We start from the raw sequence: 142,774 nt of genomic DNA on the forward strand, positions 1-142,774 counted from the left end.
CTTCTTGTTATACTTTAAACGTACTGCTCTCTTTAGCCATCTGACTTGCATGTGTATTTAAGCCACTGAAGTTTAGCGCAATTAAAGATGAACACATTCTTTGACAGCTCTTATTTCAGGCTCTGTTCAAAAGAGCAGCAAGCCACCAGTATAGACTTTGGTGTGCAGTGAGGACAGTCATGGGTAAAACTGGAACTTGGAGGCTGTAGAATAAGAGGGAGGCAGATCAGGGACACACAGATATGCCCCAGGGCCTGAGCACTGTGGTTGGAAGAAGTTAGGGGTCAGGAGGTGCAAAACAGTCCCTGCCACACGGACCTCAGTTTAGATGATGCAATGGGCAGGTCTGGCCTCAGTGACAGGCTGGATCTGGGTGGAAGGGCCTGGAGCTAGGCTGGAAGGGGTGGAGTCAGGCTTGGGCAAGATGGGGGTTCCGCGCTGCTCCTCCCGCCCGCTCTGACACGTTTTTGCATAAATCTCCAGCTCCTGGAGTCCCCCGATGGCCGTCCCCTGCCCCCCCCCCACGCCCATTGGCTAAGGCAGGTACCACGTGTCTGAGGGGCGTTCCCCACCTCTTTTGGCGGGTACCCTTGGCTCTGCCGTAGCTGGACGCGCGTCCCCTGCATCACTCGAGGGGGGTAGGATCCGCAGGCGCGTGCGTGCGCTTTTTACCGCTGCGGGGGGTGAGGGGGGATCGCTGAGAGATGTTGTTACCGTAAAGCACGATGGCAGCTGTCGCAAAAGCCGCAAACCCTCCCCGGCCGCTTCTGGCGGCTGTTGGAGAATGGAAGCGGCCGAGGCATAGCGGGGGGGGGGGGCTGCCCCCCTCCCTTGCGCCTGGGGGGGGCTGAAGTGCGCTCAGCGCCCTCGTGGGGGCGGGGCGGACGCTGCGCTGCCATGTTGGCCGCCGCCTGGCTGGGCAGAAGCTCTGGGGGGCTCCTGAGAGGCTCGAGGCCGCTCGGGAGCCGCCGCGGTTTCCGCCTCCCGCCGCGGCCGCCCCCCTCCCCGGGCGCGAGGCGGCTGCTGCTGCTGCGCGCGCCCTCCCCGGCGCGGCTCACGAGCGGCGCCTGGAGCCTGATCCGCGGGCAGCCGCGCCCGCTCCCTGCGGGCGGCCGGAGCCCCCAGGCGAGGCGGCGCAGCGACGGCGAGGCGGCAGGGCCGCCGGGGGAGGCGTCGCGGACGGGCCCGGGAGCCGCCGGCGGCTCCTCGGAGCTGGTACGTTCCTTGGGGTTCACAGCCCCTTCCCCCCCCAGTCCCGCCCTGTCATCCGGCCCGATCCCCGGGCGCCCCCTCACCCGTCCGCGCTCCCCAGATCCGCACACACCTGCCTAGGGATCGCCCGCTCGTCTCCCCTCCTGCCCCGGCTCGTCAGCCCCTGTTGTCAGGGGCTGGGTGCAGACTGTGCTGAACCCCAGGGTGGTGCATGTGCCTGTGCGCTCGGTGAATATACAGGCGAGCCGCTCTCGTCTGTCACTTGAGGGTCCTGGCCCCTGCTGAAGGAGAGACTTTGCCTGACCGCAGGAGGTCAGTGTTGTCTAACGGTGTCACCAACACTGCCACTGCTTACAGGGGTCTTAGGGGACATTTGGGGTAAATTACAGCTAAGTAACAGCACAGGACACGGAGCCAGCACTAGTGGCTGGAAGCAAACTTTATGGAGCCACAGAACAGTTGGCCACACTCATTATAAGGGGTTATCCGGCTAAATAGAATCATATCAGATTACAGAGCCTGTCAGTGAGAGAGTTCCAGATTAGAGAGGTTCAGCCTGTAATGGGCTCTGGTAATGGGGTGCATGCCTGTTAGCGTCAAAGTTCAGTTGTAAATCTAGAGAGGCGAAGCACCTGTCAGCAGTGCCTCTGGGTTGTGACTGCCTTGCACTCACCGCTAAAGATAGCAATCCTCGTGGAGCTGTCACTTTTGATCTGACTTGTTTTTTCCTCTTTTGATACGTGCTCTTGATACTGGGCCATTTCCACCTTGCTGAATAGACCTTGTCAGCTTTGGCCCTCCCTCTTACTGGGACCCCACTCTTCAAATACCCCTCTGAAACCACGCCCTGCCCCCACTCATGCACCTGATGAAGCCGGTCTTTGCCCATGAAAACTTATGCTCAAAAATGTCTGTTAGTCTACAGGATGCCACAAAACTTCTTGTTGTTCACGAAGCTACAAACTAACACGGCTACCTCTCTGATACTTTTCACATAAGTTAGCAGTTAGTATGTGAAAACTCAGCTTCCCCAAACAGTGCTGAGCCACCTAAAAACTATCAACTGCTGTATCTTAACTAAGATTTCGCATCAAGTGAGTTAACTGGAGTTGAAAGCACACCCTTTTTGCTAGGGAACTCATAGCCTCTGGATCTGTCTGGAGGAAATCCTGGACCAGTCTGAGATTGAATGATATAAGTGAGATTAAGAATTTATCAAAATGAAATGCCTACAGAAGAATTAGTTTTCATAAGGTACCTGAGCTGTGGTTCTGTCAAAGCCCATCTAGACAGGTTTACAGAGGACTCAGTTATATTGGATAATGTATTCTCTGGAAATGTGATTTGTTTCTTCCTTTCCAGTAAGCCTTATTTGTTGGCCTTTTATTTCAAGTCCATGATACCTTGACTTAACACATGTTAAATTTTCAGGGTTTTTTGGTACACTTGTTTTATTATCTTACCAACATCCCCAGCACAATAATTCTCCCTGTATTTTATGCCACATCTGTTCTAATTTATGGTAATTGTCTGCCTTGTGTTTTATATGTATGGAATAGACAATTATCATTTCTCTCTTTCATAGTCCATGTTTACACTTTAGTTTGTTCGGTTTTAGATGCATTCATTGCAGTATTTTTGCATATATTTGAGTATTGTCCCAAATATTCTCCATTCCCAGGGCAGCTGTTCTTTGTTCTCCTGTCCTTATTTTTACCTGCTAAAATTGAAGTTGAAGGTGTTAACATGAAAGCGACTAAATCTGCTTTAAAGCTACAAAGCTTGTATGATTATACTCATTGATATTGTTTATATGTGATTGAGAGTTAATAGTTTAAAACTACTGTCAGAACACTTAAGTTAGTAATAGCTCAGTTCTATCAAATAAAAAATCTAAAAGCATTATAAACCTCTTAAAAATGTACTTTTCTACCAAAGTCATCAAGATGAATTTTGCATATTGTAATACAAAGTGTTCTCTTTCATTTAAAAAATGTTGATTGGTTATTGTTGGTTAAGTAACAGAATAAAATGGGAAATGGTATTGGAGCTGTTTGGGTTCTCCTTATCTTGATTATAAGTTAATGTCTTAGTAAGAGGGATAAGAAGCTTATTTTTCAGAATTTCAAGGCATTTTAATAATCCAGTTTTTAATTAAATGTGTGTTTATCTTATATATTCAAATCCTGTGTTAGGCTTGACTTTTAAAAAAAAATGTTTTCTACTTATTTTCTAGTATGAAAACCCATGGACAATCCCGAATATACTTTCTCTGGCAAGAATTGGTTTGGCTCCAGTTTTGGGTTATTTGATTGTTGAAGAAGACTTCAACATTGCGTTGGGTGTTTTTGCTTTGGCAGGGATAACAGACTTGGTATGTTGCATAATAGAGTTTTGAAATATACTTTAGTTGTTTCTAATTTAAAATCACACTGCATCGTGTATAAACAGTTTGCTAAATCAGTATTTTGAAATGAGGCACAAATGTCTGAGAGAGCCATGATGATAAGACAGGGCCAGATTCTGCCATTCCATAAGGTTCCACAAAGTAGCTTTAAAGATTCCCTATACTGGTAGCTGAGAATCTCCCGGTGAGCCATATATATGCTGAAGGCACACATGCAGCTGATTGTATGTAAATATATATTAAGAATTTCTGTGTCCAGAATTGGTAATCGTGCATCCAGCTGAGATATGTTTCAGACAATCAGGCGCTCTGTGAATTTCCAAGAATAAGAATGTGCTCACAAGCTTCTAGAATTGAATAGTAAGATGGAAAGTGTGCAATACACATAACATACCTTATAACAAAGTTGACTGATAATACTTTATAATTTTTAACTGTCTGCATTATATTTATGCTGTTTATCACATATCTTGTTACACTAGTTGATGCTGATATAAAAAAAATCATATATTAAACTTCTTTTATAGTTGGATGGGTTTATTGCACGAAACTGGGCCAGTCAGAAATCTGCTTTGGGAAGTGCCCTTGATCCGTTAGCTGATAAAATTCTTATCAGTGTCCTGTACGTCAGCCTGACTTGTGCAAATCTTATTCCAGGTAAGATCATGTTAAGTTAAGGGATTTATATTTTTTTCGTAAGGTGGTAATAAATATTATGGAGGAGTGAGCTTAATCCAGGTAAGGCACTTCTCATGTTGTCAAGGGGGAAAACTAGTTTTAGTTTACAACAGTTTTGTCAGTTGGGTTTTATTCTTCACTGATTAAAAGAAAGTTGAAGAATTTTCTTTAAATCCAGTAGACCTCTGACTTACACAGGTGTTGCATTCTCACAGCCCCTGCATAAGTCAAATTTCCTGCACAATGCCAAGGAGCCAAGAAACTGATGAGGGCGTCAGCCCTGGTCAGTTTCGTGGCTCCAGGGAGTGGAGGGGAACAGGCAGCAGCCTGTCTCCAGTTCCCCTGCAGTGATGGGAGCTGGCAAACTGACCAGTACTGAGGGGCTGTCTGTCTGCCTGGCTTTCCACAGCTGGGGGAAGCTGGGGAGAACCTGCAGCAGCACGGCTGTCTTTTTCCCTGGCTTCCCCCAGCTGGGAGAAGCTGTGTCAGGCAGACAGCTGCTGTGCAGCTTCTGCCAGCTGGGGAAAGCCAGGGAGAAGCTGCAGCGGCATGACTGTCTTTCTCGCCGCTTTCCCCAGCTGGGAGAAGCTGCGCTGGGCAGAAGCTGTGGTGTGGTCTCTCTCAGCTAGAGGAAGTCAAGGAGAAGCTATGCAGCTGCCTGCCTGGCTTCCCCAAGCTAGGAGAAGCTAGGGGACAGACAGCTGTGATCGTGCGGCTGTCTGTCCACCCTGCTTCCCCCCCAGCTTGGGGAGCCACGCGGGCAGACTGCCGCAGAGTGGTTTCAAGTTGCACTGAACTCCGGTCAACGCAAGTTAAGTGCACCTTGAAGTTGCACATTTCAGGGGTTTACTGTATATCATAAAATTCTGACTTTTAATTCTGTTTTGCCGTTGAGCATCTGAACTCGTTTTGTCACCAGATTCAGCTTCAACAGAAGTTTGCTTTGTTTTTACTACACTTTCTGCTCAGAATTCACATTGAAAAAGAAAACATACCTGATATGCAGCTATATCAAACCTCTGTTCTGAGACTGATGCATCAATCTGTGTGCTAGATTGCAGTTTGCCATTCTAAAATGAGGTGACTGGGGGCCACCCCTGCCAGTTCAAATTTGTCTTGGCTCCTTTGGAGTTCATGCTTACTGGCAGTTAGGTGAAAATAGACAGTATTTTTGACAGGAGGACATAGAAAATAGATGCTATTTTTGACATAGTGGAACCAGCTCATGTCTGCCATCTGCATGTGTCTGATTGTGCAGGAAGGGTGTTGGTTAAGGGAAGTGCTGCAAGTATAACATAATATTTTTCTGATATGATTGGTTGTTGCCACTGACTGCTGAATCGTAGATTTTGCCCTCTACCCTGATTTCCCAAATACGTATTTTTTTTTAAATTTAAATGGAAAACAAAAATCGTTTGTCATTTCTTTGTGTTAATGGGGTTGTAGGTGTGGACATGTAGTACTGGTGTATCAGGGTGGACTGTGTCTATCTACAGCTAGATCAGTGGTTCTCAAACTCGATTGTGCAGTACTTCAACCTCCTTCTGACAACAGATATTACTACGTGACCACAGGAGCAGGGACTGAAGCTGAGCCTACCTGAGCCCCACAAATTGGGGTGGAAGTGGGGATACGCAAGTTTTCAGCCCAAGGCAGGGAGCCTGTAACCTGAGCTTTATCTTGCAGGGCAGAAGCCCTCAGGTTTTGGCCCTGGGTGTGGGGGCTTGGGCCAGGGGCCCCAGGAAATTTGTGCCAGCCCTAGTGACCCATTACAATGGTGTTATGATGCTGTTTGAAAACTGCTGTGCTAGATAACTGTTTAAACTAGAATTTTCAAATCCCAGACAGTTTTTTCTCTGTTTATATTTTGTTGATTTTATTTTTCAGTTCCGTTGACTACGTTGATCATTTTGAGGGACGTAGTGCTAATTGCTGCTGTTTTTTATGTGCGATACAAAACGCTACCCCCACCAGTAAGTGTGTGGTTTTCAAACAATTTGTGAATGGGTGTGAAATCAAATGATTTTGGACTTTGACTAGGTTTTCTGTTATGAGGTGAATATACTGAGGGTTGGAAGCAGCAATTACTTTAATATATTGGCCAAAGCTTGATGGTCCACAACTTCAATGGAAGTAGTGAAGATTTACCTGGCAAGACAACAACAATCATATTACCTATAAGGCTATGAAATTGACGAGACCATAAACTAGTATTTTACATAATGAAATCCAGCAGCTCTATCAGGACATAGAAAACGAGGTTTCATCATGAGTTACTAAGTAATATTTATACTGTCTGGTGTTTTGTCACTTGTACTGTGTTGCTTTTCAGTTTGTTTTACATAATTTGTTTTTTCATATGCCAATTTGTCAAAAAGTGATTATTGTGAACTGTTTCTTCAGTTCTGCAAGTGATTTTCTGTAGTGTGGTTTTTGTGGAGATTTGTTCGAAACACTCTTTAAACATAACCTTTTTCTTTTTTTTACCCCCCCACAGAGAACGCTTAGTAGATATTTCAATCCCTGTTATGCCACTGCCCAGTTAAAGCCAACATTCATTAGCAAGGTAAAGGTCACTATTTATTATAAATTACTGTTTCCTCGGCATCCATGAACCTTCACCAGTCTGAAGCATTCTTACTTTGTTGATTGGTGTCTTTGCCAACACTTAATACTGATATATTCTTATACAGGGCTTTTTTCCACAATGTCCTGAGTTCTTTGTGTGTGTTTCAGCAAAGCATGTGTTTAATTCTAAGCACATAAGTGGTTCCATTTGGCAAAGCACATGTGTAGCAAGTGTTCCTCAAAACTTGTATTTTGCCTGGTTTTCTTGACTAAGATTATCAATAACCTCTTAAGTAATATGAAAGAAGTTAGCACGGTAAAGTTCTATTTCAATACAGCTACAATTTTAATGTTTAATTTTTCCAGATGAACACAGTGGTTCAGCTAATCTTGGTGGCAGCTTCTTTAGCGGCTCCTGTTTTCAATTATGTGGATAGTATATACCTGCAGACTTTATGGTAAGTTACATTTTTATTTTTGATATCTGTAATATACTTGTAAAGAAAGAAATGATGCTGGTCAAATTAAAAAGTTAAATTTGTGGAACAGAAGTTGTGCCTTGTTAAGCCTAAATTAGGTTAGAGTTGTATGATTGAACTCTTCCAGATATTCTTTTTGGTTGAAACAGAACCAAGCAGTGTATCAGTGCTTAATTTTTGAGAGAAATAGCTAAACACATGAGGAAGCCAGTCAGAAACCAAGGATGAAAGTTAAGAAAAGAAGTCTTCCAAATCAGCATGAAAACATTATAGAAGGTAGGCATTACCCTTGAACTAGATTATTAATATACATAAATAAAGTACGGAAAGGTCAGGAAAAAGCTGATAAAATTAAATGGAAAGTTATGGCATTAATTTCAGTTAGAAGGATTTCATTGCTAAAATGAAGTGCGGCACAAGCGATTCCAGTAGAAATGGACAAACAGTGGCAGGTAAAATAAGTTGAAATTAATCAGTTTGAAGAGCATATAACTTTAAAAGAGAAGTTCTTTAAGAATCTTTGAAATAAGGTGCTTGAGGGAGTAAGTGATGTCTGCTAGGTTACCAGGATATCTGGGTGCATGCCGTCTATGAGAAAAAAAGCATTGGTTTATTTCCATCAGTCTTCCCTTGCAGAACAATTGTCACATTTTAGGGCAACCACATCTGTGTTTTCCCTGCACGGGCCCTGGTGGGTCACCCCCTCTAGGCTCCTACTTCCTCGGCCATCAGCTTTTGGACAGAGACCCATGTGTATTTCCAGGTTGCAAAGATTCCTATCCACACTGTGATGTTTTCTCTCTGAAGGTTTATGAATAGTGAAATAGTCAGCAGTTACCACACAGTTCTTTAGAAGCAAGCACGTTTATTCCTAAAGTGAAAATATTACAGAGAAAACATAAACAATAGTTTTTATACACATGCTAAAAGCTTACTACAAGTTACTTAATATTATAAGGCCTTGGTAGGAATGATTGGGACTTCGTTTGGCTGTTTGCTGGATCAGAAAGAAGGCCTTGAGTCAATTTAACTCAGGCTGGTTATCCCAAAGTCCCTTATTTATTATTTGGTCTCTGGCAAATCTGATTTGAAATAATATACATGGACCTCTGTAGACAGCTGAATTTCTCTAGTAGGGTTAAAATCTGAGTGATTTTGTCTAATCACCCGAACGTTCTTAGTTCTTGGAGGAGGTATGGTTTGCCTTCCTTTTGAAATTACATGCAGTCCCTGACCCACCATATATAAATTTAATACAATAAGCTCTACACAAAAATATTGCAGGAAATTGCCAATCCATCACAGCCTTTTTCAGACAATAAAGGCGAGACACTGTTAATGTTGAGAAAAAAGTAATTTAAACTGTGACACGTGATCACGCTGGATGGTGTTTGTCCAAGAATTCTAAAGGATGAAGTGGCTGAGCAGTTAACAGAAATACACAATCTTTTATTAGTTAGCAGGTATATTAAAGAACTTGTGTGTCCACTATATCTGTTTTCAAAAAAGTTCTGAGGAATTACAGCAACCTTTATTTAAATAACCAGGTAAACATGTTGAAAAATATATAACTTTAAGTTGATATTACATGAAAACAAACAGGGATAGCTTCTATGATGGGTGTTTTTGCACTAACATACTAGGATTTTTAACAGTTTACAGAATAATGAATAAAGGAGAACAGGTAGATATAACTTTAAAGGATTTTTAAAAAGGTCTCACTAGAGGTCATTCACATGACTTCTAAACATACAATAAAAACAAATTAGTTTATACTAGTTTTTAGAATAGAGATTTGACTATTGCTTGCATAACCTTCATCATAATGCACATGATTGAAACAGTAGCAATATGTATATTTTAAGAGGTAGTAAGCAAGCATTATTATCTTTTAGTTTTTGAGGATATTTTGGTAGTAGTTATTTTCTGGTTTTTAAATATATGCATGAAAGAAACCTCAAAAGTAGTGTTCTATCTAATATTTCCCACTCATGTATGGAATGAATCTTGTTATGTACACCAATATGGAGGTGATGTGTGCCAAATCTCCTCTGTATTGGTGCACATAAAATTCATGAGGTGGGGCTGAGGTGTTTGGAGTGTGGGAGTGGGCTCAGGAGTAGGGCAGAGGCTTGAGTGTGGAGAGGTGTGGGTTCTAGGGTTGGGCTGGGGATGAGGAGTTTGGGGTGCGGGCAGAGCCTCATATATGGGACTCCCTTCTCCCCTTCAGTAGCACAGAGCTCTAGGTCTGGGGAGAGGCCCACAACAGATGTACACACCCAAATTTTCTCTCCTCAGTCTCTGCCACCCACTACCTTTCTGTTCTCTAGGCCCATGCTGTGTGGCACTTTGTAGCCTGCCGCACAGCATGTAGGGAAATTAGCTTGGAAGTAATCCATTTGGTCTGGGAATAGTCTTTCTGGCAGGGAGGGATAGCTCAGTGGTTTGAGCATTGGCCTGCTAAACCTAGGGTTGTGAGTTGAGTCCCTGAGGGGCCATTTAGGGTTCTGGGGCAAATAGATTTATTTAAAAAAAAAAAAAAAAGGCATGGTGCTTGGCCTTGCCAGGAGGGCAGAGGACTGGACTCGATGACCTCCCAAGGTCCCTTCCACATGTAGGAAGATACATGTATGTGTAGCTCCATGTGTTTCTTTATCATCTAGTTCTCAAGTTGGTGAGCTCTGTGTATGCTGCAGATACACTGAGCCAGGTTCTGTCCTTACTTTTCTGTCACAAGTATAACTAGAATAAAAATTCTTATCAGTAAGTGATTAATTCTATGCTGAAGCAGACTACTGAGCAGTGAAGCTTGTGTATGTGCTTATGCTTTGCTTTGCAGTAAGGTTCAGTTTTGTTGTGTTTTAATGAAAGGCATCAAATGAGAAGAGGGGGGTAAGAAGTTCCCTGATCATACTTTCTACAGTCTTTGATCTCAATCTCTGTGGCTATTGCAGAATGTCCCACTATGTACAGTTCAGATTGTAGCAAAGAATAAGGAAGCCATTTAAAATACACCTTGAGGCATTACTAAAATATTTGGGCACAAAGAAACTAATTTGTGTTAACTATTTTCCCTCAAAGGTGCATTACAGCTTTCACAACAGCAACGTCTGCATACAGTTATTATCACTATGGTCGGAAGACAGTCCAAGTAATAAACAACAAATGAATTATTACAGAAAGGACCATCTCATCATATCACAGTTTTCTATACTGCAAAGGATGATATAACTGACCTAGGAATAAGAATTCAGTATTTTTCCTTACGACAGTTGTTTCGGTTCAAATCATGTCAGTACACCTGTACTGAAATATGGAGTAAAAATGAAGTCTGATCATGTACTGTAAATTTATTGAATTTTCAATGTATTTTTGAAAGTTATAAATAAAATACAATTATTTAAAAAAAAAAATCACCTTAATGTTCTTAAATGTACTTAGAAGTCACCAGTGGTTGGTGTGCATTTTGAATCGTATATCTCTTTCTATATTGCTTTTCAGAAGCTGAAGATTGTGCTAGTGCTGTTGATTAATTGCAGGTAACTAACACAGTTAACTCAAAAATAAATCATGATTTAAAAATAGAATCCTAATTGAAATTCATTAAATATTTTTGGATATTTTTCTACACTTCCATGTATATTGACTTCACTTACAACACAAAGAGCACAGCGCTCACTTCATGTTATTTTTAATACAAATATTTGCACTCTAAAATCAAACAAGTAGTTATGGTTTTTAATTCACCATAGTGCAAGCTCTTTGTTCTGAAAGTGCAGCTTACAAATGTAAGGTTTTTTTTTTATTTTGGTGGCATGGTATTTACATGCCAGATATGCTAAACATTTGTATGCTCCTTGCTTCAACCATCAGTCTAAAAGGACATGCTTTCATTCTGATGATGCTTGTTGGAAAAAAAATCAAAACAGCATGTTCATTAAATTCATGACTGAGCTCCTTTGGGGAAGATTGTATATCTCGTGTTATTTTACCCTCATTCTGCCATATGTTTCATGTTATAGCCATCTTAGATGATGACCCCGCATGCATTGTTCATTTTAAGAACACTTTCACTTCAGATTTCACAAAAAGCAAAGAACATACCAATGTGAGATCTTGAACAAATAGATACGGCGCTTGACCTAAGGTTTAAAAGTCTGTATTTCTGAGAAGAATGAGGTCTGGAGCATGCTTTCAGATGTCTTAAGAGTAATACTCCAAGGTGTAAACTGCAGAACCTGATACACCTTTTGCTGGTGGCATATGACTCAGATGATGAAAATGAACATGCATTGGGACACACTGTTTTTGATCATTATTGAGCAGAAGCAGTCATCAACATGGACATGTCTTCTGTATTGGTGATTGAAGCATGACTGTTCGGCATATCTGGCATATAAATATTTTGCAATTCTGGCTGTGCCAGTGTAATGCAAACAGCTGTTCTCACTTTCAGGTGACTTTGAAACAAGAAGCAGACAGTATTATATCCTGCAAATGTAAGCAAACGTGTTCATATGCATGGCTAAAGGAGAAGTAGGACTGAGTGGCCTTGTATCGTACATTTTTTATTCTATTGTGTGTTACAACTGAAATAATTTCTGAAAATGTAGAAAACATCCAAAAATATTTAAATAAATGAGATTCTGTTATTAAAGTGAAATTAATCATGTTTTTTTAGATTGCATGACAGCCCTAGTTTGCATACTTCATGCAGAATTGGACAGTATGTTAGATTCAGGGTAGTGTGCTGACGAAGCTCCTTTTCAGATTTAGTACACGTGGGCTACATCTACACTGGGATGCTACATCGAAATAGCTTATTTCGACGTAGCAAAATCGAAATAAGCTATTTTGACGTGTAGCGTCCACACATCCTCCAGGGCTGGTACTGTCAATGTTCAGCGTCGAAGTAGGACAGCACTAAGTCGAAATAGACCCTGCAGGGGCGTGTCTACACACAAAAGCAGCCCCAATCGGAATAAGGGTGCTAGGAAAGCCTGCAGACAGGGTCACGGGGTGGACTAGCCCGTCCGGGGCAACAGCAAGCCACTCCCTTAAAGGGCTGCTCCCAGGCAGACTTGGCCTGCACAGCACATGTCTGCAGAGCCCACAACCACTTGCACCTCATGCATGCAGCATGAAGCTCCAGCAGCAGCAAACAGAAGCCCACACAGCCACCCCTGGAGCAGTGGCTGCCCTGCTCAGTGCCATGGAGGAGGCTGCCCACCATCTCTTAGAATAAGATGAGCTGTCCTCCTCGGGGGATGAAGAAGCCGCCCTAGACCATGTAGCCCTCCCGGCCTCCCCCCACCGGACACCCTGCCGACTATGGAGGGTAGCCCACTAGCGCAGAGTGGTGGGAGCGGCTGGTGCTTGGGGAGTGGGACAACGACCGCTGGCTCCAGAATTTCCGGATGAGCTGGCAGACATTCCTCGAGCTCTGCCAGTGGCTCACCCCTGCCTTGCGGCACCAGTACACCCCCATGCGACGTTCCCTCGCTGTCGAGAAATGGGTAAGCATCGCTGTCTGGAAGCTGGCCACTCCAGACAGCTACTGATCCATAGGACAGCAGTTCGGTGTGGGCAAGGCCACCGTCGGGGCTGTCATGGAGGTAAGGGGACCCCAGGGGCACAGGTAGAGACTGGGGGAGGGGGGAGCCATGGGGTAGGGGGAACCTGGGGGGGAGACTTGGGGGGAGCATGGGAGGAGCTGGGGGGAGGTCCAGGCACACCCTGCACACCCCTCACGGGTGCTCATGTCCTTCCCCTGCAGGTGGTCCGCGCACTGAACGCCCTGCTGCTCCACAGGCTTGTGCGGCTTGGGGACCTGCATACAGCCATCACGGGATTTGCCAGCGTGGGGTTTCCAGATTGCTTCGAGGCACTGGATGGGACCCACATCCCCATCCGTGCCCCGGAGCACAGCGGAGGATGCTTCCTGAATAGGAAGGGCTACCACTCGGTGGTCTTCCAGGCCATGGTGGACAGCCGGGGCCACTTCTTGGACATATATGTTGGCTGGCCTGGCAGCACCCACGATACCTGGGTGTTTAGGAACTCGGGCCTGTGCCGCCAGCTGGAGGAGGGGACCTACATCCCCCAGCAGCAGATGCCTCTGGGGGACACCACCGTGCCCCTCTGCCTCGTCACAGATGCGGCCTACCCTCTCTGGCCCCGGCTCATGCACCCCTACATGGGCCACCCCAGTGCCAGCCAGGAGCGGTTCAACACCCGCCTGAACCATGCACACCATGTGGTCGAGAGGACTTTCGGGCACCTCAAAGGCCGCTGGAGGTGCCTCCTCACCTGCCTGGACGCAGGGCTCCCCAACATCCCCCAGGTTGTGGGCGCATGCTGCACACTCCACAACCTGGTGGAGAGCAAGGGAAGGCATTCGTGCAGGGCTGGGCTGTGGAGGCTGGCATGGCCTACACCCAGCCACCTGCCGTCCCTGGTCGCCAAGCTGACCTTGAGGGGATCCGGGTCTGGGAGGCCCTGCCGGCCCATTTTGACCAGGCTGCAGGGTGAACGCTGGCAGCGCCAGCTGGTGAGCCACCCACTGCCCCCCCACGCCCACACCACTGAGCTCTAAAGAGCACACACCACCACACGTTTGTTTTGTTTTAAATAAACCAAACCTTCTGGAAACAAAGCAATGAACTTTTACATTAATGGGGAACTATGTACATTGGGGGGGACAGCTACTAAAGAGGGGTGGGACAAGGCAATTACGTACAATTAATGGGGGGCGAACATGTACAAAGGGGGGCCTGGGGGGCCCAGTCCTTGGCCTCCTTCACCCCTACTGTCCAGCGCCCAGCGTGCGGGGGCGCGACCCAAGTCTGGGCCGGAGGCCCCATCGAGGCTGGGTGGGGGCAAGAGAACCGGCAGGTATGGCCAGGCTGGTTCCTGAGCCCCATGGTCCCCCTCTTTGGCAGGCTCCAGGACAGGTGGAGGGCGGCTGAGAGGGACGGCGGCGGGGGGTGCCATCTGCTCGGCGATCTGCTCGAAAGTCCTCATGAAGGACCCCCAAGCCTCCTGGCACCAGGCCAGTGCTCGCTCCTGCAAGTGGAGCCGGCGCTGCTCCGCTTGCAGGCGGCGCTCTGAAACCTCCACTTGACGCCGGAGGGTGGTGAGGAGCTGGGGGTCAGTGGTTGCCAGTGGCTGGCTCTGGCGGTGGCGGGCTTGTCCTGGGGCGGGTCCCTGCTCTGCAGCTGGGCTGCCCCGCTGCGATGGCCCCGGTGCGCTGTCTGGCACAACAGATGCAGCGCCTGTGCTGTCGAGGCCTTCAGATGGTGCGGCTGCAGAATAGAGGGGGGAAGAGCGGAAACAGCCGTTAATCTGGGCCCTGACCCGTGGCCCACGTCCCCCCACCCCTCTGCTGCTGGTTCCCCATCCCCTGTCCCACAGAGATGATGATGATGGGTGTGGTGTCCCCCCCGGGGGGGGGCCCCCTTCTGAGGTTCTGCTCCCCCCATCCCCAGCGCTGTCGTGGGGAGCAAGTGCTGACAGGCTCTGAGGGACGTGCCACTGCTGTCCTCGGGGCCGTGGTCTGGCTGGGCCATGGTCGGCCGTCGTAGTGTCCCTTGTCCCCACCCCTTAACCTGGGGGTGTGCACCTGAGGTACATACTTGACGGTGCACTCCCATGGTCGGGGAACGCCCGTCGGGCGGACGCCCTGCTGGAGCTGTGGGGGGGAGGTCGTTGAGGAGCCCCCCATCGCTGGAGCCCTCCTCCTCCTCCTGCTGTGCTGTCCCAGGAGTGGGCTCCTCTGAGGGCCCCTGGGGTCATGGCTGGCCTCCGGGCTGGACTCTGGCTCTGGGGCCTGCTGGGGCTTGTCGTCCGAGGTGTCAAGGGTGGCCGGGGGGAGGTGGTGTACCGGGGGCCCAGGATCTCCTTGAGCTCCCTGTAAAAGGGGCAAGCAGCGGGGGCATCCCCAGACCGGCTGGCTGTGTCCCGGGCCCAGGCGTAACCCTGCTGCAGTTCCTTGACCTTACTCCTGACATGGTCAGGAGTGCGGACAGGGTAACCCCGGGCAGCCAGGCCCTCGGCCAGCCGGGCAAATGCATCTGCATTCCGCCACTTGCTCCCCATTACCTGAAGCACCTCCTCCTCACCCCAAAGCCCCAGCAGGTCCCAGATCTCCGCGTCTGACCAGGAGAGGCCCTGCCACCTCTTCGCCCCCCAGCTGGATGGCTGGGAGCCCTGGGTTCCCTTGGCGGGGGTGCACTGTGGGTGCTTGGGGGGCTGTCTGTCTGGCTGCCATGGGTGCTGGCCGGTGGATCGGGGCGTCTGGAGGGCGTGCAGGCTGTGCATGTGTCTGTGCTGCTGCCTGCATGCTCTCAGCTTCCTGCCACAGGAAATAAGGGGCCGGGGAGCTTTAAGGGGCTGCTGTACGTGGAGACCATAGAGCTCAGGGGCTGGACAGAGCGTCTCTCAACCCCTCAGCTGATGGCCGTCATGGAGGACCCTGCTATTTCGATGCAGCAGGATGCGGATCATCTGCATGTGCCCTACTTCGACGTTGGACGTTGAAGTAGGGCGCTATTCCCATCTTCTGATGGGGATAGCAATTTCGACGTCTCGCCACCTTACGTCGATTTCAACTTCGAAATAGCGCTCGGCATGTGTAGGCAAGCTGGGTATTATTTCGAAGTTGGCCTGGCTATTTCGAAATAGCTGGCTAGTGTAGACACGGCTGTGGAGTTTTAAGACAAGTTGGTATACTGTCACAAGACATAATCACTTATTTGGATGTACTAACTATTACAGTTTTCAGCAAAGGAAGACATTAAATTACTGGGGCATGGTACTTTCAGAAACTTAAAATCCTTGGGCAGAGGAGGAAAGGATCACTTTACATCTTCATTGTGATAGAAATAACACAGTCCATACAGTATTTTGAGTTATTCTCTTCAGTAAAAATACCAAGGCCACTATCTGACCCCAGAGAAAAGATTCCAGTGACATTAGGGCTCATGATATAGTGCCACGTATGTAGGTAAATTGAGTTCCTAAATGGGGTCATGTTTCTTGTATTGCCAGTTGGTGGTGGTGGAGAAATGAAGGTATTGCACTTCCTGTGTGAGTTGTGCTGTGCAATTTTTAAAAGGATTGGTTAGTCTGAGAGCTTGGAGCAGAAATATCAGCATTAAATCAAGGCATTTTAAATGTTGTCCAAACTACTGAGTTATCTAGAAACAATTAAAGCTTCATATTCATTGAATGGTTCTCCTGTATCTCTAACTAGTTGTTCATCAGCAACAGAGAGGTAGCTGTGTTAGTTTGTATTCCAACAAAACAAAACAGCAGTAATGTAGTATTTTAAAGACTAACAAATTTATTTCATGGGACAGACCCACTGATTGATCTGATGAAGTGGGTCTGTCCCACGAAAGCTCATTACCGAATAAATCATTTTGCTAGTTGTTCATCAGCATTGCTCTGATCTTACCACCTGTGATCAAAGCATAGGGCAAAACTATTTAAAGATACAGCATTTAAATGCCTGTTCCTTGCTTATACTCTAAGCCACAAAAAGTGTAGGACAAGGGATTTCACATTAATAGTAATAAGAGTTAAGTGTTTAATACTTTGCAGCTGGATATGGAGTGTTTTGCGTGTAGTAGCAAAGAACTGAAGTGTGAAGAGGTAATGTGTGTTGGATGCTGCTGCTCTTGTCAACAGACATGAATGTACTGTAGATACATCTGATTTTGAGGGGCTGTAGTTTTGTGTATATAAAAATTTTAAATTTTGATCTTTAAACTTGTATAGAAATGGTTCACAGACAATGTTTATTAGATGCAATCCCTTTCTCTTGGCTATTGCCATGTACAGGTCTTGTTTGCAACAGAAGGATAAATATAAAAAAGTCCTATAAATGTGTTTAGTTAATTGGGAATATCAGTATTTCTTTAGGAACACAATTTATTATAATAGAGATATGAAAAAGTCCATTCAGTTTATTGCTCTTATTCCTCATTCCTGCTATCTCAAGTTTTGTGTGGTGCACCTGAATGTGGTATTCCGATAGGGAGTAGCAAAAATGTGGAGGCTACTGAAAGATCACGCCACTGTGATGGTGCCTCATCACTTTTATAATAAAATGGTTAAATTGTATTGTCCATGTATTCAGCTTTATTGTAAAGCAACTTGGAGTTGTGCGATTGAGCTATTCAAATCCAATGAAGTTGGTAAATAGTGCAGAGCTGTTAGCTGTTCCTAACTTGTACCTTAGTTGCTTCTTCTATCCTTAATGGCTTATGCTGCATATTAACTGCTTCTGCATTAACCCTTATGAGAACAATAATGGACCAAATAACCCAGCTCTTTGCTGTGCAAAAATAGTCACCCTGGGGGAGACATTTTAAAAGCAAATGGAAATTCAAATGCTTGTATTTGTCGGGATGAAAGCTGTCCTTATTGGAACATTTTGAACAAATAGTGACCCCACAGGAGCAGTTATTGACCACATTTCTACATTGCACATTGTCAGAAAACAATTTAAAACTGCCTTGCTTTATTTTAAGTTAACTCTTTTCATATGAGATTGGAGTGATGGGAAAATAGTTTCGTCTTTCCCTGCAGACAAGTAGTTATTTAGGGTCTTAGTGCTGCATATTGCTGGAACAAGTAGAGCTGAGATAAGAATAACAAAGGATTGTTCATAGGTATGGAGCAGTTTTAAAAAAGTTAAACGTAAAATCATAGGAAACTTCAGTTTTGTTTTAAAATATTCTTTCCATTTTGCCTGTGATGTCACAGTCTTTTGTCTACACAGAGCAGTGGTTCCCAAACTTTTTAGCATCATGCCTCCTTTTTGACTTTTGAGAAATTCTTATGCTCCCCCACCTTCTTTACTATTATCCAACACCCCATTCTAACAAAAAATTCAATTCTTAATTTAAATTTTAAAATAAACACAAAAACCTGGTATAAAATTTTATTTAAAATTAAAAATAAGCATAAATAGTTTTTCTTGGTCCAAAAATTTAATAAAAATGTAATTTAACATCAGAAATAGGAGAAAAAAAACCTACCATTCCCCCGTAATTTAATGCACAGTGCAAATCATTTTTGACATCCAGTTGATTTCTTTGTTTTGTTTTTAATGTGACTAAACTTGAAAAGCTTTTTTCACAGAGAATTGTTGACAAAAATGGAAGAATAATACATAGCGCTTCTTCTTCAACCTTCAAATACATTGAGAAATAATTTATTGAAAATTCCTCCAAGTTGAATTTTTGAAATTATCTTTCACACTTGAATCATATTTTATTTTGAGTGCTTTTTCGTGCAATACTTAATAAATCAACATCAACGTTGAATGAATTGCATACAAATTTATGAATGGAGTTCCTAGAAAAGTTGTCTGGAAAATAGCAGATGAATATGTTAGCAAGGCAGTCCAGATGAAACACAATTTTGTTCTTCACATCCTCTTTAGAAAGTTCTTGGAAACCTTCATTTTCAGCGAGTGATGAAAACGTTGTGAAAGATGAAAAGTTAGACGTCTGAGCTTGTGTTCGATGTTTTGAAAGCTGGATTATTTCCGGAAACGCTTTGATGGCATCGTGGTACGCTATAATGTTTGCAGCATTGTTTCCTTGCAGCTTCACATTGAGGTTACTGAAAGATTCAAAATGTACAGATTGCGAACAGGAGAGAGTTTTGAGAGGGGCTCTCCTGGTGAAGAAGGGGCGAATTCCGGCACCCTGAGGTAAGCGGCTGTCTGGAGTGTGTGGGTGTTTTGTGCTTGGGGGTTCTGGGCTTGTGTTTGGCTGATTGGAGGTTTTTGAGCACTGAGCTGTTTGTTTGTTTGAAAGGCCATGTGCTCAGAGCGGCAGTTGGAAGCTGTGAGTCGTAATTGGGACTGAAATCTCAAACTCTCTGCTCGTTGGTCAAGCAGTAGCCAGAGGTTGGGGCTATCAGGAAGGCCAGAGCTTTATAAACCCTGCTAGATAGCGACCAGGGCAATTGCGAACAGGAGGGATTTTTGAGAGGGGAGTTTAGAGGGAGGAGGTTAGAGGGTGTAATTTCCTTATATCCCAAGCCTTTCAATAAAAAACCCCATGTATTTTCAGATTATGCAGTAGAGAAAATGAAGGCAGAAGCCCAGCAGCAGAGTGGGGGCTATCCTGTTTATTGCACAGAGTGTAACAAGTACGACTACCTGCCCTGTAGGCGGGTGGCGTATGTGTGTGCTCGTTGCAAGGCGCTCCTGACCCTCAGAGGCCGAGTTTGGGCTTTGGAGGCCAGGGTGGCTGAACTAGAGGAGTTCAGGAAGGCAGAAAGGTATGTGGATGAGGCTTTCCGGAGCACTGTAGTACTGTCCCACCTCCAGTCTGAGAGCCCCAGTGCTCTTAAGGAGGATGAAAGGCTCAGGGGAAGAGAGCAGCCATTGGAAGCTCAGGAAAACCATCCCATAGTTGGGACCCTCCTTCCAAGGGATGTTACGGTATCCTCTCACACTGAGGATACCTCTCCGGGGGAGGGAATACCAGTTGTTAGGAAAAGGCAGGTTTTAGTAGTGGGTGATTCGATTATTAGAAACATAGATATAGCTGGGTTTGTGATGACCGGGAGAACCGTATGGTGACTTGTCTGCCTGGTGCAAAGGTTGCAGATCTCTTGAGGCATCTAGGTAGACTAATGTGTAGTGCTGGGGAGGAGCTGGTGGTCGTGGAACATGTTGGTACCAACGACATGGGAAAGGGTAGGAGAGACGTCCTGGAGGCCAAATTTAGGTTGCTAGGGAAGAGACTGAAATCCAGGACCTCCAAGGTGGCATTCTCAGAAATGCTTCCTGTTCCACGCACAGGGCCAGGTAGGCAAGCAGAACTTCAGAGTGTCCATGCGTGGATGAGATGATGGTGCAGGGAGGAGGGGTTTAGATTTATTAGGAACTGGGGACAGTTTTGGGAGAGGGGGAGCCTATACAGGAAGGATGGGCTCCCCCTAAATCAAAGGGGATCCAGACTGCTGACACTAAACATTAAAAAGTTCATAGAGCAGTTTTTAAACTAAGAGATGGGGGAAAGCCGATTGGTGCAGAGGAACATGTGGATCGTACAGAAACACCTCTTAGAGAGGAATCTATTGATAGAGATACTCTAGGCTTTAGTAAAAAAGAGAGGCGGGGAGATATCAAACAATGGGCTAGATCAGACAAACATGTAGAAAAGAATCTAATACATCTGGGATGGGAAGACAAATAAGCAGAGGCAAATCTTTAAAATGCTTCTACACAAATGCTAGAAGTCTGACTAATAAGATGGGTGAACTAAAGTACCTTGTATTAAAGGAGGAAATTGGCATAATAGGCATAACAGAAACCTGGTGGAATGAAGACAATGTATGGGACACAATCATACCAGAATATAAAATATATCGGAAGGATAGAATGGGCCATGTAGGTGGCAGAGTGGCACTGTATGTGAAAGATAACGTGGAATCACATGAAATAAGAATTTTAAATAAATCAAAATGTTCCCTAGAATCACTATGGATAGTAATTCCAAGCTCTACTCAGAATATAGCAGTAGGGATATATTATTGACCATCTGATCAGGACAGTGATAGTGATGTGGAAATGCTAAGGGAGATTCGACACGTTACCAAAATAAAACACTCGATAGTAATGGGGGATTTCAGTTATCCCCATGTTGACTGGGTACAAGTCACATCAGGACGAGATGCAGAAATAAGATTTCTCGAAGCCATAAATGACTGCTTCTTGGAGCAGCTGGTACGGGAACCCACGAGGGGAGAGGCAATTCTCGATTTAGTACTGAGTGGAGTGCAGGATTTGGTCCACAGTGTCGCTATTACAGGACCGCTTGGGAATAGTGGTCATAATGTAATAATATTTAATATTCCTGTGGCGGGAAGAACACTTCAGCAGTCCAGCACTCCCGCATTTAATTTCAAAAAGGGGAATTATGCAAAAATGAGGAGGTTAGTTAAACAGAAATTAAAAGCCAGAGTGACTAGAACAAAAACCCTGCAAGCTGCATGGAAGCTTCTCAAAGACACGATAATAGAGGCCCAACTTAAATGTATACCCCAAATTAAAAAAACATACTAAGAGACTGGAAAAAGAGCCACATGGGTTAACACCCATGTAAAACAAGCAGTGAAGGATAAAAAAGCATCTTTCAAAAAGTGGAAGGCAAATCCTAGTGAGGGAAATAGAAAGGAACATAAATACTTACCAAATTAAGTGTAAAGCTGTAATAAGGAAAGCCAAAAAAGATTTTGAGGAACAGCTAGCCAAAAGCTCAAAAAGTAATAACAAAATATTTTTTAAATACATTAGAAGCAGGAAGCCTGCTAAAAAATCAGTGGGTCCCCAAGACGATACAAATACAAAAGGAGCAATCAAGGGTGATAAAGCCATTGCGGAGAGACGAAAAGATTTCTTTGCTTCAGTCTTCACTGCTGAGGTTGTAGGGGAGAGTCCCAAACCTGCACTGTTTTTTGTGGGAGATGAAAATGAAACTGAGGAACTGTCCCAGATTGAAGTGTCATTAGAGGAGGTTTTGGAACAAACAGATAAACTTAATGTTAACAACTCACCAGGATTAGATGGCATTCATCCAAGGGTTCTGAAAGAACTCAAATGGGAAATGGCAGAACTATTAATGCTGGTTTGTAACCTGTCCTTTGGATCAGCCTCTGTACCTAATGACTGGAATATAGCTAATGTGACACCAATATTTAAACAGGGTTCTAGAGGTGACCCTGGCAATTACAGACTGATAAGTCTAACTAACATCAATCCCAGGTAAATTAGTTGAAACAATAGTAAAAAATAAAATTGTCAGGCACATAAAAGAACATAATTTGATGGGCAAAAGTCAACATGGTTTCTGCAGAGGGAAATCATGTTTTACTAATCTGTTAGAGTTCTTTGAAGGGGTTAACAAATATGCAGACCGGGAAGATCCAGTGGATATTGTATATTTAGGTTTCCAGAAAGTCTTTGACAAGGTACCTCATCAAAGACTCTTATGTAAATTAAGTTGTCATGGGATAAGAGGGAAGGTCCTTTCATGGATTGAGTACTGGTTAAAAGACAGGAAACAAAAGGTAGGCATAAATGGTAAATTTTCCGAACGGAGAGGGGTAACTAGTGGTGTCCCCCAAGGGTCAGTCCTAGGACAAATCCTGTTCAATTTATTCATAAATGATCTGGAGAAGGGGGTGAGCAGTGAGGTGGCAAAGTTTGCAGATGACACTAAACTGTTCAAGACAGTCAAGACAAAGGCAGACTGTGAGAAATTTCAAAAAGATCTCATCAAACTGAGTGACTGGGCAAAAAAAATGGCAGATGAAGTTTAATGTGGATAAGTGTAGGGTAATGCACATGGGAAAAAATATCCCCAACTATACTTACAATATGATGGGGGCTAATTTAGCTATAACTAATCAGGAAAGATCTTGGAGTTATCGTGGATAGTTCTTTGAAAACATCCATGCAGTGTGCAGAGTCAGTCAAACAGGCAAATGGGATGTTAGGTATTATTAAAAAAGGGATAGAAAATAAGACCAGGAGTATCTTACTGCCCCTATATAAATCTATGGTATACCCACATCTTGAATACTGTGTACAGATACGGTCTCCTCACCTAAAAAAAAAGATATCCTGGCACTGGAAAAGGTTCAGAAAAGGGCAACTAAAATGATTAGGGGCTTGGAACAGGTCCCGTATGAGGAGAGGCTAAAAAGATTGGGACTTTTCAGTTTAGAAAAGAGGTGACTGAGGGGGGACATGATAGAGGTATATAAAATTATGACAGATGTGGAGAGGGCGAATAAGGTGATGTTATTCGCTTGTGCCCATAATACAAGAACTAGAGGACATCAAATGAAATTAATGGGTCGCAGGTTTAAAACTAATAAAAGAAAGTTCTTCTTCACTCAGTGCATAGTTAACCTGTGGAACTCCTTGCCGGAAGAGACTGTGAAGGCTAGGACTGTAACAGAATTTAAGAAAGAGCTAGATAAATTCATGGAGGTTAGGTCCATAAAAGGCTATTAGCCAAGGGTTAGGAACGGTGTCCCTGGCCTCTGATTGTCAGAGGCTGGAGATGGATGGCAGGAGACAAATCACTTGATCATTGTCTTTGGTCCACCCCCTCTGGGGCACCTGGTACTGGCCATTGTTGGCAGACAGGCTACTAGGCTGGATGGACCTTCGGTCTGACCCAGTATAGCCGTTCTTATGTCCATGAGTTGCACCAGTGAAAGTTGAATTGTTTGGCTCATAAACACAATATGACTTTTCTTTTTTCTACTTCTTGAAGAAAATTTCCAGTTCATCTTTCAGTTTGAATAAACTCGAAATCCTGTTCCTCTTGGAAAGCCATCGTACCTCCACATGAAACAAAAGATTGTTGTGATCCACTCCCAAATCAGCACAAAGAGCTGCTAAAAGTCTTGTATTTAAAGCACTTCACAAAATCGACAACTTTAGTGGCCAAATTCAACAAGTCACATAGGTCATCTGGAAGGGTTTTAGCAGCCAGCGCTTGTCTGTGTATGATGCCATGAGTTGTGGTTATGGCTGGACTTTTTTTTCCCCCACCAATGTCACAAATCCAGAGCTAGATCCAAACATTGCTGGAGCACCATCTGTGCATACACCAACCAATTTTCCCCATGAAACTCTATTTTCTTCAAAAAAGTCAGAAATCATTGTCATAACATCAGAAGCCTTTGATAGTCATCAAGTCCTTCGGAAAAAAAACAGTTCTTTTTTTATAGTTCCATTGTTAATTATTCAAATGTAGACAAGCAACTGTTAGCATTGTGCTACATCAGTGATATTGTTGCGCTGAATTGTGAAAAAGAGAGAAGCAAACACTGCCTCCACAGCTTGAAGTTTAAGAGCTTCTGCCAGGTCATCGATGCGATGTTTCACGGAATTGTTAGAAAGTGAGATGTCTGATAGTTTTTTTCTTGCTTTTGACACTAAGAATATCAGCTGCTTTCAACAAGGAAGGCTTCACGAGAGTTTCTCCGATTATGTGTGCTCTTTGGCTTTAGGGATGAGCAATGGCGGTTCATAAGATGCTTCTACTGTTTTGGCCGACGCTTGATGAAAAGCTCCAATAGTGTCTAGCTTCATATGTTTCAAATTTTGAAGTTTAGGAGCAAAAAACTGTTTTGGTTTGTCTGTCAAAATGCAGCGGTTTCTTCGTCAAGAGTGATTCAAGACGACGAGGTCTCAAGGTGTCATTGCTGAGAACTGTACGGCATACTAAGCATTGAGGATGATCGGCCCCATTTTTTTTCCATGACAGTGAAGCTATACTTAACGTAGTCTTCATTGTACTTCCTTTTGTTAATCGCAGCCATAATATAGTAATTAAAAAATCTATAAAAATAATTTTCCTGATTAGAAACATTTATTTACTACTACTATCATGGTTATTTACTGCTACTATTATGTATGGACACATGCTGCCTTATATATACCCCACCACAAGTAACCGTGCAAGACCAGCTACCTACCCCATGATAGAACACTCCCAAATGCTCCCACGAGCATGCTAGAAGGTTTGAAAAAGTTCCGTTGCCTTCTACATCATTCTCCTGCTTCCCCACCAACTGAACTGGTACCCCTACATGTCGAAAGGGGAAAAAAATCATATCTTTTGGTATGAAATTTGAAAGTAAAAAAATTTTTATGGCAGTGATCTCAAATCTTTTAACACCCAAGATCACTTTTTAAATGTCAGGGCAAGCCCCCAAACCCCACCCCTTTCTTCTCCGTTCTCCTCCTGTACATCATGTGCTGTTCCCAGCCCTTACTTAACTCTCACTGGGTTGCAGCAGGAGGTATAAGCTCTGGGGAAGGAATGGAGGATTTGAGTGTGCAGGGGGGTGAAAGGCACAAGCTCTGGGAGGAAATTTGGGTGCAGGAAGAGGTGGAGAAGAGGCTGCTGGCTCAGGGAGGGGGCTTCAGGCTGGAGGGGGTTGAGCAAATCATAGGCTGGTGGATGTAAGGGTGCAGGGGCTCAGGGCAGGTGGGGTGGGCGTATGAGGGGCTCAGGACACAGATGTGCAGTGTGTGGATTGTACAGTAGTGTTGTGGCAGAAGACACGATGTGAGAAGCTCAAGACAGTGGGATTCTGGTGTATGATAGGCTCCAGATTGAGGTGTGTGTGAGGATGCAGTGGTGTTATGATGCTATGGCCAGATGGGGACTTGGCCCCGTTTGGGGGCTTGTTGGCCAGGTTAAATTTTTAAATTAAATATGTCCAACACAAACATTTCAGCATTGTCTTTATTTATGGGAGGGGCAGGGAACCTGTACTCATGAGGGTCTGGCAAGGTGAGGGGACAGCTCAGCTGGTACCTGGGGGTCCTGCAGCTGCACGCCAGGCCTGGGGTCTCAGGAAGCACGTACACTGCTTCCCCTCCCCAAATAGCTGCTGCGTTTCCTAAAAAGCCAAATCTGCTACCTGTCGGTGACTTCCTTCTGCCTGCTGCCTTCCTGCGTGGGGGCAGGGAGTGGAAGTCCTGGGTCCATGCCAGCTCCAACTGCACAGGCAGCAAGCGTCCTGCTCCTTGCTCCCCACAGCAGTCACGTGCTGGTGAAGCAGTTGGGGCTGGCGCAGACCTGGGACTCCCACTTCCCCCACACCCTCCACGCAGGAAGGCAGCAGGCAGAAGGAAGTTGCCAGCGAGCAGCAGACCCGGCTTTTCAGGGAAACGCACCGTTTGTTTGGGGAGCAGGCGCTTCCTGAAATGCTGGCTCTGGCATGCAGCTGTGAGACTTCCACACTGCAGGAAGCTAACGCTACCTCCATTTTTGCAGGCGGTAATGCCAGCATGGGCTCTTTCTTGGAGTGTGGGGGATTGATGGGGTTGCGGGGTAACCTGGTGCCCCCCGCCCCTGGGAATTTCTTCACGCTCCCCAGTTTGGGAACGTACGACATGGAGTATATTCATTTTGTGCTGTTTGCAGCTGTATAAAGGCCTCCGTTCTATTCTTTAAGCCACCAGGTTGATGTCCCTTCATGTTAAGTGACTGATCTTTCTGCGTAGATCACACAAGAAAAGCTCTGATGCTGCAAAAATACACAAAGACATTGTGTGAGTAGGGTGATTGTGCTTGTTGTTTGTGCCCGTCACCTGGAACTCTTTGTACAGAATAGTTGTCGTGTGGCTGGATGCTGCATGTTGCTGGAAGGGGTAAAGCCAAAGCACTAGTTGAACACTTCGCAGCTAGTGCAGAAAGACAGTGTGGCACCCACTTGGAGGGTGGAGGGTAGGTGGGGCGGGGCGTAGAATCTCTGTACTCAGGAGTAAAATAAAAGGCTATGTGTATGGGGCTGTCTTCAGGATATGGAGCTACTTTTGCGCCAAAGAGCAGCTTACCTAAATGTTTGCTCAAATGTGCTTGACAGCTTTTTAGAAACAGAGGTCGCCATGTTAGTCTGTACCCCAACAAAACAAAGCAGCAGAAATGCAGTTACTCAGTGATGTAGTTATTCAGTGATGAAGTGGGTCTGTCCCATGAAAGCGCGTCACTGAATGGATCACCTTGTTAGTCTTTAAAGTGCTACATGTCTGCTGCTTAGCTTTTTAGAAAGGAGACTGCAAGCGTAGTCCCCCATGTTCACCAACTGCAACAAAAAGTGCCAGACAAGTAGTCTTCATGGCAGATGTTCAGTCCCTCTTGATTTATACGGGGCACTGTGTTCTTGTCAGCTCACAAGCCTACAGCACCGTGTTTAGCAGCCCTATGGCACGCTTCTTCTTCAGCGGCAGTGCAGCTATTGGTGCAGAGGCAGATTTGCTCAGGCCTGTATCATTGCATTGCCCTATGGTGACTTCCCATGCTCATTCTAATTCCTATTTTAAAGAGATCCGAGAAATTTTCCTCTAGCTCATTAGTGACCTGAGGGAAGGGTTGTTCTTTTTTTTCTTCCCTTTTTTTTTTAAGTTAAATATTGTCACAAGCAGTTACAAATCCCTGTCTTCAATCTAATTTTCAAGCCCTTTGCTTTTTAAATTTTAATTGATACTTAACCTCACTTGTCTCTCGCTCCTCCTCTTACTGTATCCCTCTCTTTCTCACTTTTAGGAACTAATCTGCAAGAATGAATGCATTGCTATTTACAAGCCTTTTTGTTTGCACTACTTGTTTTTATTTACAGTATTACAAATGTCTCCAATCAGGATCCCATTGCGCTAGGCACTTTTACAAACACCTTACAAATCTCTGTCCTGAACAATTCCAAGGAAAACAAACAAACAAAGATTCAACCGTCCTGGTCCTTCAATTCACAGCTGAACTGTTGCCTGCTACGGTTTCTCAGTTCCTTCTTAGCAAATTTTAGCAAAAGCAGAGAAGCCAGGCCTGAAAAAAGTAGGATTAATGCTTCCTTTTCTTCACCATAGAAGCAAAAGAGAGTACAACCCTCATTTTAAAGTCACCTTTACTATAGATGTAGTTTATAGAACGTTAGGATAACTGACTTTGGTGACAAGTATCGGAGGGGTAGCCGTGTTAGTCTGGATCTGTAACAGCAACGAAGGGTCCTGTCACACCTTATAGACTAACAGAAAAGTTTTGAGCATGAGCTTTCATGAGCACAGAGTCACTTCATCAGATGCTTCATCAGACGACGTTGGTGACTGAGTGGTATAGAAGGTATTCTGCAAGGCATGAGCATGGCATGAAGTGAAGCAGGCGGGAAAAAAATTGGGACCCAAAAGTGGTGGCTGTCATGAAAGAGTAAAGCCATTAGGGATTGTGACTTGGAATGAAAAACCCAACAATTTTGACGTCAGAGTACATGCTTCAAAAGATACTTTGTTGTTATGCCCCTAAGCTATTGTATAAAACAATGCCCATGCTTTACTCCACAATCAAAAGTAGGCAAAAAAAAAAAAGTCCTGACTTTATTGTATACTTGTTTGTTGATTTTAAAAGAAGGACAAGACTGTGGTCATTTATCATACTGGTTTTTACTTCTATTTCTACAGGGCATGTGATTTTTTTTCCCCCCATGGTAAAAATAACCACTAGAACACACATACTGTTGCATTTATGTAGTATTTTGTCCTTAAGGATCCCAAAGAGCTTCACAGATTATATCCATACAGCAAATTGCATCACCTCTGGAATGAAGGGTTGTAGCTGAAAACCTGAACAATTTTATGGGTGAAATACTTGATCAACCACCACGATAACTCCAGTCTCTTGTGAACAAGGTGTTGGGGGCTTTAAGACTGAGATTTGCAAAGCTGTTTGAGGGATTTGGATGCCTAATTTATATTTAGATTAAAGGACTTGGAAACTAAATCCTATAGGCACCTTTCGAAAATCTCATTCTAAATGTCCAGTGGCCACGATAGCAGTTTGTAAGACTTCATCTCAACCCCTACACCTGTGAGGTTGTGATGATAATCAGTTTTGTACCATCATGTAATAGTGATAGACCCAGTCAACTCCAAGTATATCACCAGTCTACTAACTTTGCAGATGAAATCAGGGGTTTGATATTATCATGGTGATAACTCACTTGTTTTCTTTCTTTTGATGATTATTGTGAACTATGCTATAATTTTAGCCATTTACTTTCATTTTGGAGGCAATGGACAACATTTGTTTTAATATTTATATTGTGGTAGCACCTAGGAGTCCCAAAATCCCCATTGTGGGACAGAGACTATCCCTGCCCCAAGAAGGTCCCGATATTTTTTCTGGAGATCTTCCTCTTAAGGAGCCTGATTCTGAGTGGTGCTGCACATTTACCAGTCCCATTGAGGTCAGCTGGCATTTTGCGTATGAAGCCCCATGCACGGAAGGGCCCCCAAGCTAGTTCTCACCCTTGATTTCCAGTCATTGGTTTTTCAGTTACATTTTTCTATTGACTTCCAAATAGCCCCGACGGAAAAAGTGCAAATAAAATTTACACTTGTGCGCCTTTGTCAGGTTCCCGTACTAACCTTCCTTTACAACTATGTGCTTTCTGCAGCAATAGGAGCATGGTGGAGTAGCATAAAACCACAGAGGCAAAATCAATAAGGCAGCATTCTAACACACAAAGCACCAAGTAGGCTATTTAGAGATGATCTGCAAAAGATTTTTTTATTGGGCTTGTGATTCTTGTTTGCTTATTGCATTTAAAACACACAGATTTTTTTTTTCATGTTGCTGTTTTTTGCCACTTCCACGAGAGATGTGAAGTCTGGCGATCCCTAGTTTTGCTAGTGGACATGTGGGGAGTATCAGTATACATTTTACACACCAGCAGCTTAATTCCCACTTCAGGTAAATAAACATAAGTGTACTCTGCTAGTGCCTCCTCGCAACAATGTAGCCATGGCAGCAGGAGTCAGTCTAGTTACCCCAGTACGATCCCAGCTAAATCCCTGCTGCACCAGCCAGCTGTTGTGTGGACCTAACCCCAGGCAGGGATGGTGATACTTTCAAGCAAGTGTTTGAGGGATGAGTAGGCATTTAAACAAAAAACCCAAAGGCCCACATTTCCAAACCTGGATGCTTAACCTCAGTCTCTTAAGTCCACTACTAGGCTCCTAAATAAAGCAGCCTGATTTTTAAAGGTGCAAGAGGATTTGTGCGCACTGCTTTTTGGAAAAATGGCCCATTGCTATTTGGACACCCAGTTAGGGCTGTGGACTTTGAGCCAGATATCTTAAAGGTCTTTGGATGCTTAATGATGCAGCCTTTGAACATTCCAGTATGCCCCTCTCTGCATCATTAAGCATCCAAAGACCTTTTAAAATAAAATTGAGCCCTTCCTCTTGGTAATTTCCCAATCTTTACTGAGGGAATAGTGAGAAGACATTGGATGTTTTTCCATCCAGTAATTAGAGGCTTTCGATGCACAAGTCACTGGGTGAAATTCTATGACCACTGTTTTGTGGGAAGTGTGATTGGAATGATCCCTTCTGTTTTTAAAATTTATTCACCCTCGTGCCTGTGTAAAACAGTGATATCTGCAGATGATCAGCATCGTGTACATGATAGGGGTTATTTCCATCAGGGCTTTTCTTCTGCATGTTTCAATACTACATTTGATTAGTTCTGAGAAGCACCATAGGCAAGGAACTTCCTTCTGCCACATCTGGCTATTTCATCTCTTCTCTTCCCCCTGCTTCCCGGTTGCAAATGGAAAGTAAAGATCTCAGAAGCAGCCCGGATGGTCCTGTTGCAACAAAATAAAGCATTCAGGGCCACGGATGTCCCTTGTGTACTTTCATTAGAGTTACAGGAGGGATAAAGTCAGCCCTGTGTCAAACTCGTAAGCAGGTGAGTAGCTGGATTCCATGTATATGCATTGCTTCAAAATGGTTTACTGCAGAAGTGGTTGACAAAACTGCCTGGAGCTAATTACACGGCTGCTCTTTTAAGGGTTAATCAAATGCTGGGTTTTTGTATGAGACGAGGTGTGTGCTGTAGCGCTCAGCTTGAGGCTTTTTACATTTCTGGTACAGACACACCGACAAGACGATGGTGGTGATTAGGAAGACCCCGGTGGTTAGGGACAAGGCAGCAAAGATGGATTTGTAGCTGGGCTTTGTAGTAAAGTGGGTGCAGGGATTGCCTGAGATGGTCTCCTTTGTTGTCTGGCTTGACCCTGCTTTGTTAGAAGCCATCACGCACACCCTGTAGGTGGTGTCTGGTGAAAGTTTGTACAGTGTGTGTTTCCTTGCCGTGGGATAGATCTCAGCAACCAGGAGCTGGCTCTTTTCGCTGCCTTTGGCGTGGTACACAAGCTGGTAAGTATTGACGACTGAATTGGGGGCACACCAGTGGATCTGTGCTGACGTATCTGTTGTTTCAGACACTTCCTTGAGCCTGGGTGGATCCGGAATAGTGTTGTCGCCAGACACTCCAGGACACAAGCACTGGGACAACCTCTGAAGTTCAGAGCATGGCTTTTGGAGATGTTGGCAGGGGTCATAACCACAAAAGACTACTTGCTGAGTTGCAGCTTCCTTTGGTTGATCATCATCGTAATCATCTACATAATGCCCTGAAATTACAGCATGGCTAGGATTTGGAACAGGGTTTGTCCTTGTGGGATTTTGCAACAGTTGATCTATCTGAGATGGGCTTATTGTGCCAGGAGAAAGAAGAGATTGTGTTCCTGTTAGCCCTGTCACTTGAATGGAATTATTAGTAGACTGGTGGAATGTTTCCTCTTGGTGGGACACGGCATTGGTTGCTGTGGCATTGCTCTTCCAAGGATCTGTTTTGGTTATACTCACAGTACTTTGCTGAGTTAAGAAGTCACTGTATAGCTCTCCCAGGATTGTCGAAGAGGGGGCTGCTGCTCCTTCAGTAGAGGGATGGTTTGTAGAATTGGGTGAAATGTCCACACTTATGGGGCTGTTCATTGTTTGAGCTGTTTGCGGCACACTTAGGTTTTGTGGCATCAAGGAGCTTCTATAAAGTTCTTTGGTGAATGGAGTAGAGTCCATCACTGCAGCTACAGTGGTGGGTTTGTCAGTAGGGAGGACGGAAGACTCTTCTGTTGTGAGAGGTTGAGTGTTTGATATGGGGAACGTGGTGTTTCTGTCAGCCTGGCATTTGTTATAGAGCTGTAACAGCGAAAGAGATGATGATGAAGGCATCTCTCTGTCTTCTGAGGCTGTGTAGCAGGTGGTGTCAGAAGCCCTGTGGAATGAAGCAAATTAAGTTAGAGACTCAAACAGCAGAGACTAACAGCAGCAGCGTCTATGAAATGTATCAGATACTGAGCTGCTAATGCCAATCAAACCTATTCACTCACACGAAATTGGGCGAGAGCCAGGAAATTTTGACTACAGTTCTGCACTTTAAGGCTAATTTTTTTTTTTATGTTACTATCTTGGTTGCGTCCTTTTTGCAAGGTGCAGCAAATATCCCCTGACTGGGAGGGATAAAAGTCTGATTCAACAAGCAGCTGTGAAAGCTGAAGGGAAAATACTCAAAGCATCAGGTTCCAAAACAAAGAGAAAGCCGTGCTAGTCTATACACTATCAAAACAAAAAAGCAGTCAAGTAGCACTTTAAAGACTAACAAAATAGTTTATTAGGTCAGCTTTCGTGGGACAGACCCACTTCTTCAGACCATAGCCAGACCAGAACAGACTCAATATTTAAGACACAGAGAACCAAAAATAGTAATCAAGGTTGACAAATCAGAAAAAAATCAAGGTGAGCAAATGAGAGAGTAGGAGGGCTGGCGGGGGGGGGCGGTAAGTCAAGAATTACCTTAAGCCAAGTATGCAAAAGAGCCCTGTAGTGATCCAGAAAATTCCAATCTTGGTTCAAACCATGTGTTAATGTGTCGAATTTGAATATAAAAGAGAGTTCAGCAGCCTCTCTTTCAAGGCTGTTGTGAAAATTGCTCTTCAGTAAGATGCAGACTTTTAAGTCATTAACTGAATGGCCCACTCCATTAAAATGTTGGCTGACAGGTTTGTGGATCAGGAGTGTTTTTATGTCTGTTTTGTACCCATTAACTCTTTGTCTAAGAGAGTTTGAAGTCTGTCTAATATACAAAGCATCTGGGCATTGTTGGCACATATGAGCTGCGTCTACACGTGCACGCTACTTCAAAGTAGCGGCAGTAACTTCGAAATAGCGCCTGTCACGTCTACACGCGTCGGGCGCTATTTCGAAGTTAACTTCGACGTTAGGCGGCAAGACGTCGAAGTCGCTAACCCCATAAGCGGATAGGAATAGCGCCCTACTTCGACGTTCAACGTCGAAGTAGGGACCGTGTAGACGAGCCGCGTCCCGCAACGTCGAAATTGCGGGGTCCTCCATGGCGGCCATCAGCTGGGGGGTTGAGAGACGCTGTCTCTCCAGCCCGTGTGGGGCTCTATGGTCACCGTGTGCAGCAGCCCTTAGCCCAGGGCTTCTGGCTGCTGCTGCTGCAGCGGGGGATTCATGCTGCATGCACAGGGTCTGCAACTGGTTGTCGGCTCTGTGTATCTTGTGCTGTTTAGTGCAAGTGTGTCTGGGAGGGGCCCTTTAAGGGAGCGGCTTGCTGTTGAGTCCGCCCTGTGACCCTGTCTGCAGCTGTGCCTGGCACCCTTATTTCGATGTGTGCTACTGTGGCGTGTAGACGTTCCCTCGCTGTGCCTATTTCGATGTCGGGCTGCGCAACGTCGAAGTTGAACATCGACGTTGCCGGCCCTGGAGGACGTGTAGACGTTATTCATCGAAATAGCCTATTTCGATGTCGCAACATCGAAATAAGCTACTTCGATGTAGGGTGCACGTGTAGACGTAGCCATGATGTTAGTTGAGGAACATGAGAATGTGCCCATGATTCTGTGAATAACATGATTAGGTGCAGTCATGGTATCTCCAGAATAGATATGTGGACACAGCTGGCAGCGGGCTTTGTTGCAAGGAAAAGTTCCAGGACTGGTGTTCCTGCAGTATAGACTGTGGCTGTTGGTGAGAATCCTCACAAGGCTGGGAGGTTGTCTGTAGGAGGTAACAGGCCTGTCACCTGAATTACCTACCAGGAGAAATAAAAAAACAAATTGACAGGGCCAGATGAATACCCAGAGACCAGCTACTCTAAGATAGGCCCAAAAAAGCCAAGAACAGAACACCACTGGTCATTACCTACAGCCCCCAACTCAAACAAATGCAACGAATTATTAAAGACCTACAACCTACCCTTAATCAAGATGCCACACTCCAGAAGGTCAGCTTTGTCCACACATGTTTTCTGGAGATACCATTACTGGACCTAATCAGGTTATTTGCAGAATCACGGGCACATTCTCATGTTCCTCAACTAACATCATATATGCCATCATGTGCCAACAATGCCCAGATGCTTTGTATATTGGACAGACTTCTAACTCCCTTAGACAAAGAGTTAATGTGCACAAAACAGACATAAAAACACTCCTGATTCACAAAGTGGTCAGTCAGCATTTTAATGGAGTGGGTCATTCTGTTAATGACTGAAAAGTCTGTGTCTTACTGAAGAGGAATTTGCACAGCAGTCTTGAAAGAGAAGCTGCTGAACTCCCTTTTATATTCAAATTTGACACATTAACATGTGGTTTGAACCAGGATGCGAATTTTCTGGGTCATTATAGGGGCTCTTTTGCATACTTGGCTTAAGCTAATTCTTGACTCCCCACCTCACCCCTCTGCTCTCTGATTTGCTCACCTTGATAATATTTTTTCTGATTTGTCACCCTTGATTACTATTTTTGGTTCTCTGTGCCTTAAATATGGAGTCTGTTCTGGTCTGGCCATGGTCTGAAGAAGTGGGTCTGTTCCACGAAAGCTCACCTAATAAACTATTTTGTTAGTCTTTAAAGTGCTACTTGACTGCTTTTTTGTTCCAAAACAAAGTGGAGTAATGCCTCTTCAAATCAGAGAGCAGGGGGCAATGTAGAGTGATGGGTAGTTACTTCCACAGCATCCTTGCTCTTTGCTGGCTCAGGAATCTGTGCTCGTAATTTGACTGCAGATCTCCTGATTGATACCGAACGATGCCCTTAAGGCCACTGAGCTATCTTCTGTTTTATCTGTACTCACAGTAAAGTATTAATGGGGAGGCAGAGAATAAATTATCTGTAGTGCCATCATTTTACAGTTCTGATTATGTTAACAGGATAGTGCTGCTTTCGCCTATAATTAGCCCAGTCTTTGGTCTTGAGGAGAGCTTTACTTTAGATGTCTGTCCTTTCAGGAAGATAGGAACAGATGGTGGTAGTCTTGATGGGGGTTGCATTTCAACAGGAAAACTACATCATCCATGAATAACGTATAGCAAAAATTGCAGTAAACAGGCTCAACTTAATCCTTAAATTCTCACCCCCTTTCCTGTTGTAGGAGTAATACGCAGCTGACAGGTCATTTACCTTTGCAGCACAACTCTTCCAGGATGCAAAAGCAGCCAGGAAAGCCCACAATTGCACTCTAAAGGATTTCCATACAGGTTGATTGTGATCCTACCCGATGAGTTGATGATATTCCAGGAATTAAAGGAACTCAGGTTACAGCTAGGAGATGAAAAGTATGAGAATCTTTAGTAGGTGTCAGCTAAGGCCCAACGTCTGGATTGTTCTTTAATAGTCAGGTCTGCGTAAGGGGGTGGCAGGCAGCCATCTCTGCTCCCTGTGGTGGCCGGAATCTGCTCCTGGCTCGTAGAAGATTTCTAATGTCTTCCCGCTCCCCAAGGAAAACCAAGTTCATTCTCACATTATCACCCTCACACACAAATCACATTTGCCCCAATTTAGAGTCACACTTTACTTACTGCAAACTTAGCTAAAGGCATAACCTGAATGCAGTTGGCATGGTAGCTGGAAAGAAAAAGCATCTTGTAGCCAGCAACTTAGCTTTGTTAAAGTTTGTCTTATCTCTGAACCCATCATCTCCGCTGCTTTCATTTAATTCTACTCCCCATCTCCTGATCTATGGGTACCCCAGTTCACTCTCTAGCCTCCCTTTCACCCCATGCTGGGAATAGCTTCAATTCCTGCAAGCCAGTCATTTACTTTATGTTTTCTTCACTGGTAGAGCACGGGTAGAGCAAATCTGCAGCTATTTACTTTTATATCCAAAAAACCATATCTGTGGATCACTGATCAGCTGCAAATACAAATTGTGTAACTGTGCAGGTCTCTAACTCATCGGTACAGTGTTACCAGCTGTAATGATATTTGCTGTTTTTCTGAAAGTTTCTGCTCCTGGGGCACAGAGAATAACGAGAATCTCAGCATTCATTTCTGAGCCCTCCTAGTTGCTGAGAGAAACTTGAAAATGTGACCTGAATGCCCCCTACTGTTTCAGAAACCAGAAGATAAAGAAAAAACACGCCACATTTATTGTTCTAAAAATCTCGACTTTTAACAGCAACGAAGGGTCCTGTGGCAACTTACAGACTAACAGAAAAGTTTTGAGCATGAGCTTTCGTGAGCACAGATTCACTTCATCAGATGCTGGTGAAGTGAGTCTCTGCTCATGAAAGCTCACACTCAAACCTTTTCTGTTAGTCTATAAGGTGCCACAGGACCCTTTGTTGCTATTACAGATCCAGGCTAACACGGCTACCCCTCCGATACTTCAGATTTTTAAGTCAATCCACAGTTTTACAGCACCACTTCTGAGTTTGAATACTCAGAGATAGTAACATTGTAGATGGCTCTGCACCTTCTTGTGCCTTTTCGTTCTAAGACCTTAAGCTTCACGTAGAAGGAGGCCTCCCTTATCCATCTTCTGTATAGCACTGTGTGAATTCTGTACCCAAATGCAGCAGTGTAGCTGGAAAGAGAGTCTAATCTTCTCTTCATTCACTACCACCTAAACTTGTGTTCATGCATCCTATGCCCTGTTTTGTTTTGTTTTGTTTTTTCATTTTCTGCTGTACTCATATTCACGGGCGATGCCTTAAAGGATGTTCAGCAATATCCACTAAATCCTTTTCTAATCAGCCCTAACTCATTCTGGTAAATTGCCTTCACTGTTCATGTTATACCTGTGTCTCTAACTACTTCACGGCTGTGTAACCCACCAGGTAAATGATGCAAAATACGTACTTAGCACCGAGCCTTTCTTTGTAAAGAATCAAGGAATGGCTTTGTCCGAACACTGAACAAGAAACTCTGCAGGAAGGAAGAATTCCTGTGTGTCTCGGCTTCGCTGCACAGCTTCCGCTTAGAAACCTTCGTGCCTCAGGTTTAAAGAAACAATATGCCCGGCCAGACAACAATTAAAAGTGCATTGCTGCTGTTAGAGTGGAATAGCGGTCCTTTAAGAGATTGGCATTGGGTTCTGCCGCAATACAGGTTACTAGGGACACCAGTAGTGACGTACAGTCTAGCAAAGTGGAGTGGAGTGGAAACAACCGCCAACTGCTTATGCTAGCGACCTGATGCATGACTTTGGCTAAGTCCCACCCACCATTACCAGCTCTTGTTAATTTTATCATGAGCCTCACAATATCTCATGTGTCTTATGGCCAGTTCCAACACCAGGTGTTTCTCACTCTGTGATTGCAGAAAAAATACTTGAAAAAAATGCCCTTAGAGCACTTGAGCCTGGTCTTGGCTAAATACACCAAAGGAGGGCAAGGGGGACTTGGGGTTTTCCACAGCCGAGGCATGATTAAACTGCAGGACCATTAGCATGTAGGGCCAGATTCTCGCTTCCATTCCTCCATCTCCACTGAAGTCATTGCAGCTGAGAGGGAATTCTGACCTTTATTGTTCAGAGAAACGGACTGCTCTAAAACACACACTCTGCTCAGGAAAGCTGCATGGGAAGAGCCATGCACTGACGTGCGACAACTGCAGCAGGCTCAGGAGTTCATTAAAGACAGCCTCAGGCAGTTTCTGATGTGAGTTTGGCCCATGGGGCCATATTCTGTGTTGCTTGCAGTATCTCCTAGGTGCCGGAAGGCTGGCAATTTGTGAAGAAGTCAGTCGTGTCTCTGACTGTGGGGCCCGTTTTATGACCATGCTGGTGAAATGCTGAGCAGCTTCATGGCTGCTGTAGTCTGCACAAGGTAGCTATGGCCCCCCCACGAGGCTGCCTGCCCACCAGCCATCTTTGGAGGGCACTGTATTCTAACCACACCTTCTCTAACGGGTACTGGCATGTCCTCTGTGCTAAAGCCTGCAGAGGGAATAGCATAGGAGCTGGCTATGCAGCTCCTCGACAGAAGGGAGCTCTGCCCCACGAGGGAGAGATCTGCCGTCTTTCTGGCACCTTTGCATCAGCTCGAGCAAGGCAGAGATGCTGGTACACAGGCTAGGAAATCCTATTCTGCTGTGCCAGTGGATTCAGGTGATGTCACAGCTTGGAATGGTAACTCCCCTGTGCTCTACAGACCCCAAACCTTTCCTGTAATTCCCCTGGAGTCATCTGAATAGGGCCAGTGAAGGGACCCAGCTGTCACGAGACACTTTCAGCCCACAGCAGCATGTAACACATGGGTGAGCAAAGAAAACACCTACTTCTGGAAGGCGAGAAAGTTCAGGTGATGAGTGTCATTGAATAGCTCTGTTCTCACTCCGCTCAGGGCATGGGAGTCTTGGCAATTCAATTCTCTTAGCCAGGGCAGGGACTTGAACAGATCTGGGTCGAGGCTCTTCAACCAGGGCATCCTTGCAAGGTGGAGCGACCGAAGGCTGGCCAGGTGTTGGGCCCACTCCTGCTGAACTGAAGCAGAGAGGAGCCGGGTGACTGATATAGCAGCAGAGCCCCGTGCTGGGTTTAGGACAAGCCAGTCAGCAGACCCCAGTGGACTGGGTTTCACTGACAAATCACTGCCTCTGCTGCTTATTGCTGGGGCCCGTTCTTTTTTTTTTTAAATATGAAATAAAATGAAAAATGCTCCCTGCCGCAGCAGCTCCTGTGGGACTGGGACTGGCTCCCCACGCTGGGTATTGCACCCTGGCACACAGGTGTGCTAGTGCTGTGCAGATGTGGCTTGGCTGACCCTCTGTCGGGAGGAGGGGACCAGCGAGGCCAAATCAGAGTGGTGCTGTGACGGTAGGTACCAGGTCACGGTGCCCAGAGTGAAGACCTGGGCCCGGGCCCGGGCCTAAAGCACAGAAGCTGTCTCTTTGTGGTGAGTACAGGCTGGGCTCCAGCCACCTGCTCCCCAGGGGCTCTTGTCCCTTTCCCATCAGGCCAGACCTGACCGACCTGCCCCCACCTCCCCCAGACAGGGAGAAAAATGGAGAAATCGAAGCAACGTGAAATTCCTGAAAAGTAAAATGAAAAATTACAAATGAAGAAGAAGAAGAAGAATTCCTCGGCGTTAGTCATCCCCAGCAGTTTAGCAGCACACGTGTCTGGCAAAGCACCCTCGCTACTCGGAGAGTTGGACTGAGGGCTGGAACCTCTGCTAAAGAAACCTTGAATCTGGCTGCATGAAGACATGCGGCCAGCAGGTTGCTAATCCCTCTTTACACATCCATGGCTACTCATTCACTGACTCTCCCTGGGTCAGACCTGCTTTACCCATTTGATTTGATGCAATGTTATAGGAGTCTGGGTGGGAGAGAGAAGAGGGTTGGTTCTGTGGCTAAAGGAGAAAATGGAGGAGATTGGGGTGTGATCCAAACTCTGTCATAGACACCCTGAGTCACTTCCTCTGTCTCCAACTCAACTCCCCCATTTGAATGATAATCCGGCCAAGGGGCTGCCCTGTCTGTTTAGACTCTTAACTCTTTCGGGCAGGACTTGCCTGTCACTCTGTGGATTGATAAGGTGTAACACGGGGTCTGCAACCTCTGGCGCCTTAAGGACGTCTTTGTGGCTCCTGACGCAGTCATCGCAAAATAAAAAATAAAAAAAAACTCTCCTGATTATTTTTGATAAATGGTGAACATCTAAAAGCCCAACGTGAACAACTCATCTCTGAGCAGCAAATAACGTGTGGTCTCAAAACACTGGATAACTCCTGCGTCCTCAGGGGGAGAGAGGGTTCGGGAGTGAAAGTCAGGAAGACGGGGGTACAAACATACAAAGTGCGAGGAAATAGAATATGCAGATAGTTCATGAATGAATGTATCGCATCACAAATCAGTGTGTGTGCGCTGTTCTGAAAATAGGGGTTACAAAAAGGACAGTTTGACTTTATGAAGGACCATCTTGTATTCACATGCACTGCGGCTCTTGAATTACCGAGTGTTTTTTTATAACCACATTGGAAAAAATGGCTCTTCTTGCTATTTTGGTCGCTGACCCCCTGGTCTAACCCAAGGAGGCCTGGATCTAGGCACAAGCCTTGATATTCTATGCTAATAATAAGAGGAGAGAGCTAAGGCCTGGGGCAGGGTTAGCTATGGGGAGGAGGAGGGGAAGGCAGGCCCCGGAAGAACAGGAGGCAGGCTTTGATTGTGAAAAGACTCTGGCTATGAAAAGAGGAGGAAAGGGAGAAATTCAGGCAGGCCAAGACTGAGATTTGGACGATCGCAGAGGCTGGCAGACAGGGATGGAGGATTACAAAGACAGAGGAGTTGTTCGTGGACAGGTCCAGTGGCTAGGCTTGTGCTGAAATGCATTGCTCCACCTTCCCTGAGGACATCTTATCTACACAGGAGAATTCCCACCAGTGCTTGTGTAACCAACTAGTGGGTGGGTTTCACAGGTTCCTCCGCTGTGCCTGGTCAGCAGAGGATGAGAGTCCATTACCAGCGCAGCCGGTGACCTTCGGCTCACAGTAGCAGTCAAGGATGTTACTGATTAACCAGTAAGCCTCACCCTAAATGGATGAGGGCTACCAGTGGGGGCTGGAGAATCTCCCTGCCTGCCTCAGGCAAGGGGCTGCTCCTGCTGCACTGGAGTGACCCCCACGCATGGTGGGTCCTGTGGTGGGCCCAGCCTGAGAGCACTGCAAGTGAGGGGTCGCCAGCCCAGCCAGAGCAGCTCTTTTACACATTGGCCTCAGGAGCACTGTGGGGTGGGGGTGCTCCAGCCTGGCTCCCCCCAGCTACCTCCACTCCGGTTTAATTGGGTAACCTGTTCAACTTAACGTTTCAGTGGCTAACTAAATAGGATTTTACATCCTACTGGCAGGTCAGCTGAGAGCTCTGGAGGTCTCCAGTTCTACAGCGGTTGACTGGGACACTAACATTGGTTCAGGTTCGATCAGTCCTCAGGTGTCCCACAAAAACCTTCCAACTTACTGTTCTCCAGAAAGGTCTCACTCAGATCAAGCACGTGAATGGCGCTTCTTGCCCTGTCCGTGGTGTCCCCCGGCAACACGTTCATGGCAAAGGCCATCGTGCTGATCCCTCCGCTGTGCTCCTGCCCTAGTAGAGTAGTAGACAAGTTCAGGAACTGCAGCTGTGGGTAACAGGAGAAAGACAGAGGTTGGAGCTGAGTGACAGGGTTTCCGGCCAGTGACAGCCACTTGAGCTTCGGCAGGTAGGCAGAATGGCAGGATGGCACAGAGGATAATTTATTAGCACTTAGGTCCAGCAACTGGAGATTACTGAGGGCTTCGGTGCCCCATGCAACTTCTTGGATGCGGTTGTTCTTCAGCGAGAGGGCATGCAACTTTGGCAAGTTCGCTATCTCCCCGCCACTCAGTGCAGGCAAGAAGTTGGTGCTGAGGTCCAAGACCTCCAGACCGCCAGGCAGGCAGGCAGGCCAGGCCTGCAAGCTGTTGTTCTTCAGCCGCAAGTTGGTCCACGTCTTCTTCCTCAGCTCCTCGCAGGACATGCTGGTAAGATTAACGTTGCTTTCCCAGTGGTCTTGCTGGGCCAAATGGAAGAGCGTTGTGACATTCCCCAGCACAGCTGGAGCTGCTCTGTCTGTCAGGCCATCTGCTGCCTCCCACACCAGCAAAGAAAAAGAAACCAGGAGGGAGAACATTCTTCAGCTTCCGAGGGCTCCTGATTCAAATACCAAGTCTGTTTTTCAGGGAGAGGGAAACAGAACAGCAAGACAGAGAAATAAATTAAAGGCACTTTGGGCTGTCACAAGCTACATGAAAGCAAACCACCACGGAACGTTTTGCTGGGGCCTGCAGGTGGGGGTGGGGCTAATTAGAGTCTGTGATGTAATTAAAGTGCTACCAAGATGAGGCATTTGGGAAGGACGTCTGATTGGAGCACATTTAAAGGTACACAGAACAATTCATTCCAAAGGAAACCAACATGTGTCCCAGGCTGTACCCATTATTCTTAGCTGTGTCATCTTTCTAGCACCTAGGAGACATGCGCACAGACCAGGACCCCCATTGCGCTAGGTGCTGTCCACACATGCTGCACTATCCTCTGCCTAGCTGAAGATCTGCGGGGAGATCAGCTGCCAACTTATTGTTGGTCTACACACAAAAGCTAGATCAACCCAGCTACATCACTTAAGGGTGTGAAGAGTTTACACCCCTGGAGCAATGAACTTACGTCGATCCAGCTCCCCAGTGTAGACAGGGCTTGGGCAATGGAACACTTCCTCTCTCCCACCTAGTTACCGCCTCTTGGAAAGGTGAATTTGCTGCAGAGAGGGGACCATCCCTCCCATTGCTGTAGTGTCTACGCTACAGCACTGGGGCATTGCGCCTGGAGTGTTTTGCTATGTAAATGCACCATGTAACCTCTTTGGGTAAGGGATCCTCTCTTTGCTCTGGGTTTGTACAGTGCCAAATGCAACAGGCTCCTGGGCCAGCACTGGGATGCCTAGTTTCTACCACAATAGAAATAAATAAATAAAAGACCCATACGTACACAGCAAGCTGTGTGAGGGGGTAATGTGGGTTAAAGATACCAGACAAGCGTTGCCTCATGTGAAATTCAATAGACTCTTTACTCGCCATACAGAGCAGGTAGGACCTTACCTCTAAAGGTCCAAAAGTAAACTGTGTAACAGTCAAGTTGTCCACCTTGCCATGGATTTGTTCACTCATGAGCTGTGTCTACACGTGCACGCTACTTCGAAGTAGTGGCACCAACTTCGAAATAGCGCCCGTCGCGGCTACACGCGTCGGGCGCTATTTCGAAGTTAACTTCGACGTTAGGCGGCGAGCCGTCGAAGTCGCTAACCTCATGAGGGGATCGGAATAGCGCCCTACTTCGATGTTCAATGTCGAAGTAGGGACCGTGTAGACGATCCGCGTCCCGCAACATCGAAATTGCCGGGTCCTCCATGGCGGCCATCAGCTGGGGGGTTGAGAGATGCTCTCTCTCCAGCCCCTGCGGGGCTCTATGGTCACCGTGGGCAGCAGCCCTTAGCCCAGGGCTTCTGGCTGCTTCTGCGGCAGCTGGGGATCTATGCTGCAAGCACAGGGTCTGCAACCAGTTGTCAGCTCTGTGTATCTTGTGTTGTTTAGTGCAACTGTGTCTGGGAGGGGCCCTTTAAGGGAGCGGCTTGCTGTTGAGTCCGCCCTGTGACCCTGTCTGCAGCTGTGCCTGGCATCCTTATTTCGATGTGTGCTACTTTGGCGTGTAGACGTTCCCTCGCTGCGCCTATTTCGATGTGGTGCCGCGCAACGTCGAAGTTGAACATCGATGTTGCCAGCCCTGGAGGACGTGTAGATGTTATTCATCGAAATAGCCTATTTCGATGTTGCTACATCGAAATAAGCTATTTCGATGTTGGCTTCACGTGTAGACGTAGCCATTGTGTGCTGCTGTGGCCATGGGTTGGCTGGTTAGGCCTGCCCATGGCAAGGCAGCTTCTCCCACAGTGTGGCCAGCGGAGTGCAAGTCTCGGAATCTGACAGGTTCTACGAGAAAGATCGTGGAGCTGTTCTGAGGCCCCCCAATGGCTTTCAAAGCACAAGGCCCATTGACTTTCATGTCAATGGGCTGGTAGGGAAAGCAGGTCAGTTCCACTGAATGTCAGGCTCCTTTGGCAAGGTCTACACTAGGAATACTTAAACAGTTTAACGGTACCAGGTTCCCACATGGGCAGAGTGCTACTGTTAATCCCGGGGGGGAATTGTGTGTCTAAAATATTATCTGTGAACAATATTTTAAAATTCTGCATATTTTATTTGGCAACATAACACACTATAACCATTCCAGTTTCAGTTAATTTGGCAACTTATTTCAGAGTTGCCTAAAACTTGAGGCGTTATGTACTTGCAAGTATATAAAAGACTGTTACAAGCAGGAGGGAGAAAAATTGTTCTCCTTGGCCTCTGAGGACAGAGAAGAAGCAATGGCTTAAACTGCAGCAAGAGAGGTTTAAGTTCGACATTTGGGAAAAAAAGGTCCTAATTGAGTGGTTAACCACTGCAATAAATAGCTCATTGGCATCTCTGACACTGGAGATTTTTAAGAGCAGGTTAGAAACACACCTGTCAAGGATGGTTTAGCTGCTGCTTGGTCCTACCATGCATGGAGGAGCCTGGACTTGATGAGCTCTTGAGGTTCCTCCCAGTTCTATGAGTACGGAGACTGCTGGGTTTAGGTGGGAGACCTGTCAAACAGCTTTTTGGGAGGGAGGGTTAGAGAACTGGGGAGCCTCCCCTATATCTCAGGCACAGCTGTCCCTGTCCTTATATGGCCCTCATACGTTCATCACTGATGAGGTCTCAGCTGGAGACTGCATCCAGATTTGGGCCCCCCCCACCAAGTACAGAAAGGATGTGGAAGCATTGGAGAGGGTCCAATGGAGGGCAGTGCTAATGATTAGGGTCTGGAGCCCATGACCTATGAGGAGCGGCTGAGAGATTTGGGCTTATTTAGTTTACAGAAGAGAAGACTGAGGGGTGATTTAATAGTAGCCTTCACCTTCCTGAAGGGGAGCTCTGAAGAGGAGGATGAGAGACTATTCTCAGTGGTGACGGATGGCAGAACAAGGAGTGATGGTCTGAAGTTACAGAGGGAGGTGTAGGCTGTCTATTAGGAAAATCTGTTTCACCAGGAGGGTGATGAAGCACTGGAATGTGTTGCCCAGAGAGGTGGTGGAAACTCCATCCCCAGAGGTATTTAAGTCCTGGTTGTGATAATTTAGTTGGGGTTGGTCCTGTTTTGGGCAGGGGATTGGACTCAAGGACCTCCTAAGGTCCCTTCCAGCCCTAGGATTCTATGATTCCCCTTTCTGGACCCATTCGTGGCCCTGAAGCTGAACTCAGACACCCCCTGCCCCCATCCCCATGCAGCCCATCTCTACGTATCCCTCATTCCCCGTGGGCTTCTATCTCCCTGCCCCACCCAGTGCCCATGTACCCCACCTCCATTCACGCCCTGCCTCAGTCTGTCCTCCCACTAGCCCTTCTGAATATTCAGTCTCTGCAATCGGTCTAGCAGTCCTTTGTGCTGCACTTTCTGTCCTCCTATAGCCAGACCTGTGCGTCTGTTCCTGGCCCCACAGGCAGGGTGCAAGGAGGTACACAGCCTCTCCTCCTCTCTATGGACTGTTGGTGCCCATGGGGAGCCAGCTGCTGTCTGTCCTGGTGCCACAGCAGCACCTGGTGGGTGAAAGGTGTACCTGTAGCATCTCTCTGGCAGAGCGTATTGTCCATGGAAAACGAGCCACCCCGGTGGCGGACACGAATTCTGCGCATGTGCAGTGACTCAGAAGCCCCCCAGCAATATAGAGTGACTTTAGCTTATTCCAACTTTGCTGAGTTTTTGCCAGTATAGCTGGGTTTACACTAAGGGCATTTATCAATCTCAAAGAGCTACATCTGCCAGGGGTCATCCCCCTTCACATCCCTGACTGACGCTGCTATGCTGGCAGAGGTTTTCATGCAGTCCTCACCTAAACCCTGTCAGTGCTTTTGAAGAGCTGTGCTCCTAAATCTCTTGGGCACTTCTGAACCTCTCCCCTAGATCTGCTTCTAGCCCTTTGCCAGTTACACCAATGCCATGTTGCCTAGCAGTGGCACGGGCCTTGAATCAGGTGACTTTGCTGGCGGCAGCGAAGTCAGTGTCCTGGATGCAGGGGATCGGCCAACGCATTGGTTTATTACAGTGTATGCAGCGGTTCTGTCCCTTGCACCAAAATAGCCAAGGCTCAAGACAGGTCATTTCCCCTGCAGGAAGAGGCTGTTCCCAAGGTCATTTGGTGCTTTAGCACATTCTGCTCTCATTCCTTATCTGAGCTCTGGAGCCTTTTACCTGGAAAACCTCCAGCCTCTGAACTGTTTGTCCTGGACCCTGAGACATAGGTACGGGGGGCCTAGCCAGAGAAAGGAGAGTACATATAAACCTCCTGACAGTGATAGCGGTGTGGGTCCCTTAGGAAAGGCCGGGGAACACACAGAATTTCCCACCATGTACTTACAGGTGGAGGTGGGAAAAGTACCATAAAAAATTACTTGAGTAAAAGTGCAGCAGCTTTTACTTCTGGATACTTGAGTATAATAAAGATGTGATGTGTGTGCGCGTGCAGGTGTGTTTGTGTGTACTTGTACTCAAGTAGTCTTCCAGGGGGACACTGGCGACTTGTACTTAAGTACCCCATCCACCCTGTCCAGCAGCTCAACGGTTACTCAAGTAACTTTTGGGGTACTTTTCCCCACCTCTGCTTGTATGGACACGTTCAGCACCAATGGGTTCAATCCACTGCCTCTCCCTGAAGACGCTGCCTCAGGGCTGGATGCAGCTGTTGCTGCACATCTCCTCTGGTTTGTGCCTCCAGAGCCTGATCGGTCACAGCAAGGATCACCCTCTATTCAGCCAGAGCTGAGGCACCTGCGCCTCACAAGTGCTGAGCTCCTTGCAGGATCTGGCCTGCCATGACCATCTCAGGTTACAATTGCCTTTCCTCGCCCCTCTCCTCTGTAGCACCAGCTCTAGGTCTGAGCTGGCTGTATGAGTCTGCCGCAGGCTGCTCCCCGCAGCCCCCCCCACGACTCTGCTTCCTTTGCAGCAGCTGCCAGGCTGCTCCATGGAGTGCAGCTGTCCTCCCTAAATTCCATCTGCTGCCTCCCTAAAGCCCAGTCCTGAGTGTGCACAACAGAGCCTGTTCCACAGCCCTCCCTGCAGCCTCCTCTTGGAGTGAATAGGAAGAACCAAGCGAAGCCGCAGCACATGGAGCTTGCTGTCTCTGGCACCTATAGGCCCCCCACCCTCTGCCAGTATCGGAGCAGCTCAGTCTTTAACGTATTTATGCTCCTGACCTAGGGCAACACTGATCCTTGATGTACAGATGGGGAACTGATGCAGAAGGGCAGGTATTTTGAAGGAATTCAGGTGCTTAAAAATGCTGACGGGGCCTAGTGGGATTTGCAAAGGGCCTAAGCAGGTTAGGTGACTAACTCTCACTGGACTATTTTTAAATCCAAGGGAATTATGCAACTTTGAGAAGTCCACCGAGCACCCAAACGTCTCCCCTTAAGTGACTGAGCCAAGGCCATGCATGCAGTGTGTGGCAGAGCACAGAACTGAACACAAGAGTCTGACAGCTGCAGCTAGTGCCCTCAGTATTAGCCCATCTTTGCTGCTTTCCTGGGCCCTTGAAGCTGAACCTTGGTCCAAAGGGATCTCAGTGGCCCGGCGATTCACGCCCATTGCTATGTGGAACAGTAGAGCGCTATCCTGTTCCCAGCTTTGCTCTTAGGAATAGTTATTGGTCACTTGCTGCAGCCCCTGCATAGAGCTGGGCAGTTTCCAGAACCAACACCTGGTCCCAATGGAAAATGGGCCTGTTAGAAACCCAGCCATGCCAGTGTGCACAGCCAGTCCCACCCACTCAGCCCCAGCAGGATCAGTGCGCACTTACCTGGCCAGGCCTCCGGCTGGGGTCTGTGCTGCTCTGCCTGCCGGGTGCTTTACACACAGGAGTGACTCAGCTGCACAGGGTAAGTGCCTCTGTCTGTTCTCATCTGCCTGCAGCTAGGGGAGAGATCTGGTCTGGCCTCACTCCCCCACATACCAGTTTCCCCACCCTCTCTGGGGGAGGGGACGGGTCCATTCTCCTTGCCACACATCCGGCTCCCTCACTCTTACCATGAGAAGATTCCCAACACCTCCTCCACAGGGCAGGCCGCCCATCCCTCCCCAAAATCTGAGAGGGAGGAGGGAAGGGGAACAAATTCTGTGCTTGGTTTCTTTCTCCACCGGCACTGGGGCAGCGGGGCCAGCGCTGACACTCATCAGCTGACACCAGCCCTGAGATTTCTCGAGCAGCAGATAAAGGCGCCCCTGCCCAGCTACATTTCTCCGCAGGGCAGACTCAAAGCGCAGACCCTGGAAACAGCCAAGTTGGCTTCTGAGAGCAGCCTTACCTGTGAATGCGGAACCCAAAATTCTCACCACAGGCGCCGTCTCCAGGAGGGCTGATGTACAAGGGCTTTCTCCTCTCCTTGGCCAGAGCAGGGTTTAGTCAGGAGCAGACTGGAGAATTAGGAGGCCTAGTTCATTAACTATGAAGTATCCATGAGCTCTAGTCCAGCCCTGCCCTCTGAGCAGGGGAAGTTACTTGCCCTGTGTTTCCTCACTTACTTTTGTCTGTCTTATCTAACTAGCTTGTGAGCTACAGGGCTGTATGTTTGTACAGGGCCTGGCGCAATAGGGGCCTCATCTCAGGAGGGGCCTCTGGGCACTAGTGTAATGGAAATAATATGGAGGAAGACGAAGATGAAGATCTTACAGGACAGCACAAGGGTTAGGAATGCCACCAAAGTGAACAGGAGACCCAGGTCCCACTGCAAACCAAATCATCTTCAAAGCCGTGGCTGTGTTCTCTCCAGAGCCTTTGCTTTCCCAGGATAGTAACACGTCCACGCATGGCCGACGTGCACACCCCAGTGATAAGACTTTAATCCATGCACTGCTTTTCCTACAGACCTGGGCAGTATGTGCACACAAGACTTATCTCGGGCCATGTCATCCCCTATGTGAGGAGGGCCTTGAAAACTAGCAGAACAGCCAGAGAAATGAGATAGGGTCTCTTGATGGGACTTTTAAAGCCATTGTGGTTCCCAGGGGAGGTGTGTATTGTTCCCTTGTAGACTGTGGAGTCAGTTGGCTCAGTTCTAAGACAAGGCAAAGGATTGGCTGATCTAGTGCCTGACCCTGCTGTACCTTACCCACACAAGCAGCCCCACTGAGGTCTGGTCTATGCTACTGACCCATAATCGGTACAACGGTGTTGCTTAGAAATGTGAAAAATCCTCATCCGAGTCAGGTAGTTACACTGAACTACACCAGTGCAGATAGCATTGTCAGAGGGCGTTTTTCCTATCAACACAGCTACTGCCTTGTGGGAGATGGATTAGCTACTGGGGTTAATTGATGAGAAGCTCTCCTGCTGGCATGCAACATCTTTGCAGTTCTGGTTATGCCCCGGTCAGTTGCTTAAATTAGCACTCAGAGTGGGATTAGCCAAAGTACTTCCATGGGAGCTGAGTTAGGCTTGCGCTTCGTGCTCATGAAAAGGCCATCCTCAAAGCCTGAAATGCTGCTTGTCTTTGGACCATTGTTCCCTGCAGGCTGAGCGCTTGGGCACCCACCCAGGAGAGATTCCGGTGCCACTGTGCTGATTAGCAGGGTAACCATAACTGGCAGCGTGTTTGTGTTGATGGTACACATCCGCACATGCCTCAGTGCACATAAAATTTATTCTGCCCATGGATGGAAAACATTCATGGGAACACTGGTTTGGACTTCCCTCATCTCCAGGCATCCTAAAGACAGGCAGATGCTCTCTCTGTCCTGAGCCAGGAAGTACCACTGGAGGATTTGCTACTGTTAGTTTGGTGTTTCTGAGTAATGCGTCCTCGCGAGAAAATAGACTCGTCACTTCACACTCTTAAAAGGCTGTCCAACTACATGCTGAGCCAAGCTCTGTCCTCGCTTTTAACTCCATCAGCCCCACTGATGCCATTCCAGGAATTTAATCAGGCAGCCTTTGGGGAACTGAAAAAAAACAGCCGAGTAACTAGTAAGGGAGCCATTCTGTTCAGCCAGGGCAGAAATTAACACAGTCTTGCTCTTTATGGACCTGATCTTGACCTGCACTGAGCACTCGCAGCTCCCACCGCTGTCAATGGCTGTTGCAAGGCACTTAGCCCCTTAGCTGGGCCCATTTGGAAAGACACCAAGCACCTTCTGTAAGGCGCTGAGTACTCTTGCACAATCAGGCCCTGTGTTTGTTCTTCTTCAGTGATCTCCCCAGCCCTTGTGTGCACTTTGGATTGTCAGCTCTCCAGGGAACGAAGCATGCCTTCCCATACGTTAGTACAGGGCCGAGCACCACGGAGGTCTGATCTGAGCTACAATAGCTACAGTCACACTGAGAAAGGCTCCTGCCCGTAGGTTGTGTTGGGTAGGTTGTGCTTCAGTCAGACACAATACAGTCTGCTGTAAATAGGCTGTAAGTTGTGTGTGTCAGTTTCATCCACTATAAGATGCCACAGGACTTGATATTTTTGAAGATACAGACTAACTTGGATACTCCTTTGATAGTTTCATCTACCCACTACCTCACATCCCTGGCCTAGGCTGTTTCTTTAACTTATTGATTTTCTTCTGCCTCCAAATCTGTACCATGGCACCTAGTGACAAGGCAAAGGGAAAGGCCAGGATCTGCGTTCAGGCCATGTTGCACAGACTGCGTGTGCGCTTGGGTTTTGAAAGCTAAAACAGATCCTACCTCTGCTGTTCCCTTGAGCTGCGTCTGTGGTCTGACTGCCTGAGCTGGAATGTTAAAGATGCGGCCTGCATTCCTTAATGATACGGTGAGACAAGCAGCGAGAGGGGGCGGTAGGCGGAGGAGATGGTGCCAGGTTGTAAAGGCTCGAAGATGAATGTTTCCCCACAAGGAAGGCAAAGAATTTTTAAGTGCACCTGAGAACAGAAGTATCCAAAAACACTGGAGAATTACACTGAAAGCCTATGAAAACAGCAGCATTTTCAGGATAAGCCAATCAACCCCCCCGGGTGGGCACAAGCCCTAACTAAGCAGGAGTTCTGTGCACTGGATGCTTTTTCTCTGCATGTGCCTTGGGAGTCAGAACAGCCCCAGCTGTGCAAGATGTCTAACATTTTCACCCTGATCTGATTTGGCTTTGCGCCACGTAGAACAGAGTGGCACCAACCTTATTTTGAGCCAGTATCATTTCGTAACGACTGTTGTTTCCATCTAGACAGTGTATCTGTTGGCATTCTGTCTGGGAATGCAAAACTCTTCTCTCTACCAAGTTTCTCTTTAAATTCAAGGTAGGGACTTGGTAGGCACTTTGGGGCTCCGTAAACAGCTCATCTAACTACAAGGGTTATGCCTGTACAGCCATGGCTCTGAGATCAGCAAGCAAACGCTGACTTGAGCAGGGATTTTTGCAGGAGTAAGGCAAAGGGACTGCAGCACACAAACGTTGAAATACCACGTCACACAAAGGGCTGGTGCTGGGGGTCTAGCAAAGTAGGTGGCAATGCAAAAGGTGACTGCAACTGGCCCAATCCTGGGCTGAGAGTTCCAGCAGGCCATGCTCCTGCTATTAGCCAATCGCGGTTACAACAGCCTGCGCTACTTGGTCATGCTCTGGGGTACCACAATGGGAGAGGTGGGGGTAGGGCGATACGCCCCACGTCCCATTTTAAAAAGTAATATGAGCGACAGGCGACTGCGGTGGAGAGGAACAAGCAGGGGTAGGGTCTTCAGGGAAGGAGTTCCTGGGGGACAGCTTGTGCAAGAGTGGGTGCTCAGGGACAAGAGGCAGGGCCTTAGGCAGTGGCATGGCCAGAATTCAGGCACTGTAGCACCGCACTCTTTTGGAGTGTGGCTGCCCTTCCTGATCATGCCCCTTGACTGCTTGCATAACAAATCCTCTATTTGACCGATGCACCAGGCAGTGAACCAGGGGCGAACATACTAGCGTAAGCTGTAGCATCTTAGAACCAAAACACTCCCGCAAGGGAGTGTAACAGACTCAAATCCTGTATAGATTGGTGCCCTGAGGACCTTGAACACACTCAGGTGCAAGAATTCGAACCAAGGGGATATTCACCTGGCTCTAGGACAGCTTTTTTCTGGCTAAGCAAAGCTGATCTGTCCCCACCGCACCCGAAAGTCTGAGCCTGGCTACAAAGCATCTTAGCCCTGGGAAAACTTGGACAGACATACCAGAAACTCACAAACAGCCTCTCCTGCTGCTCCATTCGCTTCTGATGTGTGGTGTCCCCCAAAGCAGCACTGCACGAGGGGAACAGAGAAGCAAAGAACCTCTCTGATAGACATGAAAGCACAAGGTCACAGCCGGGCAGCCAGATACGGTTTGACATGACGTGAGAGTTCTGGGGCAAGCCCAAGATGGGGATTCACAAGCGAACCAGGGGCAGTGATGCCATTTTGAAAGATCCCCTGCTCTTCCACGGTCGAATGAGGAAGTAGAACGTTGGATCGCGTCCACAGTTGGGCAGGACTCTGAGACCTCCAAGCAGGGTTCCTTCTCATTTATGCCATCCATGGGCAGAATAAATGTTGTTCTGTGTGCCCAGGCATGAGCGGATGTGCACCGCCAGCAAAACACACGTTGCCCACTGTGGGCGCTCTGCTAATCCGCTGGGAAGCACGTGACTCTTTCCCGGGGGGGCTGCCCAAGTGCTCGGCTCACCTCTGCAGCGTAACTGCACCAACACACTTCGATGCACTAAGTTACTTGTTACCTGTGCTGCTTGCTGCAGTTTTAAATTAAGGCAAGGAAGAGTCCAGAACAGACAAGCCCTGGGTCTGTCAGGAACCAAGGCCCCACACGAGGCTGCTGTGCTGTCAGGAGCACCGGCTTTTGGACAACAGAAAAAGAATGGAGGCGTGGGCTGGGAGTGATAGGGTGGATGGTGCTTGTGGTAGCTGACAGGCAGCTTATTCAGCCGGGTAGGTGCAGAAAAAAAATATTGGCACTCTTCTGTGTTCCCTGACGAATAGGTTGCAGACGTGGTAGATGATACTCCATACAGGGGGATGGGACTCAAGCTAGCATAGAACAGGCGCTGGAAAATCTTGAGAGCAGGGTTCCCCAACCTGTGGGTTGCAAGCTCATTTGAAAAGGGTAGGGGCCTGGGCTGGGGGGCTTCGCAGGTGGCTCTTAAGAAGCCACTCACACTGAAGTGCTACTCAACTTCTTCACTGGCTTAACAGCCCTCAGGCAGTTAAACCAATTGATTAACCTGAGGACCATTTCGGCCTGGCAGGGCAGGGCACTGCTTGCCTGCGTGGGAAAAAGTTATAGGGCAGAGAGATAGGGAGTCAAAGGAGCAGTGCCCAGCTCAGGTGAGGTGGGTGGGGGACTGGGGTCGGAGGTTGGGAGGCTCAAGCCTGGGAGTGGGGCTGAGAGCTGATCAGGGCTCCGTGCCCCAGCCAGCTTCCAGCCTCTGCCAGAGGTTGGGGTTCCCCTGCCCACAGGCAGGGCTCCTGCGCCCCCAGCCGGGTTCCCATGGCTCTGTGCCCCAACTGGCTTCCAGCCACGAGGGTCAGGGATCCCCCCGCCGCCCCAGCCAGGGTTCCCAAAGGTGGTGCTTGCCAGTGTGAATGTGACTCCCCTAGCCTGAGTGTCAGCACGTTATGACTACACCTGAATTTACCTATTCCATGGCCGAACACTTTGCTGAGAGTTGAGCATTACAAGCCTGATCCAAAGCCTGCTGAAGTCAATGAGAGTCTCGCTATTAATTCCATGAACCTATCTGTCCACCAACGAGGGATTTTGTGTTGCAGTGGTTGTGAAGAGTATATCTTGAAACCTGGGTCCAAAGCATTCAGTATTACGGATTTTTGTACTAACGTTCCAACAGATAATTCAGGTTTCAAGTTAGATAATGGCATGCAATAACGTTGGTCCAGATTTTAATGCCACCTTTGTAAAATAGCAAGAAAGTATGTTTACAGGCTTTTCTAAAGTGTTAATAGAACTAGTCATTAAAACAAAGTGAACTAGTCTTTAAAACAATTTAAGCATCACGATTAAAACATCCCCCCAAAAGATTACTATCTGTGCTTAACTTTATTCAGAGTTGTCGTCTCTGACTTCATGCTTGTGAATAGCTCAGCAAAGGCAATCAGTGTTTGCAGGACTGCATCCTTCACTGATAATCAGGGTTTGATCATTCCAAGTGCAAGAAAGATCACAGAGTACTGAAAGGACCAGACTATGTACATGATAAGTAGTATTTTGTTCCAGCAATATAGATTTCAAATATATATATTTATACACCCTTAGCTCTATTCATCCTGAGATATTCTAGAAAATGGGAAAACCATGGCAGTTGCACAAGTATATAACAGAGAACAGAACATGTATCCCAATTGCCTCATATTTCCTTTTAGGATGCTAAAATAGGTCATCTAAGTTAAACAGGAAAGAACGGGAAATGTCCATCAACAATCAAGATAAAGTGAACCCTTGGTGGAATCTTCACGTAGCATGAAACCAATCAACCAGCCAACCAGAGAAGCCCTATTTCCCATGTTGATTGAGAGTCACCTCATTCCACCCTAGTGACTTCAGTTTCATATGCACCACACACATTCCCAGCTCGGACACAGGGTAAGGATGCTCCCTGTGTTACTCTGTCCATTACCAGAAGTAACAGCAAAGGGAAAAAACCTTGTATTTTTTCTGTCCCTTTTTTGCCAGTACAAACAAATACGTGGCTTCACCTCATTCCTGGCCTCCAGTTAATTTATGGAACAGATCTTCATCCAGTGTTTCATTTTGTTCTTTGGAACGTGTTGATAGGAAGATGTAGCCCCCGATGTATTCATGGACAATCTTGCAATCTGCACTCAGGCACGTGAAAGCGATGGACACATTCTGATCAAACTCAATGGCAACCTGAAAAGAAAAGGTACAGCAAAAAGCACATGAACTTTTAGAAGAGAGTCAGCCAAATAAACATTATCTGGACTATAAATACCAACATAAATAGATAGCAGATACTGCTAGTAACAGCAACGAAGGGTCCTGTGGCACCTTATAGAATAACAGAAAAGTTTTGAGCATGAGCTTTCGTTAGCACAGACTCACTTAACAGTGGTGTGGGAAGAGGATTCCTGGCCCTCTTGTGGTCAAATATCACTTCAGTATGTCTTCAGCTTGGCCAATAAGCCATTGTGCAGCTCACTCTAAATAAGAGTTTTCCCTTCTGCCTTATTTGTGTTTCCTCACCTTACTAATGTCCTATAGATTAGTATATCCATGATCCCATGTAAGTTAATTCCTTGTCATGGCCCTCTTGTGGTCAGTTATCTGCATATGTGTGATGGAGTGGGGGTATGTGTGAGAGTCAGGCTGGATATGTGTGTATGACAGGCAGAGCAGCTCACAGGGGCTAAGGATAAACCCCTGGGGCTGTAACCTAAGCTGGCAGGCAAGACCTCTGACCTGAACAAAGAGCAGGGAGGAGCCCAGCTGGGTTTGAACGGGAGGCGGCAGTTGGAAGCTGGGGGGAGGGGGAGCTGGAAGGCAGCCAGCCTGGCGAGGGGGGAAGCTGCACCCCAGATGGTGCACCCGTAGGGCTCCTCTCCCCAGGATGGGTTGGAATGGCCATCTCTGCCTGCTGTACTGACACCTCTGTGCTGAGCTGTGCCTCTGTTAACTAATAAACTTCCTGTTCTACCTGCTGAGTGAGAGTCACTCCTGCCTGCGGACGGTGTGCAGTGCTTGGGGACCCCTGAACCCATCACAATATGTTAACCCATGTTCCTGTGTTCGACTGGTGCCACTATGAACAAAATTCCCCCCTTACACTCTATTTTCAGCTCTCCAGTACCTGGGACTCATTACTCGGCCATTTATCTGTGCCTCTGGGCTCAAGCTTTATGCTAACGGATGTAGCTAATGTCTAGCAGGGTAGAGGCCTGTAGGTTCCCTGCAGAAAACAGTAACAGCTGACTATAATGAAAGCAAGGCAGTCGTTATAATAAAGGTAAGCTAGAAGAAAGACGGGCTTTCAAGCTTCAGAATGCTCTCTTACCCTAGAAAGCTTGTCTCCCCCTTCCCCAACAAAAGCTGGTCCAATAAAAGCCATTAACCCACCCATCCCCTCTCTCCAGTACAATACCAGTCAAACAAATGGATTATTTAATAAGCTACTGCCTCAGGCTAGATTTGGGGTTTAAAAATGCTCTGGTGAAAGCATCCGCAGGAGACTGGAGCGTAGGAAGGGGATATGAAGAGCTGTTCTGGTTTTACCTGACGTATTTCCCAGTTCACGTTCCACTGCTTCATACTGGAGAATCTCCATGTTGTGATCGGGTCCCCAGTGGCCGCATCTATCCTGATCAGCCGGTTATAGGAAACTCCTAGCAGATCATCTTTCTTGCTTCCTTTAAACCTGAGGGAAGGAGGTGGAGAAAAGCCGATTCATTCTGCAGCATGTTTCCCCCATGAGCTACCTCACCTGCTCCTTGCGCGAGTGTGGCCAAACACGGGAGGAGCCTTCCGCTGCCTTTGCACGGGTCAGTCCCAGGGCACAACAGGGAGTTCAAGCAACATGGGACATTGGAGCAGTAGTAGGCTGGAACCTGGGGAAGTCTGGCTCCTTCTCTGCTGCAGGGCGTGGGGCAAGGCAGGAATGTGACCCGGTAAAATATGGCAGTGGCTATGAAAATACAGCAGACGGCTGTACTCCTGTGAGAATGTGTATATATGCAGCTGCCCTCGTTTCAGGGAAATTGAGTACGAGTATATGAAAAATACTGGAAAAAGCTTGTTTAAAGCTACACGCAAGAGCGCTGACCTGCAAGCACAAAGATGGCTCGCACATCTTTATTATTACTTAAATTGTTCCTATTTATCTTGGGACAGCACACTGGCACCCCAATAATGGACCGGGACCTGACTGTATAAATATGGAACTAAGAAGCTGATATAGGGATGTAGTCCTTAACCCAGGGGACTGCTAGGAGTTGTAGGGTCCACACAAGTCACATGATGGGGAAAGTCCACTGACCAAGTATCATGTGACATCTGCAGGAGACAATAGAACGGAATGCTCCTGCATCACTCTGGAAGAGATGAGCATTTGAGGTAAGACCAAGGAAAACTGTTCCATGGGAACTTAGCAAAAGACCTCGGAGACAGCTAGGAGAAGCATTTGCTTCCACTCAAAGATGGAGAGGCCTCTCTAGGCTGTTGGAGGCGCTTTGTGTTACTTTGATTCTCTTCGGGAATCTCGTCTACGTTAACAAAGTTGGCCCTACAGGAAGGGGCTTGAACCAGACCAGGATCCATGTGCATGTAGACAGAGTGGGAGGGAGAGGGTTACACTGTGGCTGATGTATCTGCCTATCAGTTGGTAGGACGTCATTGCAAAATATGTTATCTGTGCTACAAAATCAAACATTGGTATCACGGTTGAGGACCTTTTGCAGAAATCTTATTGAAACATAGGATAAAGTGCAAGTGCATCTTACGTTATCTTTATACAGGACAGTGGCAAGAACTAAAGGATGGGCCTTGCGTGTGTGTGTGTGTGTTCTTTGCTCTTTAAATGTTGCTTGGGGAAAGGAAGTGTGAGTCAATGGTTTAAGTCCCACCCTCAGGTGCACATAGTATATTACACTGAAACCTCATGAAGACCCAGAACAGGGTAAGATGATTGCTGCCAGGCCACAGCTAAGAGCAGCATGGAACCTATTTGCCCAGGCCCAGCTTCCAGCTGAGATATGGAGGAGCTGACAGTTCATCATTTGAACGCACAGAGTACGGAATCAATTGCCAAAAGAGGCATGATGGTGAAAAGAAATGCAGCATTGCTTCTAGTGCTAATGGGAAAGAACAGGAACCAGGAAATGCAATGGAAAATTGAGAACATGGAGAAGGGAATGGTGCTTTTATGTGAATGGTAAGTCTGGTTTACTCCTAGAACTGGAAGAGATCGTGGCAGGACCAGGCACCATCATCTCTGACAGATATTTGTCTAACTTGCTCTTAAATATCTCCACTAAATTCACTAGCCACAATCTCCGTATGTAATTTATTTCAGTGCTTAACCACCCTGACAGTTAGGAAGTTTTTCCTTAAGTTCACACTAAACCTCCTGTGCTATAATTTAAGCCCTTTGTTTCTTGTCCTATCATCAGACTTTAAGGAGAATTTTTCTCCCTCCTCCTTGTAACACCCTTTTCGGTACTCGAAAGCTGCTCTCAGCCTTTCCATTTCCAGACTAAGCAACTCAGTTCTTTCCGTTTTCCCTCAGAGATCACGTTTTCTAGACTTTTAATCATTTTTGTTGCTCTTCTCTGGACTTTCTCAAATTTGTCCACATCTTTCCTGAAATGTGGTGCCCAGACCTGGACACAATACTCCACTTGATGCCTTATCAGTGCAAAGTAGAGTGGAAGAATTACTTCTCAAGTCCTGCTCACAATATTCCTGTTAATTCATCCCAGAATCACGTTTGCTGGGGTTTTTTTTTTCTTTGCAACAGTGTCCCACTGTTGACTCACATTTAGCTTGTGGCACACCCCTAGACAGCGACTTCCTATTTTGTATGTGTGCAATTGATTGTTGCTCCCGAAGTGAAGTACTTATTGAATTTCATCTGATTTACCTCAGACCATTTCTCCGCTTTGTCCAGACCATTTTGAATTATAACCCTATCTTCCAAAGCAATTGCAACTCCTTGCAGCTTGGTACTCTCCACTAACTTTATAAGCGCACTCTCTATGCCATTATCTAAGTCGTTGATGAAGATATTGAACAGAACTGGTCCCAAAACTTACCCCTTGGGAACCTCTATTGGTGCCTTGCTTTGGTCAAAACTTACCATGGATTGTAGCATGCCAAACACGAACGAGCATGATGGGACTTCTAAGGCATACTGCCTAATAATACTTCTATTACTATTTATTATTTGTATTAGGAGCCCTAATCCTAGGCCAGAACCCCATTGTGCTTGGTGATGTACACACCCGAAACAAAGCTGGTCCTAAAACAACATGCAAGTTTCCAGAATGCAAAATGCCCTTAAAAAAAAAGTGTAAGACCTAGAACTGGGATTCCAGAGAGTCTCTGAAAATCACTGACCAGGAAAAGAGGAGGGCAGTCTGACATTGTTACCTGACAACGTAGTATGTTAAACCAAACTCCGGGAGGGATTGCCAGGCCTGGATAAAGCGCAGTTTGGCTTCCACTAGTGGCATATGGGCCACATTTTGGTGAGCTTCCAGAATGCGGGCAGCCAACTGCGAGAGACAAGGAGAGAAGTGGATTTCAGCAGGTCAGTGACAGGTGTGCAAATATTTCCTTGGTTTTCCTTAAATAAAATAGCCCCCCAGATGCAAACAGCTCAGCATGAAGTAGTCACTGCTCTTAATAAAGAAGTGGCTGTATTCACTCCAGGACAGTTCCTGACGGTGGCTTTTTTCGGCTCAGCGCAGCTCTGGAGAGACAGGGACATTAAGACAGCTGCCTAATCTTCATTCTTTGCTGTATGGGCCCTGGTTCCAGCATAAAGCAGAGTAACTAGGGTGACCATATCTCCCTTGACCCCATATGGGACGGAGAGGGGAGGTGCTTCCCCTCCCCCAAGCCTTGGATGTGGGGAAAGGAGCTAACCTGCTGGCTCCCTCTGTTGTGGAGAGCACAGACTGACCTACAGTACGTGCTCTCCGGCAGGCAGCTGCGCCTGCACAGCAAATACAGGACAATTAGTTCCTTTTATAAGATAATTTGGGATGCCTTTTTGGCATCCCAAATATGGGACCATCCCACTGAAAACAGGACCGATGGTCACCCTACCTCAGAGTAACCTCAGGGTTGCTCTACTATATGTTTGCTGCCCACCTCTCCTAAGGGATATTCCACCGCTGCAGATGACTGGGATACTACAAGGCCCTGGCCAAAGAACCCTGCCTCCTGGCCATGCCCCCTGCACTGGAAGCCAGGCCTTGGGTGGCAGAAGTGGTGGCTGTTGGTACTTTACGGTTCCTCTTGGCACGCAGGGTCCTTGTGAAGCCAGACTGGCTGGACGGAAGTGCCCTGCCTGGCTGGATTGGAGCAGAGCAGCTGGTGTGTGCAGGGGGAATCCGGCCCTGTGGAGTGTTTGCCAAACAAGCAACAGTCCAGGAAGAGCTTTCAGCTTCTCAGCGGCACACTCAGTACAATATGGCACTCCAATCCCGGCTAGCCCAGAGCGATGGCTCGTTATGCCATCCAGCGCTGCCTCAGGCCAGTGATTCTCTGACTGGCTTATTTCTGGCTCTGATCCTACTAGGGATGTAAATTCCCCTTTAGCTGGGGTTAAAGGTTAAGATTAACTGGTTAATTGATTAAACAGGGGGAGGGAAGCCCAGTGGGGGCTGGTCCAGCCCAGGTGAAGTGCTTCTATGGCTAGACTGGAAAGACCCCACCCACAGGGCTGCTCTGGCCAGGCAAGAGAGCCCCTCCTGCAGCATCCTGGGGCGGCTGTGGACCAAGTCTGCTCTGGCCGGGCTGGAGTGCCCCTGCCTGAAGCACTCCCGGGCTGGGCCCACTGCAGACAAGAATGCTCTGGCTGCCCTAGAATGCTGCCCGGACACCTCCCACCTGTGGCGGGCCTTTGGGGCTGTAACAGCCCGCTGCCCAAACCGGGCAAGGGACTGCTTCAGCTCCCACAGGTTAACCATAACTGGAAAGCCTCATCTGTTTAGGGTGAGACTTACCAGTTAAACTTTACCATCTCTAGAGCCTACATCCTTGCTTGGGCCTGGTGCACTTCCCTGTTCCAGCTCTGTGCTGGGTCCGTCCACTGGTGCCAGCCTGCCATGGCCCTCGTGACGCAGGAGCTCGTGGCATGGAACAGAACTGCTGTGCACAGAGTCACGCCTGAGCAGTCCTGGTAAATACGCTGCCAAGGAGCCTGGCAGAGTGCTGGAGGAATGGACCCAGCTCACTTATGGGGTGGGCAGATCATATTTAAAGCCTGATCAGCGAGAGGGGCAAACAAAAGAAGCGGGTTCCTTTATGACATGGGCTTGTTGCTACAATTGGCACTCATTCTTGCTCACCGCAATCATGGCACTTACCAAGCACCAGGGCCTCATTCGCACAATCTAGTGACAAACATAAGAACATAAGAACGGCCATACTGGGTCAGACCAAAGGTCCATCCAGCCCAGTATCCTGTCTGCCGACAGTGGCCAGTGCCAGGTGCCCCAGAGGAGGTGAACCGAAGACAATGATCAAGTGATTTGTCTCCTGCCATCTGTCTCCAGCCTTTGACTAAAGGCTAGGGGCACCATACTTTACCCTGGGCTAATAGCCATTTATGGACCTAACCTCCAAAAATTTATCAAGCTCTATTTTAAACTCTGTTAGAGTGCTGGCCTTCACAGCCTCCTCCGGCAAGGAGTTCCACAGGTTGACTGTGCGCTGTGTGAAGAAAAATTTTCTTTTATTAGTTTTGAACCTACTACCCATTAATTTCATCTGGTGTCCTCTAGCTCTTATATTATGGGAACAAGTAAATAACTTCAATATTCACTTTCTCCACACCATTCATGATTTTATATACCTCTATCGTATCGCCCCTCAATCTCCTCTTTTCTAGACTGAAAAGTCCCAGTCTCTCTGGCCTCTCCTCATATGGGACCCTTTCCAAACCCTTAATCATTTTAGTTGCCCTTTTCTGAACTTTTTCCAACACTTTTTTGAGGTGAGGAGACCACATCTGCACGCAGTACTCAAGATGTGGGCGTACCATACTTTTATATAGGGGAAGTATGATATTCTCAGTCTTATTTTCTATCCCTTTTTTAATAATTCCTAACATCCTATTTGCTTCACTGACTGCCGCTGCACACTGTGTGGATGTTTTCAGAGAACTATCCACTATAATTCCAAGATCCCTTTCCTGATCTGTTGTATCTAAATTTGCCCCCACCACATTGTATGTGTAATTGGGGTTATTTTTCCCAATCTGCATTACCTTACACTTACCCACATTAAATTTCATATGCCATTTTTCTGCCCAATCACTCAGTTTGCTGAGATCTTTTTGAAGTTCTTCACAATCTACTTTGGTTTTGACTATCCTGAACAGCTTGGTATCATCTGCAAACTTTGCCACCTCACTGCTTACCCCTTTCTCTAGATCATTGATGAACAAGTTGAACAGGATTGGTCCCAGGACTGACCCTCGGGGAACACCACTAGTTACCCCGCTCCATTGTCAAAATTTACCATTTATTCCAACCCTTTGTTTCCTGTCTTTTAACCAGTTTCCAATCCATGAAAGAATCTTTCCTCCTGTCCCACGACCACCTAATTTACATAAGAGCCTTTGGTGAGGGACCTTGTCAAAGGCTTTCTGGAAATCTAAGTATATTATGTCCACTGGATGCATGTTTGTTAACCCCTTCAAAGAACTCTAACAGATTAGTAAGACACGACTTCCCTTTACAGAAACCATGCTGACTTTTGCCCAACAAATCATGTTCTTCTACATGTCTGACAATTTTATTCTTTACTATTGTTTCTACTAATTTGCCCGGTACTGACGTTAGACTTACCGGTCTGTAATTGCCAGGGTCTCGTCTAGAGCCCTTTTTAAATATTGGCGTTATATTAGCTGTCTTCCAGTCATTGGGTACCGAAGCTGATTTAAGAGATAGGTTACAAACCACCATTAATAGCTCTGCAATTTCACATTTGAGTTCTTTCAGAACCCTTGGGTGAATGCCATCTGGTCCTGGAGACTTGTTACTGTTTAGCTTATCAATTAGTTCCAAAATCTCTTCTACTGACACTTCAATCTGGGACAGTTCCTCAGATTTGTCACCTACAAAGGAAGGCTCAGATTTGGGAACCTCTGTAATATCCTCAGCTGTGAAGACTGAAGCAAAGAAATCATTTAGTTTCTCTGCAATGACATCGTCTTCCTTGATTGCTCCTTTTATATCTCTATCGTCCAGGGGTCCCACTGCTTTTTTAGTGGGCTTCCTGCTTCTAATGTACTTAAAAAACATTTTACTATTGTTTTTTGAATTTATGGCTAACTGTTCCTCAAAATCTTTTTTGGCTTTTCTTATTACATTTTCACACTTAATTTGGCAGTGTTTATGTTCCCTTCTAGCACAAGTATATCCATGCAAACAAAGGTGCCTTTTGCCAGGGAGCAGCTTTCCCAAGCTCACTACTGATCCAATGCCAGAGTGAGGATTAGAGAGCCTGCAAAGCCTGGAGCAGGGGGTCCCTGAGCCCTATAAAGGAGCAAACTCTATGGTTAGGCTCACATTGCAGGTTGCCCAGTGAGCTGGCTTGGAAAGGAGCCTGCATGTAAATGCTGGAAGGAATGGGCTGACTTGATTCGCTACAAGCACCAATTCATTACTCAACAACTGTTACTTGATCAATTCAGCACCCACTCAGGGACAAACCGGTACACCTGGGGGCAGAGCTGCCTGGCCAACTTCTTTCAGTCTTCACAAATATTTTGAGGTTGCACAATTTCTCCTGTCTTGCAACAGGATGAGCCTTAGTCCCTTTTCTTAAAAAAAATGGGAACAGGGGAGATCAACCCTGCAGCTTAGAATAGCCAAGAGTTTCCAAACTTTGGTCTGACTCAGGCCAAGCACAGCCTTCTGCCTGGGCCTCCCACATCCCACAGGAGTGCCTTAAGCACTGGACTATAGGCTTTTCTGGGAGGTGGTGTCTGCCAGTTTGTACCAACATATTTTCTCCTTCCCCACTCCACCCCAACCTATGAAACCTTCTCACCAAACAGACCCTTTCCTGCAAACTTTTCTGATTTCAGGGAATTGTCATTTTCCAACAAAAAAACAGTTCTGCTAAAAAAATTTCCCAACCAGTTCTGCTACGGGGGCAGGGCGTCATGGAAGGTTCTTGGTTTCTCCTCCTCTTCCAGTCTACAGGGATGCTGGAGGACTATGTCTCAGGTAGAGACAACCCCTTCCCTACTACATCTTTCTGGGGTACCAGCTCCAAGAAGAGGAGGTACCACTGGCTTTGGGTTGCAGATGGGTGGATGCAGGGGGTTTCCCGTTGAGAGGATGTCTCTGAGCTTGTTTTAAAGAGGCAGGCCTCTCATTAAACACCAAGGAGGAAAATTATTGTTGTGGGCAAGAATCCCCCAAGAGGTTTCCAAGCAACTTTCTGAGCCAGTCCTACTCTGTGCTAAACACCACAGTGCATCAGAAGCCTGTTTTCTCTCCTTTGCTGGACCCAGCCTAACCCCGATGCCGCTAGCCATACCTGCTTGGACTTGTATTTTTTGGCATAGCGTAGTGAGACAAAACATTCTGGTTTCATGTCCATGCTCTCTGGATCAGAGACTGTCTGTGGAAATGCCGTCCGGTTCTTCAACCTCAGGAACGAAAGGATGTTACGCACCTCGGGCCGGTAAGAGCTGTCCGCCATTGTTTTGCCTTTTGCAGCTAAGACGCAAGCAGCCATCCAGCAGGCATACTGATTTTCCTGTGAGACAAGCCCAAGCATTTGAAATCACTTGTCAAATTCTTGCTCTCAAGCAGTTCTTCGTGGTTATTCAACACCCAAATTAAAGCTGCATTAGTTTAATTTGGATCCATGACCATGTATCAATGCTGCTCTTGATTGGGTGAGTAACTCAGAACCAGCTTCCCAAGACATGAATACCTTTGTGAGCACCCAAGCTGCTTCCCTGGGATATTCTGGGATGTTTATTTGAAATCAGCTGTTTGTTAATATTCCTGCTTGGTAGGATATTCACAGGGGGCCTGAGACTAAGAAATGATTAGCATCTGTAGCTTCTGTTGACTTCATTTGCAACTGTATGTGCTCAGTATATCTGACTCAAGGGTATAAACAGAGCAGAAGCAAATGCAATATTTTATCCAAGAAAATATATGTAGAAAACCATGTGATAAAGTCTCCTAGCTCCAGCAATTTATAGTGAGCCTAGCAAGTAAAATAAAATGCTTTGGAATAGACCACAGGGGACAAGTCTGGACACAGAGCTCGGGCAGAGCGATAGCTTGGTGGTTTGAGCATTGGCCCGCTAAACCCAGGGTTGTGAGCTCACTCCTTGAGGGGGCCATTAGGGATCTGGAGGAAGGGGTGGGGGTAGGAAAAAAGAGAGGATGGTGCTTGGTCCTGCCAAGAGGGCAGGGGACTGGAGTCACTGACCTCCCAAGGTCCCTTCCAGCTCTATGAGGTATGTATCTCTGTATTTTTTTTTTAAATTCCATTGAACCATTGAAAATTTTCACAAAGAACCTTCATTTGGGATGCCTTAAGGACACATTTTAATAAAATAAAAATCATAAAAAAGTGTTTAGGCCTTCGGGCATGCATGTGTGTTGTCCATTTGGAAACTATCTTCTTCGCCTCTTGTTTTCCCAGTGGGGAAAAAGTCACTGGACATTTCAAACCAAAACGTGTTCATTTATTTAGAAATTTTTCACCAGGAGCTTATTTCTTTCAAATGGCTCAGCATGTGAATAAATAAGCAAACTCTGTTTCCCTTTTACTTTATTCCCCTACTTGTTCACACATTATTGCCTGCTTTGTTCACTTGTGGCCTCCTGTGTGACACAGACTGTGAGATCTCTGGGGCATCTTTACTTAGCTGTCCAGGGTCTATCACAGGAGCTGTTCTGGGGCCTGCCTTCCTTGGAAGTGCTATGAGAAACATCCAGAATGAAGAATGTGCCTTTCGTCTCCTTACTCACATTATCACATCTCAAATACACGTCATTCATGCCGTCAGCCACAGGAATTAGTAATTTAATTCCAAATTTTCTCCCTGCTACATTTACATCAGGTACAACTTCACATCCTGAGGGATGAAAAGAAATGGAGAATATATGTAATTAGTTATCACATCTCTAATGTTAACTATTCTAGCTGGGGAAAGGCTGTGTTTGATGGATGCTTTTGATATAAGTGGCCAAGACTTTCAAACGTCTACCCAAAGCAAGGCAATTAAATGACTGGTGTGATTTACAGGAGGGCAGAGCACCTGTAGCTCTAAGAACATGCTCTTTGATTTGAATCACAAGAGCATGACCAGTGAGTTATAAAAGATGTTTGCAATTGTCTACATACATCTGAGCAGTGGCTGAATGTAACATTTTAACGGAAACATGTTACATGGCATAGAAGCTTTTGGAAAATTTACTCTAAGTAACTTAGGGAGCTAAGTTTTGTTTTCAAAGGGAGCTTAGGTTCATTTTCAAAAGTGACTAGTTTTGAAAAGGGGTCTTTAGCACTTTCTGGAATTTTACCCCAAATCCTCCATTAGCAGTTTACTTTTTCCAAGGATGGGGTGAGAAGTTACCTTAGCATACAACATAAATATTTGGAAACCGAAGTATTGCACACAGAGGGTCTGTTCTTCATGGCTTTAAGGTCTCTAAACTTCCACTAAGTTCAGCGGCCTTTAGCACCCTGCAAGAAAGGCCAAATAATCTAAAAGGAGGCATTCCTCACCTAATGGTCAGCTGGGCCTCTTTCTGTAGGCAAAGCCTGTACGGTCAGGCCCCATATAGGCCAATATCTGTAGGAAAAAGCTGTAGGATAAAGTGCTACCATATTTATTTTTTTTTTTACTAAGTTCTCAATTAATTCTTCTTTACTATGAATGAAACAGAGTAAATACAGTAAAGGAAAAACAAACTTCCTACCTTTTAGGTTTAGCCTCTCAATGGGCTCTCCGTTCCCAGAGTCCTTGTTTTTAAAATACGATATTGAAGTGTCTTTAAAGACAAACCAATACTGCTTGAAGGCTTTTAGCATTAGCTTCTTGGGCCTGCAATTAAGGAGGACATGAATCAGATTTATGGCATATATTAAAACATAGAAATCACTGGAGCATGGACTGTTCTCAAAAACACCAGTACAGAGCCATTCATTCAGTGACTTGAGAGGAATTACCCATGGTTTGCAGCCTGGTAAATGAGAGACGGTTCAATCCCCATTGTCCGGAAGAAATTCCAAGTTACCCTGAAGTTCAGGTATTTTTATACCGAGAATGTTGATTAAATGGCCACCTCTTAAGTTTTACATTAATAATCATACTCTTCTAAGAAGTCTAAATGAGGTTTTACTGAAAAATATGTTATTGCTAATATAACATATGCATTAATTTTGATGCCTCATCATGGTTTCTGAGGTCCGTCTAAAGGTTGCATCAGTTTGACTATATTGATCTATAAATATGACCTCGGGGGACAGGGACTGTCTTGTTTGGCATTTGCAGTGCCTAGCACAATGGAGTCCCTGGTCTTTAATTTGACCTCCTATGCACTACACTAATACGGAGAATAAAAATTTTAAATCCGTCTAGTTAAACTGTGGTGACCCCTGCATGGGCACACACTTATATTGGTTTCACTTAGCTTTAATCAGTTTCGTTTAATTCAGTACTTTGTCAGTGCAAGCTAAAAGTCTTAAGCCAGTCTAAATACATCTGCATTAAAGAGATGTTGCAATTGTTTAATTAACTGACATTTTCTCCAGGACTAGCCACAACTGGGTCTGACTTTGTCAACAGAACACTTTAAGTGTGGACACTCCCTGACTTATGTTGACAGAAGGCCCCTTCTGTCGACAAAAATATCTAGTGTAGACCCAGCCTTTGAGGGATAACTCTGTTGAGGCAAAAGCACAGTTCTGTCGAGACTGTGGACAGAAGGCTTTATGAGTGTAGAGGCTCCCTGAGTTCTGTCGACAGAAGGCCCCTTCTGTTGACAAAACTCTCCAGTGTAGAGACAGCCTTAGGGGTAAATTACATCTAAATAACAGCACAGAACACTAATGAAGGGTCCTGTGGCACCTTATAGACTAACAGAAAAGTTTTGAGCATGAGCTTTCGTGAGCACAGACACTTCATCAGATGAAGTGAGTCTGTGCTCACGAAAGCTCATGCTCAAAACTTTTCTGTTAGTCTATAAGGTGCCACAGGACCCTTCGTTGCTGTTACAGATCCAGACTAACACGGCTACCCCTCCGGTACAGCACAGAACACTGAGAGCCAGGACTCGTGGCTGGAAGCAAACTTCAGGGGACCATGGGAAACTTGGTCTCACCCATGATAAGTGGACATCTGGCTAACTAAAATCACACCAGATTATAGATGTTGCCAGATGAGAAAGTTCCAGATTAGAGAGGTTCAACCTGTAATAATTTGGACAGAAAATTTTCAGCCTCTCCTACTTATTACTCATTTAAAAAAAAAAAAAAAAGACTTTTGTGCTTCTCTGAACTGCCTTTGGTTTATTGTGTAAATTACAGCATTCTTCATGGTTAAAAGTAACCACTTGAAGGCTGTCTGAAGAAAACTGCTCTGTTGGGGGAGGAGGAAAAACAAACAATCCATTACTAAAACTAAGGAACTGACAAAACTTAAAAGGGTTGAGTTGCTTTCATCTTAACACACCTTGGAAGCGTCATGACTTTTGAACTGATTTCTTTGTTGCAAATGACCTGGCAACTTTCATGTGCAAATATGACAGTTACATACTGCAGGTTTATCTGGGCCATTTAGTAACTGAGGTTAGTGCTATGTGATTTGTCAAGAGAAAGAAACAGATAAATACTCCCACAATAGAAGGCTTTGTCCCTCTAAAAGCCAGGTTCATTTTGAAACAAAAGATATGGTCTTATAGTCGCTGTGATGCAGCAATTCAGTACAATGTTCTATTCATCACCATCAGTAATGGGATGTTGGACCTGTACTTTCTGGATGGTTTCTTATGCAGGTTATATGTTATTAAGCTGGTCAGAATTCAGATTTTTAAAATAATTTTAATGCTTTTTTTGCAATCTTTTTTTCATTTTAAATCATCTTAAATGTTCACTATCAGAGTTCAGATGATAGGGACATCAGTCACTTAATGCCAATAGATGTTGAGATTTTAAAAGTTATGTTTTGCCACCATTAGCACAAATTGTCCACATTACATGTCAAAATAGACAAAACAGCCATAATTCAAACTCTAATCAGGTTCTCAAGTAGCATTTTTCTTACCTTGCCTACCTGAAAATGTTTATAATCATCAGTAGGAATAATTTTTCATCTGTTTGTGCGTGTATGGTGAAATCAATCTTTACCAATAAAAATCGAATCCTTCGAATGCTAGCTATTAGAAACCTGATTCACCACAGCATTACTCCTATTTCAAACTGATACAACTCCATGGCTGTGTCTACACTAGCCCCCGCCTCTTTCAAACGGGGTATGCTAATGAGATACTTAGGGATATGCTAATGAGGAGCTGCAATGAATATGCAGTGCCTCATTAGCATAATGGCAACCACGGCACTTCGAAAGTGCCACTTTCGATTGCGTGCAGCTCGTCTACATGCGGTCCTTTTCGAAAGCACCTGCACACTTCGAAATCCCCTTATAGGAATAAGGGGATTTCAAAGTATGAGGGGTCCTTTCAAAAAGGACTCTGTGTAGACAAGTCGCGCAGGATCCAAAGTGGCACTTTCGAAGTGCTGCAGGTGCCATTATGCTAATGAGGTGCTGCATGTTCACTGCAATGCTTTATTAGCATATCTCAAAGGGTGTTGTTAGCATCCCCCTTTTTAAAGGCAGGGACTAGTGTAGACATAGCCCATTTGAAATAATTCAAATCTGTCCCCCCACTGGGGTTGCTATTTCTAATCAGATGTAAAATGTAAGTATGCACTGTTAAAAATATTAGACTAATATAAAAGATATTGAACGGGATTTCTGATCCTAAGTTTTCAATTTTTGGTTGGCAAAATACAAATTTTACATTTGAAAAATAAAGCAATTTTTTAAAATAACTGATTTAAAAAAAGCCAGCTTTTTGTCAAAAAAAAGTTTTGATGGAAATTTTTAACTAACTCTGTTAGGTATTCAGTATCAGATGGGAAGCTGTGTTAGTCTGTATCCGAAAAAACTACAAGAAGCCCTGTGGCATCTTATAGACTAACAGATATTTTGGAGCATAAGCTTTCGTGGGCAAACACGAAGCTTATATTCCAAAATATCTGTTATTCTATAGGGTGCCCCAGGACTTCTCATTGTTTCTGTTACGTATGAAGGGCCAGCTCTTCAATAGATGCAAATCTGTATAACTACAATAATGGCAATGGAGGTGCAGCAATTTACACCAGATGAAGAGCTGGAAAAAAATCATTTTAAAGTGAAGCAAAAAAGGATATTATGTCATAGTACTTAGTCATGTAATTTATTATATTAGATATCTTCATTTTTCATTGCTATCCTCAAAATCACTAGTGTTTGATTTAAAGGCAGAAAAACTGAAAGAATCTTCACATGCACAGCTTTTTTTTTTTTTTCATATTTCTATATTTACTCACCGAAACAGCCTGAGATTATCTGCAAGTTTCGGAATGTCTGTAATGTCCTCCTAAGGATAATCAAGGATAATTTTATTACAACACATTTCCTTAACAGCTGTCACTCAGTTCAGGCTCTGCTCTCTTACCAAACTTCTCAGGATATACAGCTAAAGTTTTTGATTCAGTGACTTCACTGGGAGCTGGCTCAGGGCCCCAAATGACATACCAAAATGTTTTCCATTTTTCCACCTTCCAGAGTCACTTCCAGGTTGGAAAGTGCTGCCTCCACTTCATCTACTTCAGATTCGTGGCTGAAGTCTTGTGCTGCTGATGATAACGATAACTTGCTAACGTGATACTGTAATAAAACAGAGTTGGAGTGAAAGGGCTAGTTTATTTCAAACATACTTTAAGTATCATCAGTGACCTGTAACTGGGGTGACCGTATTTCCCTATGTGAAACATGGGACATCTGGTAAAACTGCTTGGAGTTAAACGAGTTCAATGGCAATCAATTAGAACTATGCACTACAAACATTCAATATAATATTAAATTGACTGCACCTCTATTTAAAAGATATACTGCATTATTATAACAAAAATAGGCAAAAATTAAAACTATACACCTACAATTAAGTGGTTATTGCTCTATAGAAGTGCCTGCCTTGGCCTCATTTTGCTGTCCTCCAGAGTGTGGGCAGGTAGTGAGAGAGAGAGGTGCAGGAGTCAGGGATAAGGGGTAGGAGTCTGGAGCGGAGCCTGGGAGCAGGGAGAAGCCCTGGGGCTTGGTTGGGGAACAAAGTAAACCATTTGATATTTTTGAAGCAGTATAAAAGGAGAATGAAACCTATAGGATAATTTAACACCCTCCCCCAGCCCCTTCAATTTCAGTTTCAGTGGAGTCAGTGAATTTACAACAGATAAATTATGGTGCCTGTTTGTTACCTAGTTACTGCATTTGGGTCACCCTTTCCTCCCCCACTCTGCAGTCACGGCTTAGCTATCTCCCCCATTCCCTAGGGCAGGGCCAGATTAAGATAAGGGCTGAAGCCTAATGGTTCAAATACCAACCCCCACCAAACAAATGCTGAAACGTGAATTAAATAATTTATCTGGAAATCGATCTCTAATTGAAAAGTCAAACAAATGAACAGGATCTATGGTAAAGTTCTTCCAGTTTTTAATTTACCGTGCATCAATTAGTGAAGTAACACAGGATATTTTTAAAAAAATATTGATCACTTTTCAGACAGTTACAAAACTCAAAAAGAATTGGGTTGTAAAAAGAATTCTCTCTCTTCTAAATCATTACCACCTGTGCAAAGTGAGGCAACCAAACTCCCTACCCCACACTATTTCTCCCATCACATCACCTTTTTCCACTTCCTCTTGGAGGGTGGGGTGCTATGGCACTGGTCTTTGAGTAGAAGACACAGGCAGAAAGAATGGAGCAGGGGGTTAGCATCCCCAAAGTGGGGTGGGTTCCACCTGCTACACCTGCCTGAGCAATTTAAAGGGGACTGGGGCTCCCAGATCCTTTTAAATTGCCTGGGATCCTGGGCACTTCCTCCTTTTGTCCCCCATCCATTAGTGGGCCAGGCTGATCCCCCTCCCACTCCAAACCCCTGGACCCCAGCCTGGAGCCCCCTCCTGCTGCACCCTAAGCCCTTCATCCCAGGCTCTACCTCAGAGCAAGCACTCCTACAGAATCTAATAGCCCTGGCCTCCAGGAGAGTTAATGCCACCCTGCCAGCCCTCCTCCATGATTCGCTTTCTTTATGTCCTTCTTCCTCCCTCTGCTCCCTCCCGAGCCCTGTCCCCAACCCTTCATGGAATTCCTCCAAATCCAGGATCCCCCACCTAACCCCGGGCCTGGATCAAGCTGCCCTTTACTCCAGACACTTGCTTGGTTGCTCCTGCCTGTGGGCTACCAACCTAAGTGAAACCCTGCAGCAGATGTCCCTCCCTTCCCTGACACAGGGCCCTCACCTCCCTACCCCAATCCTATTACCTGCCAGCAGTGTCTGGCTGGGGGGAGGATATCTGAGACACAGCCTCCTCTGGCTTTCTCAGGCAGTGTGAGCGAAGAGTGCACAGCAGCCAGACCCCCTCGCCCTTCCTCCACTCCCCTCTCATTGACCCAGGGGCTGCTGGCAACAGCGTGTTCAAAAATCTGTTTAAAGAGCCCACCCACTTCCTCCAGCCTCTCCAGTTAGCTCTTTAAACAGAAGGCCCCTGCAGCATAAGGAGCTGTCTCTTTAAAATTCAGGTTCCTGCTTTGCAACATACAGGACAATTAGCCTATTTTTTAAAAAAAAAAAAAGCTGGGACACTCTCCTGGGAGGTAAAAAAGGGACAGTCCTAGCTAAAATGGGATGGATGGTCACCCTGCCTGTAATCAAAGACTCTGAAAAAGCATGCAATGGAGTTTCTAAGAGTGGGTCCACCCGGTTTGGTATTAGGGAGGGAATTCCCACTGACTTTAAACAACAGGGAAAGCACAACAGCATTTCTCATTTGTCGCCAAAAGGGTAGGCAGCACAATCGTATTTCTCATGCATTTCGCACTTAGCTAATTCTACATTCTGTAGGGATATGAGACCACCAGCTTTCATGAAATCTGTCTTTCTAGAGATTGAAAAGGCACATGACATGCTGTGGAGGGAAGGCTTATTGTATAAAGTGAGTGTAGTAGGCAGAAAGGGGAGAATGGATGGGGTGGATTATGGGCTTTTTGAATAAAAGGACCATGCAGGAAAAAGTTGGGAAAGCTACACTGAAAACGTGTAATATTTAAAATGGTTCACCCCAGGGAAATCTTATTAGCCTGGCCTTGCTTAATATTACGATACCTGGTCTTCCAAAATACCACGGCAAGTGTCACACCATTTGCAAATCATGTATAGACTAGCACGGCTAGTAACTCTCTGTTGCTATTCACCATTTGCAAATGATTGCGCTCTGTGGATTAGGAGCAGGACTATCAAGATGGCAGAAAAGACCAAGGGTATATCTTCACTACCTGACCAGGTCTACCTTCCAGGGTTCAATTTCATGCACCTAGTGGGAATGCATGAAACCGAATGATCAGAGGTTGACAGTCGACTCCTGTACTCCTCAATCTTGTGAGCAATAAGGGAGGTCGAAGGGAGAGTTTCTCCTGTCAACCTTCCTCAGTGAGGATGGCCAAGTAAGCTGATTGTAGATAAGTAGATTCTAGCTATGCAATTCCCATAGCTGGATTTGTGTATCGAGACTTTAAGATCTAGTGTAGACCTGGCCTTAAGAAAAAGGAATGAAATCAATGTCTGTATGGAGAACACGTATAGTTAAAAGGTTCAAATTCTTTGGGGTAATATTCAATGTTGAATTACTATGTAAAGTTCATATAAATTATGTTAAAGATAAATGTACAGGAAGGATTAACCTGCTTAAAAGTCTGGCTGAGATGAATTGGGGGTAGATAGGAAAACCATGCTAATGGTGTACAGAGCCTTACTCAGAACAGTTATTGACTAGGGCTGCCAAGCTTTTGGGTCAGCATCAAAATCAGATCTAAAAACGAGCTGTAATGCAAGTCCAGATATATGTGTCGTGCATTTATTATGATACCTAGCTGAGCAAGACAGCTAGCTTTTAGTGAAATGCCAGTGACGCCATGAATGAAACTACTGGACCTAACTTTTTGGGCCAAAGTTAATGGGGACTGCAATGGTGAAAGTACCAAACAACTTTCTGAGGATCGTTGGGAATTTGATAGGTGAATTGTAGTCTACAAGGTTAGAACTTCACATGCCAGTTGCAGTTGAAGCATGGGTGAAGGAATTGAAAGAGAAAGAAGAGCCAAATGAAGTCAAAACTTTCAGTCATGGGGAAATTTGTTAGGGATGGAAAGTGACATGTCTGAACATGGATGAACATTTATTTTATTAACTTAACACTAAAAAAGAAGCTGTATGTATTAAAAATGAGGTACACCAGTACACAGCTGAAAAGTGTAGTGGGTTTTGTCAGGAAGAGTGGGGACATCATATTATACACCAACACTGGGAACCAGTACATCTCAAAGAGCATCTGACTATGTAGTGGTCAACGCAAAGGCAGATTAAGGTCTCCAGGGGCTCTGGGCTGGAGTAACGGTGCGTGTGTATGTCCCAGCCCCAGACTCACCTCACTCCTTCAGCTGATGGCTCCACCCCATTCTGCCCCTTTCTCCCTTGTCCTGGCTCCTGCCTGCTTCTTCTTTCCCTCATTCTCCCATGCTGCAGCCCCAAGACTGAAGAAGCTATGTGCTGTGGTGGGGCGTGAGAGAGCTCCTTGAGTCCCAATACCACGGTGGGAAGGGGACATTTTCCCAGGAACCCCAAATTAGGCAGGGATCTTGGACGCAGGCTCCATGTGATAATCTGCCACTGCTGTCATGACAGCTGAACTAGTAGCAATCAACTAGATCTGGGACGCATGCCCCGAAGCAGCAGTAATTATTTTTTGCAGAGTCAATCTCAGGCCTTATGGCAATAAAAGAGGGCAACTCAGGAGGCAGAAATGATTTAATAAGCTAAGCTGTTATTTCTAATAATGGAGTCAGTACTGACAAGGATACATGTAGCATTAGCTTGGATCCCGGTGGGGTAACCCAGAATGAAATGGCAGCCAACGCTGCTAGAAATGCCGTAAGAAATGAAAGGACTGACATCACAATATGGTTGCGTAAACAGACATGCAAAAGCCTAGTGCAGAAAAATTTAAAAGCGGAGTGCCCAACCCCCTCGGAATTAATGAAAAAAAGAGAAAGATTTTTTGAACTGTGCCCTACAGTTCAGGATTACAATATACTCCTGGCCTGGACTGGACTAGAGATGGACTTTTATTAAATACACAATGTGACCGTTGTGGCTTAAGCAAATCTCTTTTTTTTGAATAAAAAGCCACAAAGATGGACTATGGGCATTCAAAGATGGAAGAAACAATCATCTTTGATGGGTCCGTAAGGGCTTTAATAAAGAAAGGGGAAAGCTTTTTGAGGAATTCAAACACCTTACAGCAAATCATGTTACATTGTGTGATTTAGGAAAACACTGTGAAACGGATTATTATTAAAGAGGTGCTGTTATAGTCCCTGAGATGCACAGAGCAGAGTGAGAGGCTAAACATGACTAAGTATACAGAAATTATAGTTGGTGGCAAGTAGAGACAATTCAGTCAACTCCACTTTGCCATAACAAAGGGAAAAAGAAAGGAAGAGGGCTGCAGAGAGAGGAACGGCAGTCACAATCAAGGTGAGAGTCAGTAAGACAGGAAGTAGCCCAGGGATACAAAAGTGAAGTTCAGGTTCAGGACTGTGCAGACCTTGACTGCTTAATGTGGGGTCTCTAGGTTGGCTCCTGTGTAGAGGGGAGACCTGGGTACCTGCTGTTAAGGGCTGACAGAGGAAGGACTACCTGGAACATTAGATCCTGAGAGACTTTGATCACCCGAAAGGAGAGGATTACAGTGACCTGACCAGACGGCCAAGCCACGAAGCAGGAGCAGTTGAGTCCCAAGAGAAAAAAATCAGTGAGGAAATTCTGGAGGGACGTCCCACTGGCAGAGCAAATCCTCAGATGCAGCCAGAAGGAGGCACTCTGTCAGTGAGTAAAACCCTCTGTGGCACCTTCATTACACAAGAGGTCAGGTCAGATAATCACAGTGGTGCCTTCCGGCCTTAAACCTATGAACCCATAACTCCTGGCACTTCAAGCCCATATTCTGGGGCAAACTGGAGCTAAATTCTGCAGTGAGGTTGCAGGATTCTGAGGCACTCAGACATAGCGAACTTGGAACTCTGTGGAAACTGCAATTTAAAATGTCATCAATTCTTATTTATTTGTGTTGCAGGAGTCTCAACCCTGGACAAGAACCCTATAGCTTCTATGAGCACATTATCCCTTGTGCTACTTCTGTTATGTTACATTAAAATGTACTTTATGCTTTTCTCACATTTTCCATTTTCCAAAGTGCTACGGATTTTTATATTGTCAAAATATCACTGCATTGTACAAACTCTCAGCGAGTAAAAGTGGAGTTCTGACAACTAGTACATAAAGCCACTCTTTTCTAAAATCTTCAAAATGAAGACATTTTTACAAGGCTCCACTGTAGGCAGTTGATTCTAAAGTGGAAATAGTTTCTGAAATAGCAAATAGATTGCTCTGATTTAATGTGGTGACAGTTGCTTTAGAATCTGTTAATAAATGGTTACCTAAGGCATATGTATTTCATGTAAATAGTGTACTTCATTTTAATCTGATCTTGGAAACATTTTACAGAAGCCAATCAGTCAACCCTGGGAACAACACTATGCACAACTGCAAACAACTGCTCAAGTAGATGAATTAGTTCGTGCTCTTTCCATTATGTTCCTGCCCTGGCTTGTGTCTACCCCTCTTGAGAAAACCGGTTTTGCAAGTAGGATCAAGTACATGCCTGTAATGCAGCGAAGACCAACATTTCTTCCTCTGTGCAATCGATTTCTTCTAGTAGGATGGCCCAGCGGGCTTGCTCGTAGAGTTGGTTTATTCGCACTGCATCATACTGTAGGCAGAGATAAAATGTTGCCTTAGTGCATAAGGGTACTCCCTGACTGGAGGAGATAATGGGTGAATTTCTAGCCCTAGTGAAATCAAGGGCAAACTTCCCATCAACTTCATTGCAGCCAGGATTTCGCCCAACATATTTTAATCAAATTAGAAAGCACATTGTTATTTATCTAAAATGCCTGAAGGGAAACAATTATTTCACAAATGTAAAAATACAAAACCAAAACCAAAAACAAACAAACAAGCAAAAAACAAAACAAAAACTGCACTAATCAAAGGGCAAGATTCTCAGCTGGTACAGCTACACTTTACAATGGAACTTTGCTGACTTACACCAGCAAAGGATCTGGTCCCAATTAACTGATGTTAAGCCACCCCAGCATGTGTTTACGTAAGTCACTATCAACGGAAATGCAAAGAACCAAAGGGTACTCTTACCAAAACACTTGTGTAACCTTAGCAGCTTAAGTCCCCTTTTCAGAAGTGACCTACCTATATCTGAGGGTGCATGTCTGAGGGTCCACCTCCCCAGCAGATTGATTTCATGCACCTAGTGGGGATGTGTGAAATCGAATTATTTGGGGTCAGCAGTCAACCCCTGTACTCCTCAATCTCGAGAGGAGGAAGGGAGGTCAACGGGAGAGTTTCTCCCGTTGACCTCCATCAGTGAGGACAGCCAGATAAGTCGATCATAGATAAGCTGATCCCAGCTAGGCAATTGCTGTAGCTAGAATAGCTTATTTACAATCAACTTTGAGGTCTAGTGTAGACCTGACCTCAGTCCCATTATAAGGTAATGAGACTGAGATTCCAAGCTGAGCTTCAGTGGGTGTTCAGCACCGAAATACCTTTAAAAATCTGGCCCCAAGTTCCTTTGAAAATGAGAATTGGGCTCCTAAGAGCTTTTGCAAATGTTACCCTGATTATTCTTGTTGCTCCTGTTGAAAGACGTGCAGGAAATATACAAGCGCCTTTGAAAGCCTGATTATTTCTTCTGCTGGTGTCTGCACCACACTTCTATAGTTAAGAAATTTTTAGAGCCGTATGTTGGTGTTGCCACCTCGATGGCCCAGAGCCCGTTTGGGGCTACACAGCCCGGTGTGACTCCCTACTCCAGAGAACTGCATACGTCCTGGCTGATTCAGTCTCCTTGATGGCTTGCTGCCAAGGAGCTGGACTCTTTAGTGACTCTCTGGGGGATGCTGGAGGCAAGTATCAGCTTTGGAGATCTTGAAAGGGGGCATGGAAAGAAATAGAGACAGAACTTCTCTGCCAAGCAGTCACAAAGGGAGGAGGAAACAGGATCCTTGGTGACAACCCCAATACATAATAGGAAGACCTCTCTTGCTCTTCTAGATTCTTTGGATGCAACCCAACTCCCAGAGAAGCTAACGGGAGCCTTCCCACAGAGTTCAGTGGAGCAGGATGAGGCCCACTGATAGGGGAGGGGACCCGGATGTGCAAACAGCCACTTGGGGATCAAACCCTCAGGAAAGTGGTTGAACTCTTAGCTGGAAGATCTGCAAGAAGCAGTGTTCCCTGAATAGGAAACTTTTCAGCAATCCCTTATTGCAACTGATGGCTAAAATGCAGCGCACAACTACAAAGGCAAGCAAGCAAAGAGAAACAGCAGCAACTAAGACTGCAGAGATTCTTACTTTGGGATTCAGATCAAAGAAAGTGTAGTACTTAAAGCATAAGAGAAGTTTATCGTCCTCCTGGATGCCTTGTTCCATAAGCGATCGTGATGAATCCAGCCAGCTGCAAAAAAATCACAGTCAGTTGTTCAAAGGAAAAAAATGCTATACATAAAGCTACAGAGTAACTCTAAAATGAACAATCAGCTCTGGCTCCTCCAAGCACAGACAAAATTCACGTAACTTAAGCACGCTGCACGTTTGCGTGGGTGTCCATTTATGAAAGTACTGAAGGGCAGCAGCATGAGAAAAAACAGGCTTGATCGTGTCCACCCCATCCACTATGGTCTTCTTCAACAGTGGCTAGGGCCAGCTGCTTCAGAAGAAGGTGCAAGAAACCCTCTAGCAGGTAGTTATGAGGTAACCTTCCCCCACACAGAAGTTTCCTCCTGACTCCCATTAGATAGATGCTGTTTAAATCCAGGAGTGTGAAGATTTCTACCCCTTCCAAACCTCTTACTTATTATTTTAGTGTTTGCTATTATAACTCCAGCTACTCCAGACTCCAAAGACATGTCCAACCCCTTAGCGAATCCTGGTAAATTTAAAAATCTCCATACACATTCAACCCTCGACATACATAAAAAGGAGCCATTACTGTTCTTGAAATGAACACAAAGAAAATCTAGTGCCTCTCTGCTCTCCCCCACTATACAGCAAGCACGGTGCAATAGTTTATTAACTTTTAGGACATGAATAGCTCCATTAACTTTTAAGTCTGTGCTTTGCTGACCAGCTCCCTAAATGTCTAAACTACTTAACATAACTGCTAAAAGACAGGACCACTGTCAGTGTGCACTAGGTCAGCATTTGGGATTACAAATCCCAATAGGCCTCAACTAACAAGAGCACTATCATCATAGGACTTAACATCAACCATATCATTAGGGGCTCCTTTATCTGCACATCTACTAACATAATATACGCCATCATGTCCCAGCAATGCCTCACTACAATTTACATTGGCCAAACTGGACAGTCTGTATGTAAAAGAATAAATGGACATAAATCAGACATCAGGAACGGTCATGTACAGAAACCTGTGGGAGAGCACTTCAATCTCCCTGGACACTCAGGAACAGATTTAAAAGTAGCAGTCCTAAAACAAAGACATTTCAAAAATCAAATGGAGAGAGAAATGTCTGAGCTGCAATTCATTTGCAAATTTGACTCCACTAACCAAGGATTAAACAGAGATTGGGAGTGGCTGGCCCCTTACAAAAGCACCTTCCCTGCCCTGGGTGTTAAATCTCCTCATCAGACTCTCACAATAGGTCACATCCCCCTGTCTGATCTGACTTGTTTCTTCCTGTTTTGATACATACTACTGATAATGGGCCGCTTCAACCTTGCTGAATAGACCTTGTCAGCTCTGGCCCTCCCTTTCACTGAGACCCCACTCTTTAAATACTCCTCCTTAACCCAGCCCCTCCCCGCCACTCATGCATCTGATGAAGCGGGTGTTTGCCCATGAAAGCTTATGCTCCAAAATATCTGTTAGACTATAAGGTGCCACAGGACTTGTTGTTCTCAAGAGCAGTTCAGTGGCCATCTCATGCCAAAGCACGCACTATAGATCAGCAAAGCCCTAGGCGGAGCCTTTGCTGGTGCTCAAGAGCCAGCAGAATGAGCACATAGTGTTTGTAGACCTTAGAGAGAAGAATTTGTTTGCAGCCTGCAGAAGTGCCCTGTTTAGTCAAGGTACAGTCCTGGGAGGAATTACTGATTTGCAGTGATGGAGAGGAGGAATGGAGTCACGTACATGACAGAAATCCACAAAAAAGCAGTGTTCCTTCACAGAACATGCTCGCAGGCTTTAGCGATTCTTCTATCAGTTCTTCAGTTGTGGATGAAGTCTTGGCGTGTACACAAAGCAGTGTGATCGATGATGCATGAGCTACAGAGGATGTGGGACTGTTACAGCGTCCATTTACACAGTAACTGCCATCTTGGTCAACACACTAAAGATTGAAACTGGGTCCTTCAGAGGTGACAATGTAAGTCCTGAGTAGGACTGGCTGAAAAATTTCCAGCAAAGCCCAAGTTCTTGAGTTTGTCTGTTTAGTTCAAGCAGTGACAGCTCACACTTCTATCTCTTGAGGGCTCCAGTTTAGCCCCTGCTGTCTCAACGAAGGTGGCAGCCATCTTACCCACCCCCCCGCCTACCAGGCCCCAATGCCTTATTTGTGGAGAATACCTCATCAATAGACAGAAGACCAAATTCTCCTCTCAGTTACCCCAATACAAGCTTACTCAAATTCGTGGATTTGCAATGGTCGGATAAAGAAAATTCAGTCCAGTGCCTTTAAGTTACTTTGCTGATCATGTAAAATAAAATCACACCCCACAAAAATGTGGCATAAGACTAAAAATATAGAAAAGAGCCAAACAAAGTGTTTATGAGAAGTGAACTAGGTCAAAGGACCCCTTTTTTCTAAATACAAGTGTTTTCAAATTCTGGCTACGTCTACACTAGCACACTATGTCGAAGTAGCCCATTTCGAAGTAAGGACATCGAAATTGGCTTCTTTGACGTGTATCGTCTACATGTCCTCCAGGGCTGGTGCCATCGACGTTCAACGTTGAAGTAGCGACAGGGAATATCGAAAGGAGCCGCCCCGGAAGGAAATGTGGAGTGTCCACACACACAAGCGCTCCCCGTCGAAATAAGGGGCCAGCAAAGCCCCAAGCCGCTCCCTTAAAGGGCCCCTCCCAGACACACTTGCCCTGCACAGCACAAGATCCACAGAGCCAACAACCGGTTGCAGACCCTGTGCATGCAGCATGGACCCCCAGCTGTAGCAGCAGCAGCCAGAAGCCCTGGGCTAAGGGCTGCTGCACGCGGTGACGACAGAGACCTGCAGGGGCTGGACAGAGTGTCTCTCAACCCCTCAGCTGATGGCCGCCATGGAGGACCCCGCTATTTCGAAGCAGCAGGACGCAGATCGTCTACGCACACCCTACTTTGACGCTGAATGTCGAAGTAGGACGCTATTCCGATCTTCGGATGGGAATAGTGATTTCGATGTCTCACCGCCTAACTTTGATTTCAACATCGAAATAGCACACAGCGCGTGTAGACGCGACCCGTGGTATTTCGACGTTGTGCCAGCTACTTCGAAGTAGCAGGCGAGTGTAGACGCACCCTCTGTGTTTCATTTCTTAAAGCCATAACCCACAGCTCAGTGCCACTGCAGCTAAGCCAGCTTGCGCACCGACGAGAAGCATCCTTACCCTGCGTTAAGTTTGGCTTTGTCAGCTAAGGTCCGAGGCTGGTACATATCAGCCAGTGTTTCCGGAGCACAGTTGGGATTGCTGAAGGCAAGGATGCTGCAGTTTGGGGCAGTCAGAGGGCTGTCACTGAACCACGTAAGAGTAGAAGAAACTGGTGTTCCATTGACAGGATCATAAACGGGTGTCAGTGTTTTACTATACAAACCAGGACTTGCTGCAAGTGAAAAAACAATAAAGTATTATTATAAGAGGAGCTCGCCGTGCCTGCATTTTTTAGGCTGCCTGACACTTTGTTACAGGGGGTTCTAAACCTTTTCTTTGAGACACTCTCGTGCCTCCATTGTTTGAAGCAGGCCTTAGCTATTTACCAGGGAAAATGCCCTCAGGGTTGAGAAGTGCCACTTCTCTGTCCCATGAAATTCCACTCGGATTTGGCTGAGACACTAAGGATTAAAAATCAGCAGTTCCATTCCCTCCCTTGCAGCCTGTTAAAAATCAGTGAGCATTCCACAGCTGAGCTCAGGCTGCAAATGCAGCAGCAGTGTATACGGTTTGCAGAGCTGGGACCTTCATCAGTAGCCCTTTTTGTTTGTGTGGGTCTTCCACAGGTACCAGGACAGATGGAAAATGAGATTGTAAAACCATAAACACTGGCACAGAGGCTCCAGGAGTAGGATAGCATCTGAAACTACTTTCAGACAGTTGTTTAAAGTTTAGCTAGATTTCACGTCAACTTGTACCTGTACCTTCTGCTTCCCTTCAAACCTACGTCTCCACCTGTGCTAGCTACACAACACGAAAAACTGTTTCCCATGGCCTGACAATAAAGTCATTGGGTTTTTGTTACCTGGAGATCCTGAAATCACTGGAGAGTTGTATAGGTTTAAAATGTCTTCAATGACTGGTGCTTTGTTATTCTTGTCTTTCTTCTTCCTCTTTTTTAAAGTCTCTTCTGGTTGTTTCAACAGAGAGAGTTCTTCTGAGTGTCTAATGTCTATAACGATAAGCACTAAAGCTTAGGCTATGGAAACTTACAATATGATGGAAAATAAAGACCATATACAGCACCTGTCACTTAGAATGCCTCTGTATTCAGGGCTATATCCTATCACACACCTCCATGAAGGCGCCCACAGTTCAGCTGCAAAGCCAAGTGAGGACCAGCAACACAGTGGTGATGTTGAAGCTTTTGGAAGTGACTTCTGAAAGTTCTGCTCTAGGAACTATTTTTGGGAAGTTCTGTGATCTGTGTTAAACAGGAACTCACACTAGATGACCACATCAGTCCATTATGGGCTTGGAATTGATGCTGTGGGTTTGTCCAGGATTTAGTTCTCTTTTTGCAGTAGAGTTGACAGCATTTCCAAAGACAATGGTACAGATTCTCTTCTGACACCCATGCAACCCCCTTTGACAATACTGACTGCAACTGACACACATTTCATTTCCCAGTTTACAGCATTTCATTTTCAAGTGCATAAGAATGGCCTCACTAGGTCAGACCAAAGTCCCATCTAGCCCAGTGTCCTGTCTTCTGACAGCGGCTGTGATGGGCTGTACCAACCCCACACTAGGCCTGCAGGGGTTAACAATGGTTACCTGGCTGAGAAGGCCCCACCCACACAGCCCTGCTGGGCATGCTCCAGCTGGAGGCCTGCTATAAAGGCCTGGGTAGCAGCCCAGGGAGGGCTGATTGTTGTAGGGGAAGGAGGTGCTGTAGGAGTGCCTGTAGAGGGCCTGAACCATGGAGGCCAGCCACTGAGGAAAGTCTGGGAAGCTCCCTGTCTTGAGGGAACTTGCAAGCCAGATGACAACAGTGAGTCAGGTAGGAAGTAGCCTAGGGTGGGGAGTTACCTCTCCTGAAACCTTGGTGTATTGCAGGTGGATTCTGTGCTGAGCTTGTGGTGGACCACTCCACCACAGCCAGGGCCTTGGGCTGCAACCCGGTCGAGAGGGAGGGCCCAGTTTTCCTTACCCCAACATTGACCCCAATAATGTTGCCACTGATGCTGGCTACCAAATCACACTGTGCATGAGAGACTATAACTATTGGCTCTGACTGCAAGGCCCCAGTGCTGAGCGGAGAGAGTGGTTTTATTGCTTGGGGCTGCCGGGCTGAAGTAGAGCTGGTGTGCACGTGAGATGCAGCACCCTTTGAGGGGCCTCAGAGACCCAACACCCTCTCTTGGTGGGGACAGGTGTGTGGATGTGCCAGGTGACCCAAAGAACAGGTGATTATCAAGTGACTCCATCCTCAGTTCCCCATTCCTAACTTCTGGCAAACAGAGGCTAGGGATACCATCCCTGCCCATCCTGGTTAATAGCCACTGATGGACCTATGCATCATGAGTTTATCTAGCTTTTTTTAAACCTCATTACAGTCATGTCCTATCTTAACTATATACTACTGATATAAATGCATTATTATTCCATGCACATATGCTCTTAGTGGTAATCTGCTTTCTATAAAACTATCATTCATACACAAAGAAACTTTATATCCCATGATTCATTCATGAAAAACATTTCTGGCCAAACTAATACATGAACACCATAATTTTTGATTTGTTCACAGGAGTGTTTACACACAAACAAATGCTGCTTTGATGTTAAGCGTAATAAAGATATTCTGCCTCTTTTATAATCCAGTGCTACAAAACTGAACTAAAATTGCACTGTGGTTAAAATGGTTTGGGTTGACAACTTTTTTTAATGGAGATGGATGTGTTGATCTTTGAAGATCCAGATAAAAATCGGGATTAGGTGTGCTTTCACATTAGAGGATCTTGGAGATTGCTGTTGCCTCAATTTAATCCTGCTGGCTAAAGCTGCCCTAGATTTGGCATATTTCAAAGTCACTGTTAATCTCTGCTGGGGAGAGAGCCATTATTGGAATACCAGCGTAGCTGTGGCTTAGCTATACAATATGTTGACAAGGCTGTGCAGGGAAGTAGGATGAATGTCCTGGTCAGTGGAGGGCTACAAGTTTCTCCCACAGTAAAATTAACTCCTTACTAGTAAAGAAATAAAAACAATGGGCCTGATTAAGTCTCATTTCATTTATGCTAGTGCAAACTGGGAGTAACTCCACCCATCGTGAGGGATTACAATGGTGTAAGACCAATGTGAGAGCAGAACCAGGCTCAAACTGTTTAGTGGACAGCGTGAAACCAGTTGCTAGCTTCAGCCACCTAAGAAGGCCCTCAGAACTCTTACTAATTAGCAACCACATGGGTTAGAAGAAAAGCTTCCGATAATGCAATGGATTGGGGTCTATCAAGATGGAGAACCACCAGGTCAGCCACCGGCACTGGTTACTGAACGTAAAGTCTGGGCTCTCTTCAGAAAGGGAGTCAGGTCACAGAGTTTAGGGCCAGAAAGGCCTGTCTAGCAGGGGTTCCCAATGATTTTCTTTGAGACCCTTTCCAGTGTGCTATGCAAACTTCGTGGCCGAATTGTGCCACCCATCCTTCTCTGCATATAAAGGCCAGGGCCAATGTTAGGGGCTGCCTGGGCCCCATGTCAGAGGAAGCCCCATGAAGCCAAGCTGCTCAAGCTTTCTGGCTTGGGACCCAGCAAGTCAAATGCCAGTCCTGTTTAGTGGTCCCCCTGAAACCTGCTCTTGGACCCCCTGGTGGCTACAGACCTCTGGTTGAGAACCACTGTCGTATAGTACAGGCTGCTAACACCACCCAGCCATGCCCACACTATGCCCAACAGCCACAATGACACCAAAGCATTATAGCCCTCGGGAGACTAAACTATTTTTCTCTGCTGCGATGTCTTGAAGGGACTGAGGTCCATCAATGCTTGGGGCTTGCGGTGGCAGGGAAGTGATTAAGGGAGATATGCCCACAGGATCTTAGCAAGCAACCTCTGCCCTATGATACAGCAGAAGGCAAAAGGCCACCCCAGTCACTGCCAATCTGAATAGGAAGAAAATTTCTTCTCAAATTCAAACACAAGGAATCTCACTGAACTAGGTAGGGGTTTTGCATGAGCGGGGTCTGCAGCAGGACACCTGATCAGCAAGACTGCGGAAGTTCGGAAATACAGCTGCAATCAGGGTGAAGTGTCACTTACTGAGGGTTTTGCAGATGTCCTGGACGGCCCTGAACACCACCGAAGAGAAGCTGACTTTTAGCCGCACGGTCTTCATGTTCGGCAAGCGGAGGCGCAGCATCTTGTGCTGCCTTGTAAAGAGCAGCTTGGCGTCTGCCTGCACCCCACATTTATCCAGCGTCCAGTGGGTCTTCAGAAGCCAGCACTTTTTTTGCTCCCACCAAAGAGCGTAGTCTGACCAATCCTGTGACATTTCTGGGGAAATATGAAATAAGGGCATGCTGGGCATGTGAGCAGTAACAAATGCTCAAGCAGATCTGTGGAAAAGTCTGGTTTCAAAACACTGAGTTATAGATCAGTTGAACAACGAGAATGTTAGTAGTATTTGTACTACAGCAACAACTTAGAAATCATAACTGAGATCATGGCTCTGTTGTGCTACACATGGTATAAACACCTACTAAGAGACAATCCCTGATTCCAGTTCTCTGAGAGGAAAAAGGGAAATAACAGGGATCTCCCATTTCAGACTATGTCTACACAGCCACCTTATTTTGAAATAAAATATTCCAGAATAGCTTATTTCTAAATAAAGCTGCTGCACAAAAACGCATTTTGAAATAGCACTTAGCTATTTCAAAATATAGCATCTACACACAATTGAACATATTTCAAAATAGAGCTATTGGATACACTATGGCTTATTTCAAAACAGGCTTTACTCCTTGTCTTAACAGCTCCTACTTCAGACTAAACAAGAAGTCCTGTGGCATCTTATAGACTAACAGGTATTTGGGAGCATAAGCTTTTGTGGTCAAAGACCCGCTTCATCAGATGCATGAGACGAAGTATTTGATGAAGTGGGTCTTTGCCTACGAAAGCTTACGCTCCAAAATATCTGTTAGTCTATAAGGTGCCAAAGGACTTCTTGTTGTTTTTGAAGATACAGACTAACTCGGCTACCTCTCTGATATTTCAAAATAGCCATTTCAAAACAGGGGCTGTTCTTCGCAGAATGAGCTTTAGCAATTTCAAAATAAGCCAACTGCTATTTTGAAACTGTTTTGAGTTAGCGGTTGCATTGTGTAGATGCTAGGATAGTTATTTTGAAATAATGACTTATTTTGAAATAACTGCTGTGTAGACCTACCCTCCGTGTCTTAGCCACTGGGCTATTCTAGTACAGGACTCCCACAAGCTCTCTCACTGCTGTTGTTCCACCTTTATTTAAATATTAATTGGGTCAGAGAAAGAGCAATTCTGCAGTCTGGAGGTTAGCATGTACACCCACGACGTGGCAGATCCTCCATCTCAAAGGGAGAAAAGATCTGGACAAGGAAGAAGGACCTGAACTAGGAGTCTCTTACAACATGGACTGAGCAAGAACACAATCCACCCCAGGGAAGGCCTCCTCATTCCCCTCCAGCCCCAACTGTTTTGCATGAACTCATCTTAGGACCTGAGCTGGGAGGTATGCTCAGAGGCTCTCCACGGGATTGGGCCCCTGAGAACCTCTTTCCCAGCTGATGAATTGGTCTGGGGCTTAAGCAGGAACTAGCCTCCCTCAGACACCTCCTTGAGGAAGCAGTGTGTACGCTCAGGCAAGAGACGGGCAGTCAGAAGGAGGCTGCAGGGCACCTGCCCAGAAGGAAACTCTTGAGATGCCAAGCGAGTTTAGGAACTATAGGGTTAGAGTGGCGGAGTGGGAGTTCTGTGGATCGTAATGATGCCTAAGATGGGGAGCTAGGAGAAAGACAGGGAATTTGGGTACAGAAGAATGAAGTGACTTGCCAAAGGCGGCTACAGCGAGGGCTGTCAGAACAAAGTGCCACAGGAAACGGTGGGTTCTCCATCTCTTGAAGTTTTCACATAAAGATGCCTTTCTGGCAGAGGTGCTTTTAGTCAAATCTAATTGGCTGGGTTGAATGGAGGGTATCTCGCAGAATTTTAATGGACCGTGTTATATAGCCAGGCAGACAAGATCTAGATCAGGAGAGGCAAGATAAGGCCCATGGGTTGGATCTGGCCCTCAAAGCTACTGGATTTGGCCTGTGGATTGCACCACTGCGACCCTCAGGCACAGAGCTGCCAGCCACTTAAGAACAACCTCATGCTGGTGTAAGCAGCCTCCTGCTCCCCATCTGGCTCTCTGCTCCAGCCCCTAGTGAGAGGGAAAGCTTCACACACTGCCCCGCAACTCCACCCTTGCAAAATCTTTCAGCCGTTATTGGCCAGTTTCCCTCCCAGGTCACAATTCCCTTCCTGACACAGCACCTCCTCCTATACTCGTACCCTTTCCCAGAACCTGCTTTCCAAGCCCCTGGCAGAGCTCACAACCCCCTCCTCCATCCAAACTCCCTCTCAGATCCCACACCCTCTCCTGAATCCCAGTCCCTTACCCCAAGCTCCCTTCTGCACCCACTCTCCATCCAAGACCCTGCACCACCACTACAGAAAAGCATGGCCGTTGACCACTTACCAAAATTTTGGCATGGTCCCCCCATCAGAAATTATTGCCCACCCCGATCTAGATCCTTCTGGCCCTTAAACTGAAAAGCAGCCCTCATTTTAAAACAAAAATGAAATATAGTATGAACAAAGCAAATTCGTTTCCACAAAGCTATAACATATGAATAGGAGAGAGTCACTTAATCTGGGGCCTGTTGCTAAACATCTGGTTCACTTGGCAGATTTCTTTTAATCAAACCTGACAAACAGAAGTCAGGAAGCTAAGGGGCTGAGACAGCTCAGTGGTTTGAGTATTGGCCTTATAAAGCCATGGCTGCATCCTCAAGCCTTGAGAAGGCCAGTTAAGGTTTTCAACTCAAAAAAGATACAGGCTAGGTCTACACTTACAAATAATCTTTGAAATGGCCATGCTAATGGCCAAATTGAAGAATACTAATGAGGTGTTGAAATGAATATCCAGCACCTCATTAGCATGCCGCCAGCCACAGCACTTCAAAAGTGCTGCATTTTGCTCATCTACATGGGGATCCTGTAGCCAGACATGAACCCCCCATTTGGCCTTTTTTTTTTTCTCTCCCCCCCACTGGCAGAGAGAGAGAGAAATAAGCAGGGGAGACAGGCAGCCTTTGATGTCCTGGGAACACAGGTGTGCTGTCTCGCCCAGCCTCTCTACTATACACAAAAACCAGACAGTGAATGGGCTAGCTAATGGCCGCCCTTCTGGCTGATCTCAGTAATTGACACGCCTTGATCACTTCCCCAGGAAGATTGGGGAACCCCGCCCATCACCTCCAAAGGTGCCCAATTGTCCACAAATTGAGCCTTGCACCTTCCCTGGGAAACCTGGGGTTCAAACACTGTCCTCCCAATTGGCCACTTAAGACCAGGAAGAAGCCTACATGCCACAAGGGGTATAAAGGGGCTTGGCAAACCACCCCCCCCTTTGAGTTTTAATCACCTACACCTGCTGGCCAGGTCTGGAATTAACTCCCGAGACTGGGGACGCCTGGTTCGTATCTACTTCTTCCCAAGGGATTGAGAGAATCTGGGTCACACTGGATCTAGGAGGCAGGGGTAAGAATTACACCTGTATTGCACTTCTTTCCTATAGGAATTGAGGGAAAGACTCTGGTTCCACCGGGTCTAAGAGGCAGGGGTGAAAATCACACCTGCAACTTGCCTTTCCTGTGTATACATTACTTGTATTAGTTTAAGCTAGCTAGTTTGTCTAAAACTTTTCTTAAGTTAAATTGTGTTGTTTCCCCTTTAAGAACCATGAGTACTAACTTGTACTTTAATCATTTGTCTTAGTTAAATTGTTTCTATCTTTGTATAAATAAAAGTAACTGTTAAAGCCTCTCTAAGTGTAATTTTCCTCTTGCTGCTGTACCCGAACTAAACACAAACCAAATAACCCAGCCTGCCCTGGCTGCTTAGCATAGCTGCTGGTGTAGCATCACCCCCGCCCCCCTTTTTACCTCACCAGACCTTTAGCTGGCACCTGGGCATCGGCTCACAGATCCTTTTCGAAAGGACCCTGCCAACATCAAACTCCCCTTACTCCTATCAGCTGATTTTGATGTTGGCAGGGACCTTTCAAAAAGGACCCCCATTTAGACAAGCCACAAGCAAGTGAACAGCAGCAATTTTGAAGTGCTGCAGCCAGCAGCATGCTAATGAGGCACTGAATATTCATTTCAGCACCTCATTAGTATTCTTCGATTTGGCCATTACCATGGCCATTTCAAAGTCTTTTGTAAGTGCAGACATGGCCATATTGGCATTAGAAAAGTGCAACTAAAATGATCAAGGGTTGGAATGGGTCCCATATGAACAGAGATTAAAGAGACTCAGACTTTTCAGTTTGGAAAAGAGGCAACTAAGGGGGGATATGACAGAGGTATATAAAATTATGAGTGGTGTGGAGAAAGTGAATAAGGAAAAACTATTGACCTCTTCCCATAGTATCAGAACTAGGGGACACCAAATGAAATTAATGAGCAGCAGGTTTGAAACAAATAAAAGGAAGTTCTTCACACAGCGCACAGTCAACCAGTGGAACTCCTTGCCAAATGAGGCTCTGAAGGCTAGGACCATACCAGGGTTTAAAAAAGAGCTAGATGAATTCATGGAGGTTAGGTCCATCAATTGCCATTAGCCAGGATGGGAGGAATGGTGTCCCTAGCCCCTGTTTGTCAGAAGCTGGAGATGGATGGCAGGAGAGAGATTGTTACCTGTTCGGTCCACTCCCCCGGGGCACCTGGCATTGGCCACTGTCACTAGACAGGATACTGGGCTGGATGGACCTTTGAGCTGACCCAATATGGCCGTTATGTTCTTAAGTCCATGTTGCTGTTCAGCTAATCAGGAAAGGGGAGGAATGCAAGGAAGTGGATTAGTAACCCTCTTATTTTCCTTTGAGATCTGGAATGATGCTCCTTCAGCACCTCAAAGCTGAATAGGACACAGTTACTCGTTAAACTCTTACAAACGAATGCAGTGACTTCTCTCCAACTGCAGCTATCACTCAGGGAAAGAAACAAGCTCCAGGAACATGTGTTTGATGGTGAAATGCCAGGTTTTTTTTTTTTTTTTTTTTGGCGTGTGAAGTCTTGTCATCATGTCACTTGCATGACAGAAGAACTGGCCTCTCAATTTGTACGGCACCAAGCCCTGGTCTACACTACATGATTACTTCAGTGTAACTATGCCGTGCAGGGGTGTGAATAAGTCACACCACCTACACAAGGTTGTTTTACTAACCTAAGTGCATGGTATACAGTGATATGTGAGCAGGGAAGTATCACCCAATGACATAATAACTCTAACTCCACGAGAGGCAGTAACTCAGCTGACGGAAGAGCTCTCCTCCCATCTGCTTACAGTGTCTTCCTCAGAAGCGGTGCAGTTGCACCACCGTACGTTTGTAGTACAGACCCATCCAAGAGGCCTGCCTGGAATTACGATTCACAGTCGCAAAGGAGGCACAGAATGTTAGTCATCTAGGCACGCCAGGCCACACAATGGGCTGAGAAGGCAGCTGCATCTCGGTTGCATATGGTAGTCACAAAAGCAAGGCAGGATGTCAAAGATATGAGCAGTGGTGCCCAGAAAACATCTCTTCTACACCTAGTGCTCTATTCTGTAGCTGTTCCAAGTCCGAGGGGGTCCAACGGAATACCTAGAAACACAGACCCTGTGGCAGTCACACCTGACTAGCAGAGACGGTCCCTGGCCAGCATTCAGCAAGAAGGTAATCAAAGATTGCTAGATTTGAAGCATAGCACCCTGGGAAAAGAGAGTGAATTATGCTCATGAAATCTAGACACAATGACATTTATAGCCAATTCTCCTCAGGTATTGGGAAGCTCCCTGCTAGCCTGCATGCATTTAACTGCAAGACCAGGACCCTGGAATAATTACTTTTGGGATGCAGCTTGCGTTAGTGGAAAGGACACTAAAGTGAGACTTGGGAAATCTGGGTTCTCTTCTTTCCTCTGCTCTGACCTACTGTGGAATCGAGGGCAAGTTACTTCACTTTGCTACTCCGTACTTCCTCTTGAATATTTCATTGGCCTTGTCTATTGAGCCAGGGTGTGGGAGGGGAATCACTACACATGTAACTTCAATAGCAGTACGCAGATTAACTCTCTCTCAACTCACTGATTTGTTCTACTAATTTGAGCATCACTCCACCGACATGTAGGTCTCCTGAGACCCGAAGCGTGAACTCCTTTTGCTCCTCTTTATACTGATGATCAACTGTGATAATGAGCTCCCAAGAACTGGATCCGTATTCATTTGAGGACGTCATCTCGGCCACCTCTGCTGTGAATTCTGCAGTAGAAATCATATTATAAATCAACAGCTGTTCCCAACACATTTAAAGCCAAAAATCAAGAAATGGTCTTAACTAAGGCCCTGAGGTAGGTAACATCTCAGAGGAGGCCACGGCTGAAACTTCAGCAGAGGTGTAGCATAGATCTCCTCCAGAATCTGTTCCCCCTGGATATCATTGATTACGTCTGTAAATTCAGGAGCTACTTCTGCACAACAGGAGGAACCTGAACCAGCAAAACAGCAGAACCTGCCTGTTCAAGCCAACTTCCCACTCCCCAAAACAAACCTGTGGATCGCGACTTTCTAGGCATTACGGTTGGAGACTACGAAGTTTCATCACTCTGTCTAGGTAAACTCATGAATGCCATTTGATTTCATGCACTCTGTTTATGACTGTCATGTTCAGCATGGATTACAGCTTCCAATTTATGGCAGAACTATATGCATCACATCTGAAACAAGGCCATCAGCAACCGCCTCGCCTCTGCCAAACAGTTCCATGGGGTGCCAGGCAGAGCCACTAACTTTTAGCAACAATGTGTGTGTGCACCGGGGGAAGGGGTGGAGAATGAAAAATCCACTAACATGAGACAAGAAGCAGAAAAAGGTGTCAGGCCCCCCTTTTCAAAGGTCAGGCTCTCTAGCAAAAGGAGGAAGACCATCACGCGAACAAAGAGACTGAGGAGTGGGAACAAGATGGACCTGGTTTCCATTGAGGGTCAAAGAAAAATGCAATAGGACTCTCAGGAGTTGTGAGACATCTGAGGGAGCATGCTTTATTATAGTAATATAGTATAATGATAAATAATAAATATATAATATAATAATATTATTATTATTACTACTGTCAAAGTCACACAATGCTTTGATTTAAGGTGGCCACTCATCGTTCTATTCACTGACTTCCAAAGGAGAGAACTGCAAGTGCTCAACTCAGCTGGACCTGCTAGGAAGGCCCGGTTGATACAAAGAGTATTGTAGCCCCAGGTGTGGCCTAAGAAGGGAAGAGTTCCATAGTGTCACCTTGAAGAGACAACGAGTCCTGTAGCATGTTATAGACTAAGATTTTTTGGAGCATAAGCTTTCATGGGGAAAGACCCACTTTGTCAGATGCATCTGATGAAGAAGGTTTTTGCCCATGAACATTTATGCTCCAAAAAATCTGTTAATCTATAAGGTGCCAAAGGATTTCTGATACAGACTAATACATCTCCTCCTCTGATACTTGAAGAAACATGACAGCAGGTCACACTCAGAGAGACCTGGTAAGGCAGAGAGGCACAGCCAGCTCTGTATCCATGAGAGGTACCTAAATTTTCTTTAAAACCTCTTCAGTATTTCCTTTTCAGGCCAGGCTTTGTTTCTGATAATAAAAACAAACATTAACAGATAATCTAGCAGAGAATGGGATAATAGGTACAAGTGGCTGGATGTTAAACCAAGGCAAATTCAAACTACCACTGGAAAAGGTGGATTCCTCATCTCTTGACACCTTCAAATCACAACTGGAAGCCTTTCTGGAAGATATATTTAAGTCACACACAAATACTGGGCTCAATGGAGGGGTAACTAGTATAATTCTACAACTTGTGTCATACAGGAGGCCCGACCAGATGATTTAAAATGGTGCCTTCTGGGCTTATATGAACAAATGTATCAGATTTATTAAATCAATGATTCTAAATAATGTCATAGCAACAACATAACAGAAACCATTTAATTGCTGGGAAACGTATCACAATCACCTTCTTTAGCAAACACACACTGGCGTAGATAATAAATCTTAGCCTTAACGTTCCAGGCTTTTAATTTTAGATTTAGCAAACTGGCATGAGGCCCAATTCTGCTTTCACTGTAGCCAATGGGAATTTTGTTTTCCTACCAGTTGAAAGTGATTTTTCTTTAGTTTAAACGATCACTCCAGTGCAGACACATGCACACATACACAATAAAATAAAAATATTCTGTCTAGCTTAGGTATTTCTTAAGAACCTATCATCTTGGCATTTAAGAACCGATACCAAAATTTATAGCACCTGTTTCCAAACAAGATATTTGTACTAGGAAATCATGACATTCTAATGTAAGTTATTAAACATCACACAAAGTCCTCAGGCTCCAGCTTGCTCTTACAACCCCTTGAAGTCATTACCACAGTTTCACCTGGCTTCCAGCACTGCAGGATATGCCCCGAGTGTCTTCAGAACAAACACTTCGGGGATACCCTAGAACGATGTTGAAGAAGTGAAGGAGGCATGACTGTTTCTCTGTTGATAGTGTTAAAGTCAGACAATCTGGTTGCCCCACATTCTTTCTCCAATCCCTCCCTCCAGCTCTGTCATTTCAGCACAAACAAGAACCGCTCTCCTTTGCTCCAAAGCGGGTTTTTACAAGCAGTCGTCTTCAGAAGCTAGCCAGGTGCAAAGCAAGAAATCTCCATGGGACTTCCAGCACCTCTTCCAACAAGTGGAAGATCTGACCTTAGATAGCGAGACTTTATTTCCCCAAAAGACCCATTAAGGCTATTAGACTTCAAAGCACTCCCTCAAATGAACATGTCTCCCCACAAGCAGCTGCCACTTGCCCTAGGGCAGGGGACCCCAACCTTGGCACTAGTGCCGACGACCAATGACTTGCCCAAATCATTGGTGGACCCCCACCAAAACCCATCGAGACCCCCAATTCCCCCCAAACCGTTCTCAGACCCCCACCCAAACCAATCCTACTGTCTAGGAGCATTTTCATGTCTCTTTTGTTTTTCACGGGCTCCCTGCAACGCCCTCGCGCCCCCGGCTGGGAACCCCGCCCTAAGGGACAGACACAACACACCCACCTCTCCTGCGCCGCCCGCACAGGGGGCTGCTACCCCGCGCCCGGCAAAGCGAGCAAGACGGGCAGGGGCAGCCGCGGGGGGTCGCTCCTGCCCCGGGAGCTGCAGCGAGGGCTGGGGGGCGGGACGCCGCTGCCGCTGGCCCTGCAGGGGTCGCTCGCCTGCACGTGCTCTGGCCGAGGGCGGCTCTCGCCGGCGGCCTCCACCAGCCCTGCGACCCGCGAGCGGGAGGCGCCCGCTGCCGGCCCGGCCCGGCCCTGCCCTGCCCTGCGCCACGGCGGGGCCCCCGGGCGGCCGCACGCAGCCAGCCAGACGCCTCCCGCCCTGTCTGCAGCCGGGCGCGGGCGCGGGCGGGGCGAGACGGGGCAGGGAGGGAAGCCGCGCCCCGGCCTGTCCACCGCAGCCCGCTCCGGAGGCGGGGCGCGGGGAGAGGCGGCAGGGCTGGGGTAGGGGCCGGAGCGCTCCGGCTCCTGAGGCTCCCGCCGTGGCCGGGAGAGCTGGGCGCCGCGCTGGCTTGGTGCCGCTGAGCCTCGCAACCGCTGTGGGGAGGCAGGGCGCTAGGCTGCCCCCCCCCGGCCCGGGTGGGGAAACTGAGGCAGGGCGGTGTGCTCCTGGAGCGGTACCGGGATTCAGCCGCAGAGGGAGGCCCCTGAGGGTCTGGCTCCGAGGTCACCCGAGGGCTGCAGGAGAGCAGGGAGCTCTTAGCTGGTCAGGTGCTCATCCCTGGGCGCCTGTCTCAGGGCTCCGGCACAGAGCAGCTCTGCCCCACGCGGGCGCATTGTTCAGCCAAGACCCGACCAGGGCGGTGTGGTGCAGGCAGAGTCCAGGGTGTGGGGAAGCTTTGTGTAGGGCGTCCGCAGTGGCCTGAGTCAAAGCATCGCTGTCACTTCCCCCAGCCTGCCCCTGGGGCAGATGGAACACGGGATGGGGATTTCCAGCCACTCCTGAAAGTATCAGGTGGTTGGTTGGTCATCGGCTGCTGCTGGTGGTCACCGCACCTGAAGGACCCAGGTCGTTTCCAGCTTCAGCTGCAAGTTGCCCTCTGGCGTGAGCCTCATGCCCCTACCAGGCCATGGAGGGACGAGGAAGACAGCAGCCCAGAAGGGATGGAATAAGTAAGAAGGGGACTCGTGCCCTCCGTCCACTTCTTTCTAGCCTTCCTGCCTTCTGGTTTATACAGCCAGACGGTTCCTCAGTGTGTACTAGTCCACGTTTATCCTGGTGCGTAAATATAGTGATTTTCCCTGGTGGTCAGGAACTCACTGTTTTTAAGGCCTTGTTTACACTCAGCCGCGCTGTAGGCCTGATCAGCTATGCAAACAGGGTCCCTAAGTCGATGTATTTAATGCAGCGTCTTGTATGATGTAAGGTCAGCGGGGGCTACTCTCCTGTTAATGCCAGCTGCTCTTCTCGTCCTGGGGAAGTACTGGTGTTAACGGGAGAGCACTCGGAGAGCGAATGATCATGTTGAAGCCCACGTGATAGGTCAACAACTGGTGGATCGATCATGGCAATTCTGGAGAGTTTTACCAGCACAAGTAGCCTCTTTACTACCTGTGGCTTTGACATGCGCTGAAATCCTGGTTGGCCCAGGCTCAGCCCCTTCCTCTTTGCACAAAAATTCAAGTGACCGCAGGCCAAATAAATGTGAACTGTTGCATGACACCCTGAGTGCCCCCATGTGGTTTCACTGGACTCCCTGCTACCCCACAAGCAATATGAATATGGCTGGACAATACTGAAGCAGGGTCCCTCCTATGTAAAAACATTCTGCTCCCTGGGCTTCTCCTGAGAGAACACGGGGATACATGTGTTTCATTCAGATCTATGGGGTCCTAGAGACCAGACTCTCAAGGGAATCCGTTCCCAGCTGTCTTAGTGCTATAGCAGCTTTCTGGGAAGCGGGGGCTATTCAGAGTCATTGGGAAAGTTGACTTACAACCCTGGCTCCTGACAGATGCCCTTAAGGAGAATATGGGTCATAGGGCAGGGGTCTGAAACTCCATTTATTTCAGAGCCAGTGTCAGTCCTCAAGTCCTCCTAGAGGGCCAGCAGGCACCCCCTCTCGTGCAGGGCTCGGGGGTGTCTCTACACCGTCTCCTCCCCGCATATCTCCCAGATGCACCCGCTGGCCCACGAGGCTCCTGTCGATTCCCTGACCCCGCCTGCTGCTCCTGGGCGATTTAAGACCCCTCCTGCCTGGGGGGAACTCCCAGTGCCATCACCATTAGCACAGTAGGGCTAGAGCAGCTTCCATCTGACAGCTCTGTGCATCTGCCGGCACATCCCTGTGGCCCAGGGGAGGTGTGTGCAGAGCTGTCCCATCCATAGCATGGTCCCTCATACTCAGGTTACCCTGCAGATCCCTTCACAGGCTGGCAGCAGGGGTCAGGCCAACCCTTACTCACCACTGCCATGGGAGCTGCGAGGAAATGCAGCTATGCGGCAGACTGTCCCGCTCCACAGCCATCTCCCGAGTCAGCTCAGTCTGGGGCAAGGTCACCTTGTGCCAGGCCCCCCGGTAATCCCAAGGCTATGTCCCTTGGGAGAGCGGGCTTCAGGGAAGGGGTGCAATGGGGAGGTGAAGAGGGCAGAGCATGGCATGGCAGAGACAGAAGAGGGGCTGGACTTGAGGGAAGGATATGGACCCTCTCCTCGGGCCACAGGGATGCATGTGCCAGCAGTGATGCTTGGGCCAGACTGTGGAAGTGCTCGGACTGCACATGGCCTGCAGGCTGTGAGTTTGAGACCCTCGTTCTAGGGCAAGTTGAAGCAGTCTGGGAAGTAAAGTAGGGGACCATGCTTCTATGCAAGCAATGGCTAGAACCAGGGTGGGATGGTGAGGTGAGGTCAGGGCTGGTCTTCTGTTGCCTCAGAGCACTCTGCTGACTTCCCACCCAACCTCTCTGAACTGGTGAATGGTGAGCAAGTGGTTGCCTACAGCTTTGACCCGACGACCGCAGTGGGCATGGTCCTGAAGGGGTAACCTATGGTGTTGAGTGAGAATTTACTGGGAACAGCTGTGTCCTACTCACAATCTTGTCAACTCAGAATGCCACAGCAGAAATGAAAAATTAGCTATCCGCTTCTGATGAGAGCATCAGAACCTAATTCCCATCCTTTTTCTAGCTGCCGAGAATTGGGCACAAGCAGAACTGGGTCCCAGCTGAGATATCTAAGTATAGGTAAGTTCCTGTGGGAGATTTACCTTCCAATCGTTCACCATTCTCACTAATTCTTATGCTTTGCGTATGGATGGCAGCCTCTCTGTTTTCCCAGCTTCAGTCCTTACCATTTAATCCATGGATTCCAAGGCCAGAAGGGGCCATTGTGACCATCTAGTCTGATTGTTGTATAACACAGACCATGGAACTTTCCCAAAACAATTCCTAGGGCGGATCTTTTAGGGGGAAAAAGCCAGATTTAATCTTGATTTAATTACTCCCACTTAAAGCCTATACCTTATTTCTTGTGTGAATTTGTCTGCTTTCTGCCACAACCCTGAGTCCCAAATCTTTTTCTGTCACAGCTTCACTGTATAGTGTCACCCATCGGATATTCTGGTTTTCACATGCCATTACCTTGTGTTGTGGCAGGGGTATATCTATCTGGCTTTCTTTTTCTGCTGACTCAGTTCCCATCTTACGCTCTCTAGCTATTAGGGAACTTGGAACTGCACAGGAAATTCCAAAATATGCTTGTTCAGTATGATATACACCATCTATACAATAACAGCCTGACTGGATCAGAACAAAGGTCCATCTAGCTCAGTATCCTGTCTTCTGACGGTGGCCAATGCCAGATGCCCTAGAGGAAAGGAACAGAACAGGTAATCGTCAAGTGATCCCTCCCCGTCACCCATTCTCAGCTTCTGACAAACAGAAGCTAGGGACATCATTCCTACACATCCTGGCTAATAAGTATTGATGCACCTATTTGCCATAAAGGTATCTATTTTTTTTTTAAATCCTGTTAAAGTCTGGGTCTTCACAACATCCTCTGGCAAGAAGTTCCACAGGTGGACTGTGTGTTGTGTGAAGAAATACAGATTGAACCACTCTAATCTAGTACTCTAAGGACCTGACTGGTGCTGAATGAGAGAATTTGCCAAACCACGGGAGGTCAATATTGTCTAGCAGCATTACCAACATTTCCACTGCTTATAGGGCTCTTAGAAGACATTTAGGGGTAAATTAGAGTTAAATAACAGCACAGAACACTGAGCGCCAGGACTGGTGTCTGTAAACAAACTTTATGGGACCATGGAAAACTTGGCCACAACCATGGTAAGTCTTTAGGGATGTTGCTGGACGAGAGAGTTCCAGATTAGAGAGGCTCAACCTGTATTTTTTTTGTTTGTTTGAAACCTCTTACCTACTAATTTCATTTGGTGAACCCTAGTTCTTATTTACTTGTCCCAAAAACATAACTTTTCCTTATTCACTTTCTCTATACCTGTCATGGTTTTATAGATCTCTATCATATTCCCCCCTTAGTCTCCTCTTTTGGAAATTGAACAGTCCCACTCTTTTTAATCCCTCTTCATATGGCATACATTCTGAACCCCAGTTATTTTTGTTGTTCATAACTACACAGTTAAATAAAATTGAGAAGATCCTCTTTGCTATGGGCACTCAGCTTGCCCTTTATCATGACCGGTGTGGTTGATGTGTTCCTGAAGAAAACCAAAAAACCTCTAATGGACTGCTGGGATGGAAGAAGTAGATTTGATCTTGTAGGAATGGATTTTGAAGCCTTAGTTTTCCACTGCTGTGTCCTCTGCCTTCTCAGAGGTGTCTCTCTGATCCTGCTGAGGTTTTTGTGGGGATGGAGGGGCAGGTTAGTTTAAGAAACACCAGGTCTTTTTGTGAGCTGCTTAAGGAGTCAAGATCATCAGGACTGTTTGCAATGAGTTGCTGATTCAGTGAAACTCAGGTGACTCCCCCATTATCTACAGGGTGGAATGGTCTGTGTGTGCGCCCGCTGTTGGGCACCTGGGGGGACTATACCCCACCTAGAGCTTTTATGGGCAAAGATATTATATCCAAGACTGGAGCTGAGGACTGTAACAACAAGGACAAACGGGATGCCAGGAGAGAAAGGGAAATATAAATAGTATTTCAGGAAAAGTAACCTGTGTTTGAGCTCTCAGGCTATGGAATGGTCTCCCAAGAAAGGAGACCATAGCCCCACTTCTCTTGGGATCTTAGAATTAAACAGGAATTGCACCAAAGGTAAGAGAAGGGTTGGATCAGCTTCAAAGTTTTTTGGAATTTAATACATATGGCATTTTCTGCACATGCCCAGATGGTGTGGCTGTGTCTACAATGGAGAGTTTTGTCGACAGAAGGGGACTTCTGCCAACAGAGTCTCGACAAAACTCAGCATTCGCCTCGACAGTGTTAATCCTGAAAAATTTGAGGCATAACTCTCTGTTGCCAGAAAGTACAGTGTAGACACTACTGTAGACAGAGTGGGCTTCCGGTTGTCGGCCACCCCTGTTTGCAGAGTTGCCATTCTGCTTTCTGGCACCAGAGGGCAATGCAGTCTGGCAGTTCTCTGTCGACAGAGCAAGTTGGTGCATGACAGCAATCTATCGACAGACAGTTCTGTCGAGATTAGTCTCTCAACAGCAAATTCTGTTGACAGATGCTTCTAGTGTAGACATAGCCTGTTTGAGTAGGAATTTTCCTCCACCGATTGTGCTAATGCGGATCCTCACCATCCATTCCCCCCACTCAATTTCATCCCTCTTCTGCAGGTAATATAGTTGCTACAACATCTCTGCTCCCAGGGCTTAAATTCGGCTGGAGCTGTCTAGAGCAAAGTGCAAGAAAATATTTTCAGTCTCCGGGAGTTTTTGTAGTGGGAGTGGGTGGGGAGGGGGATGATGATCCAGGAATACTCCATGAGAGTTTAAGCCCTACCTGCTCTCATAACTGAGGGGATATGGGGTTGGTTACCTTCTTCAGGCTATATTCCAAGTCCGTACCCCAAACTGGGTGCTTTTAATTGGATGTAGCAGGCTCTGGAAACACAGGCAGGTGTATGAGGAGTGCTCTAACTCTGCGATGTCCAATACGTTCACCACCCACCACATGTGGCGGGCAGGACACCTTAGTTTGGCGAATCTGGCTCTGGAGCACATATAGCTTGTGGACCCTTTACATGCAGCTTCTCCTAGAGCTGCACGCGGGCAGTGCTGTCCACCCACTCAGCACACGCGGCCCAGTGCTCGGTGGGAGAAGTGCATGGCAGCGGCTCTGGTGAGTCTCCGACATTGAATTAGAAAAGGGGGCCGGGGGAGCCTGGTTCTAGGGATGGGAGGGCATTGGTTGGGGGCGGGGTGGGGATAGGAGCTCCTGGATCTGGTTGAAGGGGAGGGCATTTATTTAGAGCCAGGAGGTGGGGTGCTGCGGTGAATATGGAAGGACAGCAACCACAAACATGGCGATCTTCGAATTCCTATTGGACATTGCTGCTCTAACTAGTCCTTGTCAGCACTCAAGATTGTTGTCAGCATTTCCAAAAGTGTTGATGGCTTTTTGAGTGCCCAGGTAGAGACACTTGGAATCTGATTTCCAGAATGGCTGAGCACCAGCTGCTTCCATTTGATTCTCCATGATGCTGTGTCTCTATGGGTTGCCAGACATTCTAAGGGAACGTTTATTGGGTTAAATGTTTCTCTTGGAAGGAAATCTTTCTGTCAGTCTAAGGCTTCATTAACACATCTCTTTACAAAGTGTAGGTTAGACCCAAGAATGGGGAAAATTTTCAAGGGGCTTAAGTGACTTAGGAGTCCACATCACATTGTCCAAAGAAATTTAGGTACTTAGGCTCCCAAGTCATGTAGAAAATTAGTGGGGCTTAGGCTTTAATTTTTTTATCTAGTTATTTAGCAGCCTATGTATCCAAAAGATAAAAATTCTGTCCCTCTGCATGATATATATTTCAGCATCTTAAAGCCTTGTGCATAATCATTATATTTCTTTAAGACCCATGGTATATTGATGGGAGTGGGTATTTCAGGAGTAGACAGACAGAGTTCCTGCATGGTAAGGAAAGCGATACCCAGGCAAATTTTGTGCATAGGAAAGACTTGGAGTCAGAGCTGAGTCCTGGGGAAATCCTGCCAGTAATCAATGATCCTCTGTGATTCACGCCTGTGAACATGTCATCCCCTCCAGGCCTGGATTCTTCATGGAGGATTTCAAAAGCCCACCTTTCCTTTCTAGCCAGCTCTCCTGCTCCAACAGCAGAAGGAGGAAGTGGTAGCTTGACCAGTGTGAAATCTGAGACCCTGCAAAAGCATTCTCGAAAACCCCTTGAGTGTGAGTAACGAGGGGAAGTGAGCAGAGGGGGACTCATGACTCGGAACAGAGCCAGGGCAGTAATGCGTGGATGTGCATCACAACAATAGTAGTTTCCACAGATGTCTGATGTCACGACTCTAACTTGGTTATGTTGTTTTTGACTTGAGGTCTGAAGGGTGGATGGTATTAGTTGCAACCAGGCTCATTTGTCATCTTTGAGAATGAGCTAATCCATCAAACCTGCTGCTCAGCCTTCCTTCTTGATTCAGTACAACCGTGGCTCCAACACAAAAAAGGCAGCCTGTTGTGAAATGAGCCAGTTGTGAAAGGTGTGAGATAGCGGGGGTGAGAGTAGGTAGTGCTCAGGGTTGGTTTTTAAGCTCAGTCCACTGAAATCTATGGTACAGGGGAGGTGGTTAGACCAATGCTGGACACTTGCAAATCCTGCCTTTTTTAGCACTTACACAAGAGCAGCCTCTTCGTCAAACACGCTGAACACCAAACAGCTTCACAGCAGAAGCTGTCTGAGCTCAGCACCTCGAAAAACCTTGCCCCTTTTGTTTAGGTGCCTCAGTGTGGTCCTAGGGATTTACCTTAAGAGCCCGAGTTTGAGAACATTGGCCTGTCATGCTAACTTACCTGAAATACTCTGTTTTTTTGCAGCAGTGTGCATTTTGGCCCTCCAAGCAATGTTTATAAAGTAGGAAATTTTTCTAGTTCTCTCTTTGGAAATGGAGAAACTGAGGCAGGAGGTGGGGTGGGGAGAGGCGTTGTCCATGGTTGCATAGATTGGGAGTGACAAGACCAGGAACAGAAACCCAGTCTCCTGACAATTAGTTCATTTCTTTAATCACTGGACAGGCACCTGAATGCAGCCTGCTTTGTGTTACACCTATCATACACTTCATGCAAGGTCTTTTGTTGCTCAGTCCTACAATACGGCTATTTCCCTTTTAACAGTAGGAGGGCACCTCTCATCTAGAGGATTGTGAGTGAGATTGTGAATCCTGGGTTCTGTTCCCACATCTGCCACTGACTGGACAAATCACTTAACCACTCTGTGCCTCAGTGTCCCCATCTCTAAGCAATGTAGTTCCACCATCGTGTGCTGTTGTGAGATTTAAAGATGAGTGGCTCTTGTTTTCCCTGCAAGGTGTGCACTTGTGCAGCTGCTCAGGAGAGAGTCAAATCTGCCCAGCTGATTAGCAGGATAAGCACAGCAAGGTTTTTTGTTTCTACTGGTCATGCTTATTTCTATTGGTGGTGCACAGTTGCTCGTGCCTTATGCACATGGAGGGGAAAAAGCCACTAATGGATGGAAAAGATTAGAGGAAACACTGAGTGGACACTATGTGCTGTTTTGTTATATGCCAATGTGCCTGTATGCATGTTGGGCATCATCCATGATTTTAAAATAGAAGAGAAGATTGGTAGCTCAGGAGGTTCAATTTGATGTTCGAATGTTCACTGAGCTTGGCAATTTAATTGCAAACGTTTCATTACCAATCGAGGTAACATCATCGGTGCGTAATAGCTTTTCAGTAAAAGTCCTCCCAGACCGGTCTTTATATAGTCTTTTGCGTAACCCTAACCAATAGTTGATTTTAATTGGTTGGTTACGGCTGACCAGTCCTCGTTAGCCACGTTTTCATTAGGTGTTCTTTTTCTATTATCCCTGAGCCTCATAGGTTCAAACACTGGGTCTAAATCAGCATGCCAATTAATTGAATCATTTCCAGAAAACCACGCTTCTAGAAACTCCCTTCCTGGCCTAAATCCTGTTTACCCTATAACTTTCACATTGTTGAAATCAAATTTATGACCAGTATTGTCCTCGTGTAATGAGATCAATGGCATGATTTATTGTACAGGTTGAACCTCTCTAATCCGGAACTCTCGTCCAGCAAACTCCATAATCTGGCAGGATTTTAATTAGCCAGATGATCACTTATCATGGATATGGTCAAGTTTCCCATGATCCCATGAAGTTTGTTTCCCACCATCAGTCCTGGCTCTCAGTGTTTGGTCCTGTTATTTAACTGTAATTTAAATGTCTTCTAATAGTAAGCAGCGCAAGTGTTGGTAAAGTACTAAAAACCATTGATCTCCCGTAGTCCGTAAAATTCTCTCACCTGGCACTGGTCGGATCCCGAGGGTGCCGGACGAGAGAGGTTCAACCTGTAGTGCTGTACTGTGCAATCAGCGAAGTGAAGAAATCCCATAGAGTAAACATGCATCAAATCAAGTAGATCTAGGTTCAGATCAACTAAATGCTTCATCCAGTCTAGTTTTAAGTGTCTCAGGTGATGGGGATCCCTCTGCTTTTCTCATTAGGAGACTACTTCACAAGCTGAAAGGGCTCATGGTTGTGCAGTTTTCTGAGATAGTCCAAATCCAGTGCATAATACTGTGCTAATGGGAACCCTCCAAAAATCTGAGGTAGATAGATCCTCCTTTTCCTGCCTTTTTTTTTTATCCCATGGCTCCTATTAAGGGAGCTCATAATGGCTACGTCTACACGTGAAGCCAACATCGAAATAGCTTATTTTGATGTAGCAACATCGAAATAGGCTATTTCGATGAATAACGTCTACACGTCCTCCAGGGCTGGCAACGTCGACGTTCAACTTCGACGTTGCGCGGCACCACATCGAAATAGGCGCTGCGAGGGTACGTCTACATGCCAAAGTAGCACACATCGAAATAAGGGTGCCAGGCACAGCTGCAGACAGGGTCACAGGGCGGACTCAACAGCAAGCCACTCCCTTAAAGGGCCCCTCCCAGACACAGTTGCACTAAACAACACAAGATACACAGAGCCGACAACTGGTTGCAGACCCCGTGCCTGCAGCATGGATCCCCAGCTGCCGCAGCAGCAGCCAGAAGCCCTGGGCTAAGGGCTGCTGCCCACGGTGACCATAGAGCCCCGCAGGGGCTGGAGAGAGAGCATCTCTCAACTCCCCAGCTGATGGCCGCCATGGAGGACCCAGTAATTTCGACGTTGCGGGACGCAGATCGTCTACACGGTCCCTACTTCGACGTTGAACGTCGAAGTAGGGCGCTATTCTGATCCCCTCATGAGGTTAGCGACTTCGACGTCTCGCTGCCTAACGTCGAAGTTAACTTCGAAATAGCGCCCGACGCGTGTAGCCGCGACGGGCGCTATTTCGAAGTTAGTGCCGCTACTTCGAAGTAGCGTGCACGTGTAGACACAGCTCAGGAAACCAAACTGCAACTCCCATGAAGTATCGTGTGTGATATCTTAATTATATCATTTTGATTTTTGGCCCAAACCCCAAATCTTTTGATTTTGAGGGCATTTGCTTTGCCAACAAAAATCTGAAATTTCCACATTAAGCAGATGTTTGGAACTATACTTGTCACAAAATCAAAACCACGATTTTCTGTCAACTGCTCAGAGAGAAATTTTTTGACCATTCCTAGTTATCACAAGTCTAACACAGGCTGAACTGCTCTCATCCAGAACTCTCTCATCGGCAAACTCTATAATCTGGCATGATTTTAGTTTGCTGAATGACAACTTATCATGGGTGTGGCCAAGTTTCCCACAGTCCCATAACATTGGTTTACAGCCACCAGTCCTGGCTGTCAGTATTCTGTGATGTTATTTAGCTGTAATTTACCCATAAAATGAACACGCAGTAAACATTGGAAGTGTTGGTAATGTGCTAGTGTTGTGGTCCAGCAAATTCTCTCGCTCAGCACTGGTCAGATCCCAAGGTTGCTGGATGAGAGTGTAGGAGTGTGAGAGGGAGGCCAGGCACGGCAGGGGTTAAACAAGGCCTGTTAGCCCAGTCAGCCCCACCCCGGTTCACCAGGGTGGCCAGTGTCAGGCCTGGAGGGGTATAAAGGAAGGGGAGCCAGGTCAGTTTGTTGCTGACCAGCCAAGAGGCAGGAGCTGGGTTAGCTGGGTGAGCACAGCCCAGGGCCCTCCCCCAGGTCCTGAGGGGAGTGGGGAGCCCCACGGGAACCCCTCTCCTGCCAAAAGAGGGGACTAGATCCTTGGGGCCACACCCCAAACTCAAGCCATAGACTCTCAGGTGGGGTTGTGGACCCTCCCAACAGGCCCTGGCCAGGGGGCCTAGCCAGTAGGCCACCTGGGCCCAGGTGCAAACCGCTCACATGTGGTGGAGAATGTGGGTATAGCCTGGCTCTGCAGAAGGGCCGTCCTACTGTGCCAGCCATAGACCCAATGAGTGTGAACCGCTGGAGCAATGGAACCCCTGCTGAAGTGGATGGTGGAGCAACAGGCCAGCCATCATCATCAGTAGCTGCTCCAACTGTTGGCTCAGCAGCAGCAGCAACTAATGGGGTAATTAGCAACGCACCAGCAACAGCTGATGCAGGAGGTAACCTCCCTGATACAACCCCAAACCCCAGGTGGGCCACCGGCACCGGCACCAGCACCAATCAAACTCAAAAAGGTGGGCCTGGAAGACGACCCAGAGGCATTCTTGGAGACTTTTGAGCCACCAGTTGAGCCACTGGTGGCCACCGTAGCCCAGTGGGCCCAAGGGCAGTGGGTGGCCATCGTGGCGCCTTACTTGACAGGGGTTGCTCAGACTGCCTATCGGGCACTGGACGTGGCAGCTGCTCAGGACTATGCCCAGGTCACGGCAGCAATCCCGGATACTCTGGATATCTCAGAAGAGACTTTCCGCCAGCGCTGCCGTGCGGAAGTATGGGTGCTTGGAAACCGACCCCGCCACATTGCCCAGAAGCTGCGGGATGCCTGTTGGAGGTGGTTGAAGCCTGAAACAAAGTCCGGGGTGCAGGTAGCCGGGCAGATCCTGCTTGAACAGTTCACACAGATTCTGCCCTCTGGGGGAAGGGAGTGGGTGATGAAGAACCATCCGGCAGCCGTCCAGTTGATGGAGAATTATCTAGCAGCCAAGTCCCTGGGGATGACTCCTTTGGTAGTCCCCAGGCCAGCTGGAGGCACCCCGGCATGAGGGACATAGGGGGGCCAGGAGTCACAAGGCCGTAGTGGGCCATAGCACCTGCCGCTCCTTCCTGGGCCCCGAAAAATCTCGAAAATCTCGGAGTTACCAGGCTAACCCTGGGCTTCAACCCCTGGGCCCTGCACCAACCCACCAGCTCTTCCATAGGGAACCCGGCCGTCTCTCAGACAAGGTAACAGCAACCTCACTCATGCCCCAGCCTGGCAGCCCGGTTCCACATCCATCCCTGCCACACATCCCTTGAGGAGACCCCCTGAAGGCCATACCAGAACAGGACTCCTGCTTCACATGTGGGGGCAGTGGGCACTGGTCCCGAGATTGCCCATACATGGAGTGCAACTTTGGGAAGCTCTGGACCCCACAAACATGGGCAAACCCCCAAGGCCCTGCCAAGCTGATTGTCCCCGTGTTTGTCAATGGAACAGAGGCAATTGGGCTGGTTGACTCAGGGTGTGCCCAGACCCTCGTTCGGCAAGCGCTTGTGCCTGATGTAGGGCCTCCCCAAGGCACCATCAGTCTGCAGTGTGTCCATGGGGATGTGAAGGCCTATCCCTGCACGTGGGTGACCCTACGGGTGGGAAGGCATGAAGAACCAACGACGGTCAGCCTGGCTCCAGCACTTGCCTAACCAATAATACTGGGTAGAGACTGGAAACATTTTCATGAACTACTAGCAGGACTTGGGAAGCCTTCAGCTAGGGAGCAGCAGCTGCAGCCATTGACCAAGAGAAAGGAGGGGACCGCAAATCTGGCTGGAGCAGGGTAGGTGGCGGACCCAGGGGAAGGGACTTCCCAGGGACCAGCCCCAGCCCAGGTGGACCCGAGCCCCCGTCAACTGGAGAGGGAGCCACCCCCTCTGCCTGAATTGGCAGTGCTCGCATGGCCCTCGGACTTTGTGGGGGAGCAGCGGGTGAATGAGACGCTGAGCCGCGCATACAATCAGGTGGCCGTAGTGAGTGGGGAGACCACTGGAGCCCATTCAGTGGGACAGTTCCCCCATTTTGAAATCTGGGGAGACCATCTCTACTGCATGGAGAAGGGCCCACAGACAGGAAAAATGCACCACCAGCTCCTGGTCCCCTGGCCATATTGGAGGGAGGTCATGCGGCTTGCCCACGCCATCCCCATCACGGGACACCTGGGGAGAGACAAGACCCTTGTCCAGATCCTGGCCCACTTCTTTTGGCCCGGCATCCACAGAGAGGTTATAGAGTTCTGTGCCTCCTGCCCAGAGTGCCAACTCACAGCCCCTTGGTCCGTGCAGAAGGCCCCATTAGTTCCCCTCCCACTCATTAGTATACCCTTTGAGCAGATTGGCATCGATATAGTCAGCCCCCTGGAGAAGAGTGCCACTGGATACTGGTTCGTCCTCGTTGTTATTGATTATGCAACTCGGTACCCAGAAGCCATGCCACTACGCACCATGAGTACCAAGATGGTGGCAACTGAGCTCATGAACATCTTTGCTTGGGTTGGTGTCCCATGGGAGATCCTAACAGATCAAGAGACAAACTTTATGCTGCAAACAGTGCAGCAACTTTGCCCGCTACTAAAGACCAAGACCCTCTGGATGTCCGTCTTCCACCCCCAGACAGACGGACTAGTAGAACGCTTCAATTGGACTTTGAAGGCCATGCTCCGCAAGTTTGTGCTGACGGATGCGCGTCACTGGGACCAGCTCCTTCCTGTCCTCATGTTTGCAGTTTGGGAGGTGCCCCAGGCCTCCACAGGGTTTTCACCCTTTGAACTCCTGTATGGGAGGCAGCCGTGGGGGATTCTGGACCTAGTGCGAGAGATGTGGGAGGAACAGCCCTCCGAAAGCAATAACACGGTGCAATATGTGCTCAACCTACGTGAGAGACTTGAATCTCAAAGTACATTTGCCCAAGAGAACATCCTCCAAGCACAGCAGGCCCAGGAGGCAACTGACAATAAACAGGCAAGACTCTGTGAGTTTCAGCAAGGGGATCAAGTGCTACTGCTACGGCCAAGTACCGACTCTAATCTCCTCACCCACTGGCAGGGCCCTTACGAGATCGTCCAGCGAGTGGGCCCAGTGAGCTATGAGGTAGACCAGCTGGAAAAGCGTAAGGGGCAGCAGATTTACCATGTAAATATCTTAAATCCCTGGAAGGCCCAGAAAGGGCTACTAATCACCCCCTGCCCACCAGATCCAGAACTGGTGCCCCAGTCAGTGGAGGTGGCAAATCCTGGGGAGGTATGGATTGGGCCCAACCTTACCCCGGAACAGAGACTTCAGGCCCAGAAGTTGGTAGCCAACTTTTCCTCAGTCTTTTCAATGAAACCCAGTCAAACTCACCTGGCTGTCCACCATATCCAGACCAAACCTGGGGTTAAGGTCCAAGAAACACCTCGACCCTTTCCCTAGAAGTTGAGGGAGGTGGTAAAGCACGAAATGCAGTCGATGGTAGCACTGGGGGTAATCGAGGAATCTTTCAGTTAATGGAAAAGCCCAATAGTCCTAGTCCCCAAACCAGACGGGAGCACTCGGTTTTGCATCAACTTCTGGAAGTTGAATGCCATCTCCAAATTCGATGTCTACCCAATGCCCCGGGTAGATGAGTTGCTCAGTTGGCTTGGGGAAGCCGAATACATCACCAACCTCGACTTAACCAAGCGCTATTGGCAAATCCCCCTCACGCCTGAGTCCAAGGAAAAGACAGCTTTCTGCACTCCCTTTGGACTCTTCCAGTTCCAGACCATGCCCTTTGCACTGCATAGTGCCCTGGCTACTTTCCAGCACCTAATGGATTGGCTTCTATGTCCCCATCACCAATACACCGCAGCATATTTGGACGATATAGTGATCTATAGCCACGATTGGCAGACCCACCTACAACATGTATCTGCCATACTGCAGTCCCTCAAGGAAGCCAGCCTGACAGTGAACTCAGCAAAATGCCGCCTCGGAAGGGATGAAACCACCTACTTAGGGTACACCTTGGGCAAGGGCATGGTGTGCCCCCTAGTGGGGAAGGTCCAAGCCCTCAAGCAGTATACCCCTCCATCCTTGAAGAGATAGGTGCGCCAGTTCCTGGGGTTAGCCGGGTATTACTGCCACTTCACCCCAGGCTTCTCCTCCATCGTGGCCCCTCTTACCGACTTCCTCAGGAAAGAGGTTCCCAACCACGTCCCATGGACCCCAGTGTGTGAGGAAGCTTTCCAGGCCCTAAAGACCCAGCTCTGCCAAGAACCAGTCCTGTACAGCCCCAACTTCTCGAAGGAGTTTCTGCTTCAAACAGATGCCTCAGATGTCGGGGTGGGACTGGTGCTCTCCCAAATTGTGGGAGGTGAGGAGCACCCGATTCCTTATATCATCTGGAAGCTCTTCCCAAGGGAGAAGGCCTACTCAGTAATAGAGGAAGAGGCCCTAGCAGTCAAATGGGCCATGGACTCACTCCAATACTACCTCCTGGGTAGACACTTCACCCTCATCACCGACCGTACCCCTCTGCGCTGGCTGCAGACGATGAAGGAAACAAACCCCAGAATCATGAGGTGGTACCTCTCCCTCCAACCCTTCTCCTTCCAGATCCAGCACCGTGCAGGAAAGGACCATGCAAATACACACTTTTTTTCCCGGGGAGAAGGAACACAGTTGGGGGAGGGGCAGACCCCTGTGGAAGTCTTGAGGGGGGGATGCGTAGGAGTGTGAGAGAAAGGCCAGGTAGGGTAGGGGTTAAACAAGGCCCGTTAGCCTAATGAGCCCCACCCTGGTTCACCTGTGGCTAGTGTCAGGCCTGGAGGGGCATAAAGGGAGGGAAGCCAGCTCAGTTTGGGGCTGACCAGCCAAGAGGCAGGAGCTGGCTCTGGGGCAGGAGGCCACAGGCCAGAGCTGCCACCTGGTTAGCAGCCGGAGGGCGCAGCTCAGGACTCTCCCCCAGGTCCTGAGGGGAGTGGGGAGCCCCCCCCAGGAACCCCTCTCCCGCCAAAAAAGGGGACTAGATCCTCGGGGGTCATGCCCCAAACTCAAGCCATAGACTCTCAGGTGGGGCTGCGGACCCACCCAACAGGCCCTGGCCAGGGGGCCTAGCCACAAGGCCACCTGGGCCCAGGTGCGAACCGCTCACAGAGAGGTTCAACTTCTAGCTGTCTTCCCCGTGTAGGGTGAGAGGGTTGAAACTGTCCGATCTCCTTTGTAAGTCAAACCTACAGGTTTTGACAGGCAAACACGTAACTCTCATTTTGGATACTGATCAAAATATGCAGTTAATACAGACACTCATAGTCATGTGCTGTCACAGTAATCAATGTCTTTTCAAGTGCAGTTAAATCTTATTTTTAGCTCTGAAATTGCTTTAATGGACTTAGAAGGAAAGAAGATAAATAACCGTTGGGAAATAAAAGGGCAAGAAGAGACAATTTAACTTTCCTTATTACTGCGTGAACTTTTTCAAGCCTGCAGAAATAGCAGCTGTGACCAGTAGATGTCGTTGTAGTCACACTCACCAAACGTTATGCGAACCCTTGTGGCTTGTCAGATTTTAGCTCGGCGTGCAGATTTATTGCTGGTTTATGGCTTCTTTTAAGCCCTGCTTTTTTATCCTGTTTTCTCACCTCTTCTCGCTGTATGCTAACAGTCCCTTTTAATGCCAGGTAGATGTCTTCTGAGGGTCAACAAAATCATGATGCTTCCTTCCAAACTGCAATTGCAATGTGTCCAGCTACTCCCTAGGGAATGAGAATTCTTAGGCTAGTGGCAGGAGCAGGCCCCTTCCTAAGGTCGTACATAGTTGGCATGGTCTATTGCAGTACTTAAAAAATAGATCTCTGTCTTGCCTATTGAGACAATACCACATGCCACCTTGTGGATGAAACAGGTGGCACTTAACTAATAAGGGACATGCCCAGCTTTCTTAAGCACCATGAAAACCTCTTTGGAATCATAGAAATGTGAAGCTAGAAGGGACCTTGTGAGGTCACCAAGTCCAGCCTCCTTTGCTGTGGCAGGATCAAGTACCTCTAGGCCAAACTAACAGCTGTCTGTCCATCCGGGGTTTAAAATCCTTCCGTGATGGATTCTACAACCCCAGCCTCAGCAGCTTATTCCAGAGCTCAAATATCCTTATAATTAGGAAGTTTTCCCTAATATCTAACCTATATCTCTCTTGCAGAAGATTAAGCCTTTGACTACTTGCCATACTTACAGTGAACATGGGAAGCAACTAATTACAGTCCTCATTACAATGGCTCTTAACACGTAGAAAGACTTATCAGGTCCTGCCTCTGTCTTTTTTCCTCAAGACAAAACTTGTACAGTTAGAACATAAGAGCAGCTATCCTGAGTCAGACCAAAGGTCCATCTTTTCCAAAATCCCATCTTTCCACAATGGCCAATGCCAGGTGCCCCAGAGGGAATGGACAGAACAGGTGATCATCATGTGATCCATATCCTGTCACCCATTCCCAGCTTCTGGCAAACAGGTGAACAGTTTTTTAGCTTTCCTCGGAGATCAGGTTTTGTAAATGCTCTCTTATTTTTTGTTGCTGTCGTTTGAATTCTCTCCAATTCGTCTTCATCTTTCTCAAAGTATAGCATCCGGAATAGAACACAGTACTCCAGCTGAGGCTTCACAATACCCGAAGAGCAGGTGAATCACCTTCTATGTCCTCCATAGAAAATTCCTGGTAAGAGACTCCAGACTGTTAGTGTTTTTCATGGCTGCATCACATAGTTCGGTAATACCTGGTCCTGGAGGAGACCAGACTGGATGTCCTTTTGAGGTCCTTCCAGTCCTATGTTTTTTGGCTTTGTGATCCATCTAACCCTCAGTATTGCTGCCTTGGCAATTACTCCTCATTTTGTAACTGTGCATGTGGTTTTTCCACCTCCTACAAGCAGTACTTTGCACTTGTCTTTATTGAATTTTATCTTCTTGATTTCAGCTCAAGTCTCCAATTGGGCATTCTTGATAGGGACATCAGGGATACTGTTAAAGGCTGGGTGAAACTCTTCCTTTAAAACACTTCTATTAACCCATTGCTTGGTACTGTAGAAGTGCAAAGCAGAGAGAGCCCCTGTCCCAAAGAACTTACAATTTAAGTTCAAGACAAAAGACAATAGGTGGATGCAGACAGATGGAGGAGACCTATTGTACAATGCGACAGTATTGGCCAGCATGATCATCAGTGAAGTCAGCTCACCAGCAACCTATCTGTTGTCCATAATTGAAACAGAACAACACCGTAATGTAGTCAGAGTTATACCACCTATGAAGGCAGTTGTACCACTGCAGCTTATTACCAGAGAATGTCAGCACCTTTCCATCAGTATAACTGTGTCCACCTAGGGGTTGTACCGCTTTAGCAGTGTCAGCTTCTGAACTGACATAGGCACGGCAGCACAAGACTGGGCTTTGTCACGTCCCAATACGAGGTCTTCTAAGCCCACACACGCAGAGATCACAGCTCAGCCCCTCAGATCACGAGATTATCTTACAAATCATGAGATGTATGTGGCATAAACAACTGTGTACTGACAGTCTAGATCGGGGTGGCCAGCTGTCTTGCATTGGGGCCCCATGGCTTTTTTTTACACGTTCCGGAGGCCGAACACAAAATAGCCCCTAACCTGCCTCCCCATCCCCAGGTGTAACCCCTCTCAGCCCCAAACCTGCCTCCCCATCCCCAGGTGTAACCCTTCTCAGCTCCAAACCTGCCTCCCCATCCCCAGGTGTAGCTCCTCTCAGCCCCAAACCTGCCTCCCCATCCCCAGGTGTAACCCCTCTCAGCCCCAAACCTGCCTCCACATCACCAGGTGTAACCCCTCTCAGCCCCAAACCTGCCTCCCCATCCCCAGGTGTAGCCCCTCTCAGCCCCAAACCTGCCTCCCCATCCCCAGGTGTAGCCCCTCTCAGCCCCAAACTTACCCCTCACCAACCCCTGGATTAACTTGCCTCAGACAACAAGCTCGATGTGCAGCTGTTGCTCCCCAGTAGCTGCTACCTCCCCCACTTCTCAATGGGGCTGCGTGTCTCCAGAGGGACAGACTTGGCCACCCCCTCCCCATTTCTCCTTTTCACGCCCCCCAACTGCAGGGTGGGTGGCTCCCTGCCTTGCTGCACTGAAATAATGGAACTACATTTAATTGGTTTAATGGCTGTATCCCTCTTGCCGCCCTGCCGGACATACTAATTAACTTTAGTTCCATTATTTCAGCTATGGCGGGGAAGAGAGCCGCAAATGATTCCTTAAAGAGCCGCATATGGCTTTGTGGCCCCAGGTTGCTGACCCCTGCCTCAGCCTGACTACACCCCATGCCCCACACTCACTTTGGCCGGCTTGGGTAAAATGGGGCGACTGCCGCAGGAAAAGACTTCGTGGGCCAGATTCTGGTCCATGGGCCGTATGTTGGCCACCTCTGGTCTACATTATAACGACACAAAGGAAATGTGGGTGCTTTTTATAGCCTTCTGGTTTTTGAGTCTTTAGAATGTACTGGGGTGATGTTTTCAATATCTCTCCTGCAACCATAATGTCTAGAAGTGCACTTAAAAAAATAAATAAAACAAGCAGTCCTGTAGCACCTTAAAGACTAACAAATTTATTTGTTAGGTAATGACCTTTCATGGGAAACACCCACTTCCATGAAAGCTCATTACCTAATAAATAAATATGTTAGTCTTCAAGATGCTACAGAACTGCTTGTTTTTTGTGAAGCTAGACTAACATGACTACCCCTCTGACACTTTTTCAAAAAAGAAAGCTGGGATTCCTATGCACAATCACAAAATATCCTGAGCTGTCTCCACCGTAACCCCCTCTGCCAGTTGTGATGGCATTTGAGGTCTTTTGGGAAAATTGGAACCAAGATAGCGTTTTCTCATCCGTCCATGGCAGAGCCCAACTGCATTTCTCGAAAGGTTGGGAAAATCAGCTGAGATTTCTTTGCTGTTGCTTGATTGAACCTGAGAGTCTTTTGTCTCCTTTTGCCTGCTCCTCTAAACTGATTATCCTATTATGACTCTTTCTGTAATTTAATTATCTCTGCACTCAAGGAGGACAATTTAATTAGTCTCTTCTTTGCTGGATGAAGTGTATTAGATTTTCTACGTGAAACCTTATGGCTTTGTTTCTTTTCTTTTTTGTGTGTGCGTGTGTGGGCTGGTTTTGTTCGGCGCAGCTGTGCTTTCTATTGCATAAAGTATAGCTGGCTTTATAGCTCTCTCTTTTTACAGGCTGGACAAAATTGCTCCCAGGGATTTGCAAATGTAGGTCAGTAGTATAAAAACACAAGTCCCACTCTTGCATTTAAGTTTGCTCCTAAACAACCAGTCAGCATAACTTGCAATCTCTTTGGCAGAGGCCATAGCATTTCTCCTTTGAAGTCAAGATGCTAAGTGGGTGTGCTTGGTAAATGTCAGGCTCTCAAGGGCAAGGCGCTTTTGGTAGCTTGCTTTTGGAAATAATCTGAGCGTTTGTCCTGTTACAAAAAAAAAAAAAGTTTTTCTTTTGGAAAGCTCCCGAGCTTAGCCTTGGGCTACAGTAGCATCAGAACGAAGTAGGGCTGGCTATGGTCAATGTTTGGATTGGAGACAACCAATCCTCATGAGTCAGTAGCTGACACACATCCCTCCGGGTAGAAATGCCACAGCATGTTGGGAGGAGGCACTGCATGGCTGGATGAGTCATTGAAACCAAAGCACTGAACTTTTACCGGTCATTAAAGATCACAGTCTTCTCAGTGCAAGAGGCTATTCCGACTGGCTTCTCACTCCAGTGCCTCCGGCTATGCCTACTGAACCCTCGCCCCCGCCAGCTGTTCCAAGTGTGCCAGTCAGCCTCTGCGGCTCTCCGACAGCGATAGCGTAATAGGTCTGGGATGCTCAGCAGCAGACAGGCCATTGTCATGCATCTCTGAGGGGAAGAGCTAAGGACCAGAGCCCCAGCTGCTGTGTGCTGGAGTAGCCCCACTGATCTGTGTTAACGTGAGCTGAGGATTTGTTCCCCCTTCACAGGGCAAATACACCAAAATGGGTCAGGAAACTAAGTGTCAAGTTGGGGAGAGGCATCCTGCTTGTTCCAATTGGCGTGCCAGGCTCCTAGTCCCTTCCCCGCTGCAGATGTCTGTATAGCTTGTGGGACAAGCGGTGCTTCACATTTCCTCAGGTCTTCCTGGCCCATCCTCTTTCCCTGCTGGAGCCCCTCTGCATCTCCTGCATATTCTTTGTGTCTGAGTCCCCATCTCTGTGGCCAGGGAGTTGTGCTGTGTGGATATTGTGGTCAGGGACATAGGCACCTATTCTAGGGGCTGCTCTGGGGCTGGAGCACCCAGGGGGGAAAATATAGTGGGTCCTCTGCACCCATCAGCTGCCTGGTGTTTCAGCTCCTTCATTTCCTCGAATTTCACCCACTCACCCACCAGTGGCTCTGCCAATCAGCACCTCCCACCTGCTGTGATCAGCTGCTCACAGAAGAGGAGACAGCAGGGCAGGAAGATGCAGGATGGGAGTGTTGGGGCATGGGGTGAAGTGGGGGCAGGGCACCCCCTGGGAACACAGAGAGTCGGTGCTCTGGGTCAGGGATGTCGGAACCACAGCAGCCTGGCTGCACTGGGAAGTCCCTGGTAGAAAATGGCTTATGCCTCACTGCCTTGTGCCCCCCTGCCGGCCTCAGGATGGTGACGGTCCTGTTGCGTTGGCCTTGCCCAACATGGGAGTCAGCGGCTTTCTTTGCAGCCTGTTTAGTGATCTGCACGGACTAAGAGGCAATTCCCAGCTTTAGGTGTTGTGAGTGCAGAGGCGCTGAGCCAAACACCCCCAGTGTGGAAGCAGACATACCCTTCAGGATGCGATCAGTGCTTGTTTGTTAACTTACTTTACAGACTGACCTGCTTTGTGATTTGCCAACCATTTGGACTCTTAGATGCTCCTGGAGATGTTGTCTCCAGAAAGACTCCTCCTTTCTGTCCTGCCTTGAGCTCTTTTACTGAGCCTGAGACACCCAATACACCCAATATGTAACCTGCCACATCTGGCAGTTGACTATGGTAGATACCTCCTCGAGGTACCATGGAAAATTGCTGTTCATGAGTCAGATAAGACATTTTGAGGTGCAGCCCAGAGCACTGAGGGGCTGTCACTTCAGCCCTGGAACCTAGAGTGCCTCACAATGCTTTAGTTTTATAGACTTCAGTGTTAGTTGCACACAAACAACATGTAAGTCACACCCTGAATGTCTGTGTACAGCTACAGCCCTGGTCCAGCCAATATTCAACCCAGCAGCCTGTCAGCACACTCCAGTCACACTTTGGCTTCCAACAGTCTTGGTTATCCCTGGCAGGGAGACCCCAACATGTTCCTCGTCCTGAATTTGCCCCCCTCCCCAATATGCGCTTAGTACTGTCCAGCCCTTTTCTGGACACTCCAGGTACATTGGGTCCTTTGCCACCTTACGGGGATCAAGATACAAGAGTTTGCCACTGTAAGTTACCCACACCATTCAGAATACTGGATTAGATTTTGATTAAATAATGAAACAAGTTAATTTACCTACCAAGAGATTTTAAGTGAGCCCGAATAACAAGACATCAAAGTCAGAAATGTTGGTGAGGAAAATAAACATAAAATGCTGCTTAACCCGCTAGACTTGGTTCAAAGTGAAGTCCTTACCACAGGTTTCCGGTAGCACCGCTGCCCAAGTTTCAGGCTAGAATATGCCCTCAAGATCCAACAGCTGTTTTCTTTTGTCTTCTTAAGAGAGAGAGAGAGAGAACTTTGTGTTTTTGTTCGTCTTCTATAGTTCAGTTGCCCTTTGAAAAACTCTTTCCCGGCAAATAGTCTGAGGAGCAGCTGTGTTAGTCTGTAGCTACGCAAAAACAGCAAGCAGTCCTGTTCATCTTTAAGGTGTGACAGCACTGCTTGTTGACTTTCCTGACAGTGACCCTAGATGAAGTTCAGTCCCACTGAGACCAAGGAGACAGGGAGTTCTTGCAGGGGGAAGTTCCACAGTGTTTCATCTCATTTGTGTCTGCTGAAATCCAGATTTGCCTTGTCTCTTGCCTCCCAGCCCTGCCGTGGCAAAGAAGGACCACTTACTAGGTGATGGCCCATCCTTTTTAATAACACCTGGCTGGGATGTTAACTTGTCCTTTGTCTTTGACCCGCTTCCCAGGCTTGTCTGATAAACACACTTTGGTCATGATTTCAGTGTGTCCATAACTTTACCTACATTTCACCGTAGCTATGGCTGCACTAGAGTTTTGTCAACGAAACTCGCGGAGCGTCCACGCTAAAAATGCGTTCTGTCGACATACCGTTGACCGAACACGGCACTTTTTCAACAGCCTTCTGTCTCTCCCCTGTGGGGCAGAACGCCTTTCTCAACAGAATGTGTCAACAAAAAAGCCATGTGGACGCTCCACAGGTCCCTTTGTGGGCAGACAGGGCTTCCGGGTCACTGGGCAGTCCTGTCTGCTGTGCTTTGGGTTGCCCATTCTATCGAGAGAGCGGTTGGGCAGTCCGGCTGCTCTCTGTCAACAGAGTGATTTGCTTTTGTGTGTGGCTGCGATCTGTCAACAGAAGTTTTGTCGGTAGATATCTTCCGACAGTAACTTCAGTTGACAGACCGCTGTGGCGTAGACATAGCTCTGGATATCGTTATTTACCACCATGTGACGAGTTTCCATGCAACACTTTACAGGGCATAGTTTGTGAAAAGACTATTGGATGTAACTATGGGGCTGCACTCTAGCCCAGCAGGACAATATAATGCCAGTTTGTTTACTCTGATCTCATTATAGGCCTGATCCAAAGTACTTCTGAGATGAATGGAATGACATCAACATGCGTTTGAGCAGACCCTATCAGAAACAGCAGGGGAGGCCATATCATTGCGGTGGGTCATGTGTCTTGCATCTACAATGCTGGGGAGCTGATGTCATGTTTATGAGAAGTCCAAGATCAGAGTTTACAGGCGCAGGAAACATCTGCAAAGTTTAGGAATGGTTTGTAGCCTCTATCCCAATGACAGGTTTATTTAGCATTTTTTTTGATAAGTGAGGTGTTTGAAATTTCCTCTCCCAGTCAGCAATTTGTAATTCCCACTTGAAAGGGCTACTGTAGGAGACGGTATTTGAAAGTCATTGATGGTGGTTAATATCCTGGCATATGTCATCCAGGAGTTCTGTGTTAATTGGCTTGATCTCTACAAAACAATCTCTCAATAGGGAAACTGGAAAATGAACCAAGACATTAGAAATTTTTAAAGTCCCTTTATGCCCATAAATAGCACTAGCAATGGAGCTAAGTAGCATTAGAAATGGGTTTTCATCCCTGTATCTTCTCCCTTTATTTTGATCACTGTGTCTTTTACAACCTTCTGGGCACTGTTCTTCACTGCTTGTCCAGCTGGAGTCATTGGCCGTGTCTACACGTGCCAGCTACTTCAAAGTAGCGGCACCAACTTCGAAATAGCGCCCGTCACAGCTACACGTGTAGTCGTTGCGCGTCCCGCAACATCGAAATAGCGGGGTCCTCCATGGCGGCCATCAGCTGAGGGGTTGAGAGACGCTCTGCCCAGCCCCTGAGCTCGATGGTGGCTGCGTGCAGCGGCTCATTAAAGCTCCCCGCCCCCTGCCTTCCTGTGCAGGAAGCTGAGAGTGTGCAGGCAGCAGCATTGCCACGCAGCTAGCCTGCACGCTCCTCCACGCCCACACACCCCCACCCGCCGCGATGGCTGCCACCCAGCCCCCAAGCGCCCCCAGGGGACCCCCTCCAAGGGGAGCCAGGGCTCCCAGCCCAATAGCCAGTCGGGGAAGCGGCAGCGGGGCCCCTCCTGGATGGAGGCCGAGCTTCAGGACCTGCTGGGGCTCTGGAGTGAGGAGGAGGTGCTCCAGGTAATGGGGAGCAAGAGGCGGAACGCTGATGCGTTCGCTCGGCTGGCCGAGGGCCTGGCCGCCCGGAGTCACCCTGCCTGCACTCCGGATCATGTCCGGAGTAAAGTGAAGGAGCTGCGGCAGGGTTACTCCCGGGCCTGGGATGCGGCCGGCCAATCTGGGGCCGCCCCCGTCACTTGCCCCTTTTACAGGGAGCTCAGGGACATCCTGGGCCCCCGGCACACCTCCTCCCCTCCGGCCACGCTTGATACCTCGGCCGACGAGCCCCAGCAGGCCCTGGAGGCGGAGTCCGCCCCGGAGGCAAGCCCCGCACCCCGGGGGACCCCCAGAAGCCCACCCCTGGGGCACCGGAGGAGGAGGAGGAGGAGGAGGAGGGGGAGTCCTCCTCCAGCGACACTGGCCTGCGGATCGCCATCCCATCGCGGAGCTCCAGCCGGGCGTCCGCCCACTGGGTATCTCCCGACTGTGGGAGTGGACCATCAGGTATGTACCCCCCCAGTGCACACCCCTGGGGTTGAGGGGCGGGGGTAATAGATATGACCAGGGCCCTCCACATGCCCAGATGACCATGGCCCCAAGGACAGCAGTGGCATGTCCCTCAGAAGAGTGCATCAGCCCCTGCCCCCCAGCATGACAGTGCCATGCCCCATCCTCGGGGCTGGGGGGAGCAGAACCTCTAGGGTCCCCTGGGGGGAGGGGGTGGGACACCCATCATCATCATCAGCAGCATCTCCCGGGGACGGGGATGGGGAACCAGCAGCAGAGAAGTCGGGGGACAAGGGCCACGGCTCGGAGCCCACGCTAACGGCTGTCTCCACTTTTCTTCCCCACCCTCCTGTGTTCCGCAGCTGCACCATCGGAAGGACTGGAGAGCACCGGCGAGGTGTCAGTGGTCCCGGACAGCCCACCGGGGCCATCACTCCAGGCCAGCCCCTCAGTGGAGGACTGACCAGCCCCACGGCAGGGAAGACGGTGGACCCAGCACCACCACCTGATGGCAACGGACCCCCATAAGAACATAAGAACATAAGAATGGCCATACTGGGTCAGACCAAAGGTCCATCCAGCCCAGCATCCCGTCTGCCGACAATGCTGGGTGCCCCAGAGAAGGAGAACAGAAGACAATGATCAAGTGATTTATCTCCTGACATCCATCTCCTGCCCTTGTACCGAAGGCTAGGGCACCATACTTCACCCCTGGCTAATAGCCATTTATGGACCTAACCTGCAAAAATTTATCGAGCTCTTTTTTAAACCCTAATAGAGTCCTGGCCTTCACAGCCTCCTCCGGCAAGGAGTTCCACAGGTTGACTGTGCGCTGTGTGAAGAAAAATTTCCTTTTATTAGTTTTGAACCTACTACCCATCCATTTCATTTGGTGTCCCCTAGTTCTTGTATTATGGGAAAAGGTAAATAATTTTTCTATATTCACTTTCTCTACACCATTCATGATTTTATATACCTCTATCATATTGCCCCTCAATCGCCTGTTTTCCAGACTGAAAAGTCCCAGTCTCTCTAGCCTCTCCCCATATGGGACCTGTTCCAAACCCCTAATCATCTTGGTTGCCCTTTTCTGAACCTTTTCTAATGCCAATATATCTTTTTCGAGGTGAGGAGACCACATCTGCACGCAGTACTCAAGATGTGGGCGTACCATAGTTTTATATAGGGGAAGTATGATATCTTTTGTCTTATTATCTATCCCTTTTTTAATAATTCCTAACATCCTATTTGCTTTACTAACTGCTGCTGCACACTGCGTGGATGTCTTCAGAGAACTATCCACTGTAACTCCAAGATCCCTTTCCTACCCCCAGCTGCTGGCCATCCATCGTCGGCAGCTGGAGGTCGCCGAGCAGCAGCTGTAGGTGGAGGAGCGCTGCCTCCAGCTGCAGGAGTGGGCGCTGGCCTGGTGCCAGGAGGCATGGGGGGCTTCATGCGGACCTTCGACCGTATCGCCGACTACCTGGCCCCCCATGCCGTGCCGGCTGCCGCTGTGCCCGCCCTGCCTGCTCTACCCGCTGCTCCACCCACTGCACCACTCGCTGTGCTCTCCGCCATCGCACCGCCACCCGCCACCGAGGGCCCTTCCGCCGAAGGGGACCTGGGGCCAGCTGACACCCGCTGGCCGTATCTACTGGTCCGCCTGGCCCCTAGCCAGCCCCGGTCAGGGCTGAGGCCGAGGCGTGGGTCATGGCTGCTCACCCGCAGCGCTGGACATTAGGGGGTGTGGGGCCCAGGACGTGGCCCCCCCCTTTGTATATATTCCCCCCAGTTTAATGTAATTTTGTAAATAGTTTTTGTATGAGACCCGTTTTTATGCTGATCTTTGCCCCCCCATGTACATAGTTCTCCCCTTCCTTGTCTTCCCCTTTCATCTTATCCTTATTTATAATACATATATATATATAAGTTTGATTTTGCCTGTAAATAGTTAGTCTTGATAATAATAATAAGAGTTCAACAGATATTTGATTTGACGAACAAACGTCTGCTTTTATTTACAAGAAAAGTGGGGTGTGTGTGCTCTTGGGTGCTCTGTGGTGTGGGCGTAGGGGCAGGGAGTGTTGTGGAGGATGGGGGGGTGCAGTGGGGGGGTCTGCCAGCGTTCACCCCGCAGCCTCGTCGAACTGGGCCCACAGGGCCTCCCGGACCCGGGTCCCTTCTGGGTCCACCTGGCGACTGGGGGCAGCGGGTGGCTGCACATCGGCCCTGCCGGCCTCCACAGCCCAGCCCTGAAAGAAGGCCCCCCCCTTGCTCTCCACGAGGTTGTGGAGGGCGCTGCACGCGCCCACAATCTGGGGGATGTTGGTGGGGCCCGCATCAAGGTGGGTGAGGAGACACCTCCAGCGCCCTTTGAGGTGGCAAATGTGCACTCCACCACTTGGCGCGCGTGGTTCAGGCGCAGGTTGAAGCGCTCCTGGCTCACTGACAGATGGCCTGTGTAAGGGTGCATGAGCCAGGGCCGGAGGGGGTATGCCGCATCTGCGATGACGCAGAGGGGCATGGTGGTGTCCCCCACAGGGATCTCCCACTGGGGGATGTAGGTCCCCGCCTCCAGCCGGCGTCAGAGGCCCGAGTTCCAGAATACCCAGGCGTTGTGGGTGCTGCCAGGCCAGCCCACATAAATGTCCAGGAAACGGCCCCGGCTGTCCACCAAGGCCTGGAGGACCACTGAGTGGTAGCCCTTCCTGTTTAAGTAGCATCGTCCACTGTGCTTCAGGGCGTGAATGGGGATGTGGGTTCCATCCAGAGCCCCGAAGCAACTGGGGAAGCCCAGGGTGGCAAAGCCCGCGATGGCAGCATCCGGGTCCTGAAGCCTCACGAGCCTGTGAAGGAGCAGGGCGTTGATGGCGCAGACGACCTGCAGGGGAAGCACATAGGAGAGCACCCATGAGGGGTGTGCAGGGTATGTGTGGCCCTCTCCTGCCAGGGCCCCCCTCCCCTCCCCTCCCCTGCCACGGCCCCCCTCCCCTGCCAGGGCTGCCTCCCCCTCCCCCTGTGGATCCTCTTACCTCCATGAGGACAGCCCCGATGGTGGCCTTGCCAACGCCAAACTGCTGGCCCACGGATCGGTAGCTGTCTGGAGTGGCCAGCTTCCAGACAGTGATGCCGACCCGTTTCTCGACGCTGAGGGCACCCCGCATGGCGGTGTCCTGGTGCCTGAGTGCGGGGGTGAGCCACTGGCATAGCTCCAGAAATGTCTGCCGGCTCATGCGAAAGTTCTGGAGCCAGCGGTCGTCGTCCCACTCTCCGAGCACCAGCTGGTCCCACCAGTCGGTGCTGGTGGGGTAGCTCCACAGCCGGCGGCATATGAGGCGGTGGGGGGGCGGGGTGCTGCAGGGTTGGGGGTTGCGTCCTCCTTCCCTGTGGGCAGCTCCTCCGCTGTGGCAAGGATGTGCTCAGCTGCCTCCTGCATGGCATCGAGCAGGGCGAGCACTGCTCCTACAGGGGCGGCTGGGTGGACCTCTGGCTGCTGCTGCTGCTGCTGCTGCTGCTGCTGCTGGGGGTCCATGCCTGCGTTGCTTGAGGTGTGCGTGCCTATGGCTCTGCAGACCGCGTGCTGTGCAGGCTGCGTGTGTCTGGGAGGGGCCCTTTAAGGGCGCGGCTAGCTGTTGCCTCGGAAGCGCCAGTCCGCCCTGTGACCCTGTCTGCAGCTGTTCCTGGCACCCTTATTTCGATGTGTGCTACTTTGGTGTGTAGACGTTCCCTTGCAGCGCCTATTTCGATGTGGTGTTGCCCAACGTCGACGTTCAACGTCGACGTTGCCAGCCCTGGAGGACGTGTAGACGTTATTCATCGAAATAGCCTATTTCGATGTCGCTACATCGAAATAAGCTATTTTGATGTAGTGTGCACGTGTAGACGTAGCCATTGTGACACATCAGATCGGTCAGTGTAGAGCAATTTGTACTGATTCAGAGCCCTCTGATCCCATCCGTGTTGTTTACTTCTTAAAGAAGCTGTGGAATCATTTTACAGTTGTCTGAATCATTCTGTGGGCTTTGTTCTCCTCCTTTTGTTTGTCCTGGCTGCCAAGTAACCTTGCCATCCCAGGTTGAAAAGCATATTTATAGGTACTTCACAGCATTATGGTTAGACCCAGAACCAGTCGGAACAAGGGCAGTATTTGTTCTGTCAGTATTTGGATTTTTAAACTTTGTTTCACAAATTATGGGGATAACTGTGCCTTTATGGCACAAGCTTGTGCAAGAACCAGTTCTTCCGTCTGACAGTGGGAAGTTGAAATGCCTGAGAGTTTCACTCTAGCCCAGGGTGATCAGGTAGAAAGTACGACAAATCAGGACACTTTGTTGCGGGGAGATGGGTGTAGTTGCCTATGTAACACAAAGTCCCTGTGGTTTTGATAATACTGGGACATATGAACCCCCACTACTTTGGCTGCTCCCTGTATTCTGCTCTTCAAAGTTTCTCTGTTATTTAAAGTAGCGCTAGAAGCCCCAGATGAGATCAGCAGGTTCAGGTCCAAGCTCCCGTTAATTAAAAGTTGGTTAACCAGCTGCCATAACAATCTCTAACAGCTTGCTTACGCGCTGCTGAAAATCCTGCTAGCCGCCTAAGTTCCTTTAGAAATCTGGCCCAGATCTGAAAATGGGACTTCACCTCCAAAGTCACTTGGGTGCTTTTGGAAATATGCCCACAGCTCCCTAGCATGTTAAGCACTGGTGAGACCTGTCGTCAGAGACACTCTCTGCCCTGACGCACCTGCCTGCCGAACAGTAGAAATGTAGAGGGGGGGAAAGGGGGCACAGCCACGCAGCAGGACAGTGTCACAGCTGGGAATAGAATCCAGCCCTCCTGACCCCTATGCCAGCATCCTGTTCCCTGTTCCGTGGTACAACTATTAATCTCTTTGCCTAAGACTGCTAAAACCTAGTGACATAAGGTGCTTGATCTACTTCAGTCAGGGAAATACTGAGTCGAGTGGCTCGGATGAGACCAAGTCTGAAAGCACAAAAACTGTCATCCTCTGCAACCTAAACAGGACCTCTGCCACAGGCGGCAAGTATAAGAGGCAAGGGGAGGCAATTATCAGAGAGGTAGCCATGTAAGTCTGTATCTTTGAGAGCAACAAGAAGTCCTGTGGCACCTTATAGACTAATAGATAATTGGGAGCATAAGCTTTCATGGTGGGTGGGTGGGTGTTCAGACTCTGTTAGTCTATAAGGTGCCACAGGACTTCTTGTTGTTCTCGAAGATACAGACAAACACGGCCACCTCTGTGATACCTCCACATTAGAATCTGACAATGGGCCACATCCTCCTGGCAGATCTGACTTGTTTTTTCTCCTCTCTTGATGTATTCTGCTGATAATTGGCCATTTCCACCTTGACTGAATAGACCTTGTCAGCTCTGGCCCTCCCTTTTACTGGGACCCCCCCCTTTAAATACCCCTCAGAACCCAGCCCCACCTGTGCATTTGATGAAGCGGGTCTCTGCCCATGAAAGCTTATGCTCCAAAATATCTGTTCATCTATAAGGTGCCACAGGACTTCTTGTTGTTAAGGGGAAGCAATGCCACTCCTGGGTCTTGGTGCTCAGCCTCTCCTCTCCTCTGTTCCCTATTCTGACCATTCCTGAAGGCTCCTGAAACAGGTTTTGCAGCTTGCAGACAGGTGACTCTTCCCCTAAGTGGATCTGTTATCTTAAAAATGAAAAGCCTTCCAGATTGCCAGGCCTGTTAGCATAACATTGACCCTGTGAGAGAGCCGCTTTAGAAGTCATGAGCCATTTAGCAGGCATGTGACAACCCTGTTTGCTGACAAAACCAGTTGTGCATTACTGTGTCTATAAGACCTTGGTTTAAAATTTGCTTTAAATATTTTATTAGTTTGTGGCTGAAGATTGCAAAAGGACATCTCTAAAAAATCCTTGCCTTGATATTTAGGTGCGTAACCGGAGTATTCAGCTTTAGCCTTAAATGCTTGGATCTTCTGACACAGAGGTTTTAAAATAAATTCTTCAGACGATAAGGTTGCCAGATTTTTGGAAAACTTGTGTGGGACTGGCAGCCCTGCCCACGGGCTTCCCAGCCAGGGCTGCCTGTCCTGCATAAGGTTTCCAAAACCAGGGCCGGGGGCAGTGACCCTGGCAGCCCCTCAGCTGGGAGCCAGCTGGGGCGCAGAGAACTGCCAGCAGCACCAGCTGCAGGTTCCCAGCCGAGGAATGGGGAGAACCCCACAACCCCTTGACTGGGAGCCAGGTGGGGCATGGAGCTGCAGGACCCTGGCTGAAGGGTGGGGTGCAGAGCCTCTGTGGCAGCACAAGCCATGGGACCCTGGCAGGGAGATGGTGAGTACCCCGCAGCTGGAAGCTGACTGGGGTGTGGAGCTCCACTGGAAGTGCCAGCCATGGGATCTCTGGCCTGGGGTCGGGGTGGGAACCCTGCAGCTGGAAGCTGGCTGGGGCACAGAGCCCTCCAAGCAGCCTCAGCCCTGGGAACTGTGGCTGGTGGGCTTGCGGGGGGGTCCTCCTGCTGCCCTGAGGCTGGGAACCAGCTGGGGTGCTGAGCCCAGCCATCAGCCCCAGATTTGGGGACGCAACAAGTTGTGTGTCTCCCATTTAGGCAAAAATGTCCAGCAGGTCAGTTTTGCCTGAATGCAGGACATGGGACTCATAGCGGGAATCCGGGACTGTCCTGCACTTCGCAGGACATCTGGCAACCCTATCAGATGATCAGCCTTATCTCAGATACACACTGTAATTACAGTAAACCCTTGAGATACGTGCAATCACGTCATGCATGTCTCAGGTTAACACTGCGGCCGCCCCTGACAGCAGCGGGAAACTGCTCCTGTCAGGGGCGGCAGCCTGACTCACAGCTGCTGCCCCTGACAGGGGTGGTTACCTGTAAGGGGCAGCAGCCACAAGTCAGGCTGCCAACCCTGACAGACAGCTTCTTGCGGTGCCAGTTCTCTCAGCTGGGAGAGTCGGCACTGCAAGCAGCTGTGTGCCCCCAGTTGAGAGAAGCCAGGGGCCACGTGGCTGCCCCCTCAATTCTCCCAGCTGTCCACTTCCCCCAACTCCCCTCCCCAATTTATGCAACCTCCGTGTAAATCGAGGGATTACTGTAATACAAGACAACAGCTTGCTTCTAAAATCTTCCTCTCCTTGTTAGTCATTCCCACTTTCCTTTCACCCCCTTAAACGGACAACAGTCCTTTTCTTGCAGATCGCTGGACAGGTGAATTTCCCTTTCACGTCTAGTTGTTGGATGAGCTATTTTAAAGAGAGCGCTCTACCAATATCAGTACCTTATTAAGATATAACATCCTTTGATGTGTCTAAAATCTTTGGAAACATATTTTAACTTAAACATATAGTGACGTTTCATAAACACGTCTTTTTATGAAGATCAAACAAAATAAATTAGTGTTCCCGTTTTCTAAAAGCCAGGGACTTTGCAATGAACACACTAAACTGCTCTGACTGCGTAATTTAAAATAATGTCTGTGTTTCAGTGAATTTAAATATGTAGTGATCTGGAATGATGATGCTATGAAGGCTTCACAGTGTATTAAACACATAAAATCATCTTAGAAATACTGATGAAGAAAGTGTAAAACAGAGAAGAGCTGCATCATGTATTCCACAACATTTAATGTATTCAGCAGGACAACTGACTTGCCTTTGTTACAAAGTTTTGCTAATAATGCTCTCACAAACTTCAGGATATATAAAAAAAAACCCAGTGACTGAACATTTTTATTTCCAAATGCTTTTCATTAAGTTGTAAGTTAATTAATTAAGTCTTCACAATCTGGCATGTAGTGGAAAACATGCTCCATTTTCTAGAGAAAGAGATTTCAAAAGATTTCCCCTAATGCCATTTGCTACATTTGGGTTCAGGGATTTTGGCTGGAATGGATGAGCAGAGACAAGCAGTGGGGAAGGTGTGGGGCAGTCAGGAGGGGGTGTGGCCTGGGAGGAGCACAAGTGGAATATGGGCAGAGCTACTGGCTGCAGAACTTGCATCCTCAAGCAGCAGCTTCACCCACTGTCCATGACTTCTGTCTTCCATTCAACCTCCCTTTCACAGCTGCTGCACTGGGCGTCCTGAGGGTTTTGAGAGTAGGCCTGAGAAAGCACACCAAAGCCTTAGTTTCGGGCTGAGAGCATGAGGTGAGGTAAGGCTGTGCCACATTGCAAAGGACAGTCTATGACAGCCTTTGACAAGGTGCTGTGCATGTCTTTGAGGGGAGCTCTGTTGGCCATTGCACCATTGGAATGGATCCCCTTCCAGGATCTGCACCTGAGATAGTGTTAACCGCTGGCTCCTGCCTACCTTGGCTATGTCTACACTACAGTGATCTGTCGACAGAAGTTACTGCCGACAAAACTTCTGTCGACAAATTGCATCTATACACGAAAGCAGATCGGCTCTGTTGACAGAGCCGGATGGCCCCAGCTGCTTGCTCGACAGAACGGCCAGCCGGAAGCACAGCAGATAGGGCTGCCCAGTGATCTGGAAGCCCTGTCTGTCAGCAGAGGGCCCTCCAGATCATCCCCACTGGCTTTCTGTCGACAGATTCTGCCAAGAAAGGTGTTCTGCCTCCAGGGGGAACGGCAGAACACTGCCAACGGAAGAGCTGTATTCTGTTGATTTACTGTCAACACAATGCATTTGTAATGTGAATGCTCCATGAGTTTTGTTGACAAAACTCTCTCGTGTAGACATAGCCCTTCAGTGGCAGCTGGGAACAAAGCCAAGACCTGGGCCTTTCACAGGAACCTGGCATTCTAGGCTTGGGCCCAGGAAGCTATAAAGGACGATGGTCCTCTCATACGTTCATTTTCTATCAGCAAGCTTTCACTTCTTTCAACTCCCTCTTGAAGTTAATTCAGGAAGCTTACACTGTAGGCAGTTAGACTGGATGCTCATAATGTTTCATTCTAGCCTTAGAAACTGCACATCTAACCTGATCCAAAAAATCCCAAAATTATTTAAGCAATATTTGTTTACAGTTTCGAACTCCTCTCATATTTACATCTCTTTGTGAACATTTGATGGCGTATTTATAGCCATTTTCCGAGACATTGGGAGAAAAATCCTTTGCGTGTTGAACTGTGGGCTGAGAATTTTGTTTTGTCCAGCAGAGGGCAGCGTTACTCAATACATTTCTCTCTGTAGTAACAGAGAGTAAGCCATGCTAGTCTATACACTATCAAAACAAAAAGCAGTCAAGTAGCACTTTAAAGACTAGCAAAATGGTTTATTAGGTGAGCTTTCGTGGGACAGACCCACTTCTTCAGACCATAGCCAGACCAGAGCAGACTCAATATTTAAGACACGGAGAACCAAAAACAGTAAGCAAGGAGGACAAATCAGAAAAAGATAATCAAGGTGAGCAAATCAGAGAGTGGAGGGGTGGGGGGGAAGATCAAGAATTAGATTGAGTCAAGTATGCAGACGAGCCCCTATAGTGACTCAGAAAGTTCCCATCACGATTTAAACCATGTGTTAATATGCCGAATTTGAATATAAAAGTCAGCTCGTCCACTTCTCTCTCTAAAACGGTGCGATAATGTCTCTTCAGTAACACACATACCTTGAGGTCATTGACAGAATGCCCCATTCCATTAAAATGTTGACTAACTGGTTTGTGGATCTGGAGTGTTTTGATGTCTGTTTTGTGCCCGTTGACCCTTTGTCTAAGGGAGTTAGAAGTCTGTCCAATATACAAAGCATCTGGGCATTGTTGGCACATGATGGCATATATGATGTTAGTAGAAGAGCATGAGAAAGTGCCTGTGATTCTGTGAGTAACCTGGTTAGGTCCAGTGATGGTATTTCCAGAGAAGATATGTGGACAAAGCTGGCAGCGGGCTTTGTTGCAGGGAAAGGTTCCAGGACTGGTGTTCCTGGGGTATAGGCTGTGGCTGTTAGTAAGGATCCTCATGAGGTTGGGAAGTTGTGAGCCACAGCCTATACCCCAGGAACACCAGTCCTGGAACCTTTCCCTGCAACAAAGCCCGCTGCCAGCTTTGTCCACATATCTTCTCTGGAAATACCATCACTGGACCTAACCAGGTTACTCACAGAATCACAGGCACTTTCTCATGCTCTTCTACTAACATCATATATGCCATCATGTGCCAACAATGCCCAGATGCTTTGTATATTGGACAGACTTCTAACTCCCTTAGACAAAGGGTCAACGGGCACAAAACAGACATCAAAACACTCCAGATCCACAAACCAGTTAGTCAACATTTTAATGGAATGGGGCATTCTGTCAATGACCTCAAGGTATGTGTGTTACTGAAGAGACATTATCGCACCGTTTTAGAGAGAGAAGTGGACGAGCTGACTTTTATATTCAAATTCGGCATATTAACACATGGTTTAAATCGTGATGGGAACTTTCTGAGTCACTATAGGGGCTCGTCTGCATACTTGACTCAATCTAATTCTTGATCTTCCCCCCCACCCCTCCACTCTCTGATTTGCTCACCTTGATTATCTTTTTCTGATTTGTCCTCCTTGCTTACTGTTTTTGGTTCTCCGTGTCTTAAATATTGAGTCTGCTCTGGTCTGGCTATGGTCTGAAGAAGTGGGTCTGTCCCACGAAAGCTCACCTAATAAACCATTTTGCTAGTCTTTAAAGTGCTACTTGACTGCTTTTTGTTTTGATTTCTCTCTGTGTGTCTCTTACAATGAATAAAAACCAAGCAATCCTGTAGCATCTTAAAGACTAACAAATTTATTTATTAGGTGATGGGTAAGACCACAAAAGCTCATGACCTAATAAATAAATTTGCTAGTCTTTCAGGTGCTATAGGACTGCTTGTTGTTTGTGTTGCTACATGGCCACTCGCCTGAGTCTATTTACAATGAACAGTTAATCTTATGCCTGATGTATTACAGAAGTTTGATCAGGGGCTCCATGTGGGATGGGGTTAGACTTTACAGGGCCCTGAAGGCTCTGTGGGGCCTGTCCCAGTCTGCAACCCCCATTACCATGAGGAACAAATTGAGGCTAAATTGTAGATCAAGCCTGAGGATATTTGTAGACACTCCCTGCCCTGTATCTGTTGTACAGATCGTGTGAGATTTTCTGGTGCCACTCAGAAGCAGTGTTTAGGGCAGTCTCAAGCAATATTCTGAGCCGTGAGTTGGCCCTTCTCTCGCATAGAGAGTGTGTACTTGTGCAGTTTGTGCAGAGAGAGATTTGTGCTCTTTTCTGTGGCATGGTCTGTTGTACCTGGAACTATCAGTCCCAGAATTACTTGTGCAAAGGGCAGTGGGAGGGACAGCTGGTGAGAAGGGCAAAGCAAACCACCATAAGACAGTGGGAACCAGTACTGCTGCTTCTAGAATGATGTGGAGGCCCACAATATACGTGAATCATTGTTTAAGTCACTCGGTGTCACCCCCACATCCCCTCATTGCCATGGCTGGTGGTGGCTATCCGTACAAATCAGGCGGCCAGAAATATAAGGTGGTGAAAGGAAAGGAATGAAAAGAAGCTGAAGGACAGCAATCTGCCTTCCAGTTTTTCAAATCAGACTAGGCCTCTCTGCAGTCAGGCAATATACTAACTAGGGGAGCAGATGAACAAAATCAAGATGAACATGAGTTCAGTACACCTAGGGGGGAACTCTGCTGCTTAGCAACATGGATACTCCATCTTAGAATGTCCAAACAACAGCCTGGATTCCATCTTGGCTGCCCTACTTCTTCCTCCCCTGAGGGCACTTTCCCATTCTTGCGATGGGAAACTAGATTGAAATGAGACCTGGGTTCTGTCTGGTAACAGAGTGTTATTTAAGGGCCGCCTCATCAGTTCTAAGGTGGTGCCCTTCTGAGTGGCAGTTTGGAACTGCTTAGAGGCACATGCTGGCACCACACATGTGGGTCTGGTTGTGGGAGGGTGAGCTTATTGTGTGTAACCATAAAGCTGACAGGTGGAACAGAACCTGGGAGCTCACTGCAGGAGCCTCTGCCCTTTGAGCTAAAAGCCAGCTGCCTCTCAGCTAAGGGTATAAAGGAGACTCATTTTTTCTGTCTGTAAGTGGTCTAAGTGCCACTACCTCAGACAGTGAACTGCACCCAGCTGGCATATGGTTTACATTACCAGCTGCTACTCCTCCCTAACTGAGGACAAGCACCCACCCACCATGAGACAGGGAAAGACAGTGAGTCAACCATTGCTGGAGAACGAACATTGCCTGACCGTTCCTTACCCGGCAATAGCACCTGGAGATGGAGTCCAGTGCTGTCCCATCACCATGAGGGTCTCCAAGCTGCAGGAAATGGCAGTGATTCCTTAATCTTCCATTCTCTTACCCGAGTCCCCTTTGGGGGGGAGGGAGCTCTCCTGTATTGTAGTCAGTGCTCCATTTCTTTGTTTCTTACCTTTGCTTGGGTAGTCCTTGTTATACCTTTGTTTTTATTCCTTATTCTACCTTTTGTTTACCTTGTTTGACCTGTTGAATAAATACCCTCTGTGTTGGCATCCACATTCTAGTTGGTTTTAGTTCTGTCAGGGGGCTAAGACAAATCCAGATGATTGAATCGGGCAGGGGACGTTCCTCTAGGCTGGCTCCCTTGAGGCCAGGCATACCAGTCAACATATAGAGACTGTGTCTGTGGCACTGGCAACTAATGACAAAAAAAAAAAAGGCTGCCAGAAATGGATCCTGTGATTCCAATCAAAAGCTTGAAGGTAGGTAGTGTCACCATTAGCACCAACACACTCAGAAGGTTTTACAAGAGGCAGGAGAGAGAAGGGCTGCACTGTCTGATTCTTGTCTTTTCAAAGATTCAGGCTTGGGGCCTAAAAACATAACATTGTATCCACCAACAAATGGTCCTAGCTGGTGTCCTGATGTTTGAGGAAATGTGGAAGCTAGCAAAGTCAGTGCCCCAAGATGTCGATGAGCATCATTTTCCTGAATTTCTTCTCACATGTCAGGGTAGGTTTTCACTACCCGGAAGATCGATGTGGTCAGGGTCCATCTTCCAGGGTTCAATTTCGTGAACCTCATGGGGATACATGAAATCAAACTATCAGGGCTTGACAGTCGACAACTGTACTCCTCAATCTCATGAGGAGTGAGTGAGTTTGATGGGAGAGTTTCTTCCGTCGACATCCCTCAGCGAGGACGGCCAGATAAATCAACTGTAGATAAGTCGATTCCAGCTATGCAATTACTGTAGCTGGAACTGTGGATCTACAATCGATTTTAAGGTCAAGTGGCCTAAGAGTTCCAAAAAGAGAGAAAAATAGCAAGAGGCTAGCTGGCTTGGAGTGCTACCAACCAAGCACTGTGTTGTTTTCCATGTAGCTGTGTCCCGAAAGGAGGCATAAACAACACAGTGCGATGGCAAAAAATGAGGGGTATTCACCAAAAAAAAACTACATAATAAACTTCCTGAATGGGAAAAGAGCCTAGAAACATAATACTTGCTGCAGACAGTGGAAGCAATTACAGTAGAGATGGAGTGGACACCTCTGTTCCCTCTTCATTTTCTCCATCCGTGTGCAGAAGTACACCACCAAGAAACACATGCTACCAGATGTGGGCCACTTTGGGTGCTCTGCAAATCAGCTGGGCAGCACCTGAATCTCTCCTGGGTGGCTCCTTAAGTGCTCAGCTCACAGGGAACACTGGTGGATAGTAAGATTTGAAAGCAAATATATCAGACCTTTTTTGGTTGTGTAGTACCCAGAGGTACTGAGACCTCATCTGGGGTGAGTGAAGTCTCTGCTCTACAGCCTCAGCTGAGAGCCAGCTGGCCTTTAGCTCGTGTGGTAGAGTGCAGGGCTTTAGACTCTATACTTGCTGGGGCTGGCAACGCAGATCTGTCAGCGTTACAAGTTGCGTTTAGCAACCTTCTGTGCTTTGCCCAAAGGTGAGCTGGAAGATTAGAACTGATAACTGCTTGCTCAACCTTCTGTCAAATACACACTGGAGTACATGGCTCATGCTGCCTGTCCACTCACAAAGCATCTTCCAGGGATTCTGGAAGCAATGGAATGTGCTCTTAAATTAAACTTGACCCATGAAGCTCAGTCACAAGTAGAAGCACTTACAAACTACTTCAGTTCATTTTTGAACCTTTTGATAGCTAGCTTCTGGCACAAAGGTCTTTCAAGCATTGAGGACAGAAACAAGATTTCACAAGCCAAAGGAATCTCTCTTGAATCAGCGGTAGCTCTCATAGCTGATGTTATTGAAGAAATAAACCAGCTTAGTGATCTGTGGCCCAAAATTCTACAGGAAGCATGTCTTGTAGCAGCAGGCAAGAGAGGAATGAACCAGGAAAGATTTTATGATGAGACATCTAACATCTCTGAAAATGAGCCAGCATCTTTATTCAGAAGAGATGTTTTCAGGGCATCTTTGGACAATTTCATCTGTGAATGAAAGCACAGTTTCAAAGCAACAATGGCTTTTTTTTAACATTCCATTCAATCCTAAAATATGTGATACCGGAGCCTGGGGAATTGGAAAAAGCTTCTGAATGTCTACTTCACAAGTATCCTACAGGTCTGTCTGAAAAATTTCCTTGTGAAATGTTGCACCTGAAAAAAATCTTCAAGTCCACTTTTGGAAAAAAAAATATGAACTACCACCACTTCTCTTGTTAAATGAGATTTACGAAAAACCAAACCAAACAAAACTAAAAGAAAAAGACTAAAAACCCCACCAACTCCTGCAACTAATTTTCAGTGAAGTGTGTATAAGAGTGTGGATTTTTTTGCAGTGACTGTGGCTGTAGCTGAAAGAAGTTTCAGTATGCTAGCCCTCAATAAAACCTGAAGGCATTCTACAAAGGTGCAAGAACAGTTAAGCCACTTAGCTATCTGGTCTGTTGCAAGAGAAATTGTCTTGTGGGGAGGGGAAGTAATTCATGATTTTACGGTGAAAGAAGTCAGAAAAATATAGCTTTATATTTAATTGGCCTAATTATAAAATGCCATTTTGGTCTTTTAGAATTTAAAAAAAAAAAAAAAGCCAGGACATCCACAAGATACAATACCTTTATAATAACCAAAAAGTTACAGCATAGCAAACTTGTCACACTTTCAAGCTGGCTAACAAGTATCAGAATTAGTGTTAGTCTGTATCTGCAAAAGCAATGAGAAGTCCTGTGGTACCTTATAGACTAACAGATTGCATCTGATGAAGTGTGTCTTTGCTCACAGAAGCTTATGCTCCAAGAAATCTGTTAGTCTATAAGGAGCCACAGGACTTCTCATTGTTCAGGCTGGCTGTTATGTTATACATAGCAAAGGGGGGCGTTTTTCAGAAATATAGACTATATTCTAATTTCCGGTATGCAGTAAGAAGGTACACATTTGTATGTGCCCAAGTTTGAAAATCTGGCTCTTCATGCTTCTTGCTTGTAAATTCCCTTTTAGAAATGATTTTTAGTGGTTTAGTCTCCAATACTGTGAATTTCATTCTTCCAAGGATGTGTTTTTCCACTTTCCATTGCCCCTTTTCTTTATATGTCAAGACTTATATTTGGGCTTGCTTCTTTAAATACCAAACAACAGAATCATTTAGGTATTAGTGGATATTTATAGTTAAAAATGGATGTTGATGCTGATTTTCAAAAGAATATTGAAAGCAGCTGTGTGTGGAAGGGCAACAAAGCCATAGATTGGAGAACCAGTTACCATAGGGGTGGAATACTGTAGTTACATCAGTCTTCCGTAAAAAAGCCAGATTTTATGCCTTATTCCCAGAAGTACCTTATTAATTCTTTTGGCATGTAACATAGCAAAATGAATGCATTTATGAACTTGACTACTTCTTTTAACAAGTTCCAATAATGGCTTCCTAAACCTTGTGTTTTTATATCAATTACATACAGTAAGCATTGAAATCAACCAAAGAGAACTGCCGAGACCAAGAAAGGTTATTTATGTTAAACAAGGATTGCCAACTGCCAAAAGTAAAATGTGGATATAATTTTATAACACCATTTTATAATTAAAGTCATAAGTGAGGTTTCCTGCTATTGTTTAAAAATGTGTCACAGTAAATTTAAATCAAGGATAAAGGCATAAAATGGGCTGTTGAAGAACACATCAATGCAACTGTGATGGTACAGGATACATGTCTGTTGTAGAGAAAAAACATGTGCTAGCAATTTCAGTGAAATAATTACATTTATTGCCTATAGATTCTGGTAGAGGAACTATAACCACTTAGAAACTGTTTTAATTCATTTCAGATTGAGGTTAATTTGCTGTTACTGTACATCTCTAGCTAGATTTTACTGTCAGAGAAATATATGTTGGATTAATGATAAGACAATATTTTAACCAGACTAAATTAAAAAAAATACCCTTCTCAAATCCAGAGAAAGCTAATAATCTTTTTGATTATTTGTGTCCACAACCGTTGGGAGTCAATATTATATCAATAAAGAAAAGAAAATGTGGGCAAGCGAGTACTACTGGCATTCCTTGTATGACGCCACTACAGGAAAGTAGGTAAGCACATGCTTAATTTTAAGAACTTCTGTGGGAAATTAATTTTAATGGGGCTTAAGTACAGTAAACTTGTTGATATCCAGCCTCACTGGGAGCAGGAGGTTGCCAGATATTCAGATATTCTGGATAAAAGAGAGGTATACTTAGCAATGCATAACACTAAAGACAAACAAGATTAGATATTAAGAAAAAAACAAAAATGTATGCAGAGTACTTTATTTACTAACAACAATAGTATTGTACATTGTAAACTTATAATATATTTATTGTATTTATTTGTATTTACTTTCGTTATACCATACTTATGGAAAGTGTAACTAAAATTTACTTCTGATTAAAATGACAGTTATTGGAGAATTCCAGATGATAGAATGCTGGATATGAAAGAGTTTAATGTATGTGCTGGAACTTAAGCAGATGAATGAGGACTTTAGGAAGGATGCTGTCCTGAATCAAACTCTAAATTTAAAGTGAAATCTATATTATATAAATAGGATGAAAGTGGGAAAAGGATGAGATCAGTGTAACTTCATTTTTAAATTATAAGATGTCTCAATATTTATTTTCACTAATCTACCGTGGTTCTTATGATCTTATCCAGTATCAGTTTAAACCCAAGAAGAAGTCTCACCATTAACCACACTGGACTGAGCCCATTGTACCTAGTGGTGTGTCATAACATTGTCTTTCTCCCAGAAAGAAATGGTTGGATTCACAGACAGAGGTAGCATGTAATCATTTGAACATTCCTGAATGTGGCAACTCATGTTCATTGCATAAGTAGATAACTTACAACCAACTATTTCATTCATCAATTTGCTGATACAACCCGTGTCTGTTTGTATCAGAACTGAAAGGACAGGAATCAGAATACACCACTTCTACCAAACTTTGTGTGGAGTCGCTGATTACATCTCAAATTAAATGCCAATATATGGAAAATGTTGCATAATAAAGTACATTAGAAATTGTTTTTTACACATCAGTTGTGCATTCTGGCCTGTCTAAAAAGAGCTGTACTGCTGGTGCCTCCATGCTAATGAGCAGTCTCGCAATTGTGACCGGCTGTTCATTAGCATAAACACGGGGCTAATTAGCATAGCTGCACAAAATCTCACTGTCAGCAGAGGATGCTTCTGGCAATAAACAAGCCGTGTGGTTGTGCCTCTGCAAGCTCTACTTCAGGCATAAGTGGCTAGTGATAGAGTGGGATTTAGCTGGCAGAGCACATTTACATGACTTGTTTACTGCTGGCAGCACCCTCTGCCGACAGCAAGATCTTGCACAGCTATGCTCATTAGCCCCATGATTATGTTAACGAGCAGCCATTTGCAATTGCGAGACTGCTCGTTAGCTTGGAGCTGCTGGCAGTACAGCTCCCTTTAGATGCGCCTTCTCTGTACAATACATTGTGGAGCCAAACCCAACAATAACAGTACACTGGAATTACATAGGTTATGTCTACCGTATTGGCTGGATTGGTGGGCAGTGATTGATCCAGCAGGTGTCGATTTATCAAGTCTGGTATAGACACGAGAAATTGACTGCTGATTGCTTTCAGCATTGATTCTGGTACTCCACTTCAATGAGAATCCCAAGGGGAGTCAACAAGACAGCATCTCCCTTCAACTTACTACAGTGAAGACACCGCAGTAAGTAGATCAATTGACGTCAGCTACGTTATTCAGGTAGGTGTAGTTGTGTGATTTAGCTCAATCTCACCTGGTAGTACAGACCAGATCATAGTTAAGCACCCAAGAGTTAGGAGAAGTCAAAGCCAAAGTTACAGTCTCATTCTGCCCCCTTCTACATGAGCATTATTGTGAGGCGGCCTCCAATTACATGCTCACAAACTCTTTCTCCAGTGGTGAAATAATTTTTCCAACTGTGGATACTGCTTCCATACCCTCACAACTTTCAAGAGACATAGGAGCCCCCTTTCATATAAGGGCATCCCTATTGATATTTCCTCACACTTAAAAAGGAAAGAAAATTAGTGGGATGGAGATAAAAAGGCTAGTTCTGTGATTGGTGCTAGATTGGGACTTTGGATGCCCGGCTTTGATTTCCAGATCTTCCACAGACTTCCTTAGTGGCTTTAGGAAGGTGTGTGAGATTTCCATTTGCAAAATAGGGATGACAACACTTTCTTTTATCTGTTTTGGCTACTTAGGCTGTAAGCTCATTTAACTGTGGATGCCTTCCCTTACTATGTCTACACTAGGGCACTCTTTTGAAAGGGCGTCTTTCGAAGGGGAGCGTCTACGCATGGGCCGGGGGTGGCGCTGTCGATGAGTGCTGTCGAAAGGGCCACGCGCCAGGTCCAAAGGGGCTGTTCAGGATGTCGGAAGAGAGCGTCTACACTCACCAATGGCCTCTTTTGAAAGAAAGGGCCAGGAAATGCTGCGGACAGGGTCACAGGGCGGCCAAGCCCTTCTGGGGCTGCAGCAAACCGCTCCTTTGAAGGACCCCTCCCAAACACCCTCGGCCTGCCCAGTATGAGGCCTGCAGAGCTGCCACAAACCCTGCAGACACAGTGCCTGCAGAAATGGACATGGAGCAGCAGCAGCTCGATGACTTTCTGGCTGCCTGAGCGGAGCGGGCGCCCTGCTGGCTGTAGCACTGGTGGTCGTCCTGCAGCTTCTGGCAGGGCCCCCCCAGGGTTCAGAAGGGGATGCCCCAGACCATGGAGACCTCTTTCCCCCCACTCCCTCGTGCGCTCCACCAGCTCTGGAGCTACCCCACCAGCTCTGAGTGGTGGGAACAACTGGTCATGGGGGAGTGGCTCCGGAATTTCTGGATGCGGCAACAGACCTTCCTGGAGCTGTCCCCGGCCCTGAGACACCAGGACATGCGGATGTAGCATGTCCTCCCCGTGAAGAAGAGGGTTGTGATAGTTGTCTGGAAGCTGAACGCTCCAGACAGCTACTGCTCTGTGGGACGCTAATTTGTTGTGGGAAAGGCCACAGTTAGGGCCGTCATGATGGAGGTAAGGAGGGCCTAGGGTGTGGTCAGGGGGTGCAGGCACACCCCGCACACCCTCATGGGTGCCTATGACCCTCCCCCACACTGCAGGTGGTCCACACTCTAAATGCCATGCTCCTCCAGAGGGTCGTCTGCAGCAGGGACTTGGATGCAGCCATCGCAGGCTTTGCTGCATTGGGCTTCCCGAATTGCTTCGGCCAGCTCATCGACGCCTGCCAGGTGGCTGAGCACACCTTCGGCCACTTGAAGGGGCAGCGGTGCTGTCTCCTAGCCCTCCCGGACATTGACATTCTCAATGTCCCCCAGGTCATGGACGCCTACTGTATGCTCCACAATATCGTGGAGAGTAAGGGGGAGGCCTTTGTGCAGAGGGGGGCGTGGCTGACGTGGGCACGGGCTAACCTCCAGCTAGCTGCCACTCCTAGCTGCCAGGCCCACCAGGATGGGATCCGCGTCTGGGAGGCCCTGAGCGGGTACTTTGATCAGGGAGTGCCGCCCTGGCCACCCTGGCAGGTCTCCTGCACACCGTCGCCACCACCCAGCGCAGCCCATGGCCGCACTCCCCCCCGCACCTCCCACACACTCCCCCGCAACTGCTGCACACTGCCCCCCTCCCCCACCACCCGCCCCGAACACACAGCACACAGGGGTTGTGGAAAAATGAACCGGTGTATTGTTAACTAGAAAAACTGTGTGGGTAATACTTATTGCTATACGTAACGCAACATCCAACTATTTTCAGGAGTGGGGGACCTAGGTGGCCCACTCGGTGGGACATTACTCCGGGGCAGGAGTGGAGGGGCAAGACTTGTGCCAGCCCCGGGTCCCTCACCTAGGGGGTGGGGGGGAGCCTGTACGGGAAGGTAGGCCCTGTCCAGGCAGGCAGGGTCCTCTCCCGGGAGGTTGGCCAGTGGGGCCAGAGCAGGAGGGGCGGCAGGAGGGGCAGTGGGAAGGGGCAGCCAGGCCAGGAGCTCCCGGTAGGTGGCCACCATGTCCCTGAAAGCGGTCAGGAACTTCCCGCAGGCTGCTCGGTGCCAGGTGACCTCCCCCTCCTCAAAGTGGAGCTGGTGCTCGGCTCCCTCCACCTGCTGCCAGATGGAAGTGGTGAAGTGGAGGTCCTCTGCTAGCTGCCTCTGGCTCCACCATGACCGGGCCCGTCCTGGTGCTGGTGCTGGTGGTGGCTCCAGCTGGTCACCATCCCTCACCTTCAGGGGAGTGTCTGGTACCACAGACAGGGCAAGGCTCTCCTGGCCCTCAGATGGTGTGGTTATGGAAACGGGGGAAGAGAGGAGCAGGCTGTGAGTACAGATCTCTGCCCCATGGCTCTCATCCTCCCTGGATGCCAGGTCCCAGTCCCCTGTCTGTGGGTGCGATGGCCCTATGGGTGGCCCCCTTGTACAGTCTACCCCGCATCTCTCCTGGGGGCAGGGAGCAGAGCTGTTTGCAGAAGCAGGTGCTGAGGGACACTGGTGGCCGGGCCGCTGTACTGGGGCCGTGGTCCGGCTGGGCCCTGGTGGGACGGGATCTCCCGGGGGCATGTGGGACCCCCTGGTGTGCGTGCCCTGTTGTGTATGTACCTGAGGGTCCACTGCCAAGGTTGGGGGATGGCCAGTGGGAGGTGCATCGGGGAGGCTGATGACCAGCTCCCCTGCCTCGCTGGACCAGTCCCCCACTGAGCCTCGCTTTGTCTCTGGCCCTGCTGGTGTTGGGCTCTCTGATGGTCCCGGCTTCTGCTCCTCTCCTGGCTGGGGCTCCTTGGCTGAGGTGTCTAGGAGGGCCAGCAAGGAAGAGGTGTCCTGAGAGCCCAGGATGCTTCTGAGCTCCCTGTACTAGGAGCAGGAAGCAGGGGCAGCCCCCAGCTGGCTGTCCGAGTCCCAAGCCCAGCTGTAACCCTGCTGCAGCTCCTTCACCTTACTCCTGACTTGGTCAGGAGTGTGGACAGGGTGGCTCCAGGTAGTCAGGCCCTTGGCCAGCTGGGTGAAGGTGGCTGCATTCCGCCACTTGCTCCCCATCGCCCACAGCACCTTCTCCTCCTGCCAGAGCCCCAGCAGGTCCTGTAGCTCTTGCTCAGTCCAGGAGGGGGTGTGCTTTTTCCTCCCCAGCTGGACCCTTGGGAGCCCTGGGTGTACTCAGAGGGAGGACGCTGGGGGACGCTCCCCACATGGCTGGCTGGTTACCATCACGAGCAGGGGGCTGCTCAGGGTCGCACTGAGGTGTGCAGGCCTGCTGTCTGCAAGCTCTCGGCTTCCTGTAATGGAGTTTCCTGGTCTGTGCGGCTTTAAGAGCCGCTGCACGCACAGACCATAGAGTCCTGCAGGGGCTGGGCAGCACATCTCTGCCTAACAGCTGATCGCCGCCATGGCAGACCCCGCTCTTTCAAGAAAGTGGGACGCGGAGCATCTACACATGCCCTTTTATGAAAAAAGGCATCAGAGGAGCGGCCTCTTCCTATTTTCTGTTTGGAAGAGCGGTTTCAATTCCTGTGGCACCTAATGCTGATTTCATCTTCGAAAGAGCCTGCGGCGGGTATAGACATGCCGTGTTCTACTTCGAAGTGGGGCCTGCTCTTTTGAGAGAATAGGCTAGTGTAGATGCAGCTACTATGTATTTGCACAAAACCCCTGACCTCAGCTGAGGCCTAGATGCTACTGCAATACCAGTGGTTATTAACAATAAATAAGAATGAATGTGCAGGCAGAGGTCACAGATGAAGAATTTCAGTCTAAATGGTTATGAGTTTCCAGAGAGTTATGAGTGACCTGAAAACAAGGGAGTAGAATGAAAGCAATTCTTCAGCCTTAATTATAGGGGTTATTCTTCCTGCTCTAACTCATGTTTATAAGCACCATCTTAATATTGCTTTTGATTTAGTTAATCAGCCATGCAAGACCAATTTTTGTGTTCCGTATTTAAACAGAACTCCCATTTCCAATGAATGGGATGTCACTAAATTTGAGCAGGATCAGAG

At 47.3% G+C, this 142,774-nt stretch overlaps 3 protein-coding genes across 8 annotated transcripts; 1 reads left to right on the top strand and 2 right to left on the bottom strand.

Annotated features, from left to right (window-relative positions):
* Window positions 1–778: 778 nt before the first annotated feature.
* On the top strand, window positions 779–13,979 carry CRLS1 (cardiolipin synthase 1). 5 transcript variants are annotated; one of them, XR_012644897.1, is made up of 9 exons: window positions 779–1,215; window positions 3,449–3,586; window positions 4,147–4,276; window positions 6,185–6,270; window positions 6,795–6,863; window positions 7,232–7,323; window positions 10,846–10,883; window positions 11,801–11,843; window positions 13,121–13,979. XR_012644897.1 is itself a non-coding variant. In XM_074989341.1 (8 exons), coding segments are annotated over exons 1-7 (834 nt in total). In that variant the 5' UTR covers window positions 779–897; the 3' UTR covers window positions 10,847–10,883; window positions 13,121–13,979. The 5 variants fall into 5 exon arrangements, 4 of the variants coding, with proteins under 4 accessions (XP_074845442.1, XP_074845441.1, XP_074845440.1 ...); XM_074989341.1 differs by lacking the exon at window positions 11,801–11,843; XM_074989340.1 differs by lacking the exon at window positions 13,121–13,979 and having other exon boundaries at window positions 11,801–12,018.
* A 13,539-nt stretch (window positions 13,980–27,518) lies between these two features.
* LRRN4 (leucine rich repeat neuronal 4) lies at window positions 27,519–47,691 on the bottom strand. 2 transcript variants are annotated; one of them, XM_074988458.1, is made up of 5 exons: window positions 47,501–47,691; window positions 41,008–41,736; window positions 38,326–38,530; window positions 35,227–35,367; window positions 27,520–32,018 (listed from the first exon to the last, which is right to left on the bottom strand). In XM_074988458.1, the coding sequence occupies exons 2-5, from the start codon at window positions 41,696–41,698 to the stop codon at window positions 30,752–30,754; spliced, it is 2,304 nt and encodes a 767-aa protein (XP_074844559.1). In that variant the 5' UTR covers window positions 41,699–41,736; window positions 47,501–47,691; the 3' UTR covers window positions 27,520–30,751. The 2 variants fall into 2 exon arrangements, with proteins under 2 accessions (XP_074844560.1, XP_074844559.1); XM_074988459.1 differs by lacking the exon at window positions 35,227–35,367 and having other exon boundaries at window positions 27,519–32,018.
* A 5,861-nt stretch (window positions 47,692–53,552) lies between these two features.
* Window positions 53,553–94,883, bottom strand: FERMT1 (FERM domain containing kindlin 1). The gene is made up of 15 exons (XM_074989337.1): window positions 94,694–94,883; window positions 91,684–91,857; window positions 85,573–85,806; window positions 82,337–82,483; window positions 81,490–81,703; window positions 78,217–78,319; window positions 76,446–76,553; window positions 70,207–70,338; window positions 69,999–70,048; window positions 66,326–66,450; window positions 65,372–65,478; window positions 63,915–64,136; window positions 58,782–58,906; window positions 55,911–56,052; window positions 53,553–54,551 (listed from the first exon to the last, which is right to left on the bottom strand). The coding sequence occupies exons 2-15, from the start codon at window positions 91,832–91,834 to the stop codon at window positions 54,378–54,380; spliced, it is 2,034 nt and encodes a 677-aa protein (XP_074845438.1). The 5' UTR covers window positions 91,835–91,857; window positions 94,694–94,883; the 3' UTR covers window positions 53,553–54,377.
* Between the last annotated feature and the right edge of the window lie 47,891 nt (window positions 94,884–142,774).

This window comes from Carettochelys insculpta, chromosome 3 (genome assembly GCF_033958435.1).
Source record: "Carettochelys insculpta isolate YL-2023 chromosome 3, ASM3395843v1, whole genome shotgun sequence".
NCBI classification, from domain to species: Eukaryota; Metazoa; Chordata; order Testudines; family Carettochelyidae; genus Carettochelys; species Carettochelys insculpta.

Bases quoted from the DNA above. Each gene is read 5' to 3' on its own strand.
- CRLS1 (XM_074989338.1), top strand. From the start codon at position 898: ATGTTGGCCGCCGCCTGGCTGGGCAGAAGCTCTGGGGGGCTCCTGAGA. The intron at 1,216-3,448 runs GTACGTTCCTTG...CTTATTTTCTAG, and splicing joins CCGGCGGCTCCTCGGAGCTG to TATGAAAACCCATGGACAAT. The intron at 6,864-7,231 runs GTAAAGGTCACT...TAATTTTTCCAG, and splicing joins AGCCAACATTCATTAGCAAG to ATGAACACAGTGGTTCAGCT.
- LRRN4 (XM_074988458.1), bottom strand. From the start codon at position 41,698: ATGTTCTCCCTCCTGGTTTCTTTTTCTTTGCTGGTGTGGGAGGCAGCA. The intron at 38,531-41,007 runs GTAAGTTGGAAG...TCTCTGCTTCAG, and splicing joins TGAGACCTTTCTGGAGAACA to TTCAGCAGGAGTGGGCCCAA. The intron at 32,019-35,226 runs GTAAATGACCTG...TTCATTCCACAG, and splicing joins GGAAGAGTTGTGCTGCAAAG to GGCTTCTGACACCACCTGCT.
- FERMT1 (XM_074989337.1), bottom strand. From the start codon at position 91,834: ATGACGTCCTCAAATGAATACGGATCCAGTTCTTGGGAGCTCATTATC. The intron at 82,484-85,572 runs GTAAGTGACACT...TTATCGTTATAG, and splicing joins GGACATCTGCAAAACCCTCA to ACATTAGACACTCAGAAGAA. The intron at 76,554-78,216 runs GTAAGAATCTCT...CTCTGCCTACAG, and splicing joins TCTTTGATCTGAATCCCAAA to TATGATGCAGTGCGAATAAA.